The 144,179-nt window shown below is 44.4% G+C and overlaps 1 protein-coding gene across 4 annotated transcripts; it reads right to left on the reverse strand.

Annotated features, from left to right (window-relative positions):
* Positions 1-14,455: 14,455 nt before the first annotated feature.
* On the reverse strand, positions 14,456-75,294 carry TRIM29 (tripartite motif containing 29). Of its 4 annotated transcripts, XM_085645950.1 has the most exons (11): positions 73,716-75,294; positions 64,411-64,506; positions 43,384-43,617; positions 41,812-42,001; positions 40,129-40,218; positions 34,984-35,076; positions 34,588-34,647; positions 27,176-27,238; positions 23,180-23,266; positions 20,850-20,926; positions 14,456-17,563 (listed from the first exon to the last, which is right to left on the reverse strand). In XM_085645950.1, the coding sequence occupies exons 1-11, from the start codon at positions 74,703-74,705 to the stop codon at positions 17,501-17,503; spliced, it is 2,043 nt and encodes a 680-aa protein (XP_085502076.1). In that variant the 5' UTR covers positions 74,706-75,294; the 3' UTR covers positions 14,456-17,500. The 4 variants fall into 4 exon arrangements, with proteins under 4 accessions (XP_085502076.1, XP_085502078.1, XP_085502077.1 ...); XM_085645952.1 differs by lacking the exon at positions 34,984-35,076 and having other exon boundaries at positions 73,716-74,945; XM_085645951.1 differs by lacking the exon at positions 27,176-27,238 and having other exon boundaries at positions 73,716-74,945.
* Positions 75,295-144,179: the final 68,885 nt, after the last annotated feature.

Below are 144,179 nucleotides of genomic sequence, written 5' to 3' on the forward strand. Positions count from 1 at the left end.
TCCTTGCGTGCAATGATATGTATTCTGCCTTTGAATAATCGATGTTCAGTTCCAATTCAAGTCTGTGACCTACTTGTGCGCAGCGTAGGCCAAGGGCAGTAGTCTGCGTAGGCCCACAGACACGTGTGGTTGTAATGCTATGCACAGACTTGGTGGCACCACATCGAAGAGGAGTATAGTGACATAAACTCTGCCTTAAATGTTGTTCACTGCCATTGTGTGATCAAGACTGTTAGAATCCGGGTTCTCTGGTTGGCACAGGTAGGTACTTGTGACAAGCTGGGAACCTTTCCTCTAGTCAGGGTTAGGGGTTACACTACTAAAACAACCCTTGCTCACCCTCTAGGTAGCTTGGCGCGAGCAGACAAGGCTTATCTCAGAGCGTTATAGGTTAAGCATTTGTGAACACATACAGTAACCAAGTGACAACACTACAAATGAACACCACACAGGTATTTATATTAAAAATAAGGATTCTTTATATAGGATTATCACAAGACCATTAAACGATTAAAAATACACAATACGGTTGCTTAGTTGGTAGAAGATTGCTTAGTTTCTCTTAAGTTCTTAAATGCGACACTTTAAGTCAATGTACCTTAGATGCGACACGCAGGGCAACGAAAATGTTGCAGCGATGCAGATGCGTTGAAGTTCTTGGTGCAAAAGAAATAAAGGCGGGATCTTCCAGATGCGTTACGCTTCTCCGATGTTGCGAGAAGGCTCGACTTGAAGCGTCAGCTACAGCGGCGTCACTCTTGACGAGATGCGACGACAGCGGCCTTGGCAGCGGCACTCTTCTCCGACGTTGCGAGACGCTTCCGCTCGATGCGATGCTGCAGCGGCGACACCCCTTCTGCGAGATGCGACAGCGGCTCCGATGGCGGCACGCTTCTCCGTGGATGCGAGGCGCTTTTCTAGAAGCGGTGCAATGCGACAACTACGATGGCTGCAATGGCGACACGCTTCCTCCTCGATGCGAGACTCTTCTCCCGATGCGGTGCAATGCGACAGCTACGATGGCTGCGATGGCGACACGCTTCTTCTGCGTTGCGAGACACTTCCAGAATGATGCGAGACTCTTCCGCTCGATGCGATGCTGCAGTGGCGACACTCTCTGCGAGATGCGACGGCAACAGCTCCGACGGCGGCACACTTCTCTTCCTTGCGTCGAGCTTCCAGCTCCTTGCGACACGCAGTCCCTCAGAAGGCCCAACAACAGCAGCAGGCCCTTCCAAAAGTCTCTGGGGAGCTAGGGGGTGAAGTCCACTGGTCCTGGGACTTCGTTCAGGGGCCAAGCTCAGTTCAAGCCCTTGGAGATCTTTTCAAAGCACAAGTTGAAGCAAAGTCTTTAGTAGTCTTTCTCCTCTCCTTCAGCAGCAAGGCAACCACTGCAGGCCAATCCCCCAGGTCAGGGACAGTACTCCTCCTACAGCTTTCCCAGTTCCTTCTCCTCTGGCAGAGGTTCTTCTTGTTTCAGCAGGATCTCATTTCTTGGGAGCAGGGTCCCAATACTTATACCCCTAATTCCTTTGTTCCTCTGGGGTTGAGGGGCCTTTGCCCAGTCCAAACCAGTTCTTGAGCACTCTGTTGACATGCCTTTCTATTCAGGGTGCAGGGCAGAGCCATCAGCCGCTCCGCAGGAGGTGGAGCCAGCATTATGGTAGCAGAGCACAACCCTATTCAGAGCCCAGGTGTAGTCCTCCCACCCATCTGACTGCCAATCTTCCTATTCACCACCAGGCTACCTAGCCCTGCCCCTCACACAACCAGACAGGCAGATACACATAATAGCAGAGGCGGGCTGAAATAGTCAGGCAAGCAAATACCAACTTTCTAAAAGTGGTATTTGCAAACACAGAATATTAAAATAAACTTTACTAAAAGATGTATTTTATCATTCTGAGTCCAGGCATACTAAACTCGAATTTCTACCATGTTCCCTGGGTCTGTTAGGATCATAGAATGTAACAATTCTAACAGCCCATTCTGGCCTATGGAGAACAGGTAGCCTTACAATAGTGAAGAACGAAAATGGCTGTAATTCACTATTAGGACATGCCACACACATCAGGGCTTGTCCTACCTTATGCTTACAATGCACCCTGCCCTTGGGCCTACCATAGGGGTGACTGATATGAAGTTAAGGGAAGGTTTTAGGGACTGGCAAGTGTGTGCACTTGCCCAGTCAGCATGACAGTACCAGACTGCACGCAGGTTCTGCAATGTCAGACCTTAGATATATTTTACCAGGCCGCTTCTGTGGGTGGCACAACCAGTGCTGCAAGCCCACCAGCAGAATTTGTATTTACGGGCCCTGGGCACTCCTGGTGCACTTTACTGGGGTCTGACAGTAAACCAAATAAGCCAATCATGGAATCCAACCAACATATACATTTTAAATAGGCAGCACTTGCACTGTGGCACTGGTTGGCAGTGGCGCAGTGCTCTGAGCAGCTAACACCAGCAAAACACATGAGGCACAGCGACAAAAAAGTGGAAGGGAGACTCACGTCAAGGTGCCAGGTCTAACAAAGACTCAGTTCCAAATGTGTGACCTACTTGACCGTAGTGTAAGCCGGGTGCGGCAGTAGAGTACGTCAACGAGAAAGGAGTAAAGCGGGCTTGTGTCATGGAGGCCCTGATGGTCTGAGAGGCTGCCAGGGTGGCAGGCCTTGGGCTTGGAGCTTGCGCCGGCACGTGGTGGGCCCTCTTTGCAACACGCCGGTGTCAGCAGGTGATCAGTGTGGCCTTGCCACGCAGGGGCAGGCCTGCCGGGTTCAGGGTCCAACGTGCCGGGGTACGGCAGGCGCACAGGATCGCAGGCAACTCCGCTCAGGAGGACGGCGTCTGCCTCGTGGCGGGCTGAGAGGCGCCGCCCTGGCAGAGACGTTGGGCATTCCGGAAGAGGACCACGCCCAGGGCTACGTGCTTTTTATTCACACCCCTACGCTGGCCTGGCATTCGCAGGGCCATCCCACTCTGCTCACACTTACGGGGGGACGTAACAGGCAACATTTCTGCGTACTCCCCCACTGGCTGGGGTGACATGGTTGTGTCCACTGTCCACTACACTCCATACACCAGCGGTGTATGTCGCCATGGATATGGGTGTGTTCTGCATACGGTGGTCTGTCCAGCACATAGCCGCCACGCTTGGCACTGTGTACTTTCCCAATCATGGTTCTCCTGCCTCCTTCACACATGCCTGGTTCCCACCTCTCCCCACATTCCGCTATTGTGTGGCTGGGGTGCCATGCCGTTGATGGATCATGTTCACGGCTAGCCCAGGTTAACATTGTAAGTTGTTCTGTCGTGTCTGGTGGGTGAGCATGTTGTTTTGCATGTTGTATGTGATTATGTGACGTGTGTATTGCCAGAGTTGTGAGTTGCCTGGTTGTGGAGCTTAGGTGTGTGGGGTATTCATTTGGTACCTGCCAAGGGGCTGTGCATTTCCCTTGGTGCCATCCTGGTAGCGCTGGTTGATGATGGACTGTCAGAGGATGAGGGAATCCTGCACACTGGCTGGGTAGTTGGCGACGACATTGGTGAAGAGTCCCTGGTGGTACACTATTGCCTGCACATTGATGGAATGCGTGTGCTTTCTGTTGTGGTGATTGTGTGCTGTGTCACCAGGGGGCACAAGTCAGACATGTGTGCTGTGGATTGCCCCAACACGGGCGTGCATCCAGCTATGGCGTTTGGTCCTTGCTTGGTCTCCAGCGGATCCTGTGCATTGTGGTGGACGTATAAATACTGGGGTACCAGGCTGATGATGGCATCCAGGACAGGTGGGAGGGACTTGGATGCCACTGGCTGTGAGACTCCTCCGACTCGGGCCGGTGTTGGTTCCCCCAACCAACACCCGCCAAAGTCAGAGGAGTCTCACAGCCAGCCGCATCCAAGTCCCTCACACCTGTCCTGGATGCCATCATCAGCCTGGTACCCCAGTGCCAGATGCACCTGTTGGCCTTTGGTACCCCCGTACCAGAGGCCAACAGGTGCATCACAGCCAGTAGCTTTGTGTGGGGTGGGTTGTTGGTTGTCCGCTGTATTGGTGCCGTCGGCCTGTTGGACGATGATGGTCAGGATGTGGAAAATGGTTGTCCTTTGAGCCTGTAGTGGGCAAAGGCGTCCTCTGGTGTTGAGCCTATGAGGCTGGTGCATTTCCTGTGGGTCCGCTGTCTTTGTCCGTGCTACCTCTGTGGTGGTCCGGGGATGGGGAGTTTGGGGGTGGGGTCCTGGGTGTGGTGGCGGTGTGTGTTGTTGCCCTATTGGGGCTCCTGTCTGCATGTTCAGTTGCCCGGGTGCATCTGTTGTTCTTCATGTTTGGGTTTGGACTGTGCTCCCTTGTCTGGTGCCGGTTGTCTTCCGACTTTACACCAGGTCAGAGCAGGTGTTAGTTTCCTGGTGCTACCGTGCCTTATCGCCTGTTTTGTGATCTTATCCCCGATGTGGCTGGTCGTTGAGAATGTTGTGGAGTGGTGTTGTCGCGGCTTTTTGCTCGGGATCGCCTACTCTGCATCTCATTAGCAATAGTTGCCAGGGTCGTCTGTGGCGATGTTTTTTGAGGATGCTATCGCCGGAAAACTGGTGATATAGGCTGTTTGTACCAGCTTGTGAATGGGGCGATGAATTTGTTGTGATTTTGGAAGCGATAAAGTGCCGATAACTCAGCGATAGATCCTTGAGAATATGGCCCCCAGTTTCTTTTGACCCATTTGTTTTTTGTACTGAGAAAATAAACTCCCAAGAGTTGTGAGGAACATGAATGTTTTCCTCAAGAGCTTTCACAAGGCCTTTCCCTGGCCCAATATCATGGAACATGAGTGTCCGAGACCTAAGATTTCATTAAGGAAACCAGGGAAGAAGTGGACATGCCACTAAGACCTTGCAGGGACTGCCTCTTCTCAATACATTTCACCTCCTCTGGAAAGACCATCCTCCCGCCCCTGGCGTAGCAGGGGGAGAGCGGGGGGGGGGCGGTCTACCTCAGGTGGCACAGTAACCTGCCCCGCTCTTACTTGCTTTCTCAGGGCAGCAATCGCCAGCATCCCCCACCCCACAATGCGGCTGTTGTGGGCCGGCAATCAGAGTATTCTCGCCAGCACCCCCATCCCCTCCACTTTTCAATGCAGCCTTCATGGGCAGAAAAGGCAGGGACCGGCCAAAGGGCTAGCTATGCCACTGCCTCTATTCCTTATACCATGATTTAAATGGCAAAAAAGTGCAGGTATTAACCAAATTACGCTATGCCCTGGGGGTGGGGCAAAGAGGCAGGTTTAGAGGTGGGGCCACAATGCTGCATTGATGGGGGGCCAACTGGCAGGAATCAGATCCTTGCTTTCTGGGTCCAGGATGATTCTGGATGCAGGAATTCGGTTGTAGTTACCTGGCTGGCACCGGAGGGAAAGTTCTTCTGCTGGCTAGCTCCTTGTCGATGACCCTTGCTGATGTATGGCAAAGAAGGAAGAGAAAGGGTTTGCAAAATACATTTATAAAGGGCTTCCTTTGTTTCCTGCCACACTGTGACCTGGGGGATGACTTAACACGTTGTGCTGACGTGCTTGCCACTACTATTGTGAAATTAAAATCATATGAGCGACTGCTCACATGATGACCATCTCTTTGCAAAAACCCGACATGCTGCTGTAAGTACAGGTAATCTCCCCAGGCATAGAGAAGCTCAGGTACTCATGTGGGATTATAAAATATGTTCCGGTGCACAGTACTGATGAGTACCAGCCCATTCAAAGCACTGCTCTTATAGGAGTGTTATGAGTACCAGCTCACGCGGCCCTGAAAGGTGCTAATGGCACTATATACATGGAGGAAATGTTCCTCGCTATCTCCCCTGCCTTTGATACCCTCAATGCTCTCTGAAAACCAATGTTAATGATCACTGGATGGCTGCAGCTAAAGCTGAGAGCACAAGGATTGCAATGCCGGTGAGTAGTGGTGGCACTGATGTAGAAGAAATGGAGGTTTGCTGTGGGTGCAATAGCTAGTTGACACAGCAACAAAGATCTGGGTCAAAGGGTCCCTGGCTGCAAGGAAGATGAGAGCTGTTCAGAGCAAAATGGAGCTGCCATGGGCATACAGGGAATGATGCTCTGGAATAACAGACAGCTTTACTCACTGTTACCACATTTATGCCCCACTTGTGTAATATTTATACATATATATTCTCACTGACAAAAAGAAAGGTTAATCGTTATAGTTAGGTGAAATGTTCAGTAACACCATAAAGTGTTAAACCAAAACTTGGCTGGGAAATGGAAAAAATAGGACTAGCAGGTACTCTGTATCAGCGTACCTGCTTGTGCTTAAAAGTGCAGATACTCTCTAATGAAAAGTATTATGTCTCTCTTGAGAAGTGCCGGTATTCTCGCTCTCAAAATAAACAAGCATTGAAAATGCAATAGGTCTCGCCCTCGTTTAAGTTAAAGCAATTCTGTTTGTAATTAGGTGGCTTTTTAGCTTTGCTTTTATTAGTGTCTTTCAAACTTTCATGTACATAACATGCATATGTATGCATATATATATATATGTGTTTGCATGCATTTATATTTGTATTTATATAGGTATGCAGATGTATATATATGGATGTATGTATATATACACATACATATATATATATGCATATATATACATATATATATATGTGCATATGTGTGCGTGTAGAGAGGTAGAGAGGTAGAGGTAGAGAGGTAGAGAGTAGTAGAGAGAGAGGCTGAAAGAGAAGCAGAGAGAGAGGTAGAGCGAGAGGTAAGAGGTAGAGAGGTAGAGAGTAGAGAGTGAGTGGTAGCGAGTAGAGAGTAGAGAGTGAGTAGTAGAGTGAGTAGTAGAGTAAGTATTAGAGAGTGAGTAGTAGAGAGTGAGTAGTAGAGAGTAGTAGAGAGTGGTAGAGTGAGTAGTAGAGAGTGAGTAGTAGAGTGAGTAGAGAGTAGTAGAGAGTGAGTAGAGTGAGTAGTAGAGAGTGAGTAGTAGAGAGTAGTAGAGTGAGTAGTAGAGAGTAGTACAGAGTGAGTAGTAGAGAGTGAGTAGAGAGTAGTAGAGTGAGTAGTAGAGTGAGTAGAGTAGTAGAGTGAGTAGTAGAGAGTAGTAGAGAGTGAGTAGTAGAGAGTGAATAGTAAAGATTGAGTAGTAGAGAGTGAGTAGTAGAGAGTGGGTAGTAGAGAGCAGTAGAGTAGTAGAGAGTGAGTAGTTGAGATTGAGTAGTAGAGAGTGAGTAGTATAGAGTAGCAGAGAGTGAGTAGTAGAAAGTTATTAGTAGAGAGTAGAGAGTAGTAGAGACACAAGGGAGCATCCAGTATAAGTCAAAACAATACCCTTTCAGGCTGCACGTGTTGCATAATTTATGCTATAAGGTGTTGGAGGGTATAACATATATATATATTTGCACAAAGACATGCACATATTTAAATGCATACATATAATCACATTATACATGTTTACATAAACAATAATATGCTGTACATGTATGTTTTGAGTATGGGGGTCATGTAGCAAAGACCAAACTCTTGAGTAGTCTTTTGAAGATAAGATAGTTATCCATGAATCTTTTATTTTGGGGATAATGCATTCCATACTTTGGCTGCTTGAACAGAAAAAGATGTACCACCTAGGTTTTTTTTTCTTGTATGCTGAGATTTTGAGTCGAGGTGCCAATCTGGAGTGGAGGTTCCTTTGTTGTATGTATTTGGTGATTTTATTCCGGATGAAAAGTGGTCCTGTTCCATGTATTGCTTCGTGGGTGATACAAAGCAGCTTGAAGGTGAAACGTCTGGCAACCGGTAACCAATGTAAGACCCTCAAGGCAGGTTAGATATGGACTGTGGCTTTACATGTAGGAGTAGTCTGGCAGCAGAGTTTTGAATTTTTGTTGTAGTTCTTTCATAGTTGATAAAGATGATCTGTGGTAGAACCTATTGGCGTAATCAACTTTAGACACTACAAGAGAGATAGCAACTTAGACATTGAATGGAAATCGTAGGTGATGGAAGATTTGTCACAGATCTTTCATAGTAATGGAGCTTGATCTTGCTAACTTGTCCACTTGCGCATTCAGTGATAAATTGCAGTCTATGATAATTCCAAGGCTTTTTATTTCCTTAGATACTTTAGGAGGTGGTTCCTGATCATCAGGCCATGTGCAGAGTGGGCCATCACTTTTCCAATCACCACATGAGACTATTTCAGTTCTGTAGGCATTTAATTTGAGATAGCTCAAAGTCATCTACTGATCAATGGCTCTTAGCAGCTGAAGATTTTGGAGTGTCCAATGTCTTAAGGACTTTCCAGTTTAAGGAATATTCATGTGTCATGAGCATAGTTATAGTAGGTGAGCTGAAAATCATTGATCATTGCAGGTAATGACTTCATGTAGATGTTGAGAAGCATGGGTGAGATGCCAGAGCATTGAGGGACCCCCTGCTTTTGTGAAGTATGGTTTAGATGAGAAAAGGGGAGTATGGATGACATTTGTTCTGTTTTGAAGATAGGATGTGATCCAGTCCAGAGCAGTTTCCTCTATGCCGGCTTCGTAGAGTCTTTGTATTAGAGTGTCACCGTCAACTGTGCCAAAGGCAGCGGAAAGGTCTAAGAGAAGAAGTGCAGCGACCCCATTCTAGTCTACTGTACTTTAAAGGTAATCCCAGATAGCGATGAGGCGATATTCTGTGCCCCTTCCTGGACAAAATCCTTTCTGGAAGTCAGAAAGTAGGGCGTTATCTTCAATGAATTGTGACATCTGGACGAATGCTCTTCTTTCCATCAGATTGCCCAGGAACGATCCATTTGTAATCGGTCTGTAGTTGTTTGGGTCACGTTGGTCCTGGTTTGTTTTCCTTAACCCGTTAACCGCGGCGTAAATTCCGCCGTGGTACGGGTGATTTATTGCGCGGGCGGGGCAGCATTGGCAAACGGACGTGCGCGGCACTACCGAGGTAGTGCTCGCGTTGGCCATTGGCTGACGCGTGCACGCGAGGGGTTAATAATGGGCATATGTATGACTAAGTCTTCTGTAAAGATTCCTGTAGTTAAATAATTATTGACGATTCTTCTTACTGGTGTGGCAGCAGAGGTAGTTAAACAAATGTTCTTGAAGATTTGTGGTGGACATGGGTCAGAAGGTAAGCCGGCTGGCCTGCTTGCTTTGACAAGATCAGAAAATTCACTCTGTGAAAGTTGTTTGAAGGAATTCAGAGGATGGGTTAGTCTACCTTTGGAGGGGATTGTTGGAAATGGGTTGGTGCTGGTGATTTTCCTTTGTTTTAAATAGGAGTCCAACATGTCTGATTTGGTTGTGTAATGATAGCCAGTTTGTCAGTAAATTCTTCAATAATGGGATGAGCTCCTTCTGTGTATTGAGTCTTATGAAATTCAGTGAGAATGTTATCAAATTCTTTATTTGCACATTTAGCATTTTGAATTCTGTCTGAACAGTACCTTTTTATTTTTATTTTTTTGGTTTGTAAATTCTGTTAAGTTTGTGTAGGTGAAGTTTGTCTTGATTGTTATTCAGTTTGAGCCATGTGGGATGCAGCATTTCAATTTGTTGTTTTGTCTATTTTAGTTCTGCCTTCATCAAAGGTGCTTGTTTTCTTTGCTCTGGTTTTGCTGTTCTTAGTGGTATTAGAATATAAAAAGCTTCCTAGATCCACTCAAAGTTTTTGAATGGAATTTATTGAGTTTGTTCCATGGTCAAAATGTGGTTGCATGTAAGGTCACCTAAGGTCAGTTGATTTGTGGGGTTTTTGCATTGGAAAGCTACCAGATGATGGTCTGACCATGTGACTGGAGTAATCCTTTGAACAAATACCTAGTTCTGAATTTGAATAAATTGCATCTAGGATGTGTCCAGCAATGTGTGTGTGGGGTTGTGGATAATCTGATGTAATCTTAGTGCATCTAGGCTAGTGATTATAGTTCTTGGATGGGACATAGTGGGTTTGTCAAACCATCTGTTTAGGCCACCAAGGATGCGTGGGTTGGAGTGTAGTGCCATATGATATGAAACTGTGTCTAGAAATGAGTCTGGGAATGTTTCATTTCTAAGGGGTGGTCTGTAAAGAAGGAGGAAGTTGGTGTAGGGTTGAATCTAGGATGAGGGCCTCACAACTTTGTATGGAAAGGTTGTCAGCTTTGGTGATATTTATTGTTTCCTTGAATATAACAGATAATATAACACCTTTTTTGCCTAAGCAATTTTGAGTGACAGTTTGATAGCCTGGATGAATGGTTCATGCAACACTGGAGCCAAGCCATCTCCCAGTCATGATTCAGTTATGAAGAGTAAGTTATGTTGTGTGTCAGTGAGAAGGTTGTAGATGAGTTCCTAGTTTTTAGAGTATGATTGAGCATTTATTAGTAGGCAGTCTAGAGATTGCATTTTGGTGTGACCTTGTTTTGTAGAAGAGTGAGAAGTATTCTTTGAACTTGTAGCAGGTGTGTGATTAGTGTTGGTATTAACTGTATGAGGATAGCAATAGTGTTGTTTGTCTATATTGTAAATCTCGTCCAGCAGGCTTAGAAGGCATTTTGTCTGGTCTGTGTGTGTAGGTGGTAGATGACAGCGAGTTGGCGAGCCGTATTGTTTTTGTAGAGTAGATTTGTTGTGCAATAGACAAGGAGATGCGAAATTGTGAAGAGTGGCATGTTGTTTATTTTGTTTGCGTCTGTTTAAGGTGGAAGATATATGGGTTTGGGGTGGTGGTAGAGCATGCGAATCATGCTTTAAGGCTCTAAATTGTACAACGGATGACAGGCGGATCAATGAGTTATTGTGTTGGGGTATTTGTGGGAGGTGTTGGTGAAAATAGAAAATTTGGGAGTGAAGATAGTTTAGGATCTGTATAATTTGTGTAATTATGAGGGTGGAAGTGGGTGTTTGTATCTATTTTGCGAAGGAATGTAGATTGATATTGTGTGCCTGAGAGATTTTGATGTGCTGATGTGTTAGGTTTTCCTTTTGTGGAGTAGTGAAATGAGATAAAGCCTGGGCGGCGTTCCGCTATGCGGAACTCCGCGAAGTGCAAAAAAACCTCTGCCACGCTTCGCAGAGCTCCGTAAGCGGCAGAGTGCATTAAATAAATGCAGTTGGCGGTGATTTTCAGTGCCAGATGCTTGTCTGCACTGTGCAATAATCACGAACGGCACAATGCACAGCACAAGGGGGACTTGCTTCCTTTCTGCCACTCAAGTACATTTTAACTCGAGCAGCAGCTTTCAAAACGCAAACGGACAGTTTTTCAACGCGTGCGGTCGCAAGCATACAAGACCACTTCCAATGAGAAATCTGACCACCCGTGTTGAGAAATTTTGCTGGAAGGTTGATTTTTCACGCTTGTGCTCACCAACTTGATGTTGACAATCGCAAACGAGGAAAAATCTCGCCGGGAGGTGGATTTTCCTCGCTTGCGCTCATCAACTTGACGCTGACAAACGTGAGCAAGGAAAAACATTTTTGGAACTCCGCAAGTCCTGCGTATCGCGGAAAACTCCGCGAGTGGAGTGCAGTTCATCGCCCAGACTTCTGATGTAGTGAATTTATGTGAAGGATTTGGATTTAAGCTACTGCTGGTAAGTGGAAGTTGAATGATAAAGGGGTGGTGATGTGCTTTGAAGAAGAGTGTATGTGCTGTGTGAATGGGGCTGTTGAAATAAATGCAAATTAGGATACCCGTGGAAGGGTCCAGTTGGCAGTGTGAAATCTCTTTAAATACAGCTCTCAGTATACTTATGAGACCTAGTTTCGCACATGATCAAATCCACCGACCCACATTAGAGGGTCAGGGCCCACTGTTTTGAATAACACACTCTCTCAGTGACACACTGTTTGCAGTCTTAACAAGAGACACCAAAGATTTAGTGGACCAGAAGGTACTGCATTATGGCCAATGGACACAGCTGTCATCAGAGGTCCAGCCGACACGTGTTTCGTCTTTACAAAATAAAGCCTAGTTGAACGGTGGGAGAGGTGCTCGGACTTTCATTCAGGTGGTGACAAGCAGTGAGTGCAATCTTATCACGGAGTTAGCACGCCACTATCACCAATCAACGCATTGAAGAAAATAACTATTTTATACGTATTCCCCACTTGGAAATACGACAGCTAATACTTCTATTGGATGTTGTGACCACATGTACAATGTCTTTACTTGGGATTCTTAATTTATGAATCACAGAGCTGGATATACCATCAACTACCGTATTGAATTCATTGCCTTGAAAAAGTCTTTTGTAAAGACGAAACACGTGTCGGCTGGTCCGTGTATTTGGAGTTTACAACTTTGCATCAATAAAGGAAAGATGAACAACATCTAATATCCAAAGGGTCCTGGATTTTTCACGTGACATCTTAACTACCTGAAGGAATTGAGGAAATCCTTTTTCTCTTTCATGTTTTTGGCAATAGGACAGGCATATATGACCTGAACGTGAACTGATAACCTGTATCAGCTGGGTACTTAACCCTCACATATTGTGGGAGTGCTATTTTAGTCTTCTAATTTTGTAAAAATTAATATTTGTATGTCTTGCACATATGGATGATGTCCCCAGGTAGTGGATATTAACTGAAGCCTTGAGCACCCCACTATTATAATTCACTTTTTCATATTGTTAACGCCTCAAATTGATTTACATTAGCTACTACTCATATGCAGTTTGGTGTGCCGTTCTTCCCTATTTTTAGGGACGCTACTACCTAAATTTTTTTTTAATAGTAGCCATATATTGGATGTTTTTCATACCCACTAAGGGAAGACAGTGCTAGTTTGCGCTGCTAACATTAGGATGCATCGCAGCTAGGACACGCCAATGTAATGCCGAGCACTGAAAGATCTATCACCGCTGATGGTGCTGTTGCAGAGCCAGCTGAAATGGCAGTCCTTTTACTGTCACTCCAGCACCCACCAAAAAATAAAATGTCCCGTTACAAATGCATGGCGTGCAGGTTTCTCCCGTGATTTGAACAGATGGAAACATCAGGAGAGGTTGCCTAAGAAGTTCCTTTTGAATTCATTATGACTTCGCCAGCAGTGCTTTGTATGAAACATGAATTTAAGCGCCGCAAGGAGGTATTTCATTTGGTGCTGTCCCGAGCGCATTGCATTATTGAATGTGAAGCAGGCCTGCCGCTGTCATAGCGCTTTTTTTTTACTGTAAGCAGGTGGGGAAGGAGTTACTGCAGGAACATGCACTCAAAGAGCACATGTCAAAAAAGTGAAAACAGAGTGCCTGCACTGTAGGAGCCTGCATTTGAAGCACATTGGTCCCCGGAAACAGTACTCGGTCCAAGCTCCACAGCAGAACGAAGACTTGACTTGAAGCCCAGGACGAAGATGGAGTGGAGGAGGAGGTGCTGACCAATAATAAGCAAGGCAACGAGAGTGACGTAGGAGCCACGCAATGGTAAGTAAAGTGACATGGGAGCCATGTGGGAGCCAGCCAAAGGTAAGTAAAGGGCGCGCTCTACCCCTTTGAATTTTTTTTTTTTTAATTCAAGAGATTTCCCAAGCACAGCGCTGCACAGGCAAAACCTAAAAATTTGCTGAATTACACTGCATGATTTGTTTTTTCTTGCCACATAATTTAGCACACCTTGCCACATAGTTGATCTTCCCCTGAATAATTCCAGTGACAAACCACTGTACATTGTAGAACTTTTTTTTTAAAGAAATTATTTTCACCTTTCAAGGTATCAAAAACAGTTCAACTTTTGGCTCCTGCCCTTGGCTCAGTAAATTTCCTATAATCTGTGGTTGGCTTTAGTTACAATGTCAAATTCCTCAGTGGGCAGGATAGACTCATACTGATGGGCGCTAGAACATCGAGACTGCAAGCATGTGACCTTTACCCCAAATCCTTGTCCCTCACCACAAAATCTTGCAGGGTGATTGCTTGCTTATGTGAGGGGAGTGCATTTATGGTGAATATGGGGATAATGATGTTTTATTTTTGCCTTGGTGAGTGGGCCAGCTGTCAATAAAGGCCTTCAGAGCATAGATGGGAGTTGGTGATATTCGAGGTGGTGGGCCTGGAGGAACTGAAGCGCTTAATTCATCTCTCATTGACTTCTTTAAAAAACTGGCAATTCGGAATACCACAGTACCCTTCGAGCTTCCCCACTGCTCTGATCCCAGAAAGCATTACATCGGCACATAGTGGTGTCTGCATCTTTTCAGTGTGCTCACTAAACTTGAACCATTAAGTCCCAACTCAGGCGCACGTCTGTGCACAGGAAACACCAAATTGAAAAAAAACAGAATGGGAACCAGAGCATGGGATACTACCAAAAGAGCACAATTTCGTTTTTCTGGAAGTTTTCAAGTAGATATTATTGACACATCCATTTAAAAAAAAAAATCAAAGAAATATCACACAAGACTTTACCACACGTGAAAAAAATCTAAACTGAGTCACGGTGTAATGCATGACTGCTAACAAGAGATGGGTTGAAGTTTGCTTTATTTTAGGAGTTGTTTCTAGGTTAAAGTCTCACAGATAATGTACATTAATATCTCAATTTTTCTCATTAAGTTTGCCTTGTCCACCCAACCCAAAAATGTTTTTGATGTCCTTGCCACGATGAGGAGGAAGAAAGGTAGATTCAGATCGACACAACCAACAGATTCTCCCTAGTGAATTCTCTGCGTAGTCTGGAGAACTGAATAACGATAGCACCCGCAAGCAAAAGGAATTATAATGTATTCCCAGGAGAAGTTCCAAGCACCATGAGTGACAGGCTGGAAACAGCAGCAGAAAACCCGGGGGTGTGAAGTAAATATTGCAATCTTTGAGAACATATCAAAATCCCAATTGCCCAACGTCCCCTGCCCATCGGAGAAGAGATACAATCACTGCTCTCTAACAAGATCCATCTTTTATCAGGTATGGTTGAAGAGACAGTGTTTATTTGTACCATGGGAAAAGAGTTAGGTAGGCCTATAATGCTGGTCTGCATGTGGAACAGAACAGTGCTGCAGGGTATGTGTGTCATGGTATACCTTCTTGTGTGATTTCTTAGCAATCATCAACTGGGCAGCATGGTTGCTTTTGTCACATTTGTGATGGTGTAGCAGCTTTAAAGGAAGCCATGAAGCCCAGGTGTGTTGGTGTGAGTCTAGCACTGGGCCCCTTCTGCAGTACTGGCACCAAAAAAGAAACAAGAGCCTCCAACTCTGATTGGCTGGCATCCTAGCAGGAGCAAAGCATTAGTGCAGATTAGACCAGGCTCCACCCCAACACAAGCAGCGCATGAAAGCAAACTCTTCCTTGCAACAGAGACAGCAGCAAAACTTCAAATCAGATCAATAAACCCTCACTGAATACTGCACTGCCACCAGCACAGCATCAGCTCAAATCAACTCTGGCTGTGTGATGACAGCATCAAAACATAAAAACAGGTCTAAACTCACTAGCTGCTACCCTGACACAAGCAAAGCATCAATCCACATCAGATCAACCCTCACTGGACTTCCAACAGAGAGCAGCAAAGCCCCTGCACATAGTTTCTCTCTTTAATGGCAAAAGTAACACCAGCAAAGCATCAGAAAACATTAGACTGCAACACAAAGCATCAGACCAGCTATTCGTGCCATTGCTGTAGTTTTGACACCAACAAAGCATAGGAAATACTAGCTCCAATTGACCGCAAAGCATCAGATCGCCCCTTATTGGTTACAACCTGCCGTCCAGCAAACCACTGGATCATTTCTCATTGGTTGTATGACTTAGCAAAGCATAAGAATAGTTCTGTTCGCTTTAACTGCAGGGCTGACACAGGTTATATATCATAGCATCTCTCTTTGGCTGCAGGAGTAACATAACCTCAAGCGTCAGCCAGGGTTGGGCTGGGACAGAAAATAGTCCCTAGCACCAAAATAAAAGTGCTCCACATTGGTGAATTACAGACTAAAAGGTGGTCAATGTTTGAAAATTGGGGCAGTTTTGAACTTGTGCAGACATATTGTATAAGTGTTTGCTAGGTATGGAAGACTGCATGGATTTGAGCTTGCTGCAGATTTTCTGTTTTTTCAATAACAGGAAAATCAACAGTGAAAACCAGCCCAGCAGATCATATAACATGCACACAAAATGCCGAAAACACCAGCCCACACACTGACCTGTCAGACCAGCCCATTGGGCAACGTGCCAAGCAGGTTTTCAACAGTAAAGCTCTGTTTCCCCTCTGGCTACAATGCCAATACCAGCTATGCATCAAACCACAGCAACTCTCTCTCAGGTGGTATCGTGGGTATGAGTTTGGCAACAGAACAGGTGTGCTCACGCAACGTACCAATGGACTATTTCTTTTTAAATATCGACCTACAAATACAAGCTACTAAATCGTGACTACCGCTATATCACCAAGATATGTATGCATAGGGAAGCACAGATTTACTTTTCTTAACTCCACATCTATGTACCTTGACAACATCATTATCTTTTGCAGAACAAGTTTTTTTATTTCAGTTTTCTGACATACAACCACCCACCCTATTCCCCTGCAGCCCTGGTGCCAGCCATGCATATTACAGTTCTGCTCTCTCTTTGGTAGTGCAGTGCAGGCATTAACCAAGCAAGAGTACATTTACCACCTCTGACCGGCATGGACCCTTTCAGCACCGCTCTCTCTGGCGGCGTTGCCTAAATTGGCTAGACCCCAGTACATCCATGGCCAATGAAGCCACAGAGAGCAGAGCTGAGAGGATCCATGCCAGCCAGAGGGTATCAGCTAAGCAACAGACCAGCTCTGCCCTCTGGGACTCTTGCTCTGACCAGACTGGCCTCAGGGATGAAATCCAGGTGTGGATGTGTCAAGAGGTCAGGTTTTCAGTGCCTTCAAAATGTCCTGGGGATGAACGGTGGCTAACTTGATCCCAGCACCGACGGAACCAGGTAGGCTCCAGTTTGAAGCACCCTCTTCCAGAAGAGGTGGGTACTTCCTGGGAAGCAGTCTCTGGTCACACAGAAAATTTGGTCGGTTCTTCCAGCTACAGAAGCAGTCTAACAGAATTTACAAATACCTTCAATGCAACAAAATAACGGAATTTGGTAAAAGTTATATTCGCGAAACTGTTTTATTCTTTTTTTTCCCTTTTCTAATTGCAACAATATGCAAGCGCCTGCCCAGATACCGCTAATGCTGCGGAAGGAGCGCTGTAACTCGCCCCTAAAACAGGACAGGAAAAGGGAAATAAAGGAACTCCAAAGGCAGCACCTGGGATGGACTGTGTTTCCGACCATCCACCTCCCAACACCATTTCTGTCTATCTCCCCTCCCCCCTCCCCCACCCCTCCCCTCAACCCTTCCTGGGTAACAGATACAGTCCTCAGTAAAATATTGTCATTGTAAAATTTCATTTCGGCCTTCGCTTTCTTCTCTCCAGGCGCAGATCAGTGAAGTTGTTCCCACTCCGTCCAGTGTAGAAAGTATTTACAGGTTCACCTGGAGGGGGATCGGTGCTCTTCCCATCCCCTCAGGCGTAGCTTCTCATTGGGGGTCGGTGGAGTTTGCAGCTTTGCCTTTGTTGACATAAAATGGACGTTGGTGCGACTGCAAAAGAGAAGGGCATCGTTTTTATGAAGGGATAAGTGGCCTTTTAATTTAGACATCTGTGAAATTACAGGTGGCAAGCAGTGCATTTATTTTATTTATTAAACGCTAAATTCAGCCCATGGCAACTTGGTCCTATGACCCGCAGGGCCATACTGTGACAAACTAGGATACAAAGGGGGAATAAACTAAAGTGAAAAGTTGTAGATCTCCTTGGATCTGCAGCTTTTGATATGGAATAAGACGCATTTACAGTGCTGGGATGAAATCACGCATTTCAACATTTCTTGATGAAGCAGGCCTGATGTGCACAGACCCCTGGCCTACGGCTTTAAAGGAGGAGATCTGGACATGTCATGACAGTCCACAGGTATAAATGTGGATTCTGGGAGAAGGTAACGTGCTTGAATATTTGCCACTTTCGAGGTGGCAAAGATAGTGTAGAGGCATCCAGAGGGACAGTGGGTTTCTGCTACTCATTTTTAATATGACCAAAGTGCTAGTAACGTAATAATTCCTCTGCTCTGTTAAAGAGCAGAGCTATATTAGTAGATATTTTGTTAAAATCTAACATACATTTTATCAAACCACCCAGGTAATATATGAATACAATGTTCCACTTAGAACCATTCAGTGATCATTCAGCAGTCAACAGGGAGCCTCAAAGCGTGCAGGTCTTATTATATGATAGCAAAGAATTCAACGCAAAAATACAATCTTTCTATGTGAATTTTAGTATAGATACACAGCTAAATATTCCGTTCAAAGATAGAGGTGCTCCAGATGACAACACAGTACAAGTGTCAATTCTGACCAAATAATACAGCGCAAAACAATAAACACGTCTGTAGCCCTAACCACTAGTAAACATAAACATCATAATCCTGACATGTAATTGTTCAGGATTCAATGACATCTCACAATTAATGAGTGGCTAAGACTAGGAAATGTTGATGTTTCGACCCCAAGGACTGAATGAATGGGGTCTTCATCAGGACAAACAGCAGGTAGCAGCTTGACTAATGGATCTGGTCTTGATCATTTCAGTGGCCAGTTTCTAGGATGCACAATTCATTGCATCACATTCATTAGTCAGGTTTTTTCCTGCTCTTAGTCCTGAAAAAGAGCCAATTCACCAAATTTGCAATACCCTGAGATTAATTTTCCAGTACATGGAGCACCTGTATCTGTTTGGGGCGGGGGTAGCAGCTGTATTTCCAAGACCTTTATTTTATGCTTTCAAAATATTAAGTTAGTTAGTCAAGGGAGTACCAATAGCAACTTGGTGGCCGTTGGTGCATATTAACAGCAGGCAGACATTGGTGCACATTTTTTTCTAAGTAGACTCAGATACTGGGATATAAACAACCTTGACTCAGATAACTGGAAATTATAAATTGTGTTAGAGGTTGTATCTCTTACCGCGTGACTCTCACAATGAAGGTACATGATAACTATGTAGATCTCTGGTTTATCAACAGTGTATTATTTCATCTACTGAGACTCCAAACCTATCAACTGCGTTTTCATTTTCTAAATGGATTCAACATTTCTTGTAGATGTTCACAGTGAACTAAAAAGCCTCTTAAAACCCTATGTCTAAAGACCTATTCCTATGCATCCCACATTAGAATACCTGCATCTGCCAATGCCAGATTATGGAGAACTAAAACACACCTCAGCACTAGATTTAATAACCATTTAAGGTGCTTTATTGTGCAAAACTTGTACCAGATATCAAATATTGTGTTCCAAAACCACCAAACTAATGGAACTCTCATCAGCACTACCCTTGTTTGTCACAAACGGCACATGCCGTCATCTTGTAGTATTCAATCTTTATTACAATTCCTCAAAATAATGTATCCTACAGCCTGAACCGCCCCAAGTAAAATGTGTATATCCATACCAAACTCACACCACTGACCATCAAAATTAACACAGAATATTAACTGTAGTGAAGAGTTCTACACTAAAGTACTTGAGTCAGTACGTCACACCTACCGTGAATGTTTGGAAATAAATTACATTTGTGTTTCAGGTTGGTTCTTAACACCTACTAGGACTCCATACCATTCTGTTTTTACACTTTAAAAGCAATTACTCCTAAATTAAACAAAATACATGCAGTAACACAGACACAGCAGAGTCTGGGCTCTTCCAGACGCCTGCTGTGCTTTTATGCTCAGCTAAGTAGCACCCACAGCGAACAGGCAAGCACTCTACTATTACTGATGTTGGATATGAATTGGTTCTTTCGAGTTAAAATACATAATTTCTTTTGAATAACTTATTAGGTTTAGACACTTGTTGGATTTCACAAAAACACCCCAAAAAATATTATTACTTGTCTCAAAATACTTCTAAAATCACATTTATTTAACAGTATCCGGGTACCGAGTGTCATTTTGAGTGAGCGTAATGCAAAATTCAAAAGGCTGAGAAGGACCCACAGGTGGAATTTCCTCCACCAAATGTAACTATTTGATTTCTAATGTACCACTTAGCAGTATATACAGACAATCGTACGATAAACGAAGATCATCAGACTTTGATCTGTTAGGGTAGAGATCAAAATAATTTAAATTAGGCATGGTGGACACCTGCCGCTGCATAGAGATGATGCGCACTGTCACACTATGCTTCACAGCGCATCGTTAAGTGTGCGTGTCGGGTGCAGAGTGAGACAGGGCTCCATTTTACTGCAAATGTTCAGTTCCAAGTGCAAGCGTGTGTTGACACCAGCACTGGAAACAGTGCATTAGTGAAACAAAGACCTGCTCTTTGAAGCCACCGGTCCACTTTTCAATGTGCAAGCAGCAATCGGGCCTGCATTTCATAGGGGGCGAAGATCCCCCTCAGACGGCGGCAGTGAGTGACTATACCGTTCTACAGACAGATGTCTGGCGGGAGGGCAGAATGAGGGTCCTTTGGTCCTCACAGACCCCTCCCAACCACACACTCTGACAGATTGCCACCTCCATGTGTTACACAGTCAGTGCTTCTTCTGACGGAGTCTGTAATATGGCGCAGGTGCAAGGGCAAAAGGTGTCCTCATTTGCAAGGGGCCACTGACCAGGGGCAAGATGGATTAGGACATTTCACAAGACAATCAGATTTGACAGCTCCTTCAAAATCCAAAGTATTTGCCATTATCACCAAATTCAAACTCAGGCCCTTCAGAATAAATTATCACAATCGCAATAGGTCATGTGGCTCATTGTCAATCTTGTAATTTTTATACTCCGCTTCGCATGCTTATTCAAATTTTCAAGCCTCAGCTTACCAGCAGACTCTGCTTGGAAGACTTCCATGTCTGGGTTTGTGGCTTGGCGGTCTGGTGTCTTGTAATCATGGGGTAAGCTAGAAGAGAAATAGAAAACATTATTGAAATGTCAAGTGGGGGGTGTTAGCACGAGGGACTGGGAAATTGTGAAATTTTAGGATCACTGACAGAACATCGTTAACAAATATATTGTATGGACAGAAAATCATGTCAAAAATATCGAGGGCCAATATATTGAGATGGTAATTGCAAATAGGTAAGCATAGATTTAGTATTCTCAACTCTACTTTGAAGATAGATATACCGTCCAGGTACATATATGTGGAGCTATATATAGCAAAACTTTGCTTACCAATAAAAACTTGCATTCATGATATTTTTGTCCTCGATATTCTAGACACAATGTTTTGTCCACGTGATATTTTTTCTCTAAATACTGAAATATCAAGTAGTCCTACTGTATATTGTTTTTAGTTTTTTAAATCTTCGACAAATTTGTTATTGTAAAAAAGACATAACAGGTGGAAAATTCTGCCAGCTGTCGAACTTTTAGAAAGAAAACTGAGAAAAAGCTACTCAAAAGGAGTAATAAATATCATCTGCAAATAGTTTATTTTAAACTAGAAATTGATAAAAATATCCCATTAAAACAGATTTTTGATGGAGAAAGTGTAGTAAAACCTACTTTAAATAGAAAAAAATCCACTAAAAGTAAGATAGATTTTGCTTCAGAATACGAAGCAGGATATACTGTTAACAAAAAGATAATGTGGGAAAATTATCTCGCTTAATATTTAGCCAGAAATATCAGTCTTTACGTAAAGCTGAGCAGAGTACAGAAGGTCAAAAGTGGTGTAGTTGACATTGCTTTAATTATTGTCTTGCACACAACATCTGAAACCATTGGCTAATGGCGGAGAATTAGTCATTCACCTGCAGACCATTGTGCTATCTGGAATGAGCTAAGGTGATCTTGACAGAAATGCTGGAGCAATTGCTATATGGAATAAAATATTTATCAGCTGTACTTACATCTGAGGGAGGCAAATCGAATACACTGCCCCGATATAACTATCACTTTATTGAACTACACTGGAAGCAAGGCTGTTAGAAGGGGAGGGCAGACAGGCAGTGTGGCCCAGGGCCTGGGTTTTTTTCAGGGCCCTGCCTTCTGCTGCAAAATTAACTTACATATCTGTACTGCATAATTAGTAATGATGAGATCGCCAAACAAGGCAGGGCCACTAGATGGCACCAGATGCTGAAGTTGCCTTGTTGTCTTATTAATATAGTGAAGGTAGAACATTATGAGGGGTCACAAAAGTTGTTGTGACCCGTGCCCCTCAAAAATCTGACAGGCCTGACTGGAGTGGCCTTTCCCATTTAACATCTACTCCCAAAACACCATGCTATCTTCTACAGTCAGGCACCCCTGGCTCAGAATCAGTGATGGAGAGCCAAGGTATGGCTTTGAAAAACAACAACATTAATCCATCAATAACAAAGATGGGTTTTAATTAAAGAAAATCAGGGAACAATAAAGCTATCAGTGTCAGATAATTAACCATATTGTTTGAACCGTTTACGTTCCTCCATCTAAAAATTGCATGGTTCAGAAAAAGTATGCACCAGACCCACTTTGGAGCACCACGTGGCATGCTAGTGATTCACTGTTCTTTCTGTTAGGTTCCTTAAGGGTTGTAGGGATAATGGCTGGACTAGACAGAAGGACCGGGCAGTCCGGCTTAATCCACCTGAAGCTGTATGCAGGGCTTAAAGTGGAATGAAAAAACTAGGTGGTCTTTCAAAGGGGCGTGGCCAATACAGTTAAGGGCGTGGCTTAAAAACATGCAAGCTAAAAATCTGTGCTTAGCACAGTGTGCTGCCCGACTGGTATTTTGTTGCTTCTGTCATTACATCCAGATAGATAATGCAATGAGTAACATTACGCCTACAACAAGTCAGGGCTATTGACTTTGTCAATGGTTGTTAGTTGCATAAGATAAATAAGCAACAACTATGGCTTCATTGTATAGCATATTGAAAATGCTTCAGTTCTGAAATGATGAGACTGAAAGAACCATAACGAGTCTCTTTGAAGTTACCTCAAAGGCAGTGAAGAGTGGTACTGCTGCAGAGCTAATGTTTTTTTCACCCTGAGAGCAAAAAAAGAGAGCCCGATAGGGACTCGTCTCAAAACCTGCTTTTTAGAACTGCTGGTGCTGAGCACTAGCAGGACCCAGCCCACTTGAAGCCCTGGCAGTATGCTAGATGTGTGGAGTAAAAGAAATGCACAGAAAGGATGGGACAAGCTAGGCAACCAGGCTTACTGCTGTACAGGCTGCTCTCCGTCTGCTTGGTTACTTCAGAGGTCACCTGGCCCATGTTCTGGTATGGATACGAGACTGAACCGGAGGCTGAGGGATGAATAAACAGAGGGTTACGTATTGTTCATGGACAAACCTGGCATTTCTGATCGTCAAGAGAGGGTGGAAGGAAGCCGACAAGAGAAGCAAAATGGACGAATGGGAAGAGACAGGAGGAAGAAGGGTGAAGCAGAAAGGAGGTGCCACCGAGGAATCCCCCCCCTTTTTTTTGTACATGCTATAAATCGGATGAGGTACTGTTGATTATTAATTACGTGATGTTGGCATGCCTCGCACTGCAGTTTAATTTCTTTCATGAGTACCATCACACTGGCATAAGAAATGTAAGTCGAGCCTGGGCAGCACATGCGCTGCTCTGCGAGGCATGCTGTATTGAGGTATAGCATATAAGCTCTGCCTATTTCCCGTCCATCTTTTCTATTGTCTCCTGTTGCTGTCCTTTCTAAATCATTGCTTTTCATTCGTGAATAGGCTTGATAGTCCCTCCTTGGCACCGCCTTGTCTGCATTTGCAACCTCCCATAAGGACTGGACTTTTTACTTGTGCTGTTTTCGGTCTGCTTTATGTAGTAGGTGAGCAATATTTTCTTTAATGATCTTCCCCTATTCAATCCACATCACATCACGCGGCCACATTTATGTTGTTATTAGTAATGTATTTATTTACTTTACAGCGCGGTCCACTTTCACTTTAGCGGCTACGCTTATTTAGTTATTTAATTTACAGGGTGGTCCACTTTCACTTTAGGGGCAGTGCTTATTTATTTATTTTACAGCGCGGGCCACTTTCACTCTAGTGTATTTTTTTCTTTTTGGTGTGAAAGCGTCCCATATTGTGCTTTCCCTTTAATGTTGGCCGCACCCCTTTCTTTAGATGCTGCTCACAGTACCCTGAATATGGCGAGCAGCGTCTAAAGAAAGAGGTGCGGCCAACATTAAAGTAGTCTTGCATTGAGAGAGTTTGAGCTTTTGGCATTAGAAATAACAATGCCTTTTATATATGTGTTTTTTTAAAAACATATAAATAAAAGGGATTGTCATTTACAATACCAATAGCTTATACTCTAGCAAATGCGAGACCTATTGCATTGAAAATGCTTGTTATTTACGATGCTTTGAACGGTAGGCTTTCTGTATGGAGCACTATATTAAAACACATTTGCATTATTATTATGATTAGTATTATTATTATAATGTCACAAAGCATGAGGGTGCAAGTGCGCTGTAAAACATTTTTTATCATTTAATATATTTGTAAAAGCTAAGTACTGCATGCTGGCATCCGGCATGTGATACAAGTTACTTAGTCAATCAGGAAGCAGCTTAGTCACATGCAGTATCGAAAATATTTGGCTCTTCGGGAAAAGCAGCTCACTGCTGGGCTAGTTAAGGCCTTGAGACAAGAACCCTGAAGGGTTCATGTTGCTACAGCTGTGGCTACTATGGGCAGGACAGTGCCGGGAAGACCCAGCATTGGTTTGTATGGGCCGGACAGTGCCACAGAGCCCCAGCGGTGGCTCGTCAACGCGGGTCAATGCCTGGTAGCCCCAGCGGCAGCTCATATGGGCCGGACAGCAGGGTTGGTTTGGGATTAAAAATCGGCCCAGGCACGCTAAAAAAAAGTGGCGCACATTTGCATATTGCCTTTCCGCAAAACACTGCTTTAGCAAAGTTTTATAAAACAAGGGTGAAAGGGGGTCTCTGACAGAGGCATTTTTTTAAACTTTACTAAGTTAAAAAAAATGCTCTGGTTAGTTCACACTGGTGAAACACACCTCAAAACAAGTGCTGCCACTTCAGCTCCGGCCCCCTGCCCCCGCTCAATATACATAAATTAATGGGCCGGCCCAGCGAGAGAAGGGGAGTGACACCTCTGCCCGTTGATTAAAGGGAGGTTATGGACGCCCATCCGCCTCCAGAAAGGCCCATCAGGCACCCGCTGGGCTGAACAACACAGACACGGCCCAAATCTACCCCACCAGGCTGCCCAAAAAAGCAGCCAACAGCTGGAACTCGGGTACCAGCCCCTCGGCCATTGCCCGAGTGCCCACCTTACCAATCCGACCCTGCCGGACAGTGCCTGGTAGCCCCAGCAGCGGCTCGTCAGGGCGAGACAGTGCCTAGGAGCCCCAGCGGCGGTTTATCAGGGCCGGGCAATGCCTGGGAGCCCCACCGTTGAATGGAGGGCGGAGACCTGACTTCTCCACTACTAAGGGTGAACTAAAAGGTCAGGATGGGCCTTTGGCCATCTCCAAGGACCGAGATTATAATAAGGTGGTATGATAAGCAAAGAAACCCTGTTAAAAGGACATATAATCCACCGACAGAACAAACTTTTAGCTGCAGATTCTGAAGAAAGACTGTTGCATTTTATTAATTTCCTGAGAAATGTTGCTATGGTGAGCTTCCCTGCATTGTCTGGCAACGGTATATTGGACTGCACTCAAAAGGCCGCACACAGAGAGCAGCTATTTTATTCATTATTTGTAACAGGAGACCGCCTTAGTCTACATGGCTGACGAGAGAAAGGATACAACTACTATAAAAGAATACACAGACGTACAAATTGTTTATTCTATTTACGTAATTTAGCTAAATGCTTTATTTCACACTCAAAGTCTAAAGCTTAATCTGTGTAAGATTATCTTAAAATCACGCAGATTTACTTTGCCGCACAGTCTGAGCTTCGCAAAATCAACCCACAAGATTAGTTGGCAAAAAAACATTGTAAAATGGATACGACAGGAATTGTTTTGTGGCCAGTAATTGCGAATGTTGAACATTAAACACTATTTATAACCTACAGCATTTGCAGACTTTTTTCCACCTGGAGACAAACGTACATGCCCCATTGCTGAAAAGGTATAAATTCTGGAAATTTCATAAAAATTGCAAAATGTTGAATTCAATTTTGCAAAGAGTTTGGAAGCAAAGTGTTCTGCTAGTGCAGCTCGCTCAACGTCAGAACCTCGGGATTCACGCTGTTGCACGTGTTTTAAATTGTTTGGGTGTGATTTAACTGAGTTCATAAAAGACAAACTGAGTGCAGATTTGTGAGGGGTACTAGGATTCACCAGCCTGTCTGACGCAGCCCCCTATTCGTACACAGAAGATGGGCATGCTTCATCCATAAGATGTATATCATGCGAGTCAGCCATCTTCGGAGACCCAGCAAATCTAATTTTACTCTTCAAGCGTCGTCTTTGGCAGCCTTTTTACAGGTAATTTATTGTAAACATCTGCCCTCTTGTGGCTAGTTGTGGTAGTGACTGAAGCTACCGTAATGGCACCGGGTTTCTACACTAGGGGTGGGCGGAATTTGCGTAGTCGTGCTATGCAAAGCTCCGCGAAACGGTAAAAAATCTCTGCGAGCACGCAAACATTCTGCTAACTCACGGAATTGCTTGTTCGCAATGCTTTTTTCCTGTTCGCGAATGCTGTTTGCGTGCTCGGGGGGAAATATCTTGTGAACACACATTTTTGAAAGCGCGAACAAGCAGAAAATTCTGCGTTCTCCGCGGAACACGAAATTTACCACCCAGGCCTATTCTGCATGCATGCAATCTAGACAAGGCCTGCTTGGGACTTCAGTGGCCAATAGCGATCTGCTATCAGCTCCAGGGGGCGAAGTGATGTCACTTCTCTCTTTAACTACATTTTATGGAACACATTTGGAAGTGCGTGGGGGGGATAATAGCACAGGGAGATAGAGGAACAAGGAACAAGAAGACAAAAAGCACATAAGCGAAAACAAGCACAGGAATAGAATCAGATCTGACACATACGGCATAGCAAGCAAGATGTGTGGATGTTCTGCTAGGCTGCCGGCTTCAACGCGCAGAGGACCGGTTATTGTGCCTTGTTTGGTGCAGTGACACATAACATGAATGGACCAAGGGTAGGTACAAACTGTTCTGAGAAACCGCGGACATTGTGTTACCTGAATTATCCTCTAGTGTCTGGATGGGTGAGGACTCCCACTGCCTGAGGCTGTTGTAAGGCCCTAAAAAGCGAGCGCAAAAGCAGAGTTGAGGCACAGCTTGTTCATCAATCATGCGCATTTACCCCATGTAGCTCAATAAAGGTACACCTCCAAAAGCATAATTGCTGGAGGGCATTTTTGCAGCTCCTGTCACTCAAAACATTTAACCCTAACTCTGCTGGCATATCCAGCATGTAGGAGCAACCATACGGTGGCCCATTGCCCCAACATATGTAAAATGTCCTCCATTTTTAACCCTGAGACTTCATTGCATGCATTAGCAAAACGGCAGGTTGACATACAAAACACAAGGGCACAGGAAGGAGAATAGTAGTAAGGGGGCGGGTCTAGTGCCACTGAGATGAGATGTACAGGGAGAGGGCACAGCTTTTACAGAACCAGAAAATTAGGTACCAGGACACCCTAGGTTAACGGTTGCGCTTTAAAAGTTAAACTAACATAACACTGGCAGAGCTCGATAGTGAGGCACTTAGGGATGGGAGTGGTGAGACAAAACAACATCTGATGAAAAGAAGGACTTGGCATTATTCATGTCAGCATACCACATCACACTTCTTGACAGACAAAAATATATAAATATTTTTTTAATTCTACCCAGGGAAAAGTCAAAACATTTTATGGACCAACACAACATACCGTTTGTTAAAAGCAAAAAGACTACCTCAACATATTAAAAGCAATGACAGGTTTTTGAAAAATAGAGAAAGAAGATAAGGACAGACCTGGATCGACTGTCCTTAGGTTGAAGAAAAGACAATTCTTATGCTGCAAGCTAGTGGTGGACCAAATTGCTACCCTAGGCTTGACTGCTTTTTAGGTCAAGCCTGGACAGCGCATGTGCTTCTCTGCGAGACATGCTGTATTTGAGTATAGAGTTGAAGCTCAGCCCACTGTCCGCCCATATTTGTCACTGGCTTGTGTCACTGTCCTTAATAAATGCTGGCTTCTGATTCGTTAATAGGCTTGTTAGACCCTCCTTAGTACTGCCTTGTCTTCATTTGTAACCTCCCATGAGGACTGGCCCTTTCAAATCTGTTGTTACACGGTATGTCTTATTTAGTCTGTTCGCACTAGATTCTTTAATGAGTTTCTTCTACTGCAGGCATGACATACTTTCCTGCAACACTTAGCGAGCCCTGCCCGCTGTCACCTTCCAAGCAGCCCAGGACAATGGCGGGCGCTTCTTTGAAGTGAAATAGGTCTCGCATTTACAAAAGTTTGACCTATTGGCCTTGTAAATGCCAATGCCTTTTATTTATGTGGTAACTATGAAAACAGAAACAAAAGGCATTGTCATTTACAATGCAAATAGTTACACTCTCACAAATGTGAACCCTATTGGATTGCAAATGCATGTTTATGGTCTGGCTTGACAGCGCACCGGTCCACAGACAATTATGTGAGAACCACCAGGAGAGGAGATTTGACTCCGCACACACTTTGGAGCCTCAGGAGTATATGTTTGGATGGGGCAGAAGTTGTGTGCTTCCACAAAAAAAGTGCTTGTCCTCCACACAGGTGTGATCATTTTACCTGTCGATCTGACTGAGCTTGAACTTTTAGGGGACACACATGCCCCTGGGATGCTATTTAAGTGGTAGATAACTAGATAATAGGTGGTGTTTTTCTCTGGCCTCTGGCAGCAGCACAGATGGGAGAAGGCAGTCATTAATGTGCATAGATCCTTCGGTCTGGCTTGACAGTGCATTCATAAGCCAGACCTTTTGGTGTTGCCCATGCTTGCTTTCTTATGTGGTTTGCTCCAGAAGGTAACATTTTGCCTGGAACATTAAATATCCTTGCAACGCATTCTTGGTGTCTCCAGGGCCCTTGCTGTCCTCATTCACCTGCATCAAAACTGACGTTTTCACCATCTTCCTCTCTGTCCGAAAAAAATCCCCTTTCCACATCCATCTCTGTGACATCCCTCTTCAATGTAATTTAGTTTTCCCGCCTCATACAAGGACCTCTTCGGCATTTGTAACCCTGTTGTAGTGTACATTCTTGTTGCTATGTCGGGAACTTTGCTACTTCCAGGCTTGGTCTGGGCCATAGAAATACCCAAACCTTTGCCCAGACGCAAGGACTCCAACATCACACCCAATGCTTCAGCAGTAACGTTCTTTTTTGACTCACCATTTTTTAAATGAGTACTTTTTATTTGCCGCTGTACATGTACGAGGAGACCGTGAGACGCTTTCGTTATCATTTGGGGGGGGGGAGTACTCTATTAAACTTGGCAAAAAATGTTAAGAATCCCAGGTAAATAATATTTTTTTGTTTTGGGGCATTTATTCTTCTTTTTGCATCCTAGAGCCGCCGTGTGGCGTTTTCTGTAGAGTCACAAGGCAGCGGTGTACAGTCACGTATAAGGAACGAGCTAAGGTTTGTAAGCAGAGTCACAAATTCAACATATTTTTAATAATATTTTTCTTTCATCGTATTCTACAAGAGTGCAGGGAGGCCAGTGGTCCTTGGGTAGGAATGAAAGAAGGGAAGGCAATGTCCCTAGTGTCGATAGAAGGTTCTGGAAAGGTCGGCAATGTTACCGCAGGCAGGTATTTGAAGGCTGTTTGCCTGCTGCCACTGTGCGCGCAAAAAGCTACTCAACACCCGTCTGCTCTGAAGTCATTTGTACTCCGTGCAAGAACCCTTTAAAACACCCGAGGTGCGCGTTACAGGAAGTACCGACGAATTAATTTCAAAAGACATCTGCTTAGAGCATTTTCTGAAATGAGGAGGGAAGCTGCCTGGCAGCCGGCGCCAGAACTCTGCCCGTGATATCGAACCTCATCCCTCGCCTCCCAGAACGAACGCTTATGTTTTTCGAGTTTTCTCGTGGCACTGTTCCCGCGAGACAGATTTGCAAATTGCAATTTTCGTTTTGAATCTGCATATGTAAATTGTGGGAAAATGAGCCTCCTCAAAGGAAAATATGAAGTTCCTTTGGCTCATGAAGTTAGTCGTCGTAACTGCGACTCTCGCTGGAGAAAGTTTCCCGACTGTGGATAGATCGCAGGCCCGGTCTGCGTTCATAGGGCCCCCGGGGATGGGGCTCTCCATGTCTGGGTAGAGGCGGGCAAGCCATCGGAGGCTTGGGGCAGCTGAGCCAAGGCCTGGCCATGGGTCTGACTTGAATCCAGGAGACAAAGTATGGCTGCGAGTCTGCGACAGTGACAGAACCATCGTCCCTTCTGAACCTAAACGCACTTTCTTGTTTGCATTTAATTACAAATGCAAGTTGCGGGAAGTAGAAAGAAACCCGCAGAGTTCATATTTAACCTGCGCTCATACAGTGCAGCAGCTCTTCTTCACTGAGCAGGACGTCGTTTGTTATTTTATTAAAAAAAAGGGGAAAATGAAAGACTCTATGGGGCAGGCTCCCTGATGTGGCTTTCCCTTTAATTGTGCCTCGAAGCTGAGCCGAGCCAGTCTGGGCCCTAGCGAGGTCAAAGCCCACTGATCTGTACATGTGGGTGAATATTTCATATCGAAGGTTGGGTATGGGCCTGATGTGTCATACCTGTTATATCTATCGTGTCATATCCATGATCTGAACTGTAACTCCTTTGTCAACGTGTGCCTAACAAGGTACCTCTATGACCACATACTTACAAATTCTGTATTTTTCTCTGAAGCTTGTTTATTCGCAACTGCAAGGGGCTGTACTTGATCTGTGGTGTGATTCACCACAACAGCTGCTAGAGGTACCAGCCATTGTCTTATTGGGCACCCTGGGACCTGAAAGCTCACTTGGCTTCACACACATACCATTCCCGTGACCGTCCCTTGGTGTCTCACTCTCGAGCTCTGTCTTTGGGCTGTCTCCCGTGGCCTAATGTCCCACTCATTGCCTTATACTACAGAGTTGACCTCATATGACACAGCTGAAATATCATACGTGCAGGCCATACTTGTACACTGGGAGTCATCTCTGGGAAACAGACACACTCTCTTTAAATATACCCTATTAGACATGTGGCCTGCTTACGGTGCAATCTGTACGGTAGGTTGCCTGATATGAAACGTCCATGCCAGGTATCACTTATGAGATGCTTTATCACACTGCTACAGGTATGTCATTTTATTTTTAGTAGATCACAAACACAGCGCTTCCCACAGGGAAAGCGTCCCCTAATCACACTGCCTTGTTCCCATTCGGGAAGTATCCAAAGTTCACCAATCTCAATGGCAAAAACGTTTGCCTAACCTTAGTTGATGTTTGAATTAAGTTACTGGAAACATGGCGGCCACTTCGGACGCGCTACAGCGTGTTTGCGAGGACCGACACCATCTCTGAGCTCAGTACCCCTGAAGAAGGGCAACCAGCCCAAAATGCATTGGGATCGTTACATTGTTCCGTTGGTTGATCTACAGATTCATGGATACATCTGAAATTCTTTAATTTCATTTCGCATGGAAACAAATGAAAAAGAAACTTAATTCAAGCATCAACTAAGTATCGTCAAAAGTTTTTGCCATTGAAATTGGGGGACGCTTTCCCCGTGAGAAGCGCTGTGTTTGTGTAATCCGCCATGCATCAGATCAGAAGGCTATACCCTACCATACGCAAAGACAGAATAAGTCAGGAACCAAAGTGAAACAAGTGAGTGCATCAGCCAACCTGTTGAGTTCTTTAGGAGAGCCTCATTAATTCAGCTATGTACTGAAAGAAATACTAAGGACAAGGTTTATTAGGGAGTAAAAGGAGAAGTAAATAGAGACTGTAAGGAAATACAAAAAGATAGCTCAGGCAATTGTCTATAGGCACATTAAATACATATTAGACTATTCAATGTTTCTGCTTGTTTACAACCACACAACCCACACCCATTTCTAAACTTAGTTGTGTGTGAGCAAAGGGGAGAGGCTCCCACTGCTGAAGTGACATCCCAGTAAAGCACATGGTAACAAACTGAAAACATGACCTTAGGTGTGCAGAATAACTGTGGCCGGTGTATCAAAATAATCTTTGTTCTCAGGGTGGAGCCTGCTCATGACTGCAGTGCAATCAAGGTTAACTGTAATTCTTATACTGTTATTATATGGACATGATGTGATTACCTACAAGAATATATTCTTCAAGAAACAGAAAAAAATCCAATAAATTCTAAATCAATTCAAAGGTCCACAGGGGTGATATCACCAAAAATATAGATATACCAGAAGGGGCATCATATGGCCTTTGGCCCTTCACTGCTGTCTAGGGAGTGACATCATGCAACAACCGATTCTAACAAGAGGCCCCATATATATATATTTTCTTAAGAATCTCTATTGAAATTTTTTTAATGAGCCATTTGAACAAACACAGAGGAAAAAGGCCAGGCAGACAGATAATAAAGTGGGCAGAAGTTAAAACTGTGCTTCCTTCTCAAAGATCGGAAGTCACGTGGCTTACAGCAACACTGGAGTTAGGAATACCCATCTGCACCTAAGTAACCCCCATTACATAACTGCACATTTTGAAAAACGCTGGACTCACCAACGACGTGTTTTTTATGCTAAAGCATTTAGGGAAACTAGCACCTGTTAACATACGTGCAGTTTGCTGGTTAAGTGCATTGTTTTAACAAACAATAGATAACCATCATACTGTCTCTGACATTAAAAACCAAACAAACTTTTATTTACTTATAAATCTCGAATGAAGCTGTGCATTTTAATCTGTCTGAACATGTAAATCTATTCACAATTTAATGTTATTGTGTAATAGGCACACTTAACAGGAACACCGATTTTAATGATTTATGTTTGGACACGTAGATGGCTGAGTAAATTATTCCCATATAGTAATCCGTTCGTAAATAACTAAATTCACCTCTACATTTTGACTTTGGTCCAAGAGCACGCTATCACATATTTCTACACACAAATTAAAACTGAAATCAATGTGAAATCTTTCTACACTGTCTTTTCTCCAAAATTGGTTGACTAACTAAATACTTGAATCAATTACAAATAAAATATTGTCTCACATCGATACTTCCTATGCAGTCTTCTTCTCTTTTTCCTGTTTGTTTTTCAATGCCGCCCTGGAGAATTTCCCTTTCAAATTTGGGAACTCCAATTTTGCAGTGTGACCTAGAAACAGGTTTTTAACTGTCTCACCGGCCTCATCTTTTTCAAAAATCTCTTGCAAATCCATCAATAAATGGAGGTGCTTTGTATTGGTTTGTTCAGCTGTCATTCACATTTTGCATCTGCCCACCAGAGCATACAGAATGAGGCAGTGAGTAAACCTATTTCATTCACTGTCTGACTTGCACTGTGAACAACAGCATATTTCCTGAGCACATTGGGCTGAAAAATAGTGCGCACTGCCGGGTTAGGACACACCTTTATATTTTACATATGTTCATATTTTTGCCATTGCATATATATATATATACATGTGTGTGTGTATGTGAGTGTGTGTGTGTGTAGTACCTATTGGCGGTTGCCAGTAGGTAGGAATAGTAAGGACCATGTTTCCATAGGAAAAGCGTTTTTGACTTGCCTATATCTTTGTGTGTGTGTGTGTGTATATATATATACATAAACACATCAAAAGTTCGTTCTCGAATTAAAACCCACTCTCAAAACAGGTTCTCTTGTGGTTTATGACGATGACAACAGACTCAGCAGTTTACATGGAAAATTACTCTTCAGGCCTAACGCGTTTCGAGATCCCCGCCCTTGGTTACAGGCTAGTGCATGATGGATCTGCAAGGCTGTATCTAAGCAATGATTACCTTGTTAAATACTGGTTCCGCCCTCAGGTGGGCCCTCTGTGAGTTGTAAAGCATACTGGGAATCGTAGTCCTGCATAAAAATGTTTCACCCAATCAGTGGATTTGCTGCCTCAAGCACAAATCCCAAACAGTGTCAATGCCCCAGTCGGCTTTCCGATGCCATCTTAACAAGTTAGTTGTAATTTTGCATTAAAGCCCACAAGTCGTTGTTCCGTCTTTGTGACTGCAGATCATATAATTACAGCTAACAAGGTAATCATTGCTTTGATACAGCCCTTCAGATCCTTCAAGCTCTGGCCTGTGACCAAGGGCGGGGAGCCCGAAACGCGTTATGCCTGAAGAGTAATTCTCCGATGTAAAGTGCTGTGTCTGCTGTTTTTGAAATAAACCACAAGAGAAACTGTTTCGAGAGTGCGTTTTTGTGTGAGGACAATCTTTTGATGTGTGTGTGTGTGTATATATATATATATATATACACACACACACACACAAACACAAACACACACACGCACACACACATGCACGAACACACACACACATACACGCACACACACACATGTTTCCGGGCCAGACCTTTTTGATGTGCCAATGCTTGTTCAAAATATATTTTCTTACCTTGTGTCCCGTAGAGGCTGCTTAGACCCTGTGCAGAGGGAGAGTCTGGAAATGTCCGACCTGAACAGAAAAGTCCAAAAAAGTCTGTTACTACTTAAATAGATGTACTTACAGTGAGCAAAATGGGTGTGCCTCACTGCTGACCCAGAATGAGACTCCAGATGAGAAAGGACCCATTAAGTTAAGGAGGGGGTCACATTTTGGGGCAGCAATGCTGGACACCTAGCTCACACGTGGGGCATTCCCAATTCACACAACTACTCTAAGAAAGTAATTAAAATTTAGTTGTATAGATTTTTGTGATGCAAGCCATGCCACACTAGTCTACGCAAATTACGAATGAAATTTGAAAATCATGCTAAAACGCATGCCCAGAAGAAGGAGTCGCCGTCATACTTTTGGTCCCATAGATGCTGTTTAGAGACTGTGGGGAACTGTCTGTAAGTGTCCGACCTGGAGTTGAGGGTTGGAATGAGGTTCTGTTACCACCTGATGAAGAAAACACGTTCTAATCATTCATTTAATTATACTAGCTGTGACGCGCATGGAGAAAAGCAGCCGAAACCATGTTCTAAGATAGTTCAGTTGATGTGAATGTGTTTCGGACATAAAATAATAATTAAAAAAATTGTTAACATTTATCTTTCAATAGCAAGCAGAGGAAACATTGGTTATGGCTGGGCGTGGAATGGACTGATGCAAAATTTGCAACTATCCACATTTAAGGATAGTCTGGGCACAAAAGGGAAATTTAAATATACCATATGAAGTTTGCAATCTTCAAACCCACTGGAGATAATTTTGTCAACTAAACTCTGCCTATGGGTGACAATTCTGGAAAAGAAAAAAAAACATTTTTGCAGAAGAACTTTACTGCAAACCCATTTTTGCTTGCACATTCTCCTACTAAGTGTTTGTTTCTTCAAAGTTTGTTTAATGCAAACCTTCAATTATAGGTTTGAAAACTTCGTAAATTTGCAAAGTTTGAGAAGCTTGTAGAAAAACCTCACATATTTATCAGAGGAATAACTCTGTGCATCTCTAGCAGAAATCAGCCATATCGTATGGAATTAATTAATGGTATTTATTCTAGTCATCAAAGCTCTTACAGATGTTATTCAAGATGCCTTACATGTAATGTGCACACTTATTTGAAAATGTAGTAAACCGACTAATTTACTGCATGGTAAAATAGGGGACTTCTCCTGTTACATTTATGTATTGAAATCACTCTTTTCCTGCAAATTGTTTCATTAAAAAAATTAAGGTTACTTTAATAAATAATTTTTTTCAAAAAACAATTTGGTTTACTTAAGGATTTTTTTCAAATTTCAAAGGGCACACCTTTGCTGTGAAATCAGGATGATTTTTAATAAAGAAAACTTTTAGTCAAAGTTGATCAAATTTACTTTTGGCCAGATTACACTTTCCCAGACATAGTGCCAACCTTTGCTCTGCTGCCCACATATTAGATTAGTATGTGTATAGACCAGGAGTGTCCAATATCGGTCTAGGAGGGGTGGGTCTATATAAGATTTTCAGGATATCCTTAATGATAAAACTATATCCAATAATACTAAATTGAAGTCATTAACATCGTGCTATGTTAATAAACTGGCATGGATCCAGCCCTCTTGCACCTCCGTTGGACCCCCCGGTTTCAATGAAACAAAATATGTGATGGTCAATGAGGTTAGGAGATTTTGTTCCCCAAACAAGACTAAGCAAAGTACATTTTCTTGATGTTTAGGACAAAATGTGAAATAACTAGAATTATCGACACAGATGCTTCTGGACAATGTCATTTATATGATTAAGCAGATATTAACTCTGCAGCAATATGATGGAAAAAGATTTCATTATTAGAATTCAGGAAAAGTAATTAGTGTTAGGTATGTATAGAGATACACTTCTAGGAAAGTAGCATTTTCTATTCCCGAGATGGTGTCTGTGATTATTACTCTAAGTTATTGGCTTGTTTTTAAATTAGATAGCGGCTGAAAACTCACAATATTCTTTATTTACAATTAATGCCTATATATTGGTTTGCACAATATTTCCATCTAGATGTATTAGTTACACAATAATATAGTGGCAAAGGGTGAAATCTGTTCGGTTCAAAGTCCCTCTCAGCATCAGAATTTGGGCATCTTTCTTGTGATTATCAGAGAGGTAGTATTAGAAATCTTTGTGAACATTTCTGCCAATTTAGTTTTCAAACAGAATGACTACATTTTTTCTCGGGACCCCAAATAAAATCAGAACAGTTAGTTTCAACCTCTAAGATACCAAACAAAAATGAATTTCACCAACAGCATGCCTCTAAACAAGCTTCAACAGTGGCATTTATTTATATTTTCACCAGTGATTTTATGCTTATATACATTATCCTCAAAAGAATGCCTCTACCAGAGTTTTACCTATATATAATCCCACTGTCGCACTTCAGATTGTTGTTTAAAGTATTTTCACTGTACTTTTAACTTCTGTGCGACTGTGGAATGTGTCCCGTCTAAATACACATGGAATGACCAATTGTGGCTGCTCCTTCTGGAAGTAGTCCCATAGTGCACATGATTTTTTGATGCCTGACCCTGCTGTGCATAAAACAACTATTCACTGATCATTTGGAGCTTAAGTTCATTTCTTAAGGTTTATACATTGAGTTGTTTTCCAAAGAGATATTCAACTCCTGTCAAAGTTTTAACACGAAATTCAAATTTAATAATAAACTAATGCATTTATTCCTCCAGGTTATGATAGGAGCTCCGGGTTATCTGCCCCAATGCATTTCGGACCCTGTGCTTCTTCATTAGGGGTCCTTCGGAAAAATAAAAAAACTGTTAAACACAAACAAAATTTCCTAAGAATGCACTGGCCTTCAACTACCACTAAACCTGATTGTTACTTAACATCTGCTGAGAATACGCTTGATTAACTCTGTGCATTATAGTGACACCACATGCCGTGCAACAATCATCCTCAACACAGCAAAAAGAGCACAAAAGGAATTGAACCCTACACGTGTGAATGCAGTTGCTCATCGTACTTCACCTATATTACTAACAAAGTTATGGAAACTGAATCGAACGCAGCAGTTTTTAGTGCACAATGCTTGATACTTCCCAAAGCTGAGATGTAACACAGTTCGGTAAGGTACACTAATTCAGGCATAACTATGGTCAACTGAGGTTGTTTGCACATATCCAAAATTAGCGATAACCGTGGGATTCATGGCGTCAAACAGTAGCTGTGCCCCATAAGTAAAATTAATTCTACTCGTTAATGGGATATCATGAAAGTTAGCAATCACCGTGAAATTCAACAAACAAAACTTTGACTTTGCCCCATGTGTAAAGTTCACGCTTACCCGCTAACAAGAAGTCAGTTGTGCGTTACCCACGAAGCTCACCAAACCGATCAACTCGCCATGCAAAAGCCGATTGTTAAAAGCCAAATAACAAAAATTCTGCTATCTTTGAGAGTGTCCTCAGCTGTCTGGAACCGCAGGCAGTTGCCAACATTAGTAAATGGAGGGGGCAACCCAAGCCGCCGAAACTGGGAATTGCACAAGCAGTAACCCAACATTAAAACAAACCACTACAACCTGCTTTGCATGTCATCTAGAACATTACTCAAAGTCCTTATGTGCAAGATTTGACTGAACTGTTGCCGGCAATTGACTCCCTTCCTAAGTTCAGCATAAATTCCATTGTGGAGAACGCTTGAAGATTCAGAATCATGGTATCGATCAATCAAGGTCCTGTCATGGGCTTGGTTAGGTGTCTAAGATCTGCATATAGCAGAGTGGATCAATGCCACTTTGTTTTTTGGGTTTTGGATGGCGGGATAGTCCTTCACATAATCCCGGGTTGACGAAGAAGAAGAGATCCTGTGTATGTGGAGCTCTCTTGTTTCCAGTCTAGACCCTCTGAATACCTCATAGAAAGAGGTGAAGTAATGTGCGTGTGGTATGCTTGATGGGATGAGGAGCTGTGCTTTACAGGAAAAGCCGTAACTTGGTAGGAAATCCCATCTCTCTGGGGCACTTTCGGGTGAGTGCAAAGGTTTCACACCATTTCTGGGCTACAAGTGTGAGAACCATTCGCCCACCCCCACCCCAACTTTCTGTCCTTTGGCATTCTTTGAAGCAGTATGAAGTCCATAATGCCTTCGGTAGGTGGAGGAGAGATTGTTCTGTTGATATTTGATGATTAGAGGAAAGAATATAAGCATTCTGCGATTTACAAGCTGTGTGAGAAGCTGTGTACACCATGTGCACATCATGGCAGTCAAACTGAATTTGATTCACAATTTCTGAGATATTCCCTTCCTCCTGTTTTGGAAATGTATATTTCAACATTACTTTTGCCTAAAGCATGGTACAGAGATGTTCGAGGATACAGTGGCAGCAGAATGAAAATATGACACAGTACAAGACTGATTATAGCTTGAAACTTAAACTGGAATAATTCAGAAATACAACATTTTAAACAGAAAAGTGACAAACCCAGTTTCAAATTTATGGAGTGTCTTACAGCCAAGAACGGCTGATGTAGACCTTTTACTTTCCCCTTTATAATATAAAACATGTTATTCTCAATTGATCCAATGTTTAGCCGTTCTACATGGAGCTATACCAATGTAAGCGGATTAGGCCTGTAACTCGTCGAGAGCCTTTAGCAACCAGTATTGCTCTCAGCAGCAGGCTTGTAAGCTGCCTGCACTCTATTAAAATAGATAATCGTTCGGAAAAGTTCCAGCACCTACAACTCACCAGTACAATAAATCTGACTGCTAACTACATCACTTATTCAAAGCCATTAAGCATCCAAAATGATATCCTCTACTTCTGAACCAAAGCCAATCCCATCATTTAAAGCATCCGTAAAAATAACCCACACCCAAACTCAGACATACAGACTCACTCACGCTATCTTGAACTATAACCCTAATTCTAGTCCAACCTATAACCCTAATTCTATCCCTTCTTTTAACCCAACCCATAACACACGCAGCCATGACCTTTACCTTTGAATTGACCCAAGTACTGATGAGAATTGTACGTATTACTAACCTAACTAAAACATTTTAAAATTAATTGGATCTTTTAAAGCAGTTTCCAGGCTACAGTTTTTACAACAAAAGTTCATTTTTCTGACTTTTTTGATCCAAAATGTAAAAGTCGACCTTTAGGTAGGTTTCAATATTTCTTTTGAGCGCTTTATCCTTAACTTGGAACATAACAAGTGAATGATCCCTGGTCAAAGTAATAGTTCTGTATGATCGGTTGTAATAAAAAAAAAATGCATCACATTTGAAAATATTCAGTCTATTTGCCTCTGGGTCTTTATTTCTTATTTATACCCTGCAAAAATCGCATGGCTGTCAGTGTTAGGAAATTTCTTTACATGTTTAGCATTTAGGATTTTGTGGACACCCTATACTGCATTAAATCTTCGGGAGACTTAACCAACTCTACCATATGGATATGACTGCTAAATAACTAAGTCATTTTATAGATTTAAACTGGTACTGTACCTGGTGCAGACAGAAGGGAGTTAAACCGATTGTAGCTGTCGGGTTGGTTCCAACCTGAAGCGTAGTCTTTCATCATGTATCGGTTATCCGCTAGGGGACAGGGAACAGACAATAAATGTAGATCCTCACTAAATCATCACACTGTGACTGAAATGCCTAACCCGGACTCACACAAAACTACATCTGTAGGTTGTACATCTTGGAGACGTTTATTGCCTCCACAACTGTTGGTATGTATACTGTGCTTGCAGTAGCGGCTCGTGGAGGGAGTGCTGCGGGGCGGTGGGGTGGTGTGGGGGAGGGGCAGGATGGGGGTAGTAAACTACGGTATACGGCTGAACAGAGTTAAGTAACTAAATAAATAAAACGAATAAAATTGTGTGCGCTCCATCGCCACTTGCGAAGCAGCGCGCGCAACCACTCCCTCCACGAGCCGCTACTGTGTGCTTGATTCTATATGGTATACAAAGATAAAAATGCTTTTCCTCCACAATTTCAGGAAGTTGTTTTAACATTTACAGTATATGTGAGATTTAAAAAGTCTGCAAAGTTTAAAAATACTACTGGAAGGAAAATATTGATACTCATATGTATGAGACAGAAAACTGTAACAAAAAAACAAATCTTTGTGGTAAAAATGTGCTCACGATTTTGCAAGAAAATTGCCATCCCAAAAACGTTTAAGTGGGCAGAAATCTTCTCTTGCAAAGTTCGTCAACCTTATTTCTGAATCTCACCACAGATATCTCCCACATACTAGCCGCACTAGCGACGCAATTAATCATTCAAGGTTTACACTGTATCTATGTGTTTCCTTTTCTTATTGGATCAACTTGCAATCGATCAACCTTTGTATTGTGCACAGAAAAGTTGTTAACCAAAGCAGAGGTCATGATTTGGTTTTAGGCCAGAGAGGTGAACAAGAGTGTTCTTATATAGGATTGTTTAAGGTGTGATTTCTATTTCAAACTTAAGCTAAATATTCTAACATCACACACTGGGAAGGCTACAAAAGGTTTTTTAAAGTTCACAAAATGTTGCGTGCTTGCTGCAAAAAAGTTATCGCAGAATAGTTTTATCACAAATCCTGTATTCATTTGAGAATTCTCCTGCTTTATGTTGGTTGTCGCTATGCTTTTCTCCATAAAAAACATTTTCAAGACACTCTCTTACATTAAAAAAAAATATCACACCTGTAAAGCTTGGAAAGTTTTGAAAAAATCTTCATAAAGCTAACAGAACTATATCTGTGCAACTTCTTACATTTTGAGTGAGTAGTGTGGTTGTGGAAAACATATTAAACAACTCTATCTTGTGGTTTAGATGTATGATGGTGTATGGAATGGTCCTTAAGCACGGTTATCCACCTACAACAGGTAAAGGCGCAGCCGGTTCTGGTACAAGAAGGGTTATGTGTTATACTGTGGTTCTCTGAGAGACAGAGTAGTTGAGAATACAAAAAATGCACTGTGCAGTTCTGACGCTAACCAGTGCATATAGTGTAAGTCAGAGTATGCAATATGCTCACTCAGATTTTCCAAATGCAGCTGCACTACGTTATTTTGTAATGTTAGGTTTATAATCCAAGTAGGAATGTTTACCTCTTGATTCTGGAGCTTAATGCAAATGTTAAGATGCCCATAAAATTAGCCAGGGTCGTGCATGTAAATTATTGGCACTCACGATTGTTCTTCTCAATAAGGTTCCTGCTGAGGTCAGTCTTGAGGACTTTGTCCACGTGTTTCTTGCAGACACCTATCATGTCGTCTCTCAGGTTGCCCATGGATTGGGTGAGTTTATCTCCTTCAAGGATCACGGTATAGGTGGGAAGTGGTGGGATCGGAGGTGCATTTCGAATCACAACCTGAAATTCCTGTAGGGCACAAAGAGGTTCACAGATCTAACATCATATGGAACACTAATAGGTTCCACCGGGAGTGCAAAGACTCGCTTCCCACTTCAATAGTCTTTGATGCTTTTGGAATGTTCTGCTGCAGTGCACCCATCAAGCACCTTGGCCAACTTCCGAAATGCCAGCCTCCCAACAACCCTGGGTGAGCAGATTTAGAAAACAGAAAATCGAGACCTTTTACAAAAATAGAAGGGCCACAATTTTACATCATCCTTGGGGCACAGAATGGCAGCGCTTACTCACATAGTAACACAATGAGGTGCTAAGAAAGCAAAATGCATCTTACCTGCTCATTAAATTGACGTCTGCTAACAGTTGCCAACTGATGTTGCTTTGGACCACAAAAAAGCTGCTTCCCAATGTTTCACCAGGACATGAGACAAATTTACTGAAACCAGCCAGAACAGCAGGTGAAAAACCACGACTGTCCCTGCACATACGGGAAGCCTGGCTACCCTACAACAATTCCGCCCCACTATTGGTTATGCTATACCTAGAGGTGAGTGAAAGTTTCGTTTTGCCGGAGTAATGAGGTGAAATTCATAATTTTGCCTTTCTTAAAGTCATTTATTTTTAGACCAAGCATTTCTCTCATACATATAAATAAATATATATAAATAAATAAATATAGATAGATAGATATAGATATATATAAACTTTAAGCACCAACACAACCTATTTTTTGTAGAATTCACCTCGCTCTCCTTCAGACGTTTTATGATTGATCAAATGTTTAGAGACTATTTAAAGAAATGTGCGAAAGTGAAGTCACACAATTCCACAAACATTTATTGCTTGGGACCCATTGTGCCAGTACTTGAGGCACTTTCCAACGTTTAATCATGAGAGTGTGTGAGAGAGAGAGAGCAAGCACCTCTAATCAGCATTGCCGATGTATGCCCTTTGATGCCCACTGATGCTGTTCTTGACGGCTGCACTCAGAGAACAGGAAGCTAGAAAAAACAAGCATTGGCATAGCCAATAGGTCTCGCCTTTGGGACCTTATAAGTGTTTAGCCATGCAACCGGTGCATAACTAAACACTTATAAGGTCCCAAAAGTGAGACCTATTGGCTATGCCAATGCTTGTTTTAACTGCTGCAATCTATTGCAGCTTCATGGAGAACATCAAAGCGGCCGTGCGGCCGGGAAAGTGATCGCGATGCCGATCAAACATCAAAGCGGCCGCGAAAGTGAAAGTAATCGCGGTAAAGCGCGACGCGCACGACCGGGCACATGCACTGTAGCTCTAGGCTGGCCTGGTAGCACTTTTTGGAGCCCTCACAAAATGTCTTGCCAGACCAGCGCATGCACTGGGTCAGGCGAGACCTAAATAGGTAGTACCTGAAGAAAAAGCACTGCATCAGTAGTGAGGAGCAGCTTTGCCCCATCATGTTGCCGCATTTGGAGCTGTTCTCGCTTCCCCTCCAGCTCGTTCACAATATGCTCCACATTTTCCATTGCTTCCCGTTCCTTCTGGTCCAGGCCCGCCATGACCTCATCCCTCTGCCGCTGCAGCTCTCTCATCAGGTCTTTGAAGCTGTTATCCACCGTAGACTTCTGATTGGTTGTATAGTTCTGAAGTAGAGAAGATGCAAAGAGAAGACTGTATCAATAAAGGGCAGACATCACAACAACGATTATACAGTGGAACCCAGATGTGAAAGTACTGTAGAGTGTTTTCAAATCTTGGAATTATGTTTTTTATGGATGGTGAACCATGCGAGAGGCTCTTCCTAACTCTTTCTAATGACATCAAAGTGAACTTTGGAAGGCAGATGAAGGAAAGCATAGCAATGGGGTACAAAGCATACACTGACCTTTTGAGACAGTTCCTTGCCTTCAAATGTCCCATGAGACTTCCATAAATCTGCTACACCCAGCCTAAATTCCATGCAGGACATGGATTTGCTTATTTTGGATATGCATCCCAAGATAATCATTATTAGATTAGACAGAATCTTGTTTTCCCTAAAACACAAATGGAACGCAATTCGCTGAAACGCGTCGGTCCAATCTTGTAGACGAAAGTGACTGTGTGTATTTGCCATGGAAAAATAAACATAAAAATGAACCGTTTAAAAACTGACCTCAAAAGCAGTGGAGTTGCAGTTTGTTGACTGGGTACCGCCAGATTCAGTGTTCGGGAGAAGAACGCCAAAGGGATATATATATATATATATATATCGCTATAGGTGGGAAAAGTTGTGATATATATACATATATATATCTTAGCCACTGGCGGTCACCAGTAGGTAGTTATAGTTAAAAACCTAGTTCCATAGGAATTTTTTTTTGTTTTGGCAATAACTTTTGCGCTGTTTCCAGAAATCCGACGCTCACCTCAGCTGCTGTCTTGAAAGTTTTGTGGTGATCCATAAAGCAGGGGCAGAGAAAAACGGGGGGGGGCCCAAAACACGTTTTCCCCATGTTAATTTCCGTAGAGATTTTAGACACGACTAAGGCCTGGGCAGTGAACTCCACTCCATTTGGGCAGTTTTCTGCACTCCTCATCCGCGGAGTGCTGAAAACTCCACTCTGCGCACTGCAGCAGAGCTTTTTCCTTGCTCGCGCTCGCCAATGGTGGAATTTCTACTCGAGCGGCAGGAAGATCTGCGTGAAAGGCAATTCGCGCTGCACTCCGCCACTTGCAGAACTCTGCTGAGTTTTTTTTGTCACTTCGCGGACTTCCGCTACACGGAACTCCACAAACTATGCCCAGGCCTAGACACGACAACAGCCTAACCGCTGAACGGAATTACACTAAACTTGGCAGAAAGGTAGATGTCGGTCCAGAAAGAAGTACAGGCTCCTTTGCTTCTCTATTATTTAGCCCCCAAGTGACCAGGTTAAGGGGGCATGTGGTTTTAAATGAAATGTAAGGAGGGGGGCACATGGGGCCCACCTCCTTGTGCCCCAGGGACCAACCCCTGCCTGCGGCCAAACTGTACTATTAAAAAGGAAGGGGGGCCATTCTCAGCCGCACGGGGACTGCCACCTCCCCCGTGCAAGCCCTACTACATCAGAGGAGGGGGTGTGTGGCCCCCTCATGCAGCCATGCACGGCCCTGGGGACCTCCATCCTCCAGGGCCAGCTCCAGCTATGTCCCGGGGAGCCCACCCCTGGGACACAGCTGTTTGTGTAGCTTGGCGAAGCCACAGCAATCACTCCGCTTCCGGCAAGCGAGAGTGGATAAATGCTCTTGCTTGCTGGAAGCGGAGCATTCATGTGTTTCTCTGCCCGCTGTCAAGCGAGCAGGGAAACAGACAAATTTGTTTCACACACAGGGGGACTCCATGTTTAGCAGTTCACTGTGTGTGAAAGCAATGCCAGCTCCAGCAGAAGTTTGGGAGCAAGCTAGGACAGCAGGGGCCTTGGGGCTCCCCCCACAGTCCTGGGGAAACAGCAGAAAGAGTCTAAATAAAGGTCGGAAATTTGCAGAAAGAGGTAGAATAAAAGGTGAGGAATGAGCAGGAAGACACAGAATAAAGGTGAGAAAAGAGCAGAAAGAGGCAGAATAAAAGTTGGAAACTAGAAGAAAGAGGGAGAATAAAGGTCAGCAATGAGCAGAAAGGTGAGAAATAAGCAGCAAGAGGCAGAATAGGGGTCAGAAAGGAGCATCAAGAGTCAGAAATAGATGTCAGAAATGAGCAGCAAGAGGCAGAATAGAGGTCAGAAACGAGCAAAACAAGGCAAAATGAAGGATAGGAACCAGCAAAAAGAGGAAAAATAAAGGGCAGAAACGAGTAGCATGAGGCAAGGTGAGAAACGAGCAGAAAAAGGCTGAATGAAGGTCAGACCCTAGTAGAAAGAGGCAAAATAGAAGTCAGAAACAAGCAGCAAGAGGCAGAATAAAAGGTCAGAAATGAGCAGAAAGACGCAAAATAGAGGTCAGAAACTACCTTGCTGAGAATTTCTGGGGTCTTGTCTGTGGCCCCTCCCACTTCCTCAACCACTCTGGACAAGACCTCCTGGCATACTACTGATAGGGGGATTGCCTCTCCTTGGCTGTTAAGGGTTGTTGGGGCCAAAAAAACATATTTATGTGACAAATAGGCCCCTGACAGCCAGATTGCTGAGGCAGCATTGGAGGCCCTGCCTCCTTTAAAAAACACTGGTTGGAGGATGAACTCCCCATGGCTGCTGGGGGTCCTTGAGGGCCAAGAACCCCTATTGTTGCAACAAGTATGTCCCCCCCAGTCTGAGTGCTGAGATGTCGGAGGCCCGCTCCCTGTCTTAACCACTCTGCACAGTGGCCTCCTGGCTCACTACTGGTAGGGGGATGAACTCTCCTTGGCTGCTGAGGGTCATTGGGGGCCAAGAACCCCTATCGTTGTGACAAGTAAGTTCCCCACAGCCGGATTGCTGAGACATCATTGGAAGCCCCGCCCCCGTTCTCAACCACTCTGCAAACGCCCTTCCTGCTGCTTGGGGGATGAATTCCCCTTGACTGCTGAGGGTTGAACAGCCGCTGACGAGCACCTGCCAATGGGGAAACAAATCTGATGCGCGAATTGCTGTATGGGGGTGTGTGTGGTTGTATGAGTGGCTGCATGGGTGAGTAGTTGTATGAGTGGCTGTATGGGTGAGTGAGTGGTTGTATGAGTAGCTGTATGAGTGGGTGGGTGTGTGAGTGGGTCTGGATAAATGAGTGGTTGTGTGAGTACTTGTATGGGTCTGTGAATGGTTATGAGTGGTTGTGGGATTGTGTATATAGGAGGTTTTATAGGGGTGTGAGTGGGTGTGTGAGTTGTTTTGCAGAGTACGTCATCAGTGATGTCACTGGCCATGTCATGAGTGATGTAATATGTGAGGTCATAAGCAGTGCATTGCAAAGGCGTAAGTTATAGCTCAGGTAACTATAACTGCTGAACTTCATTGGTTTTGTATGGGTGATAGCTGAGCCGAACTATAACGTCCCTGTAACCTTTGTTTTTATCAATGAATTTCAAAGGTTGTTTTAACGTTAAATAAGATGCCCATCTCAATGCACAGGTGTTGAACGCAGGGCCTGGCCTAGCATTGTGCTGCCCCCACCCAAGATTGCTGATCCTGCCCCCCCTACTCCTTGCCATCCATTGTCCAAGTCCATAACCCTGCTCCCTCATTATAGCCATGTGTGGCTGTTGTTCTGCCACTGCCCTTCCCGTCTCCTCTAAACAGTTAGCTTGCTGCCTCATCCTCCTCCTCCCTACCCTCTGTTGTATGAGTCCCTACACCAGCCCCCCTTCTTGCTTGATGTCCCTGTCCACTCCTCCTGCCCTCCGTTGCCCAAATCTATGCCCCATTATTTCCCTCCTGCATAGCCTCTGCTTAGCTTGCTGCCCCTAACTCTCCTTCTCCCTGCCCTCCGATGTCTGTGTGCATGTCCCTGCTCCCTTCTTTTTGGCCAACGTATTCCATGGACCTGCCACCCTCCTATCTACTCAGAGTGTTCTATTGAGCTGCCACTGCCCCTCCCACCTGCCTAGCATGGTCAAATGGTGGTCGCCTGTCCCGGCCACCTCCATTCTGCCTGTCCAAGTTCCATGCCCCTATCCCCTCCCCCCTGTCCTCTATGGTCCATTTTGCTGCCACTCCCTTCTTCCCTCCATGATCTGTTGTGCTACAACTGCTCTTCCTGCCTGCCCTGCATGGTCTGTTATAGAGCCCCTTACCCTGCCCTATTGTGTCTGTCTTCAGCCCCTACCTTCCCTTCTGTCCTCCTTAGGCTTTGTGCATGCCTCTAGACCTTCCCTCTTGTCCACCATGGCTGTTTTGCTACCACTAACCCTCCTGCTTGCAATGGATGGTCTTCTGTTCTGCCACATCCCCTTCCACCTGCCCAGTGTGGTCAGTTTACTGCCCCTGACCCTCTCCCACCTTCCCTCTGTTGTCTGTGTGTATGCCATTATAGTCTCATCGTTGCCCTCCATTGTGTGTTGTGCTTCCAGTGCCCATCCCACCTGCCCTCCATGGTCCGCTTGCTGCTCCTGCCCTGTCCCCTTGCCCTCCGTTTTACATGTGCAGATCCCTATCCCCTCACTTCTACCTTGCCTGGTCCATTGTCATGACCCTGCCCCCTCCCCTTCATGGTCCATTATGCTGCAACTGTCCCTCTAGTTTGTCCGGTATGGTCAGATGGCTGCCCTTACCTCTTTCTCCTCTGTTTTATGTTGTCCATGTGGATGACCCTGTCCCCATCCTATTGCTTGCCATGGTCCGTTGTGCTGCACTGCCATCCCGCTTGCCCTGTGTGGTGTATTGTGCTGCTGCAAACCCTGATGCCTGTTCTGTAAGGGAAATTTGGTTCCTCTGCCTATCTCCTTCCTGCACTGTCTATGTCCCTACCCCATTCTTTCTACCTTTCGTGATCCAATGTACTTTACTTGCACGTATTTTGACCTTAGATAGCAGGAGACTTGGAAAGAAAAAAAAAGACCTGGAGAATTGATTTTCCCTGTAGACTTACACTGAAAAAAGGGGGTTTTAGGCAATTACAGATAAAATAAAGCCCTTTTGGGCTTAAAAACATTGGGAGTCTACTGCCTGAATTGGGTCTGTTGGCATGTATGGTTGCACTGCCACTGCCTCTTCCTTATGCCCTCAATTGTCTTTTATATTGCCACAGCCTCTCTTGCCTGTTCAGCATGGCGTGTTTGTTTTAGCCCCTCTTTCCCCTGCCCTCTATGGGCCGTTGTGCTGCACCCTCCTCCATGAGAGGGTCTCATTCTCATAGAAATTATGGTTAATGCTTTAAACAACTAAAATGAGGACATATTTTCTGAGTTCCAGTTGATTACTTGATTATATGTTACACTTAAGGGAGAGGATGTGGTGTTACAGCCAGAGTTGCAGACTTCGCAACCCGGGAACCAGGTTCGAGTTTTGGCGTCAGTTCGACATCCTGCGATTCTGGGCAAATCGCTTAATATCCCCAAGCCTGAAACCAAAATGAATGTGTCCTTATGAAATATAACTGATGCTCATGTAAAGCACTCCAATATTCGGGTCAGGTCTGCGCTTTATAAACCTACAAAAATAAAACAATTAAGGGCCTCAATTATGGGTTCTTTGCCATAGGGCAGCGCAGCCCTACGGCAAAAGAAAAGGGCAGGAATGCGCCATATCTATTAGATTCAGCGCATTCCTGTCCTTTTCCCCTGTGCAGGGACACAATGGGCTGCCGTGCGACAATGAAGGCACCTTTGAACCATGGTGCAAGGGTGCATGCTTTGTGAGGATGATTATTTTTGTGCCGGAAGGGAAACTTTCCTGCACAAAAACAATCACAAGAGGCTTTTTCCTCTTTCTATGTGTGCTGCAGAACGCAGCACGAATAGAAAGAGGAAAAATTAGGAGAAAAAGATATTTCTTCTCGTTGTGCCTCCCTGGGGAGGCGTACGTTTTTGGCGCTGCCTACGACTTATGATTTCAATCTGGGGCAGTGTCAAAAAGCCATGGATGTTGTGTGAACGCCCCAAGCAACACCCATGGAACACCCCTTTGACACCGTTTTCAGGATGACAGGGGCACATATTTATAAGGCCATGAAAAGCCAAGTAACATGGCTTTATGTGGCCTTATAAATATGCCAGTGGCACATGGGCCACCGGAACGTCACGAAAGTGACGTTCCGGCAGCGCAATAGTGCTGGTACGGCTCATAAATGAGGCCCTAAGGTTTTGCACACTTCTGTCAGTGGGCTATACTTGCACTTTTTTTGGGTGATATTTGTGCTATATCTGAGCTCTTTTTTCTCTTGTAGCTATCTTGGGAGACTTATTTGTCATGAAGCTACCTAATGTCCTCATTTACTGCAGTATTCTCAGTAGAAATTGCTTTCAATTTTCCACTTCAATTCATGATGGCATTCAGATGTGCCACACTTTTTGCATGGTTTCAGAATGTTAGCACTCTAGTTGCTCATTAGAATACTGTAGTAAAGCTGTCGATCGCCAAGGAATTAACTGGCAGTCTGCTGCTGGTGTTGAAAATGTTACAGTCTGAATGTCAGAATGTCTTAATGAAATAGAAGAGAAAGATATTTGATAACTTACTCAAAATGTATCCTAATTTTTCTTTCTACACCACTAACCCTAATTTCTATGACAAACTGAAAACCCTTAGTTTATTCCTTTCTAAATGAAATGTTTTAAGTTTTATCAGTTTGATTTAATGAACGTGGCTTCATTGTTGTCATAAATAACACTTTTAGGGCCAGATGTCCGACCATTCCAAATTGCGACTCGCAATTTGTGCTCAGTTACGAGTCGCAAATTGTGAGTCGTAATTTGGAATGTACAACAGTGTCAGAGACACTGATTGCGATTCCATATGGGGACACAAAATGCGAGGCTCATGAATATTAATGAGCCACTCGCAATTTGCGATTCCATTCGGAATGGCTGGCCCTTCCAGGGATGGTGGCCTGCTTGGCTCAGCAGACCTCCATGTCTGGGAATGCTTGACAATAAAGCTGTTTTTTTAAAATGCAGTCCGTTTTCCTTAAAGGAAAACGGGATGCATTAAAAAAAAGAATGAAACGTTTTCGTTTCATTTTTTAAGGGCAATATTTTTGGACCCAGTCACAAAGGGGAAGGGGTCCCCTGAGCATCCCTTCACATTTGCTACTCCATTACCACCCTCTTGAAGAGGACAGTAATTTGCAAGTGTTTTGCGGGTAGAGAATCGCTATTAGGAAGGGACGCCCTTGGCACGCCCATTCCTAATAGCGACTCACAATTCCTAATTAGCGAGTCGCAAATAAATTGCGACTCGCTATTTAGGAATTGTACATGGCCCTGTAACATTTTGCATGCGCAAACGGGTCGCAACCCCGTTTGCGCATGCAATTTAGGGTCATACATCTGGCCCAATGTGCTCTAGTTGTTCTTTAGAAAAGTATGGGAAGCTGCAGTAGAACACAAGGAAATCAACTGACAAACTACTCTGGTCTGAACTACAGGATTTACGGAGAATGTCAGACTTCATTTTCATATGGCTGAGAAAGAGAGTGTGAATTTATAGAAAAATATGCTCTCATTTTAGCTTCTGGAGCACTTTCCATAACCTCTATGGGAAGATCATGAGAAAACTGTTTTTTCTCAAACATGATTAATGAAATCCCAGCAGAAGCCTTTTTCACAGGGTAAAATCACCTTAGAACATACCATAATTCCTAAAATGTGTATGTTACCATCAACAAATGATTTATATTGTAGCTAAAATCTGTTATCAAACTTTATAGGTTCTCGTTTTTTTACCCTCAAAACCTGCCTTTCACTACAATGCATTTCAATGGGGTGCGATCATGTATTTTGGTCCAAAGATGGCTGCCAACATTTCCTGGTTGAAGTGTTGGCAGCCAATCAGATCCCACCATGAGCTTGGTTCTTTCTGCTGATGTACTTTTTTGGAAAATTTCGTGAAGGCTTGTCATAAGGAGCCAAAGTTGTAGACAAATCAATAAAATGCTTTTCCTATGGAAACATGGTCCTAACTATAACCACCTACCGGCGACCACCAATAGATAACACACACACACACACACATACATACATATATATGTGTGTGTTCACACACACTAGATAGTATCCAGAGAAGAAGTGAGATTTTAGCAATGGCTGCATCAACTGATGGTGAACATTTTCTACCTTTGTTAGTGAAAGTCACAGGTACTGCAACTACCAGGATACAATGGAAACCTCTGGCTGCAAGGGCAGCAGTGTGCTCCTTTCAACTGTTATTATTAAAGATCCTCAGGAAGTTATTAGGCTTGCAAGCCTTGGGACGCACAGGAACACTTATGAGTGGTACTTGACCTGATGAAATAAAAGCAGCATTCCAAGCATCTTGTATCTGAACTGCTACTATCCTTTGAAGACTGACAAAAACCCAGAAACTTGTTTCCAGGAATGCACGGAAATGCCAGCACTGGCTGCACCAACCGATGAAAGTATCATGTACTGCAATTACCATAATGCAATAGGGAATTTTTTTTATCTGAGGTGCCAGAAGTGTGCTGTTTCTTACTGTATTGTCCTAGATTTCTTTGCCTGCAGTAGGAGCCAGGGCACATTTATTGCATTACATAGTAGTGGGTTAATCCACAAGGCAAGAGAATAACTGATAATAGGATTAAAGATGTGTCAGGGGAAAAAATTAGTTTTTCATTTTTTCAAGTATTCTGTGAAGTAATTAGGTCTGCATATACAGTAGACCAACTGCAAGTGCCATGGGATCTGTTGGGAAATATCTTATATTCCATTCAGAACTTAAAATATTTGTTAAATTGCTGGTGACAAGAGCACACGGATAGTGCTATGGAGACTCAAAACATAATTTCCTTTGGTTCCAGTAAGACCTGTTCACCATAAAAAATATTTTGAAATTAAATCCGCCTGTGGAATTTATGAACCCAATTTACGGAACAACAAACGCTAAAGTGACATGTTGGCTGGAAAATATAGCTTGCAACAATGTCTTAATTGATAGTGTTAAGGGAGACCAGCGCCAGGAAGAGGACAGCATTAGTGTACTTCATGAAGGCCATTCTTCCAAGATAGCCCTCAGTCAACAACTTCATTTCATCCTTGCTACCATGTAAAAGTGGCACCTGTACTTAAAGAATTCTCTTGACCAATGTTCTTGATTAGAAGCACATAGCGTCCAGGAGTAGGGATGAAGTAATCATTAGAAGAGAATGTGAGTAGAAGCATTTAGCAAGCAATTTCACACCGAAACCTACCCCAAAAATCACTAAAGACAAGCAATATTGACAGATCCGTTTGTAATAGACCAGTGCCTATACAGATGACAAAAACAGGTATGGGAGGATGGTATCCTGCTTGCACTGCATGTGCTTTTGGAATGAATAATTGGATAATGAAGGTTAGGATTGAAGAATCCTCTCTCTCTGGGACTCAGTGACCCCATCTCTTCCTAGATTTCTCTTTGTGTCTCTCTTTTTTCCTTTCCTCTTTCGTGAGCTCAGTCCCTGTTTTGATCTCTCTCTTTTGTTTCTAGCACTATACATTCAGGACTACAAGTATAACAATGCCAAGCAAAACAGGCCTTGACAAGCTTATCATGCCCAATGAGGAGTAACTTGAAATAGCTCGGGCACTATTTGGGGATCACAAAAGATCTGCTTGCGTCCAAGATATCCAATAAAGATATTTGCTATTAAGCTTAAGCTTCAATGCAGGATTGCATGATAGAGAAGTGCTGCTATGCATAGATACAGGAGTATGAATCACTACGTCAGAACAGACCTACAGTACATTTCACAGATGGTAATGTCTTATTCTGAGATGGTAACTTCTCACTGCAAGGTAGAGGAATTAACTGTAAAGGTTTTACAGATGCCTTTATAATCAGGTTTTGCATTTAAATCATCTTCAAACCAGAAATGTGAATTGTTCAGATAAAAAATGTTTTGCAATAAAGGGCTAGAGAGATATAACCAAAGAGACATGGATGTTCTGATATGCACTTACTTTATATTTGTACTTTTCACCTCAAAAATCCCAGTTGTACCAAATCTCTTAAAATTGCAGACAAAAACGGAAGCGAGAAATTTTGTGAAAAAAACTTGCCAATGGGTAAAGTACGCAATGTAAAAACATAATTGTAACCTACCCAGTCTACCTCAATCTCTTTCAAATGACCCATGGTCCACTACTAAACTTTTCCTAAGTACATCTTATAAAATGAGTTGCGATAAAAAGATACCACTCTATAACGCCTTATCTGGACAATTTATTACCCAATTTTGAAAGTATGTTGGGTAAAAGCCATGCGTGATTGGTAAAAACTTCTCCCAGTTTTAAATAATGGTGCAAAAATAGTCCTCACCAATATCAGCATGTGCAAAGTAGCTTATCCAAAGGGGTTCTTGTGAGGTTTCTCAACATGGTTACATTGCTCTCTCACCATTCAACCAACTTGTTGAGGCCATAAACTTAATGCCTCCAGTGCTGGTGTACTCAGTGTTACAATGCAATTTCCATCGCAGCAAATGTGTAATTTTATTGTTAGTGTTGTGTGTCAACGTGTTTACCATCTCAAGTGTTGGTCTCATCTGGTTCACCGAACCTCTGGAATGGGCTGTAAAAAGCTTGAGATGACTGGCATTCATTGCTATTAGTTAGTATGATGGGCTTGTCCCTTAGGTAAAAGGTTAATGAAAGGATTCTGGATGGTCAACAAGAGACTGGGAGTTGCCTCGGTTTGAGAAAATCCTGCATGTCCCTACACCAAGGTGATGTTTATAGGAATCAAGTTGTGCTCAATGCAGGCGTATCCCAGTCATCTGTAGACAGACTGACTACATTTGTGAGTCAGTACATGTTTGTGCCTGTGCAAAACAAGTAATTCTGGGTAGAGGCAGTCAATGGCTGAGTAGCCATGCTCTGCATTGAAGGTGTTGCCAACCAGAAGCCTGTCACAGAGTGGTATATAGCTCCAGACATCTTGGCCCTGACAACTGCAGAGCCAACATAGGACTGGGGGAAGTTTGGATAACACAGAGACGTCTTTTGAAAAAACCAGAGCTGGAGACAGTTAGCATTTCTGAGTCTCCAAACAGAAGGGAGAAGCCAACTGATTAATTGAGAGCTGTACAAAGCATGCAACGTAACATACTTATTGTCAAAATGTCCTAAAACTATAGAAAGTCGCTGCAGGATGTCTAGCGCCATGGGCCATTGTGACTCACAAATTTCACCAAATTGCGCTTCGCAATTTGTGAGTTGCAATTGCCAATGTACAACAGTGGATGAGACACTGTTTGCGAATCCCAATGGGGTTGCAAATTGCATGCCTCATGCATATTTAATGAGGCTGCCGCAATTTGCGACCCCATTGGAAATGGCTGGCACACACAGGGATGGTGGCCTGCTGGGGTCAACAGACCTCCATGTCTGGGACTACTTTTAAATAAAGGGGATGCATTTAAAACAATAAAACAAAAATAAACGTTTTTATTTTATTTTTTAAGGGCAGGTAGTGGTCCCTGGGACCACTGCCTGTCCTTACAAAATGTTTGCGCATGCATTCCCAAAGAGGAAGTGGTCCCCTGAGGACCCCTTCCTGTTTGCAAGTGCTTTACCTCCCTCTTGAAGAGGGTGGTAAACTGGGAGTGTTTTGCGACCACAAAACATTCTTACATAGCTTGTGAGGTCGCCATTAGGAAGGGAACGCCCCTTCCTGATAACGAGTCGTTAAACACTATTTTGCGAGTCGCAAATTATTTGCGACTCGCACAATAGGGTTAGTACATGGCCCACAGGTTTTTTGTATGCGCAAACGGGTCTTAAACGCATTTGCGCATGCAAAATTCCATAGTAAATCTGGCCCCATGTTCCTTCCAGCTGCTATGTTGACCTTGAAATAACTATGACCTTTGCAGTGATGGTATTTCCATAAGGCCATATGGTAGGTGAGTTGTAAAACTTAGGGATAATCATACAACAAAGTACTGTGCAGTTCCTTTGGAGGTTTAATACCTCGGGCCGATTCACAGAACTAATCTGATACAAAATCCTAAACTTACTACTTTTGGTATTCACAGAAAGCATTTAGTAGTAGTTAAGTTAGGACTACTAACTTTACTACTACTAAGACAAAATCCTAAACGTACTACTTTTGGTATTCAGAGAAGGCATTTAGTAGTAGTAAAGTTAGGACAACCAACTTTACTACTACTAACTAAGACAAAATCCTAAACTTACTACTTTTGGTATTCACAGAAGGCATTTTGTAGTAGTAAAGTTAGTAGTTCTAACTTTACTACTACTAATACTATAAAGTAGTAAGTTTAGGATTTTATCTCCGTTTAGTAGTAAAGTTAGTAGTCCTAACCATGGTGCAAGGGTGCCTGCGCCTGCGCATGGCTGCAGTTTGTGCGCCAGCGTGGGGGAAGCACAGAGATGCGACAAATTGTTGTAAATATGTTGCATCCCGGTGCTTCGAAACTAATGCAACGCATCAAAATGACTTGGGGCACCGCGCTGCGTTAGTTTCCTTGCAGATCTGCCCCTATGAACAGACAAGGTATTGAATTGATACAGATGGACCCAATGCTGTTGCTTTTGCAGCTCCTCAGGTCCAGACCCTCCTGCTCAAACTGCCATACTCACTACGACCACCACGTAGCCCAATTGATAATCAGACAAAAGAATTTCCCCAAATATTTTATGCTGCCAAAGCGTTTCCCTCAAAGGTGGTCGTTGAACTTTGGCAAAGGAACTTGGTGGCTGGTGCCAGGTGAATTTCATCCGGTAAACTGAACCGCCCCTAGGTCGTGTGCAAGAACTCCACTAGCCCTTTCAGCCCCCCACCCCTTTTATCTTTGGTGTTGTAGTTTTGTTTCTAGCACTATACATTCAGGACTACAAGTATAACAATGCAAAGCAAAACAGGCCATGACAAGCTTGTCATGCCCAATGAGGAGTAACTCGAAATAGCTTGGGCACTATTTGGGATCACAATAACGTTTTCTTAGTAAGTCACTCTTGAACATATACATACAAAAATACGCATCTGGTTTCCTTTTGCACGAGGATATGTTTGAATCATAAAATTCAGACTAAGTTTTTAAAGCACAAGTATTGTTCTCTCCAGGCACAAGTCTCCCAGAAAGAGGCCATTTGACACCACATGTCACTTCTGGGTCGAATACATTACCCCACGCATGTTACAAAAGCTACCACATAATAACTAGTTGAGCCTCTTACCTAGCAATGGACCCTATGTCAAACAAGATATTTAAGATCTATCTTAGCTTTTTTTAACACATGGCATGGGCCACTTTGGACTTCACATGCGGTCACATGCCCCGTCACTCATCTGTGCCTGAGAACTTTTGCTTTCTCACCCAACAGATAACAATGGTGAATTGATTCCCTTTTTTCCAGTGTGGGAAAGCTCGTGCCATCCTCTCTGTGGGATGTATCAAGACTGGAAAGATGCCAGTCAGACGGAACCTGTGCAGCAAGCTTAATCAACAGGTTGAGCGCATATAAGGAAATTAATGGACTTGAATAAAAAATGATTTTCTTTTTTTCTTTTTTTTTTGTTCGGAAAGAGGGGTTGGGAGAAGAGGTTCTAAGCGGAAACTTGGTCTCAACAAACAATAGGCGTGTTGTACAAGGCACGTGCCTATAAAAATATACTAGCTTCATAAAATACCAAGGATGAAACATAAATGTGAGAAGCATAACACATTTATATATCTTCATTGAAAATAAAATACTGGTTAAAGTGACATTATAGTTGGGTGAAAGTGTCAGTTAAAACTTTACATTTTAAACTTTAAAAAGAACACACTGAAATTTGCCAGTTATACTTTACTGCTGTAACTATAAAACTTGAACCTTAACCATGCACAGTGATATCACTAATGATGTAATTTCAGATGTCATCAGTCATATCAACAATGATGTCACATAACATATCATGAGTGATGTAATATGTGAGATAAGCAGCGCATGACAAGGGCACAACCTATAGTTACTTCAGTAAACTATAACCAGTACATTTTTGCGTTTTTGGTTTTTTTAGTTTAAAATGTTATGTTTCAACTGACATTTTCACCTAACAATAATGTCACTTAAACTTTTGTGGTTTAGTGAATTTTAGTTTTTTTTAATGTAAAGTAAGATGTTATTACCATACTTAACTATAACATCACTTTTACCTTTGTTTTTTTAGGGAATGTCTAGGGTTTCTTTTTTAACATTAAGTAAGATTTATACCAACTCCAGCCAAGCATGGCCAGTCCCTTTGCCTAACCCCCCACAGATTCCAGCCCATCCTAGCCTTTAAAAAACATTTCTGGTCTCATGGGACTCTCTCAGAGGTTTCCCAGCACCATGATGCCCCCCCTCCAGGCAGGGTCATTCTCATCTCAGCAGACCCACTGACAAAATAGGCTAGAAGGTCGGGGTATCCCCACTTATGTCCTTTTTAGGTCTCGCCTAGCGTTGCAGCGCATGCGCTGCACGCATGCGCTGCACGCTCGGTGAGATTTATTGTGAACGAGGACTTTGAGAAGAGGGCTTGAACCCCTACCCCTCATTTCCATTGGCTTGCATCACCGTTTATGGTAAACGGTGGGCTGCCATTGGAAATGAGCTTTTTGGGTTGCCTCCCTTCCGCTTTTTGGGACGGCCCCTCCGGACTGGATTTCTTGCTTCACAGCTGTCGTGAAGCACTTTCTTATTTTTATGGAGGGCCATCTGTTTCTATTTAGTAACAGATGGCCCTCCCTAAAGATAAGGTCCATTGTCCATGCATTTTTGCAACCCCTTCCCCGGCCCGCACTATGCCGGACTCACCTCAATGGATGTGGCAATGTTCGGACCAGCACTGCTCCGGCGTTGCACCCCTGAGGCGTGTGTAGTGCTCCCCTCAGCGGGTCGCAGGCTAGGCCGGGTCCGTTAATGACAGCCTGAGCCACGCAGGCGTTGTGATTTTTGGATTCGGATAAAATGGCGGCTTTTCCAGTGTCGGAAATAGTCATCCCTTGTCATTTCTGTGCGTGCTGCGTTAGTCCTTCCTGTAAGCCCTTCGTGCTGTTGCTCATCCTCTTTCCCAGTGCACTGGGTTGCTTGTGTTTGGTCCCTCGTCTCTAATCCATGAAGCCCCGGTGTAGTCCTTCCTCCCTGTTCATGCTGCCTCTTCTGCGCCATGTTGTGAGTTACGTATGCCCGTGGCCGTCTCGGAGGCTTGCCAATGTGACGGAGGCGTTGAGAGCAGGAACGGCAGAGGTGGCAGCGAGCCGAACTCCTGTGCAGGAATACGAGCCTACGTGCCGGACAACGCCCGTCTTGCACCGGAGTCCCGTGTTGGGACCAGCTCAGTCGGCATCGGGCAGACTGCAAGCGAAGCATCGGGTGAGTGCAGCCCGTGGGGAACAGTGCCTAGGAGGACAGGGAGGCTCTCCTGTTGAGGGGGCTGGGTTGGAGCAGAGTGCGCAAACACGTACTGGGGACCACTCTGTGTTTTCGGGGAGGCTCAACTGATTTGATGAGTTGTTTTGCTGGTGGAGTGTGTGTGGTGGGGTTCAAAAGGCAGCTAGAGTGTAAGTTAGGGTGTTTTATTTTAGTGCTGGTGGGCGCGCGCATCTGGTGGTGGCATATTTGAAGGTGGGGTGGTAGTTCTAAGGCTGTTGGTTGTGCATTGGGGAAGGATTGTTGGTGATTCGTTCGTGTGATTTTGGCTGGAGATTGGTAAATGTGTTCATTGAAATGTTAAGTGGCCCTGAACAGCGTGGTGCCCCCGTCTTGTGAGGCGTTGGAGTGAAGAGGGGGATTGCGGGAAGGATTCAAAGCAAGTTTATTCCACCATAGATCTCAAGAGAGCGCGAGGACATGCTCAACACACGAGCCTGTCGCTACATGCATGGTACACCATGTGACTGGCATGTGTTACATGCTCATTACAGGCCTGTATGGGGAGGGGGTGTCCGCAGGCCATTTGCCTCAGTTAGGAGTGATATGTATGGGTCTCTGGCAGACTTAGGTGCAGCATGATGCATGGCACCACGCTGTGCAGCTGAGCACATTTAAATTAATTAATTATCTGAACTGTCTGCCTTCCTTCCTGTCCATCCCCGTCAGTACTCATTTTTGGCACCTCCCACCTATTTTTCATTGTCACCATTTCTGGAGAACAAAAGAGGGAAGAGCACGCAAAGGGGTGAGAAGGAGAAACAGAAGGAAGAAATAATTGTCAGAAAGGAAAAAAGCAGAAATCTACATGATTGACGTAAAAGGGCAGTGGATTAAAGAGGCATGGGGTGAATTCCGGACTACGAAGTGATATGGATCTCTAGCAGCCTTAGGTGCAAAGTGAGGAACAGCGTCACGCTGTTCGGGGGCCACTTAACATATTTAAATTAACACATGCCCAACGGCCCCCCTCCCCGACATCCATCCATGCGACAAGAACTAAACGGGCCTCATTACAACTTTAACAAGCATTTGCAATGCAATAGGTCTCGCATTTGCGAAAGTTTAACCTATTGGCATTGTAAATGACAATGCCTTTTATTTATGTTTTAAAAACCGACACATAAATAAAAGGCATCGCCATTGAAAATGCCAATAGCTCAAACTCTAACAACTGCGAAACCTATTGCATTGCAAATGCTTGTTAAAAAATATTTTCAGGACAAAGGGACCAAGTACCCAAGACAAGTAATGGCAGCCAAACCATTTCTGTCCATGCTGCAGCCAGCCAATCAGAGTGCTCGCTGCAAACAGCCCCCTCAGCCAGTCAGAACTCTGGAATTGTTTAATTCACACACAACTGTCAATATATCTATAATAATAGTACCTTACATTTCTCAAAAGCTACTGAATGGATATACACCAAACACAAAAAGCGCGCTTTCAGGGTAAAGATCTAGCTTTCTACAACGTTGGTGTAATTCCATTCAGCTGTAACACTGACTAAAATTCCTTAGTGATATTGTGTGGGGAAATTGCATTTTGGACCCCAGCTCGAAGAACCGCCCCAAAACTTTTCAGTAAGGAGCTGAGGTGAATTAACTTTTTATTGGGAGAGTTTTTAAGTTTTGTAAAGATTTGTCAAACGGTGCCAAAGTAATTAGCAAAACAAAAAACACTCTTTATTTGGAAAGTTTGACCTAACTAATTTAATGACTGCAGAGGACTCGTGGCTGGCAACATTTTCACTGAAATGCAAGAGTAAGCATTTTCTGATTTCAGGATTCGTTTTTGAAGTGCAAATTGAAATATTTTTTCATTTTAATTCTATAAAGTCATACCGGTCTGTTCGTTCTGCATTTATAGGGGACTCTATAGTGCGCCAGGTGTCTCTACCCATCCCAAGAAAGCTTATCATGTCCACAAAAGTGTGGGAAAACACGGTGGGGACTCAAGCTTGTCCGCCTGGAAAACATCCATCAGAAAATTCTAAACACTAGGCTTTATTTTTATTGGACAGAGGGCAAACAATCTAATTAGCTAAAACTACTGAATTTTCATTATTTTGATTGGCTGCCAGCTTCTCCCATGCCCTGCCTTAATCACTCTTATGACTCTTAGGGTGCTTAACGGCGAACCGGGCGAAGCAGGGTTATAAAGTTATTGCAGATCCCACTGCAGTCTGTTCCCTACAGAAAGACTCCGTCTATCTTTGATGAGACATATTCCACTTCACGCTTGTGAATACAAGAAATTGCAAATCTATCCTTCAATCTGCTTCATAGTACATGGACGAATACATTGGAGTTTCAACTCCCTTAAAAAGGAGAATTATGTACCCCTGGGTACAATGTCCATCAGCATCACGTGATAGCTTGCTTAGAAGTATATAACAATACAGTATAACACAAAACACAAGGTTGGGGGGGAAAAGAAATTAGTATCTTCACAAACTTCAACTACGAATTACACAACAGGACACAAAGTCCAGATGTGATAATGTTGGCTATCAGTTACCCTCATGGGATCGATTGCCTAAGTAGAGAAGATATTAGACTGTGGTGATTATTTAAGACCGGTACAATACTGGTGCCACCCATGCATACGGAAACGCGACCACAGTAATGGCAGATCAGCACCCACTGTAATGATATAACAAACCTAACAATTTACAGTAGCTGTTAAAGGCGCTGCCAAGAATAGAGTTTCTTTGTCCAGTGACATGAAGCCACCTGGTAATGCAATTGCATAAGTCGCAACTTGGGGGTAGGCCAAAATTGCAATGGACACTAACCAGCCACAGCCAGGACCAAATTCAGTAAATCTGCGGAGGCCTTGAATGTCCCCTTCTGTCTACCCAATGCATTCAAGCCCTCTCCCACCAACTGCTGTGTAAGTACGGCTGCCACCTCTTTTCTTGCTGGCCTCCATAGAAAAACACTGGCCAGGCCAGAAAAAATGGCAGAGGTGGCAACCTAGGAGTCACTCCCACTTCCCCCTGCACCCAGTCACTCAGATTTACCCTTTCCCTCCCAGGACCTCCAACTTTCTCCTTCTCCTGCCTTGTCATCCCAGACACTACTGCTTACTCCTCCCCCTAGGCTAGAGCTTCACTCTATCTGCCCCACATCCTCCCAGGCGCACTGCTCAGGAACAAGCATCATAAAGCCCACAGTGTGGTAGAGATGAGAGGCAGCCAAGAGCACCAGTAGGAGTCAAATCTGGCACTGAATTTTAGATGTGGAAAAAATTGTCTTGAGGCAGGTTGAGTGTATATGTGAGTATGTGCCTCTCTGAAAGTGTGTGTGTGTGTGTCGGTGTGTGTGTGTGTGTCTGTGTATCTGTGTGTGCAAAGCCCCACTCCCCTCCCCCACCGGTAAAATGCTGGCCCTGGAACAATTGTGATAAATCTTGGTGGCTTACAGTCATCCATTGCCCAACCCTGCTGATTCTTGGCAACTTTTTGGCATCCAGAAGAGGATGCAGAGTGCCTGCTCTTGATAAAAATGTTGGCCTCGCATAACAGTGGTAATTCTTGGTAGCTCCAAGTCATTGATTTGATAATGCCGATTCTTTTCTTCTGGACGAATGCTGGCCCTCTCTTAAAAGTGGTATTACTGACAATTTGTGATCATCTGTTGCATCTTGCAATCCTGGCAGTTTCGGGGCATCTGTGGTATAATGGTGAGTATCTCTGGTATAACGGTGGTCCTGACAGAATGGTGATAATTCTTAATATATTGGGCACATCCATGGCAAAATGGCTGGCCTGGCATGAAGTTGGTAATTTTTACCATATTGTGCGCAAAAATTGCACAGTGGTAATCATTCTTGACATTAGGGAGCATAATAGGAGCATTACCTGCTGTAATGCTGACCCGTGCATTATGGTGGCAATATGTTACATATCGTGGGTGTACATAGTGGGATGGTGCCCACCAAACATTATGCTGATCCTGCCTTAAAGGTGGTAATTCGAGGGATAGTGCGAGTAGAGTTGGTATGACAGTGCTACGAAACAATTGCAATTAATATGCTGAAAGGCACAGCAGGGTCCAAATAGAGAAAGCATAGCAAGAGAACATAGTTAACAAGCTCGCTAGGATGCATGTTTAGGCAACCGTCTCTCCAAAACGCAGGATAGATATGTATGCAAATACTCAGGTTTTGTTGGGAGGTTTGGGCAAAGCAAGAACTACTTCATTTGTAATACGTGTTTACATTTTTTTTAACACTTCAAATAAAATAAAAACATCCTCTGTTAAATAATTTTTAAAAAAAATAGGTGTGTGGTTTAGTGTTTGTGTAATGTGAGCAATAGGGCTATGGTGTGGATCAGGGCTAAGGGCCAGGTTTGTGGTTAAGGAATGGATTACTTTTAAGGGACAGTGTCAGAGTTGAGGAAAGTGATGGGACATGAGTTAGGGTAAGGGAGGTGGTTAAAGTGGGGTTAGGGTTAGATCGAGGCTTAGGTCAGCAGCAGAGATGGGATAGGCTTACAGTCAATCCAAAGGACGGCATAAGGAATTGGATTATGGTAATAATTGGAGTTAAAGTAAGAAACAAACTGTGGCAAGATTCAAACTGTGATCTTGGGTCATAGGAGGTCAATTTAATTTTTTAACTAGTGTTTCGAAGCATAAAACGCTATTGTTTTGTTGCGACTTTTATATATCTACATTTTCGTAAATTACATTTGTGGTAGGTGTCTTAATTACACACAACTGCATGAACATATAAAGTAAGGCCAAGGCCAGTTGCATCGGGGCACAGACCCTGGCTTCAGGATACAAATAGGATGATTAATTTGTGGGTGAGTAGTATAGAGACTTTGACAATAAGAAGCACAACTGGCGTTGAAGAACGTGCACTAGTCATATCGACGCAAGTCTGTATTTAATTTAGTTTGCTGTCTAAATATTCCTTAATTGTGACTAATACGTGCAGTTTGTTGTAATTTGTTTATGACTGAGGAACAGTAGCATACACTACTTAGCATCTTTTTCGCAGACTATTTACATACTGTGAGAAGATTTCCCTTTTACACCCCCCCCCCCCCCCCAACCCGATTCAAAAGATTTTCATAATGTATTCTCTTTGGATTTCAAGTTCTGAACTCCCTTTGTCTATTGTTGCCGAGTCTCATCATGCCTTGTGTCATATTTTCAGCCAACTCTGCTTTTTAAGCAACATGATTTGCATTCTGGAACATTTCGTCCCACGCTAAGAATTCTCGGAGAAAGGGTACAAGTTTCGGAGGGCGTCGTGCTAATGGCTCAAAAAAACAAAAAAACAAAAAACAGGACTGAATGAAAATGTTAAGCATGGCCTTGGGCCCTTCGGTTTGGGCTGACAGGTCTGGCTTTTGCTGGATTGTGAGAGAAAGTGAAAAGGGACAAGCACTAGAGACAGACAGAAATGAAGCCACGCTCACCTTAATTCGATCCTTTTCTTTTTGCCACTTTTCCTCTTCATCCCCAACATCGAGTATCTGCAGGTGCAGCTGTTCCTGGATCTCCGACAGCTCGGCCTTGTTTGAGAAGAAAGAGTTACAAGGTAAAGCAAAGATGACATGGGCTGACAGCTACTCCCACTCTCTCACCCAGTACATTTCTGTCAACTGGCCTCGTGTACTGAGGGTGACAGCCTCTTTTGGTTGTTCGCCCATCCACACTAAGCTCGCTGGAACTTGTAGTTTTATTTTAACCATTCAAGTAAAAGCTTACATAACGCAGAATTCTTAATGCTACCAGTTGACCAAACCAACTAAAACCGCCCAGCCGCCGTACTCCATGCTATGGTGCGACTTTGCAGCTGTGCCATGTTAGCTTTCTTCTTTAAGCTGTGCTGTACACCACAGCCCCTTTTCAGTCTGCAGCGTTTTCTCTTCTTGACTGCAGTGTGGTGTTTTAGCAAACATCGCTTTGCGTTCAGGGTTTTATTTTTGGGCCCTTAAATGAAAGCACAAACCCAAAAGCAGGGGTGTGGAATGTAATAGAATATCTAATCGTCCATGGGGCTGGCTGCAGTAACAAAATCCAATTGTACCTTTCGTACTTTGTAGTGTGGTGACAAATTATGGCAGGAATCTCATTATATAAGATCACTGATATAGCCTTTCTGATTATGCCAGAATTCATACCATAGTAGAGTTTGAATTGGAGTAATTCCCTTATTTCGCCACCCTTCCGCACATCTACATGCTGGGGCTGAAGTTATTGGTAAGCAATAGTTCCAGGGTCGGAATGCCCTTTCGAGTATGTGCAAACCTACTAACTTGCGTGTTTTAAGGGTTTTCACTAGCTCTTCTCTAATCTTTTCCCATGCTGAGAAAGGTTGGAAATCTACTGCTGAAAATGGCAGATGTAAAACTTCTTTCAGGGTTGGGAAAAAAGTGGTTGGAGGGAAAGGGAATTTACAAACGCTCAACAGATTTTATTTTCGCTTGAGCTAATCTACACATACATATTTGCATAAGCTAAAATGCAGTGCACACATATTTTCTAGGAGTACTGTTTCTTGGCATGCTTTTGTAAATTCTTGTGAATTCATGAAATCCCTAAATCTGCAAGGACACATACCATGGGTGACCTTTGAGGCTTTCTTTAATAATTGGCTCCTAATTAGGTCTGGCGTTAACCAAGACCTTTTTGTTTATTAAAATTATGTCTCTCTCTCTGTCTATCTATTGGCTGGCTTCACTGTGAGTGACACCATTAAGCTCTTTTACAAAGATCATATCTGCACACAAGTCGTTTTTTTCAGTGGCAGGAACTGCTGTGGCATATGCTTTTTGAGACCAAAAACTATTTTGGCTTTCGCCAATATTTGTTATAACAGAAAGGGCCGAGCAGCTCCCACACCAATAAGGTTTTACAAAAACCATGCCAAACCAAGACACGCATTGACCAAACCAAAAGGCTGACCACCAATTTCAGGCCTACTGGCCTTGCCAATGCTTGTAATTTTTGTTTCCCATAATCTTATTGAAACTGGTTATACTGATTTTCCATTTTGAATATTTTTGGTAAATAATAGCATGCATCAACACTTGTTGCTAAATGAGGCTGCAAGGAATTATTACCTGAAAGTTTACAGTAGTTTAGCAAAATGCTTTCTTCCTATTTGCATTTTTTTTGTGAACACTTTATTTTGAAAGCAAAGAATCATCAATCTTACTTTCCAGGTTCAGCAAATATTTGCATCAAATCAGAGTGCATTCTGGGAGAATTATACATAGCCTCATATTGCTAAACTTTGAAAACGTGTGTACACATTTTTATACTGGAACCACTGTCAGTAGTGCAGTCCGAGCTTACAATATTTTCCTAGAGGGCTCACCCTAATATTAAAGGCTTTTCATTAATGAACCGTAAATACAAGTTTGTACAGCCTTAGTCGATGGAGACACATTTTAACTTAACTGAACTGCAGACAATGCCTTTCCCTGATCCATAATATACTGTAAACTGACAGCCAAAGGGTTTGTGCTTCAGGGGGTTGGGTGTTCTTGTCCAAAGGACAATATATACATGAAAACGTGCTATCCTTGACCCCAAACTATATGTTCTGGGTATGGGGCACTTTGTGGGCGCACAGTGGCTCCTGGAAAACAAAGCCTGTGTTCTCTGACAGCTCTTCCTAGTGGCTGTTTAATCTCATTTTGATTCACGTAATCTGCGTATTCACGATCGTCCTCGAGGGGAGTGGGGTATAATCAGCCGCGGTCGGTAGTAGGAGTAGCAGCAGGGCGGTGACGTGGGAAGGGGGAGGGGCAGGGTGGGGGGTAGTAAACTATGGATTACGGAGGTTTACAGGTAAGTTAACATATAAATTAATAAAACGAATTTCGTTGCGTGCACTGCATCCCCAAATGCGATGCAGTGCACGCAACAAAATTCGTTTTATTAATTTATATGTTAACTTACCTGTAAACCTCCGTAATCCATAGTTTACTACCCCCCACCCTGCCCCTCCCCCTCCCCACGTCACCGCCCTGCTGCTACTCCTACTACCGACCGCGGCTGGGTATAATGGTATTCCTGTGACTTTGAGCTATCAGCTAACTCTGCACTCGAGCCCCATACATCTGACCTAGCATTGTGATAACGATATAAGATAACACAGTGCAGAGGTTCCTTGCTGTCTGATGTCATCATACAATACACCTGTGCACAGTCCTGGACTTTCGACTCGCCACGCCTCTGCAATCTTTAAAATGCAATCACAAAGGCCAATGGTATAAGCAAAATGACAAGTCCAAGGCTACCAAGTCTGTTTGCCTAGAAACCACGACCTGCTGACAAAGCTCTCAAACGGTCCGTGTCTGGTGCCAATAGCTCACCTACACACCTGCCTGTTACTTTCACTCTCTTGCAGCGCTTCAAGCTGGTTCAGTCTGGGATATGCATTTTATTCCTTACTTAACTTCAGCTGGGAAAGCATAAAACTGAGCCCAGTTACCAAAAATAACCAATAGCCATTGGGCTAATCATTCATTTTGGTTCATTACTAGTGTGTTACTCGCTGTAGAGCGCTCCAACGCCTCGTCAGAGATAGTAAGCACTATATAAATGATATTTCAATACAATAAAAGAAACAGGACTGGATGAGATGCTGGTGTCTGAACAATATAGAGGCAAATAGGTTTCTAATCACTCTCAACCAAAGTTTTAAGTTTTATGCTACTCTAAGCCAATTTCACCAAAGCAATTTAAGGGTATCTGGAGAACACCATGGCCATCCCCACCAGTTCTGGTGCAAGGATTTCCAGAGAATCATGTCAAATCAGACGTCCCCTGGACTCTTCCCAGCCAGTGACAGTCCACTTTGACTACAAGTTGTATGGATTCACATATGATGCCAAGTCACAGAAACACCACACTCCTGGGAGTTCGTATAATATCCAAATGCATTTTGAGAATTGCAGTCTTTGCATCGATTGACGCAACAATTTTAATTGTTTATTAAAGGAATGACTGGATCTGGAATCTTGTACCAGGTGACCTGGAGCCATCTGGTAACTTTGCTCTGTTCAGCTCAATCCTCAGTTCTGGCTAGCGAATCTCGTGTGTTGAGTGTGAGTTGTGTAGCATTGAAAGAAACAGTGCATGGCTCCATCTCATGAGAAAAGTCATTTTGCCACTCCTAGGGTGTTCCTTTGAAAACCTAATCCTTTAGGTTTGACTATATTATGTGATTTTCAGTCTTGGTTTACTTCAACTGTGCCAACTAACCTAAAGGACCGGAGTATAATGTTTTGCTGAAGGGAAGCCTAAGACAGGAATCTGGTGTCGCTAGCCAGGAAGGAGACCATCTCCAGTCCTGTGCTTTTCACCTGCATATCGCTGGTTTCAGGTGTTAGAATGATTAATTCAACGTAAGTAAAGCAAGACTACTGCACCCAGAGTTCAATAGTCTATCACACAAACGTCCAGGGCTGGTGTCAGAGTCCATATAGGCCTGGAGGGAGGTTGTCGCACTAGTAGCCAGCAACCCTTGCCTTGAATCGCAGTCTCGCCCTCCAAGCCATTACGGACACCGTTTCCACTCCTGGAACTTTGTGTTATCGCCTAATGCTTTCTGGGTGTTGTAGTCTTACTTTGCTTTCATTAAACTAATTAGACCAACATCTGAATTTGATGTGCAGGCAGCCGGCAATTTCAGAACTGGAGATTGTGTCCCTAACAAGCTGGAGTGAGGTGGTCATCCTACCTGGTATATAGATTTCCTCTTAGGGTACCTCACACCTTGGAGTAAAGTCTTACTCACTGGGTGAGTATCTTACGCCTTGAAGCAATATTTCACTCCATGGGCTTGAGTCAGACACATTAGACCGCCCAAATTTTCGAGATCCATAGTTAAGTAGCTGTTCCAGACCATGTGTCTCTTTACACTCAGACTTGTAATACTGTTCATCCAATATAATTCCAAGACTATATGTACCAGTATGCAATGGAAAACACGTGAGCTGAATGAACTACTTACACATGAGTCATGGACTCTGGACTAGTTTCACTACTGAGTGTAGTAAGTTAGACAACCTGGTGCACATTCTTCCCTGTTGAGTACCCCTTACTCTGTGGTGCAGTGTCACAAACTGTGCGGAAATCATGCAGCCACAAGAACAGCCTCTCTCATTTGGCGTAGGTCTGACACATTAGAACACATTTTGTAGTCTAGGTGTGCGGCAGACACCCTGGTGCACAGCCTCGCATCTCTGAGTGACATATGAGGGAGACACCTAGAAGCAAAATAAGTTCCATTAGATGCAAGACACAAGCACGATTTTACTCACTGAGTATGTGCTGCACAGCACGGTGTATGTTATCACTAAATATATACTCATTCGGCAGTCTACAGTCTCAATCGCTAGGAGTGAGTCAGACATATTGGCACGGTCTTAAGCACTGGAGGCCCGATTCACATAGGTCAACTTAGACTTAAACATAAGTTTACTACACATTGGTATTCACAAAGGTAAGTTACAACTAGTAACTTTACTATTTGTAGTCATTTTCCTTTGTGAATACCAAAAAGTAGTAAACACACGTAAGTGTACGTTTACCTTTGTGAATCGGGCCCCCAGTGTTTGCCTCACGCTTCGGTGCACACCTCACTCACTGCTTGTGAGAAGCTCACCTTAAACACGATCTCAGTCATGGATATTCATTCAGTCAGACACTCAACTGGGTAAATCACTTCATCTACCCGTGCTCTTGGGTTGAGTTCGGGATAAACAGCAACAATAAAAATCAATAAAACCACTCTGGCGTAAAGAGTCACAGGAAGCGATTCATTAGGCCTGAGTCAAACTCCTAGACACACAATCTCACTCAGGGAGTATGTACGTATTTGCCTCACTCCTTGTTATACATTCACACCAGGCGGGCAACTAGAGCCAAATTTCGGGGGGGGGCTGAAAAAGATTTCGGGGGGGGGGCTAAGTCTTCCAGCCATAGGCAGAGTGGCTATAAGAAGGGGTGAAAACACCACAAAAGCCTCATTAACGAATAAATGGTCTTTTAAAGACCTGTGAAGTACTCGGGTGCGGCTGCAATTAAACGGACGCCAGCCCGCGAGTCTGTCTCAGCCGGGCTGACAAACATGACGGGGGGGGGGGGGCTGAAGCCCGGTGAGCCCAATGGGTGTTGCGCGCCTGATTCACACTCAACCAGGTTCGAGTCTGACAGGAGGCTCAAACATCCTGTGATTCTGGGCAAATCACTTGCTCTCCCCGTGCCAAACAAAATTAATGTGTCCGTCTGTAATCCACCTGGTGCTCGTGTAAAGCGCTCTGAAACCTTCGGGGTCGAGTTCGCGCTATATAAAACTGCAACAAAAAAAACACATAAAAAAACCATGTTCCACAGTCTCACTCACTAGGTGAGAGTCATTCACCAACAAGCACACTCTGACTCACTCTGAGGCAGACACCTTGGCACACAGTCTCAGTACGTTAAGGGGGCTCTAGATGAGGTGGCGTCAGACACATCAATGCAGTCTCAACTGTCTCATTCGCAGGTACACACCCACAGCGCTATCTCATTCTATGTTAAATTAATTCCGTATGTTAACGCATTAACCCTTGTTGACAAACGTTCGAATCCCCCGGAGTCCTCCCCTCTGTGAATGCGGCAGTTTGGAAGCTTCCTGGATCCCTCCCCACCTGGCCAGGCCCCTCCGCCTCTTCCCCCACACGCCTCGAGGCAGAGCACCTGCATGCCCAGCACTAGGCTCCGGAGCTCAGACATGCAGCGAGCTGCCTGCTCCGAGGTTCCCAGGGGGGAGGGCGCTGGCGGTGACGTCACTGCCATCTTTGATCTTATCGCAGAGTCTGGCTGCAGGCAGAAGCGGCGGTGTGACGGGCGGGCCGCAACCCTGGGTGTGTTTTCAACAGTCACAGATTTAATGCTTTTCAGACTCAGGTATTCAGTGAATGCTGAAAGAGGGGAGACGCCCTGGTGGGTGCTGTGTTCAGACAGGTTTGGAGGTTTCTGATCATGTCTTTAAAGGGCCTCCCACTGCGCGGTCTCTTTGATATAGGTATCTCATAGTATTAAACCGAGCATATTAAATGTTTTAATAAGCATGGTATGAGTAACAGCTTCAGTCAGTGCTGGCTTTTTAACTTTTATCACGTTGGATTCTGGAACCAGGGGCGTAACGGCCCCCCCGCGGTGCCACGGGTAGTCTTTCATTCATAGCGGGGGGCCACAGCTTGTCAGTTTTTTTTAGGGGGGTCTGAGGTTTCCTTAGGCCACTGTCTGGGACGTGTAGTTTCAATTTTACAAGAATGAAAAAAAGAACAGAACTAAAAAAGAAAGTGTTAATGGCTAGGCCATTCCTGCTGGGAAAGTAAACAGTGACCCGCAAATGTCACTGAACTCGACCGTTGCCGCATTAACTATCTTCCCTGGGGCTTGTTCGCCCCATCACTCTGTTTACTCTAAAATATTCCTCCAGAGCAAGCCTCGCGTTTCCTGATTCGACGTGTGAGCAGATTTGCAAAGGTATTTTTTCCACTCCAGTGCTTGCAGTTCTGCATTAACAAAAGGAGAAAAAAAAAAAGACTACAAATATCAAAATTCTGAGGAAATAACTTAACTGGATGAACTACATACTCATGGACTGATGAAACTTCAGAAGAATTCAAACTTTTTCCCTAGAGCAGGGGGTTGGGCTCACTGGACCGGTAACCAGTAGGCCCTTAGCCGCTAACATACGTATGCAGCTATTTCTACAGGCTAGAACACATGGATGCCAGGACAATTGTGGTTGGGTTTTATAAGCCCGTCAGGTAAACTGTGTAACACTGTTATTATTAATTCTGCAATGTGTCTTTTTTACTGAGCAAATGCACAGCTTCACCTGGGTCTTATTGTAGTTAAGGTTACCAGATATTACCTGAGTCGCCATTTTCTAGTACAGTGCATCACATAAACGATCTAGTGCATTCTTTCAGCTGTAGTCCTGTTAACCTGCATTAAATGTAACTTCTAGAGTACAGAAGTAACTGAACTTAAATATGTTGCCTTTGATGACGCTGACATATCTATCAAACCCTGGGGAGGGGGAGGGGGGGCAGTAGGGTTAATAGAAGCCTCAATGTCACCAAGACCTCCAAGTTACCAGTCTATTTGGATTTTATATTTTTAGTATTTATACAGTGCATTATACCCATAGGTGTCAAAGCAATAGCACAGGTGAGAGCAAACGACACCGAAGAGAGGCAGAACCCAACCATCACAGGAGGGAGAAAAGACAAGTTTTCAATTGATTATGAAAAGCAACATGGGAGGTGAAACTGGCAATGTGAGTGGGCAGCGTATTCCACAACTTGGCGGCTGTGACCGAAATAGAACGACCACCCCACCTAGTTTTCCGAAATCTAGGTATTGTCACCTTTCTAAGAGAAGAAGGCCTCAGCTGTCTCTTGGGGATTTACCAATGGAAGGCAGTTCTCAGGGGCAATGGCCCATGGAGAAGAAGAGCTGTGTCAGCCAGACAAAGGGCTTTAAAGGTCACTCGCTTCCTCAATGGCAACCAGTGAAGGGACAGTGGAAGTCTAGGGGTTACATTCACCAGCCTAATACAAAGCTATAAACTGACCTGACCCAATATGTTCAGACAATGCTGACTTTTCGGCCAACAGCCCGAGCATTCTGGGGCTCGTGGTTTCACTTGCCACATTATTAGACGAGGCCTACGTGTCTAAACATGCTCAGAGCAGCCGAATGAGAAACCAGACTAGCTGCCGTCGCCTAATTATAGGCCCAAGCGGTAGCCATCATGATTCATTATGGGAGTTGTAGTCCTAATTTACATAGAGTTACCAACCGGACTGGAGCTAATGTAGTAAACTGTACTTGGAGTTTATCCTTAGCAGTAACAATGCGAGACCAGCCCAATGTAAATAACAGAACAAATCACAGCACACCTGGTGAACAGAGGTGAACTTTGGCACATGTAAGATAACAGATTGTCTCTACAGTTTTTTTCTATTTGTTTCCTACTGGTTGTAATTTTAATTGTCTTGTGAAAGCTGGATTACACCTCTCTGGCAGAAAGTAGCACAATCATTAAAGGATTTGTAGAGTAACTCACCCAGGACAGCAAGAACTCTCTGCAGTTCTTGGACCACGGTCATGTCCAAAATTGCCAGGAGCTAAAGAGAGTGAGCACCCCTACTAAAGCGTCCTAACAACATCTAGGACCTCTAATTTAAGAAAATATTTAGGTTTTCCAAAGAGCTCCCAATCAATATGGGCCCCATGCTATAGTCCTGGAACTGAAGCTTAAAACAAGCTACGCACCGTAGTCTCAGCAAAATGAAGTGCAACCAATTGGACTTCAGCCACAAGCTGCAAAGCTCTTTAAACAAAAGCGTGGGCTGGTACTTTGAAGCCATAGTAGTGTGAATGTATCCATTGTCTCTACACTCGCTTCTCGACAAGTTAAGTACTTTGTCAGCAATAGATGGAGATGGATAGTAAATGACATTATGCATGTTAGACAGGGTTGGGTGTGAGACACCTTCTGCCCATCCCGACCTATTAGGAAAGTATTGGCTTATAAAAAAAGTCCCGTGTGCAAAATTATATTAGTGAAACCAACGTGATTATAGGTGTGGCACCTGGCATAGAACCACTTGACAACTATGGGGTCATTTGAATATTCAAAGAATGGCTTCACTAAATCAAGACCCACCGTGCCACGGAATCTGCGCTATGCTCTTACCTCCTTGACGTACTTCTCGGCCTCCACAGTGACCGTGTTGTGGTTCTTGTGCTCCTGGAACATGCACAGGTAGCAGATGCAGACCTGGTCGGCCTGACAGAAGAGCTCCATGGTCTTGCTATGCATCTGGCACTTCCGGGCCTCGAAGTCCCTGATTGGGTCGAGAAGCTTGTGGTCCCGGAAGGCTGCCCCCTCGAGATGCGGCTTGAGATGGACGTCGCAGAACGACGTCTGGCAGACGAGGCAGGAGCGCACGGCCTTCTTCTTGCCGTCGATGCAGGAGTCGCACAGGACGTCCTCGACCACCACGTCTCCCAGCTCGAAACTGCGGCGGTTGTTTCTGCCGCTGTCCTCCGCTTCACTGCCGGGGCGGGTGGGCGTCTGCGGGCTGGGGGGCTCTTGAGAGTAGGTGGACTGCGCCTTGAAGTCGCCCGATTCGACGTTATAGCGGTTGTTTTTCTTCACCTCAGGCGCAGGCTCCGGCTGGTTGTTCTTGGCTGTGTCGGTCTGCTCTGGGGCGAATCGACTGGGTCTCGCCCGGTTCATGTCGGGGCTGAATCGGCTCATCCTGGTGTCCAAGGTGAAGCGGCTGGTCCGGTTGTCTGTGGAGTCCGGGCTGTAGGGGCTGGGTCTGGTGTCTCCGGCCTCGAGGCTGAAGCGGCCCGCCTTGCTGTCCGCCGGGCCTGTGCTGTAGCGACTCGCCTTGTGGTCGAGGAGCTCAAAACTGTAGCGTCTTGTCGCTGTGTCACTTGGCTCCGGGCTTGCGTGGTTGGCGTGCAACTCCCCCTGCTCTGAACTGGATGGGCCGGTTGTGTTCTCATCTCCAGGCCCAGAGCCGTTGGCAATTTTCAATTTGCTTATCTCTTTCGTGGGGCTGTTTAGCATTTCGTCATTCTCCGCCTCATCGTGGTTATGGTTGGGTGTTCCCTCCTCCTCCTCCTCCAGGATCGTGGTGGTACCATTTGTTGTCTTTAGGTCCTCAGCTTCCATGGTGCTGCTGCCAAGCAAAATACCCTTTTTTGGATAAAGTGGATCAGCGCTGGTGCCTTTAGCTGGTCGTCGGGTATTTTTCAGTTGTTTTCAAATTTCCTTCTACCTGGGCGGCCTTCTTGGGTGGCGTCGTTTCGGTAGGGAATGGGGTCAGGAATATGGACCCTGCCCTGGGCACACCTGGAGCGATGAGGACACCCCGTCGCGTCTTGCCAGCGATAGCAGAAAGGCAGGTGTGCTGGAGGGACTCAAAGCTGGTGGGTGCAGCGAGAGGGGACGGGGCGGGTACCGGCAGCTCCACGCCCAGGAAGTTCAGGAACATTCCTACCTCGCCCATTCAGGTCTGCCTGTTTAATTATTTTTCCAACGCGCCAACCTGTTTGTCGGCTTATTTATTCGTCCGTAATTATTTTGGCGTGTCCTCCCAGCCCTAAGTAGCCTCCTGCCAAGGAGCCCAGCAACGGTAACTAGGTCACAGAGTTTCTGCGAGCACCTATTGAATACTGGGGCCAGAACAGAAGAGAGTCGATAAACTCCTATGAGCACGATGGCTGGGGCGTTTACTACCGGCCAGGTGTAAAATGTGTTTAATACGCGCCAGTAGATGTCCTTGACTAGAGTCCACCAGTGATATCGCGTTTAGAGTGGGCCGGATGACTAAACTATTTGGAGAGGAGGAGAGAGCCAGTTCATTAGAAAATAACAATTGGAGTGTTCATTCGGCCTAACATTATCTACCATCCTTTTGGCTTTATTAATGTTTGTTTTTGTCATGGTTTTTGCAAAAAAAAGATGCTAGGGGGCTACACGGCCGTCACCGGTATCAAAAAGTGTCTAATAGCAACAACATTTTTTTTTGTCTCAAGAAGTACACATTGCCATAGTAGTTCCTTACACTAAAAGTATGGGGACGCCATGGCAAGAAGTCAAATTCTGGTTAAAAAGCCAGATCAAAAGACACATCTGAGGTCGCACAAGTTTAACTAGAAGGCTGACAGAAGTGCAAATCAAATAGGCTTATGCTCTTTGTGTTTGCTACAGGGCAAACTTTCACATATAACTGGACTTAAAGATGAAAAAACTGGCAACCTTGTACACTCCAAGCAGGATTTGACAGCCAACATCACGGAGAGTGATTACAATTCTAGCTCTGTATCATGAATGACTGTGCCTGAAGCAGCACACCGTTGCTGAACATGAATTTTGAGTTCATAGTAACACTATTAGTTTTTTTCTGACGGTGCACTTTTTATCAGAGTTATCAGACTTAACAAGCTCTTTGTTTCCAAGAAAAGTGTGTGCCAGAGAGTTCAGGTGTTATGAAAGTGGTTAGTGTGAGAGAGCAACATTGTAAAAGTGTATGGTGTGAAATAGTGCAGTTGTTTTGAGAGTGTTGATTGTGAGAAAGTGTCAGTGTTGGAAAGTAATCGTGTGGCAAGAGCGTTGGTTGCCAGGGTGCTCTAATATTGTGAAAGAGTTGGCTGACTGAAAATGCTTTTGCTGTAGGAGCGCCTATGGTGAGAGAGCACTGGGTGTGACTGTGTTTGGTGTAAGTGCTCAGCACATAAAGCAACATTTAAGGTTCTCACACCCAGATTTCTATCACTATTACTGCTGTGTGAGAGTGCAGCTCTGAGTGTACTGGGAGACTTAGACCCTTTCCCCCAACACACATACATACACAAGTATGCCCAGTGTGCTCCGGTAGAAGGCTGAAATTCAGTGTTTATGGGAAACAGCATCTTGATTCTCCATTAGACGTGAGGGTGTCCGAAATCGGAAGTGCACAAGGGACTGTAGTGTGTTCGGGACAACACAAGGAAAAATCCAAAGAAACAATAGCTTTATTCTGATACAGGACCCCACAACAGCTTACCTCCTTAACAGCCCATAACCTGACTGCTTCAGCTCACAATATAGAACTACAACACATTCCTAAATAACATTCTATGTTTCATTAAGGGAAATAACACTCTGAAAAGACACTAGAATACTTTACATTCTACAACATCCCCACTTTCCCCCAAAACTAACATAAGAAAAAGAAAACAAAAAACTGGAACCTCAATATTTGACATAATCCATAAATCTTACAGGTGCAGATAACACTCTTCTACTACGAGTTGATATCCCTACATCTCCAACCCCAGAAGCAGCCAGAACTGCAACCTCAATTTTAACTCCCATCAAGTATAATTGGGTAACCCAGTGCCCCTCAGAACCTGGGGTTTGTAGAATGTGAAGTAATGTTGGTTCTGTCGGGTACAGCATTGCTTTAACACTTAATCAATAATAAACATAAAGGAGAGAGGGACAATCGCTCCAACACTTAATCAATAAAGAAGAGAAGAACACACCAATTTTGAATAAATCAACAAAACAATGTATTGACAGCGTAATCACTTTTTTCTTTTTTACATTTTTTGTGGTTTAGTAATGACGCAGTAAAGCTGTCACAAGCAATCAACAGAACTTTTTGAAAAACGGCGCACAGGTGAAATAAGTGATCAAAAAGTGCTGTACATGAGTGAAATATATACAGTGCTGTACAAATTGTTTATAAAAAATCTCATTCAAGAGACATCCGTCCCTAAGTACATGAATCTCCAGCGCGACTTGGGCTTAGTTTGCCTATCACGTGGAGTGGAGAAAGTAGGAAATGGATTTGGACAAGCACGTCGACAGTTTGACCCAAAAGAGTGCATGATTGGATTTGTAGACCCAGCGGGTCTTCTTCAGGACATGGGGGGAAAGGGGGACAGCAAGAGGAAAAGGTAGTGGATACCAAAGGAAGTCTTCAAGGATTGATCCTCCGTAGGTTGGATTCAAGTTAGTGATTGGAATAAATCACATCAGGGGACTGTAAAAGCACTGATTGGTTGCTCTCTCGGTGCGGCTCTCAGAATGAAAGTCCTTTCATTCTGAGAACAACCAATGAACTACAATTCCAATCACGCACTCTTATGGGTCAAAACTTCGACGTGCTTCTCCAAATCCATACCCTACTTTCTCCACTCTACGTGAAAGGCAAACTAAGTCCCAGTCGGACTGAAGATTCATGTACTTGGAGACGGATGTCTTTTGAAAGAGATTTTTTAAACAATTTATACAGCACAGTATATATTTCACTCACGTACAGCACTTTTTGCACTTTTAGATCACTTAATCACCTTTGCAACGTTTTTCAAAAAGTTCTGTTGATTGCTTGTGACAGCCTTACTGTGTCATTACTACACCACAAAAAATGTAAAAAAGAAAAAAGTGATTAAGCTGTCAATACATTGTTTTGTTGATTTATTAAAAAATGGTGTGTTCTTCTCTTCTTTATTGAATTCTTTATTGATGAAGTGTTGGAGCAATCGTTCCTCTCTCCTTTATGTTTGCTATTGATTAAGTGTTAAAGCAATTTTGTACCCAACAAAACCAACATTACTTCACATTCAATTTCAACTTCGGCAGCAGAACAACAATCTCCACCAGCAGCCCTAATTAAAGAGGCAATCATAATCAACTTCTTTCAAAAAGTCTTTCAAAAAGTGCTGTTATCTCTTTATTTAGAAGAGAGAACCAAAGATTAGCAAGCTTTGGTTTGAAGATCAGTTCTTTTTATTTTTTAATTTTATTTTTTACATACATCGATTGGCATGTGATGATCTCAGCCCTGTCTTTAGGATCCTTCCTCAGAACTGACTGAAGCCTCCTATTGGCGACACTACAGGTGTTATCAAACCAAGCATTGGAATCTTGATGTGAACTTTTAATGGGCATCAGAAGTAGATCTCTGGTTTTTCTACATGAAAATCAAAAGCAACCAAGCTTATTGATGGATTAGTGTCCAGGGATAAGCATTGAAATACGAGTGCTACGTTTTCTCCAATTACAATGTACAGATTTGAATCAATAGTGAGACATTTCCAGACTTTCCAAGTATCATTTTCTTTGGTCCTAGCTTTATACAACCCTAATTTCCCTATATTGTTTGCCTTCAAGCGTAATCAAAATAATGCTCAGCAAGTTGTGATTACTATAAATGCTTGTGATTATTCCTTTCTTATTCATACTGTGGGTGAAAGCTCTGTAAGTAAAGATGTAGTCTATAACTGAGCTAGATCTATGTCCCACAAATGTGGCCTACTGGGGGATTTTCAGGAACAGGAGGTTCAAAACATTACAAGGATCATGTTCCATTAGATAATTATACAGCCTAACACCCCAACAGTCCGAAACACACATTACATCAACATTTGAGTCTGCAAAATGTAAAGGGATTACCATTCGGGCATAAAGACCTACCCCACAATTTGGCACTAAAAGCAGCAGTCAGCAATCTCCCATACCTTGATCTGACAACACATTTGGTAAATATTCTCTAAAACCAAACAGGCTGCGAAAGTTGAAATTATCTTTGCCCATAAACTCATTATTATAAACATTTATCACCACTAAATCAAAGCTACTTGGCCATTTAAAAGGAATGGTTGAAGGAGACGACAGTAGGCAGGTAATGGAGTTCTTGAAAATGGAAGGGTGGTCCTAAACCAGCAACCGAGTTGCGGGTTCAGTAAAACACACATACCCATCACAATAACAGTCAGTACTTGCATGGGTTTCCTGCATTACAATGATGTTAAACTTGCAACTATGTTCTAGCCAGTTATCATTTAACTTGGATGATATGCCTTCAACATTCAAATTGGGATTTTAGTAGTCAAAGGTATAGGATAAGTTTCATTCTATTCCTCCCCTTTTTGCCTTGCTAGGTAATAGCTTGGGTCCAATATTCAACTCACAATGTCAATCATTAGCACACAGTTCTAGGAGTACAGAGAACCTGTTAAAGGTGGTAACCTCGGCAAAATGGTTCTGCAGGTGAGTGTGACAGATTGCCAGCTTTGGTTGTCTTGTGCATGGGCTTAGATGTCTTTAGGAAACACCTTACAGTAACACCCATATCTGGCTAGACGACATGCAGGTATCATTCAAGATCCCTTCCACCAAGAATGGAAACCTAAAATTTATGACAGCACAGTCCCCTTCAAACAATTAATCTAGGGCCCTGTCCGAGGTGCCCTGCGCACCATCAGAATATCAGAACAATTCCTAAGGCTGAAGCTTGATTTGTTAGATAACCAGTGCATAACTTTGTTTTTTAACTGTGCTGTGGTTTCCTCAAATCCTGTTTTTAGATGGGGATGTTGGCCAGTACTACCTAAAACTAACAAGCCGCAGGTGGCAAGTTCATGAACATTACGGGGCCATTACTACCAAAAACAAACAAGCCGCAGGTAGCAAGTTCATGAACGGTATGGAAGATTATTTTTCTCTTAATGCTTCTGGACTATGAACTGAGCCACACACCACTGGTCTCACTGGGATGACTCCTCTGACCCTCGCTTGGTTAACTAAACTCCAGTTAGAAGTATTAATTGTCTCAAAGTTTGAGGCTACAGACTACGATGATAGAATATGCTCAGCAGAATTGATGACTTCAGCACCAGCTTTAGACCAGGAGGATACCAACCATGACTCCAATACTCCTTTTTGGTCAACTGCCCTCTATCCCTTTTAAGCATTTTCATATCACCATAAAACATTAATCCAAAAGTGATTTTTGATTTTCATACACTTCAAAACCAGGAGGTCATGCAAGTCGAGTAGGCTCCTGGACACCTAGCTTGCCACGTGCATGTGGCCTCCAGTTCCTGCTTGTTCCAGACTGATCCAGTGACACTGCAACAACCTGTTTTTTTTTGTGCTGGAGGGTTCCTGACCGGGTTATCCCACTCACCGTTCTTCCCACCAACAGAAGCCCTGCCCACCCCAGGACCTACTTAATGGAGGCTGCAGAGCGACCACATCAGTAGGCGCCTGAACACCTTGCTTGCCACTTGCCTGTGGCCTCCAGTTCCTACTTGTTCCAGACTGATCTAGTGACACAGCAGCTGCCTGAGTTGTACAGTGGGGTTTTCCCAACTGGGTTTTCCCAATCACCATTCTTCCCTCTAACAGAAGCCTCGCCCACCCCAGGACCTACTTAATGCAGGCCACAGCGCAACCGTGCCAATGGTGCACCAAAGGCATGGTAAAGATAAGCCTGTCTGCGCCCATCCGCTCCTGGACCGCACTCAGTGCCACTCTTCAGCACCCGAAGAAATACCATCACCGAGATCTGCCACCATGCCAACCCACGCTCCACAGCAGAACCTTTCACCTGCACCCACTGCTACTTCACCTGCCACTGCACACACACTAGCCTCGTCAGAACACACCTGAACAAAAACATCAACTCGCATGCATCCTTCTCAACACACGCTCACTATGCAAGCATTCCACTGAATTATGGGACCTCATTGCCACCCTCGCACACGACATAGGCTTCCTCACTGAGACCTGGCTGAATCCCACATTCGTCGCAGACATTGCCACAGCAATCTCCGACGGATATAAAATCACTCACCAGGACCGCACCAACAAGCCGGGAGGAGGAACAGCCATAAACCACAAAGGGACCATATAGTGTACCAACACCACTGACAATACCACCACCACCCCCATGGAACATCTCAACTTCAAGCTCCACACAAACAACAAGACAACTATCCGAGGCACCCTTGCATACCGACCCCCAGGTCAGCACTCCAGCTTCAGCAACACCATTTCAGACTTCATTGCGCCCCTGGCCTTAGACTCCAAGGACTACATCTTCCTTGGCAACCTACATTTCCACATCGAGGACCCAATGACAAAAACACCACACACCTCTTCGACAGTATGAGCAGCCTTAGATTGACCTACATCGTCCGTTACCCTACACACACCACAAGACACCTGCTGGACCCAATTTTTACCTCCAGCCACCATGTCAAATACAGACATGTCACAGAACTCACATGGACCGATCACGGTAGTGTGATGGAAAAATGCATGCTTCAACAACGCATTGCCTTAATCACATGGTCTAAACCCCGACCACGTCTTCACCATGCATGCCTTTACCACACAATTTTGTAGTAAAGACATGTTTGGTAAATGGGCATGTGTGGTAAAGATCGCACTCATGGCCCTCTACCCTAAAAACACCCTAAACCTAAAACCCCTACCTCCCCCTATACCAGCCCAACTGCCCCTCAACCTGAAAACTGCCCCTTTCCTGTCCCATGCCCTGAGCCCTAAAGCTCCTGACCCCTTAAAACTACTTCCACCCCAGCCCCCTCCCTGAGCCCTAAAACAAGCCCCCACTCCCAAAAACCTACCCCGCTTACCCAACTGCCCCCTCAGCCTTAAAAGTGTCCCTTTCCTGAGCCCTAAAACTCCTGACTCCCTCAGCCCTGAAAACTACCCCAACCCCAAAACTGCCCCAACCCAAATAATCTACCCCCGCCTCTGTCCCCAGCCCTGAGCCCTAAAACTTCCAACTGCCCCTCCACCTGAAAACTGCCCCTTTCCTATCCTCTGCCTTGAGCCCTAAAACTCTGACCCCTTAAAACGACTCCAACCCAAGCCCCCTCCCGGAGTCCCAAAACAAGCCCCCACCCCCTAAAATCTAACCCCACTTACCCCCGCCCCATCCCAACTGCCATTTTTCTGTCCCCTGCCCTGACCCCTAAAACGCCAAACCCCCCAGCCCTTCAACCTCTCCCACAGCCTACTGAGAGCAACCAAGAAGACATCCACTGCCGCATGCATCAAAACCAGCACCAACAACACCAAGGAACTTTTTAACACCGATAAGGAATTCTTCAACTCGGCTGCCAGCAAAAACATCACACCCTCACCGGAGCTGTGCAACAACCTCTTCCACTTCTTCAATGACAATACCACAACCATATACAGAAAATTCAAACCCCAACCCACACCTATAGACTTCCTCGACCATAACCAACACGAACCACACACTGACCACCTGAAACATCCTCTCCACCCATGAAATCGATCCACTCGGGAGCTCCCCCAGACCCATGCCCACACCACATCTTCAACCTCAGAAACCAAAGGATCGGCCAGGAACTCACCACCCTACTCAACACCTCTATTACCACTGCAACATTTCCTAATGCCTGGAAACACACCAAAGTCAGACCACTATTCAAAAAATCTCTCCGTCAACCCCAGCAAACTCAAAAACTACCTGCCAATCTTCCTGCTCCCATATACAGCAAAGGTACTGGAAAAGATAATCAGCAGTCAACTCATGACACACCTGGAGCAGAACGCCTCCCAATCTGGCTTCTGCACCAATCACAGCACATAAACCATCCAGATCGTAGACACCGACGACATCCGAACCCTCCTCGACCTAGGAGAAACAGCAGCTTAGATCTTCCTTGACCTCTCAGCAGCCTTCGACACTGTATCCCACCACACACTGATCGAAAGACTCCACCACCTCGCCATGCAAGGGGACGCGCTCAGATGGGTCACCTCCTTCCTCACTGGAAGAACCCAGAGGAACCATCTCCCACATTTCACCTCTGAACCCAAGGAGATCACCTGCAGTGTCCCCCAAGGCTCATCCCTCAGTCCCTCACTCTTCAACGAATGGCCAACATCGTCAGATCCCTTAGTCTGAACATAATTTCCTACACAGATGACGCCCAACTCATCCTCTCACTCACCGACGACTCCACCACCACTAGAGCCAACATCCACAGATGCATGCCAAACATCGCTGACTGGATGAAGAACGAACTGCCTGCAGCAGAACACAGACAAGTTTATGTACTGATCTTTGGAAACTGCAGCAATACATGGAATGACTTCTGGTGGCCATCAGACCTAGGACCCGCACCCACTCCTTCCAACCACGCCAGAAACCTTAGAATCCTCATTAACAGCTTCACCGTGAAATCACAGATCAACGCTGTCTCCTCCGCATGCTTCCTCACTCTGCTCATGCTACGTAAGATTTTCAAGTGGCTGCCCCTACACACTAGACGTGCTGTGACACAAGTCCTCGTTACTAGCTGACTGGACTATGGCAATGCCTCTGCATAGGAATCACTGCACACCTTCAACAGAGACTTCAGGTCATTCAGAACACCGCAGCCAGACTCATTCTCAGCCTTCCCTGACAAACCACATCACACCCCACCTCAGAAAACTTCACTGGCTCCCTGTACAGAAGACAGGCCAATTCAAGCTGCTGACCCACGCACACAAGGCTCTTCACAACCAAGGACCGGCCTACATTGACCACGGCCTGAACTTCCACCCACCATCGAGAAGACTGCACTATGCCTCCCTTTCAGTTGCTCATACTCCCCGCTTCTGCAGAAGTGGAGGATGCTGCTTCTCCAACATCGCGGTAAAGAACTGGAGCAGTCTCCCCATGCACCTCTGGACCATCCTCTCAGTTCTGTAATTCCTACTGGCCCTCAAGACCTGGCTTTTCGAATAGTTCTCCAGAGACTTCAAGTGCCTGGATACCCTATTGCGTGATTAGCTGCGCTTTATAAATCTGGATTGATTGAATTGGGTCCTATGGCGTAGCTCCTACATGTCCTAACAGATTCTGCATTCTGTGTCTCATTTAATGATTTTATAAAGTTCCCTTTTGGTACGAACTTGGGGCCTTATTTACGAGAAAGTGATTCAGGCGGTGCTGCAAGCCATTTTGCTGCGCCGCACTGATTCACTTTCAAAGCACAGGGATGCGTCAGATCTACAACGATATGACAGATCCTTGTGCTCCCCCCAGCGCTGGTGCACAATTGGCTGCAATGCGCCAACGCGGGCACCCTTGGGTACAACGGTGACTGCGTTGCGGGACAAGGATGCCTGCGTTGAGGGGAGTTTTTTTTGTGCAGGAAGGGACACCTTCTTGCACAAAAATAATCACTAGAGGTGTTTTCCTCTTTCTATGTGTGCTGCATAATTCAGCATGCATAGAAAGAGGAAACAACGAGGAGAAATGAAAAATTTGCCCACGTTGCGCCTCCCTACACCTCCCCTTGGGAGGCCCAGCATGCTGACGCATTCCCAGAATTAAGATTTCTCGTAAATCTGAAATGTGTCAGGTTCCATGTGTGTTGCATGGGAACACCCACAGCAACACCCATGTAAAGTGCTGCATGAAAAGGGGCCATATTTACAAGGACATGAAAAGCCACATAGGGTGGCTTTCGGTGTCCTTGTAAATAAGGGGCAGCAAAATGCGCCACCAGTGCATCACAGAAAGTGATGCACCGGCGGCGCAAGGGGCTTGTAAATATGCCCATTGGTTACTAGATCAGAGATCAGGGAGGGATGAACAGTTTCATCATCTGTGTCAACAACAGAACCATGGGTTTGTGCCTTTATTGCAAGAGCACGAGGTGCAGAATGGGCTGGCAGGTCACTTCTATTTCTATTTCTACTTTCTAGTTCTATTTCCTTCAAAATTGCTCCAACCGCACGTGCTAAAAAGTCATCAGTGGGGTTGTTTTTGGCATCTCTCTGGGTTGTCCCTGCTGCCTTGCACTTAGTCATTGTTCTTCTGGTCCGGTCCAGTCTCCTTCTGGCTCGGACTGGCGTAAATGGGCCTGCTCTTGGCTTGGCCTTCACACGGGCATGGCACAGATGTGTCACGCACTCTTGGGCCTGCAGGTGAGCTTTATAGTACAAGCACACTCCTCCCCGCCAATCCTGGGACAAAGCACTGTGGTCAGTGAGGTCCAATGAAGGACCCTGGGGGGAGTGACAGGCAAAGCCAGTCTCCTCCCGGGTAGATTGGTAACATGGAGCAGGTCACGGGCAAAGTTAGGGTGATAGGTTAAACATGTAGGAAATGGCGTGTTTAGGGAAAGGTTACTTAAAGAAATGGGCAGCTCCTAATGCTTATTTTTCTAAAAATAATAATAACATTGCTGGTCGGAGGGACATGAGTCACGGCCATAGATGAAAGCCTCCCCTCATAAGACTATTTTATTCAAAGTTCCTCCTCATCTGGAAGCAGGATTAGGAAGAGCGCAAACTTTAAAACACAGTAAAACAATATAGAAAATCATGTCTGCGTACTTTACTGATTGGTGCAATGTTGCACTGTCTTAAACGTTGACTAGTTAATCAGTGCATGTGGGTCAAAGTTCCTTGCCTGGAGCACAAATTGTTGCCGGATTCATAACCCAGTCATAATACACCGATCGATCCCTAGCACCCGGGAAGGATTTGTTGGATCGATTGGTTGATCAGAACCTAAGCATATATCCCAGGACTGGCATAAGATTTTCATGGGACACAGGATTAAAACAATTCAACAGCACTATCCTCGCCTTCACTGGGTGAGGGAAATTAATATATTTCAAGCTGTGCCTGGTGATGAACTTTGGAAGGGGTGGGTGTAGGAAGGTGGAATCTGACTATATGGTTGCCCCCACTTTTTTCCTGGTGTTTGAATGGTTTTTGACTAGTCTGGCTGGGATCCTGCTATCCAGGACCCCAGCCTATCTGCTTACTCCCTTAAATGATTGGTGTGCATATTAGATGCACTAGTGATTGGATACTGTGGTACCTTATGAGCCCCTAGTATATGGTACCTTAGGTACCTAGGGCATTGGTACTTCACAGGCCTACCCCTGGGAAGCATTCACAATCTGACACACAGGCCTGCTACTGCAGCCTGTGTGAGGTAGTGTTAGCACTCCTCACTGAGGTATAGGTTCCTATATCTCACCATACACACACATACAAACCTATCAGTCACCCCTCTAGCAGGCCCTAACAATCCTGAGGGCAGGGTGCTTGGTTTACTATGTGAGGGGGTGCTTCTGTCTGAGCAGGACCCCTTTGCAGCTAGCAGAGTCTATTCTCTACTGCTGTTTGTGGATGCGGTTAAACCATATACTCTTAAGTGCATTATAACCTCGCGGTAAATGCTAACTTTGGAATGACTGCATCAAAACATCTCGTGTTTGGTGTCAAACAACTTGGAATCCTACCCCCACACCAGTAACTGGTGTGGGAGTAGGATCCCACCCTTCTAGAGGGGACGACATGTACCCACTGTACTACACAGTAGAAATCTTCTAGAGACCTGGCATCACAAAATGGATGCCACCAGCACAGACACCGGGCTGCCCTCCTGCTGCTGACCGAAACTCGCAGTGGAGGGAGCCCAACAAAGGGTTTCCTGTCACAGGGAGGTGTCACCACCTCCCAGACAGGATTTAGTGTATTGGAGCTGGGTGGGTGCACTCTTAGAGTGCTTTGAAGTCCTGCACTGGGGGAGCAGTAGGCTCCTCTGTGCATATGCCAGCTCAAACCGGTTCAGGGGCTACCTGCCCCTGCTCTGGCGCGAAACTGGACAAAGGGAAGTGGGTGTAACCACCCACTACCCTGACCCTCCTAGAGGAGTGGTCATAGAGCTAGTCCCTCCCATCTTTTCACTATAAGATACCAAGCATAGCCAATGCAATTCAGATTACACCTGGACAACGCTCTACAAAGAAGAATCGTGGCCCTTCGATGTTCCACTATCTCTGGAAGACTGAAGAATCTCCCTTGGAGTCAAGGAGTGACTCCCCTGCTTGGCAGGCACCAAAACTCTTCTACAACGGTTGCAAACTTTACCGCTCCCGCCGGAGCCCGAAGTCCCTGCGACCCCTGAAGTGGATTTCCTGACCTCTCGACGGCCATTTTGAGTCCCCAGAGAAGCTGTGGCATCTGGACCCCACGAGTGACGAGGAACAGCAATACCAGGGAACAGTGCACTAATTTCGAGTGCAAGCCCTAATCTACGTCCAACGAAGTTGTGCTGTGGACCATTTGTTGTCCAAGTCCCTAGCAGGTCTAGTACCAAAAATCAGCGGCCTACCCTGTCCCGAGTGACCGTGGGCTGTTGTTTTCCTGCAAAGGCGTCTTCGCGGTTGCTTGCCCGTTGGCTATTAACTCACCTGAAGACTTCCACATCAACTTCAAGGGCTCGCCTGGTTGCTCTGGGCCTGCCCTCACTTACCCTTGCTGGGTAAGTCCATCAGACCCTGCTGGTCTGCACCATTGACAATCTTCACTCCACACGAGACTTGCGGCTGCCAAGGCTTGTTGGCTCCAATCCGGGTGCCGACACCGTCGACAGCTGCAGACGTCGTGGGACCTTCCGAATCCAGCTGCTGGTCATCGTCGAACCTTCCTGGACCTCGTGAGCGAAGAGACAAAACACCATCATCGACCTGAAGAGACGCGACAGCTGTGGTCATCCATCTTGTTGGCCACTGGTCACTGTCAAGTGACTTTGAACTCTGTCCCCTCAATTTCTAGGTCTTCTGCAACTCCAATTCATCTTCGGATTCCAGCGGACACCTCTCCAGTCGTCACAAGCAGCAAGTCTTCAGTGATCTCCATTGAAAACAGCATCGCGACCCGACACCAAAGGACACCTATGCACCCGGCTTCCCTGGGTGAGGTAACTCGTGCACTCCGGTGCCCAAGTGTGTGTTGGCTCTCGAAATACTTACCCTGTAAGTTGCTTGCCTGTTGACTTTTGCGAAGTGCCCTAGAACTGTAAATTACAAACCGCGACATTTGCCATTGAAACGTATAGGAAACCAGCGTGTGTGTTTAGACACTGCATGCGTCTTCTGTGGGCTGATTACTTACCTGTTAACACTGCAGAAGTGAAGCCCCAGCGATTCCCAAGGCCCTAGGCCTCTTCATTTTGTAAGTCGAGTTTGTTACACCATTTTTTTAGTATATGGTCTGGTACGCCCCTAGGGCTACAGCCATATTTGCGCTTAATTTATTGAGAACTGTTGATCTTTTGAATGTTTACCTGGCTCTAATCTCATAAAGAGATTAGTAGAGTATATTTAGAAATAAATACATATATATTTGATATATATACCTGTGTGGTGTCTTTTCATTTGGTAATTCAAGAGATTATAAGGTAAAACAAGCTGCTTTACATTCCTCAGAGACTTAGCCTGAAGGCTGCTCTCCACAGCTACCACTAGGATAGCTTTCTTTAAAGGTTGTCTTAAACCTATCTACCACAAGAGTCGAATTGGACTGGTGCAAGGTGGCCACTATAACTAGTGACCAGCATATGCCAGGCCAACTTCTCACAGTGGGGCATCCGAAATTTTACATGATGAGCACTGGGCATTTCTGGGGATCTGATCACCCAAAATATTCTAGAGAAATGCAGCCAAATGTTACGTTTTGAAAGCAACATTTTCATATAAATTGTCTGAATATCCACAGGCTGACAGGGAGCACAAGTTAAATATTCCAATACTGTGTCAGCCAAACCTTAACCTCCCCAGAGTTCATCGGGGTTTAGATTCCCAAAGAAACCTTTAGGAAAACTGTCTTTTGTGTGCAATTTTTCGAAATGTTGTCTTCACTCAGATCCTTAAGTATTACAATGCTGTTTAAAAAACATATGGGTACGCAATTACACGTCTTATCACTTTTGCAAAATATCTATAGCTAGTGAAAGACAGAATTGTGCCCACAATGTCCACACTGTGCCCATCTGTGCAGATCAGGTACCCCATTATACCCATTATGTCAACAATGTTCCCACTTTCTCAAAGAGGGTCCCAATTAGGCCAGGTTGCTATTGTGACAGACAGCTGTCAATATGTCAGGTGTATTGATAATATGCCTAATTCTAATTTAAAACACTTATAGAGCGCGGCGTACACCTTGCGGTTTCTTGGCGCTGGAGGTTCAGTAACTGAGGAGGAAAGACCGTGGAAGAGTGGAGTAAATTTTTAGACGGGGAAAGCCTGGCTAAAAAGAAAAGTTTTCAGGTCTCTACGGAAGGAGAGGTACTGAGTGGCAGAACGGAGATTATCTGGAAGTGAGTTCCAGAAAATGGGGGCCAAAGTTGAGAAGTTAGAACCGCCCCACTTTTTGCGTGAGAAGCGGGGGGTCTGAAGAAGGGACTTGGAGGAAGACCGGAGATTTCTGGCAGGGACATAGGGTTTAATTAGTGAGGCGATGAAAGCGGGGGCAGTGCCCAGGCGGGCCTGAAAAACCATGCATCCAATCTTAAAAAGGGAGCGTTGTTTCACGGGGAGCCAGTGAAGCTTTTTTTAAAGGGGAGTGGAATGATGGTAGCGTGGAAGGCTGTATATCAGCCTGGCCGCCTGGTTCTGGATAACTTGGAGTCTACGCAGGCTGTATGCTGGAATGCCATGATAAAGGGCGTTGGCGTAGTCCAATCGTGAAATTACCAGGGCGGCTATGATGATCTTAAGTGCCTGGGGGGAGAAGAAGCGGGAAACGGAACGGATAGTACGGAGAGTGAGGAAACAGGAGGAAACCACGGAACTAATTTGTGAGTGAAGAGTGAGCTGGTTATTCATTTTAACACCCAAAGTTTTGACCACAGTGGAGGGGGATGGTGCCGGGCCAAGAGAGGGGGGCCAGAAAAGGGAGTTCCAGGGGCTGGATGAACCACCAGTGAGAACCAACTCGGTCTTATCAGGGTTCAGTTTGAGATGGTTGTGATTCATCCAGTCCCTGATGAATGTCATAGTTGACTGGAAATTCGAGACCGAAAGGAGAGAGGGGGACAGATCAAAGATGAGCTGGAGGTCATCCGCATAGTTGTAAACAGTGACCTCCAGCTGCTGGAGTGCATAGATAAGAGGAAAGATATAAAGATTAAAGAGTAAGGGAGAGAGAGAGGAGCCCTGGGGGACACCACAAGTGACAGAGAGAGGGGTGGAAGTGAAATCGCCTAGTCGGACCGCCTGAGTGCGGTCCCTCAGAAAGGAGGAGAGCCAGACCAAGGCTGATCCCCCGATGCCGGCCGCCTTGACACGGGCAAGTAAGATGGTATGGTCCACTGTGTCAAAGGCGGCGGAAAGATCAAGGAGGACCAGTGCCTGGTAGTTGTTGTCATCCATACCCTTTCTGAGGTTATCAAGGACTGAGACTACGACCGATTCGGTCGAATGCCTGGGGCGGAATCCTGCCTGGCGAGAGGCCAGCCCCCCATTTGCCTCAATGTGAGCGCTCAGTACCGCGGTGACATGGCGTTCCATCACCTTGCCCAGAAAGGGCAGCAGGGAGATGGGGCGAAAATTAGCCGAGATGGAAGGGTCCGCGCCGGGTTTCTTAAGCAGAGGCACTATGGTAGCGGCCTTAAGTACAGGGGTCACAACACCCTGAGCCAAGGAGCTGTTAAGGAAAGCAATAGGGGGGTCAGGGCAGCTAGAGTAGATTTGCTGTAGGATGCGTGCGGGACAGACATCCGCCGGAGACCCCGACTTTACTTTAGGGAGTATTGCTAGAAAGGATTCCTGAGTGAGGGGAGGGAACAGAGTGAGAAGATTCTGGACAGTGGGGGGGGAGGGATCAGCGAAAGCAGGCGAAGGTAATGGGATATTGGCCTTGATAGTTGTGATTTTGTCCATGAAATAGTGATTGAGTTGATCGCAGAGGGGCTGGGAGGGTGGGATTTGGGACGAGGATCGGTCAGAGAATGCCAGGTCATTCACAATGCCAAAGATTACCCTGGGTTTGTTGTCAGCGGACGTAATTTTCATGGAGAAGTAATCAGTTTTTGCAGCCAGGATTGCTGATTTATATTTAGCCAGTAGTGCCAGGAAATGAGTTTTAGATGAAAGGCAGTAATCTTTCCTCCACTGCCTCTCCGCCCGTCGGGCACTCAGTTTGAGTTCTTTTAGGTGGTCATTAAACCATCTATTGGAGTCCTTGAGTCGACGAATGGAAATGCGACGTAGAGGAGCCACTGAGTCGCAACCTCCAGCCAGCCAGATGTTAATGGCCTTGGCTTGAGAGGCAGATGATAGGCCAGAGAAGGAGGGAAAGGAATTGCGGAGCAGGGAGGTCAAAGAGGGGAGATCCAGCCTGTTCCAGTTCCGCGCCCAGGTGTTTTTTGCACGCGGGGTTTTGGAAAGTGGGTTATAGGGGATTGAAAAAGAGATAAGGGCATGATCAGACCAGGGGCAAGGAGAGACAGCCACCGAGGCCAATGGAAGGTTGAGAGACCAGACCTGGTCGAGTGTGTGCCCGTGAGAGTGAGTGGGGACAACTATATGTGACACGAAGTTAAAAGATAGTAGGGATTCTGTGAATTCCTTTGAAGCAAGGCACTCGTGTTGGTCCGAGGGCCAGTAATTAAAATCCCCCAGCACCAGAACCGAGGCATAATTGACCACCAGATTGGCCAGTAGGTCTTGAAAAGCAGGTAAAAATGAAGGTGAGGACTGAGGAGGACGGTACACAAGAAGGCAAGTGATGGGAGGAGAGGATAAGAGGGAGCGGACTACTAAGAAATCAGCAGGGAACATAGGGGGAAAAGGAAGTGATAAAAAATGCAAATCTGACCTGGCGATTAAGGCGACCCCACCGCCAGCCCTGTTCGCCGGACGATCGGCACGCAGGGCCACGTAGGAAGGCGGAAGGGTAGCCAGGAGGGCGGGGAGGGAAGAATCACAGTACCAGGTTTCGGTCAGGAGCAGTAAGTCCGGTTTCTCGGTATCGAGTAGGACGTACAACTCGTGGTGGTGCTTGACCGCTGACCTGGTATTGAGTAAGATGACAGACAGTGCTGGGGTCGTGGGACAAGAATCAGCCAGGGGGGGGCACGGTGACAGGGGGGTGCGTAGCGGGGGTAGCGGAAGTATGGGGAGGGTAGGAGCAAGGCCTAGTGAAGAGACAAGACTATGGACAGAATCCGGGAGTGGCCACAGGCCTTGAAGGGCGATAAGGTCCTTAGATGAGTAGGACAGGATTTTGGCATGGTGCCGTGCCCCTGGCCCCGATCGGCCGCGGACGGGCGCAGACGGGCTTGACTTATGCGCGACTTCGGCGCGAAGTCGGCGCTCCCGCTGCGCTCGTCCGCTGCGCGATCTGAAATGGCACATTGTTATAGGTGGCCGTAAGGGCGGAAAGGGGGCGTGGCCTGAAAGGTGGGCGTGGCCAGCCGGCAGGAAGGGCGTCACGTGAGCGCTTGATCCGCTACACGGAGCCCTCGAAGTGCATCAAAACAAATAGCAGCAGGTGAGTTAAAAGCACACAACACACAGTCTCAAATGAGCGTCTCCCGGCTTTCCGCCTCAGAAGATATGAACCCAGTGGGCGCTCGAGCGCTGGCGCTTAAAAAGGGCGGAAAGGGGGCGTGGCCTGAAAGGTGGGCGTGGCCAGCCGGCAGGAAGGGCGTCACGTGAGCGCTTGATCCGCTACACGGAGCCCTCGAAGTGCATCAAAACAAATAGCAGCAGGTGAGTTAAAAGCACACAACACACAGTCTCAAATGAGCGTCTCCCGGCTTTCCGCCTCAGGAGATATGAACCCAGTGGGCGCTCGAGCGCTGGCGCTTAAAAAGGGCGGAAAGGGGGCGTGGCCTGAAAGGTGGGCGTGGCCAGCCGGCAGGAAGGGCGTCACGTGAGCGCTTGATCCGCTACACGGAGCCCTCGAAGTGCATCAAAACAAATAGCAGCAGGTGAGTTAAAAGCACACAACACACAGTCTCAAATGAGCGTCTCCCGGCTTTCCGCCTCAGAAGATATGAACCTGGGAGGACATAATATGTTAGAGCCATCATTATGCGAGGGATAGCCACAATAATGGGATGATGTTTGAAGCATAGTTATCATAAGATGCTTACCAACTCGACGGTTATGCCAGTGAATATTCACAAACACTGCCGCTCTGAATTCAGCATGGTAGAAAAAAACCATAGGAAATTGGCTTGATTGACAACTTCCGTTTCTCACTGCCACATCCATGAGCTTCTGCACCTTGAGCAGGTGAGGTAGGGGTGGGGGTAGACACCCCTTTCCTTGATCTCACTTGGTCCCCACATACACGTGCTTCAAAGAAACCTAATCCTGATCTAAGACTCCGTTTTTTTAGGTTATGTTGTGATATTCCATTGGCATATGTCATATTTTATGTTATGTAATTCTGTGCTTTGTTATGCTGTGTTATTTTACATTATGTTTTTCGTTTGTGATGTCATGTAGTTCTATCATCTGGTAGTTTAGTATTTTCTAAAGCACTTTATGATGCAAATCCATCCAGGCAATAAGGCAAACCTAGAAGATCTGTCAGGGCAACTACATTGTGACCTGCATCATCACTTGCATTAATGGAGAATAACACTTTTCTACCAGAGCCCCTCAATCCTGGCTTGTGAGACCTCTGCAACTCTTTGCCTGTGGCCCACACACACCTCTCTCAATGCTGTGTACTTAGTTGCATCAACACCATTGCAGAAAAGGAGAGTAAATGAATGTTCTCGTTAATAACCCACATACTTCTGAATTAAAAGCTCTGTGCCCCTCCAGTGTACTATTTAATGACTCTTTGGGCCACATGAAAACACATTTATTGGCGTAGAAGTACTAGTGTTCTCAGCTTCGTTCAGTAGTTTAGCAAAAGGGTGATGAATTCAGGCAGAGGATGTGGCCTAAGGGCTAGAGTGGTCGACCTCGAAGGCGGGCAACCGGGTACAAGGTTCGGCAGGGACGCTCAACATCCTTTGATTCTGGGCAAATCACTTCATCTCCCCGTGCCTAAGAAAATGCATGTGTCCGTCTGTAACACAAATAGTGCTCATGTAAAGCTGTCTGATACCATTCGAGCCGAGTTTGCGCTATAGAAAACTTCCAAAAAAGAAAATTAATAAAAAGCTCAATCAGTCCCTTGAAGAAGATCTGTGAAGCCAACTTGTGTTGAAGAAGTCACTTGCAAAAAAAAAGATTTCAGCAGAAGAATTCTCCCACTAAAACAGTTCATTTTGCATTGTCACGTCCTCAAATTGAGGCGTCCTCAAATTGAGGCGTCCTCAAATTGTCAACGTCAATAAAACTCTCCCAACAGAAATTACATTTCTTACACCCTAGATGCGACTTTTCCAATGAGTAGCTCGTCGGTTACTGGTAGTTCTCCAGCAACCTGTATGTAGCTCTCCTGTATACAGCGCAGCCTACTACCTCTGAAGCTTTTACTTAGTTAAATTAATACAAGTATACCAAAATTGAAAAGCGCCTATTTGAGATGAAAATGTGTATATTATGAGAACTCAAAAGCTGATGTTTGGAGGAAAATGTTGGAATTTCATAAGTAGATTTAAAGCTATTTTGAGTGCTAAATCATGTGGTGTTGGGGAGACGTATTACTAATATAATGACCTTGGTGTCAGGAGCATTGCACCAATGGCTGTCTAGGTATTACCCAGTTAAAGGCATTCCACATTGAAAAAGTCTTTTTTACTTTACTGCTGGCAAACATGACTGATCACGACTTATGATCATGCATTTGGTACTCACTAATGTAATCTGATATGATGTGGTCACTATCACAGCACTAATAATATTAGTAGCACAGTATGATTTTCATTTAGGATGAGAAGTTCTTATTAGAGAAAAGGATGGAGACACCTGAACTGGGTCGTATTCAGAAGCACTTTCTGTCAGAGTCTGTGTATCAAACTTCGGAGCACTTTTGCCGCCACTGTAAATATATCACACCCTTGCATAATGCAATTGACTGTATATCAAGAATCAGCAATTTCCACTTTACACAGCCAGTGTATCTAACACAATGATTTGCCCTGTTACACAGTCAGCATATTTCATCACACTAAAGCTCTGCAGCTGATACAGGGTCAGTATGTTTCAGACTAAAGCACAGCATGTGCCCTCCCCCCCCCCCCTGTGTGCATGCACAGAAATTCCAGCACAGCATGGACGTTCGAGTCCATGCCATGCTGTAATTTTATTTGCCATTCCCATTGCGGGAGTGGCTATTTTATGGTAAAGGAAATGCCCGCCAATGACAAAAAAAGCCCTTAAAGGGTGGGCGGTCCTCCCACAGGTTTGGCAATGCAGCAGTGGGGCGGTCCCACCGCCACACCATCAAACTTGTAATTGGGCTCTTAGTATATTTCAGGCTAAACCACTAATCCTGTTACACAGTAGGTAGATTTTACACTAAAGCACACTTACTATCACTCAGTGTACATATTTTATATTAAAACACTCTACATGTTACAGTCAGTTTTTAAACACTAGAGCTTTCTCTGTGCATAATATATTTCACAATAAAGCACTCTCCCTTTTACACAGTCATCATATTTCTCACTAAAGCACTTTCGCTGTTGCACAGGCAGCATGTTTCGCAATGTATTTCACACTGAGTGCCTCATTACGACTTTGGCAGGCCTACAGCGGACGGTGTCAACGCACTGTCTGCTGTAGGAGCGCCAAAGCTCTGGTGCCGCCGCCCACCAGATTAGGACTTTTATCCTGGTCTGGTGGGTGGTACTGCTGTGGTCTGACAGCGGTGGTCTGTAAGGCTCATAGAAGAGCTTCACATGCAGACCGCCGCTGCCTGTGCACTGACTGCACCTTCCTGCATGGTGTGACATTTATGCTACGCCGTACAGGAAACTAGGGTGCATATCCAGGGGAGCACTACATGTGTCCCTCCATTATGCACCCCCTAAGGCCCTTATCCGACCCAAATTCTCTTAGGACCGCCTTTGTTGCTATTCTGTCACTCTTTTCATGGTGGGTTCACCGCCATGAAATGGGCGGTGAAATGGCAACTCGGAATATGCTCGGTGGTGCTGGCTGTGCCACCGCCAGCATATTTCTGCCAATGAGAGACCAACCGCTCAGCAAGATCCTTGATCCGGGCAGTGGCAGCGGTCTCGTAGCGGTCCGACTGCTACAGTCCTAATACTGTGGGCAGTCCCGCAGTGTTGGGGGACCGCCATCACACGTTCAAATTCATAAGGACCTAAAGCACACTTGCTGTTAAAGTCTGTATATGTTAACCCCTTGCATGCCCTTGACGGAACCACTCCGTCATGAGCCACGGGCCCCGTGTGCTCATGACGGAGTGGTTCCGTCATGCTGCGGCCGTTGGCGGCCGCTCCTCCCACGCGGCGCTAATTCCCCGCCTGTGCGGGCGATTAGCGCAGTGGGTGGAGTCATGACGGAACCACGCCGTCATGAGCACAGCTCGCCCGTGACTCATGACGGCGTGGTTCCTTCATGAGCATAGTGGCGCCGCAAACCCCCCAAACCCCCCCAGCGCTGCGGCGGAATTCGCGCCGCAGCGAAGGGGTTAAAGTAAAGTACTTTCCCTGTACTCAGTTAGTGTATTTCAAACTGAAGAATTTGTCGTATTACACAGTTAGTATATTTCACACTAAACAACTCTCCCTGTTGCTCATGTGGCATCACACAGTATGAATATTTTACAGTAAAACCCTCTCCATGTTATCCAACACTAAAGAAATATATTTCACACCAAAGCACACTTGCTGTTATGCGGTTTGTATATTTTACACCAAAGCACTTCTCCTGTTACACTGACAGTGTATTTCACACTAGCACATTCGATCGATTGGGAGAGGTGTGGTGCAGCGGCCAGAGCAGCTGACTATGGAGCACGGGTCTCCCGGTTCAGTCCCCAACAGCAGCTCAGCCCAACATCATGTGACTCTGGGCAATAGATCACTTAGTCTCCCCGAGGGCCCCCAGTGCCTTGAGACCCTTTGGGGTGATTAGTTCACGCTTTACTACTTCCGGGTTTATTTATTTATTTAGCTGTTTCACAGCCTTTATGTTTTACAGTAAATCACTCTTGTTATGCTGCCACTGAATACACACAGTGCCTCACACTGGTTGCTCTAAAGATAACATGGGGTAATTTGGAAGCTTTGGATTTTTTTGTTTTCTACTTACGCATAGGAAAAGCCACAGCCTACATTGGGTGGAGTGATGCTTCATCCTGGCACCAGCTAGCACTAAGATTCTTGCCGTAATCCGGTTGGACCCTATGCTTACTGTGTCTGTTCGACTATGGACCTGGAGACAGAAGTCTACTGAGAATTTCATGATAATGTAAACTAGGATTCGCAAATAAAGTAGGTCTGGTGTTGGATGCTGACCTTTAGACTTTGACACTGATTATGTTGTGTGAAGGCGGACATTGTATGAAATGACGCATTGTCTAAAAGCGGAAACTTGTGTATTATTTTTTGCAAAAGCACACTTTGCACCAGTAGATACTGGCACCCAAGGGGACTACCTATTGTGTGAATGTGCACATTGTGCAAGAGCAGGTTACTGTCATTCACAGTCAGGCAGAAGTGGGCTGACCCTGTGTCCCATACTGTATGCTGTGGTAGGGTGAAGTGCACCGTGAATGACACTGCAGTAGACCAATGGATGTAAAGTGCTGACTAGAAGCCCCTCTAAATATGTGTACTAAATATTGTAATTAAAATCAAAAGGCCTTGGCTTTCAACTGTCCCAGAAATTATGGAACAATATGACCGTTTCGGCAATGGAATTATTGATAAGCGATGCTTCAGGGCAACAGGTCCTGGTAATAGTTGAGGAGTGGGTTGATCTCTTTAACAGCAGTCTGAAAGGAATTAATGACCAACTGGACCCTCTTCAAGAGGTCCTAATGAGGGAAAAAGCCAGTTAACCCCCGAAATCGTATAATACTGAAATAGGATAATTTAAGGTGAAGGTATGACACCCAACCACATAAGTCAATGACTGATAATGATACAAATGCAGTAAATGTTGTGTGCATAAAGTATAGGTGATAAACAGATCTTGACAAATCAGCTTACGAGAACTCGATAGCAGAGGAGGCCGAGAATGCATTAAAGAAATGTGGAAGGACTTGAGGGAAGTGATGGCAGGGCGATCACTTGATTAACTCTCTGGACATCCCCTGAGACTTCTGTGCTTACTGGTCTGTATTTTTCATAAACACAGTAGGAACGGTCAGAGAGTAAGAATTGTACCGCCCATGAGAGGAGAGAGGAAGTCCTCTACTCTGAACTGCAATATCACCGCCACCATAACCATCAGCCCCAACCAGGTCGTTGCAGCTTTTACTCTAACCCCCATAATGTCAGCACTCTCAGTGTTACACAGTCTGTATGCACACTTTGCTGGTACACAGTTAGTATATATCACACAGAGGTTCTCTCATTCCAGCACAGTCAGCATATCTCACACTGGAGAGCTTTCAACTTTATACTGTCAGCATATCTCCCAATGGAGCCGCCCTCACTCACGAACAGGCAATCGAATTCCTGCATTTTTCCTGTTACACACACAGGGGCATATTTACAAGCCCCTATCGCCACCACGACGTCACTTTTTCAGACATTGTAGTGGCGATAGGGGCTTCGCCTTATTTGCAAGGCAGCGTTAAGCCACTTAGAGTGGCTTAACAATGACCTCTAAATAAGGCACCCTTTTACGCTACACTTAGCCTGGAAGGGGATGGCAATGGGTGTTGCGGTGGGCAATCCACCGCAACACCCATTGATTTTGATGCTACCCCCTATTTACAAGGGTGGCGTAAATAGGAGGGAGCGCCAACATTAAGACCAGGGAAAACCTGGTCTTAAACAGGCGAAATGAGGAGAAATGCTTTATTTCTCCTTGGTTTTGCTGTTTCCATATGTGCTGCATTGTGCAGCATACATAGAAACAGCAAAACGCCATTGATTGTTTATGTGCGAGAATGTGTCCCTTCCTGCACATAAACAATCATTGAGAAAAATGAAGTTTTGCAGCTAGAAGTTACAAAGCGCCATTACTGATTGTTTATGTGCAGTAAGGGACACCGCCATGTACATAAACAATCATTCCCCATGCTAGGCAGCTAAATTAGCACCAGCGCAGGGAGAAATGCAGGGCTGCACTGTATTCTTGTGTATTCGTGCAGCCCTGCGTTTCAGAAGTGGCGGAGCATGGAGTAAAGCCAAGGAGGCTAACACCACGCTCTGCCACTTCTCTCGTAAATATCCCCCCACAGTGTATTAAGCCCTGATGCAGCATTGTTGTTACAGTGTATTTAACGCTGGCACAGTCTGCTATCACTGTACCATAGCCTGTATATTTTACAGAGCTCTGCCTGTCACAGTCTTAGTATAACCAACCCTGGTACAGTGTTCCTGTTACACAGCTGATATGTCTAACACTAACATACAGGGGCGGTTCCTCCCTAATTGCGGAGGAGCGCTGCCCCCCTCCTAAAAGATGAAAAATAGAATAACAATAAAAGCATTTTATTACCATTTTATTTTTGCCTGTCTGAAAGCCCACGCTAGTGGTGGGCACTTTTAAGTGCGCATGTCAGGCATTTGTGTTGCACAGCCAGGTTGGAGAAAGCCCACAGGCTCCCAGGCACTGTCTGAGCGGCCAACGAGGCCTTTCAGACCAATCCCGGCGCTTCTCGCTTGCTGGGAATAGTATTCCCAGCATGAGAGAAGCACCTGGATTGGCAACTGGGAGCCTGTTCGGTGTGCTGCTGACAAGGTTGCCAGATTGGGCTATTTCCCGCACAATTGGGCGACTTTTTTCCCAGTTGTGCGGGAAAAACCCATGCCTGGCGGGGGGCTACTTTTTGGGCTGGATTTATGTGGTTGTGCAGGAATTAGTGGCCTGGGGCGGGCGCCCACCATCGCCACATGAGATCACATCATCGCACTGACTCTGGCATTAAATTGGCAATTGCAAATCATTCAGAGCGCAGGGGCAGGCTCAGCCTGACTCAGTCAGCACGCGTGACGTGTCCTAAATTGGGGGCCTGCCTCTGCCTATTACTTCGCGCCGCCAGTGATGGCGGACTGGCGGTCAATCAAAGTTGTTGTTGTCAACCAAATCCTCCCCGCCTCCCGGCCCCTGTTACATTGTTGCTGCCTGCACCGGGCCCGGCTGCGGCTGCAGCACCTGCCTGCCATCAAGTGTGCACAGCAGCACAGTGCACACACACTCTACTGTCACCACCTAACTTTACCGTTTAACTCTCAGAGTCAGTACTTATTTACTGAAGGCAAATAAATAATTAGCTAAGCCAATGTGGGGGTCTCCCAGGGCCGTCATGTTGTTGCGCGTGAAAACGCTGCCAATGACGGCCCTGGGAATTATTTTTAGGTCAGCCCCACGGTTCCCATATATGCGGGGGCTGACTGAGCACGGTCTTTTCAGCGGGGCGCAGCGCGGCGGCGGCGGCGGGCAGGCGATTCTCTCTCAGTGTCAGACAGTGATTAGTGAAGTGATCTGATCATCATGATCATGATCACTGTGATGGTTGGTGGCTGAGTCTGTCTGACTGAAGAGAAGAGAAGAAGACGACGACGAGTCACGACGGACGGACGGTCTGTCACTGTGCTGCCTCAGCCTGGCTGTGAGACTGAGGAGGACTGGAGACGAGTCGACGACGACGAGACCTCTACTCCGACGTGTGTGCACTGTGCACTCACACCAGGCCCAGGCCCAGCCCCAGCCGCCCAGGCCCACCTCGCCCTAGCCGGCCAGCCCCAGCCCCCAGGGTTAGTCACTCCAGCGCCCGGGCAGGCCTGCTGGCGCCAGCGCCCAGGCAGGCCCGCCAGTGCCCAGGCCCGCCCCAGCACCCAGCCCCCAGGCCCGCCAGTGCCTAGGCCCAGCTTTAGTTTTCCTCAGTCCAGTGACAGTCCACTGCCAGCCCCACCACCGGTGACCCGCGGCGTGACTCACCACCGACCTCCGACCAGGACCAGGTAAGATTGGATTTTATTATGGGAGAAAATGCGGATGGGTATGGTGGGGGAAGGCACATAGATTACTTTATTCATTCTGTGGACTTTTATTAGTGTTATTTTCGAAGTATAGTTTTACACTGTAAGCTCATCTTGCCTATAGTAACTTTAGTCACTGTGTATAGTAATTTTTTTCTGTAGTGTATTTACAACAGTAGTGTTTGTGTATTTTCCTCAATTATTTTTTCTCAATTAGCAACAAATAATAACCTTATTTAAAAAGAGGAGTGCATCGCTGGCCTAGTAAACGAGTATTGTGTTGCTGCACTAGCGGCATGGTCATGTGAACCAGGGTCTATCATTGCAGAACTGGGGCAGCACAGTGAGAGCAGTGGAATTCATTGCATTTTACATAAATCTCAGAAAATTATGGAAGTGTGCGAAAAACAGTTAAACAAAAGATTGACCCCTTTGACCGTAAAGCATCTAATTATGCAACGTAAGTGGCTAATGATGATAGCATTAATGTACTTTTTCGGTATTTTATATAGGAATAGTTTTTCCAGTGAGTCTCTGGAGGAGCATTGTCTGTTTAAATGTTGAACTCAAGGGCTAGGCATTATCCTCTATATCGATGTTCCGGCTGAAATGCTTCAGTCGCTTGTAAAAAGGTTACACACTAGGTTTATGAACTTCTTCAGGACAGTGGGCCCCAATTCTTTTCACTACCCATTCCTTATCAATGTAGGTTCATGTATAGTGTATTGTGTGTAAGTTGTAACTGCAGTTGGAGTAGTCAGGAAAGGTGAATGAGAATTAACAAACTTCTTTTCTCAAATGCTGAACAGAAATAGAAATATTCACGCAGCACAGGACGGTAGGCAAAAGTTACTCGGTGCCCACCCTCTAGAACCGGGCCTGGACACAATGCACAAGTTCGGAAAGCTCTGAAATGCGCCTACATGTTACAGAAATGCATTCTTTTAACTTTAAAGACATTTAATCATGTATTTGTTTGTGTCACAGAAACACGTAAACTGAAAATCTATGCATAGCATAGTGTGCCACCTGACTGGTATTTTGCTGCTTCTGTCACTGTATCCAGATACAGAATACCACAAGTAAACAAGCATTGGCATAGCCAATAGGTCTCGCTTTTGGGACATTATAAGTATTTAGTTATGCAGCACAATATCCTTGGTGCAACATCAACTGTTGCATGACTAAACACTTATAAGGTCCCAAAAGCGAGACCTATTGGCTATGCCAATGCTTGTTCAAAATAGGGTGCATAATCTTTAAACCCCCACCGCGAGAACATGTGTAATGTAATGAATAATGAAGACACTGAGTTTTACAGACTTTATTACAAATCCAATTTAGAGGGAGCAGTAAATTGCACAGACCACTATTTCTGCCTTGCTTATTCTTTGTTTTCTACTATTGTATTCTGAGCAGTGCCTGTTTCACATGACAAAGTCACAGGGAGAACTGGTCTTAAAAATGAGTAGCATTAAGGCAGGTGCCCAGTTAACACCCTCCCACCGTCGGTATATTGAATAGAATGTATATTTGTTGTTAAAATTGTTTCTGATGTCGATTTGCGCTTAATTGGAGATTTGCAAATTTGGGCTGGTTTTTGGGCTGGAACTGGTCTGATTGGGCTTATTTTGGGCTTATATTTGAGCGGCTTTGGGCTTGGGATGGGTCTAAAAATCTGGCAACACTGGCTGCTGAGTCAAGGATCGAAATAGAGGAGCAAGTCGACGGCGGTCGGAGCGGCAGATAAGTGCAAGTTTAATTTTTATATTGTTTTCCTTCAAATCCCTCCACCCTCCTCCCCCGCGCCTCACCACTAAATAATGCGAGCAGTCGCTACTGCTAACATAGGTTCTTTGTTACACTCCCTCAATGTTACAGTGAGTTTAGTCCAGAACTTGACTCCATTCATACTGAAAAGGATTAAAAGGAAACCTGAACCGTCTCTGGTTGTCAGAGAATTGAATAATGCAACTACGGATCTTTTTGCATTATTTATGTAGTGTGGGAACCAAGCAGGCTACATTTACTTCTAATCCTTTTCATTTCCAACAAGGCTTTGATATCAAAGGTGGAAGCTTCCGGATGTTAGAATTTTTGGTTAGTCATTTCACTGAACCAGATGGATCCTTTTTACACAACAATTAAAGATGATTCCATGTTGAAACGGCCCGGTGTATACAGTGCTGACTGAAGGTGATCCCTTCGAGGTGGAATTACAATTCAACTTTGTGAAGCCACAACATTTTCACCTCTACAAAACTTCTCCAGTGGGTAAAACCTTTTCAACAAAACCTTTTTTCCACCAGATAATTCTCCCTTATTTTCAGGATTTTTCACCCTCCTATTTTTTTAAATTACCAAAAGAAAGTGAAAGTAAAGTTTGTAAAGTGTTACCAATATTGCTCGTCTCCTAAATTTAGAGTGGGTGCAGATTATTGATATTTGAATTGAGAAGATGTGAACATAGCAACAGTGATCGAGATTGATATTTTTCATGGCAATGATCAATTCTATAATATTGATACCATTTCTTGGTTGTGACTCTGTCAGTATTCCATTTAATACAGAAAAGAAAAACACTTGCTACTAGCCGTCCACAAACTTACAATTTCTATGTAAGGTGTTGCATAGCCTCCTGACTTGCAATGTTTTAACAAACAAACATTTGCAAGTTTTGTAAAGTGCTAGCATAAAAAAGATTAAAAACAAAAGTCTTGCTTATCCTCTTTTCTTAGCACCCAACCACTGCTCCAAACAAAGCTTTAACACCTGATTCCACCTGCCCCAGCACGAATCATTGCACCCTTTGCTGCAGTTCCTGCATGTTCTTCTTTGAGTAGCACCAACTTCCATGGCATTCCCAGTTACTACCTGCACCTCTTTCCTGAGACCTTGTATCTTTGAGAGCACAAGAGTGAGAGCTCACAGTGAGCTTCCCTGCTGAAAGATATCCCCTCCATGAGATATCCTGCAGCAGGAAATCCCATATTGCTCTGCCTGGTGCTGAAACCTCTCCAATGGTGAAGTTGGAAGAAGGTGAGAATTTTGCTGGCAAAGTAGTTCACACACTTCTCTTGCAGATATTATAATTATTATTAATCAGTTTATGATAGCATCTTTAATTCAGTGGATAAATTAATGGGCAGATCTAATTATTGTGAGTTAATTTAGCACTCTGAACTAATTACTTGTAGCATTACGTTTGTTTGTTTCTTTCTTTGATATACCTGTTTAATTATAAAAAATTAAGTAGTTATGCTAAACAAAATATTTCTAAAACTTATTTTTTAACTTATGTTATCTTATTTATTATAGCATGCATCTACTATGAGTACGGATTTGTACAGTGTCATCTAAAGAATTTTGAGGGCCTCGGGCAACACATATTTTAGGGGCCCCTTTACCTAACAAATGTGTCTGTTATTACCCATTTCCCGATAATTTATGAATATATGATGTCAAACTATGCTAAATTATATGTAAAACTTCAACAAGGACACACAAAAAACAGATGAAATATGTATGCATGGGACCACAAAGGTTCTTAAGATGACACTGTGTAGATATGCAGAGTCAGAGGGAGGTAGAGTGTTTCAAATAGACAGCAACCAAATGGAGAGAAAGTTCACTATCCCAGGGGCCCCTGGAAAGAAGGTCCATGGGCAATTGTCCACTTTGCCCACGTCTTAAAACGTCTCTGGGTTTTTAGCACTGTGGTTTGTCTTTGATGTGTGTTTTCATTTGGAGCATGCAGGTTGTCAAACATACCATTCAGCAAATTCAGTTTTGGTTTTAGGTCTGGCATTAGCCAAGATATTTTGAAAAGTATATATATAATATCTTTTGATTTTACTAAAAGTATCTTTCTCTCTTTCTAATTAGTTAATGTCAGACCTAAATAAAGAGAAACTGCTAAGTGGAATATATATATATATATATATATATATATATATATATATATATATATATATATATATATTCACTGAAAAAACCATAGGTTTCACACACGTTATAGTTAGGAAATAGCATTTAAAAAACCTTGCTAATTCACTGAAAAAACCATAGGTTTCACACATGTTATAGTTAGCTGGACATTTTACTGATAAAAAACCAATGAAATTCCCCCGTTATAGTTACTGTAGGCAACTATAACTCACGCGACCGCAATCCTCTGCTGATGCTAATACTGTATTTAGACACTTATTTGCCCATATCTTCTTCCATTAAATTTTAGCTATACATATATTACAAATATTTTTTTTCATAAAGACACATATGTCATCAGCAGAGGATTACGGTCGCGTGAGTTATAGTTGCCTACAGTAACTATAACGGGGGAATTTCATTGGTTTTTTATCAGTAAAATGTCCAGCTAACTATAACATGTGTGAAACCTATGGTTTTTTCAGTGAATTAGCAAGGTTTTTTAAATGCTATTTCCTAACTATAACGTGTGTGAAACCTATGGTTTTTTCAGTGAATTTGTACGGTTTTTTAAATGCTAAGTTACTTTACGCCATTTGTGGCGTGCGCGCCCACTTAACGCAGTTCGTTCCGTGCACGGTTTTTATCAACTTTAATAAGCCCTGCACATTTGGTGGCCTGCGGCCACCAAAAGCACAGGGGGTGGGGTAAGTGTGGATAGTGTTTTTTTTATTTTTATTTTTTTACCGTAAGCGTACGGTAAGCTTACGGTAAGCGTACGGTAAGCGTACGGTAAGCGTACCCCGCGAAATTGCCGAAAAAAAAATAAAACCGTTTTTGCTCTTGGGGGATGTTTGGGGACTCCCTCAACATGACTATGTGGGAGGGAGTTGTCAAAACAGCCCCGTAACATGTTTTTGGCCATCATGTTTGATAAACAACACTCAGTGCGAGAGACAAAATGGCGGACGCCGCTTCCTGGTTTCGGCCGATTCGAATGTTTACTAAGATCTAAGAGCCAATCAGAATCGCGCTCGCGCACGCCACCGTAAGCTTACGGTAAGCGTACGGTAAGCGTACGGTAAGCGTACCGTAAGCGGGCTCAGATATATATATTGATTTAAAGGCTATTTTCTCAGAATCTACTGAACAGATTTACACCAAACCTACAAAAGGCACTTCCTTGACCTAGGGACTACCTCTCTGCCAAATTTCTAGTAATTCTGTTCAGCCGTTCGGGCTGTAGCTCGTTCTAAAGGTCCTATGGAAAAATGCATGGGAAAAACGCGTTTTGGGACCCCCCTTTTATCTCAGCCCCCGCTTGACGAATCCCCCCGAGACTTTCAGGGTAGGAGCGGAGCGTAGCGCCCCACCTATTTTGAGAAATTCGCGAGGATTCGTCGACCGGCGCCAAAGTTATTCAAAATAGAATGTTGAGGTTTTCCTATGGAAACGTGGTCCTAACTATAACTACCTACTGGCGACCGCCAGTAGGTAATATATATATATATATATATATATCATCCATTTGTCTGTTGTTGTTCTGTCATTCAGTTTTTTTTTCACACACACACATTACTGGCGAGGTATTAACAGTATACAGGTACCGCGATGGGAAGTTGCTTTGCTCCATCGTATGCATGTCTTTTTATGGGGTGGTGGGAGGCGGAAAATTTGTGGCATGATAATAACATACAGTACATGGACAATGTTATGATGTGGACCCGCTATATAGATGATATTTTTCTAATATGGGACGGACCACAAAGTTCTCTAGATATTTTTATCTAAGGCTTGTCGGTAAACAAATTAAATCTACAGTTCACCAGCAAAACCGATCGAACAAGAATTGAGTTTCTTGACATTCTAGTGGAGGTCGAACATGAAACATTAAATACGAGCCTCTTCAGAAAGCCCACGTCCAGTAACAGCATTTTACATGCACGCAGTCATCATCCTATGGGACTTAAGAACAGTATCCCCTATGGGGAACTGTTACGAGCTAAACGTAATTGTAGCACTATGAATGCCTTCGAGCGAGAAGCACAACAAATGAGGGCTCGCTTTAAGAACAGAGGGTATTCGGGTGGGACCACCAGAATAGCAACTGATAAAGCAGAGAAAATAAGCAGAAATAGCCTACTGTTACCTAAAGAGAAGAACAGTGATAAACATGAGATAAGACTCATTACCACTTTTAATCATGCCTCACAGGAGATTCACAAAATAGACAAGAAGCACTGGCACATAGTCAGAAATGACGTTGTTATAGGGAAAAAGGTTAGTCCTACACCACATATAACATACAAGAAGTGCCGGTCGCTAAAAGACATCTTGGTGCATAGTCACCTCACAATCAAGTCGAGGCCACGTGGAACCTGGTTAAAAGAACTTCCAGGTTTCCACAAATGTGGGAGATGCAAAGCGTGCAACAGCAGTACAAATGTTAAGACATTTATCTTAGCTAATGGTAAAACAGGGGAAATCAGCTGTTTTATAAACTGCAATACAGATTTTGTTGTCTATGTTTTGGTGTGTATTTGTGGCCTACGTTATGTGGGAAGCACAATCTTCCCGGTGAAGAAGCGTGTTCTAGAACATTTGCGCGCAATCAAAAATGGCGATTTGTCTTATGCTATAGCCAAACATTGTGATCAGGCACATCCCAATGTCAAAGATATTAGCACTAAAATCTCATTTTTTGGCATTGACAGGGTTGTGCCATCTACGAGAGGAGGAGACCGGGAACGTCATTTGCGACGCCTGGAATCAGAATACATAGTGAAGTTACAAAGCAAGACTCCAGGAGGCCTCAACCATGAGGATGATCTCCATGTCCACCTAGGCTGAATATCTCTCTCCTCTCTCCTCTCTTGAATTTTTGTAGTTGTGCTGTCATTCACATACGACATTAGGACGCCACTGCGTTAGATCCTCACGGCTGTGAGATCCTTACTTGTCCGTACCATGCACATGCAGCTAAGACACTAGGGTCTGATTATGCCTAATCTAGGCTTATATCCCCCTTCCCAGTAGTGTTTTCTCTATTGCCCCGGTTTTTGCTTCTAAGCCATTCCGATACCGATCTATTATGTTTTCATCTCAAAATTGATCATGGGCAGATTTGACTATAGGTCTTTGATTCATTTGCATTCCTTTTGAAACTTTATATCCTGAACTCCCATACAATATGCCATGGGCACTGGCCCGAGTGTTTGTTTTTCAGACATATGCCACTTGGCATTTCTTCGACTTTCATGAACTCACGTATTTTCTTATATACGAGTCAATTTCTTTTATTGTTGATTGAGCATTAATAATTAATTCACTCATGAATTTTAATTTATCTTATTTAGAAAATAATTTGTGACTGTGTTGCTAATTACTAACGATAAAGTTTTGTTGTTTGAATTGTATAGTCTTTCTTCCAACAAGTGTTCAGGATACACTTACATAGTTGTAAATATGTCTTCTATGTTGATGATGATAACCCGGAAATGCTTCTTTAAAAAGACATGGCTGCCCGTGATCTATTGTATGACTTTTTGACAAAGACAGTGTGTCGAAACGCGTCAAGTCAATAAATACCTTATCTGCTTAAATATATCCTGAGTGCGACTGTTTCTTGCGTTGTTCGCAGCGCGAGATAGTGACATATATATATCATCCATTTGTCTGTTGTTGTTCTGTCATTCAGTTTTTTTTTCACACAATCACACATTACTGGCGAGGGCCCAGGAGTTTCCCTTACAAAAAACATGTCTAAACAAATCCAACATATACAAAGTCAAAACCCAGTGCCAGACCACCTGGCTTTCCAATGCTTGTTTTATCTTTTCCCGGTAGCATCCAGAAGTTCTGTGAAAGGTCCAGCAGCAGAGATGAAAGATGTGTAAAGCTTTGTCCGTAGCTGCAAAAGATGAAGTACCTCAAATTCACCAGAAGACACAGCCACACCTGTTTTTAGTCACACATCTCAGTTTCTACCTGGCTCTGGATTTCTTCACAGAACTGAGCCCAAACTGCCATACTATGAACTGATTCAGAAATGGTGTTCTCCTCCATCCCTCAGACTATGTTGTGTCCCATGTGTGATGAGAAGTTTGAGTACTGGGGTCCGTTGCTAAAGGAACAAAAAAAGTTAAGTAAGAGAACTGAGTGGCTGCTTCATATTCAGTCAACGAGAGGTGTATGGTGTCAGTGTGGGAGAGGCATGGCCAGGTAGCTGTACTATTTGCTTACAAACCACTTTATTCAGGAGGATACCCTTGTGAGGTGTATCAGCAAGCCTCTATCCTTCCCCATAAACCCAAATCCTTGTTCCTTGACATATCAGCATTTCGTAGTAGTCACCACTCCCCTAGTGGATGGAACAAGTGCTGACTACTGAAGTGGTATTTCGAAGACCTTCTTCCTTAGCACCTAGGTGGAACTGCAACTTCATTCTGTGCGTGCACCTAAAGCTGGGGAAATGTGGGGAGTATCCCTGCCTCCCATGCCTGCCTTGGCCTGTCAACATCATTGGCGCTCACAGACCTTTGGATGCATCAACCTTGGCAACAGACCTCAAAATACCCATGACTCATCTAGCAGTACCTTTTGGTGAAGTGTCCGTCACCTGGTGGCACTTTCTTTCTCGCCATTTTAGCACCACACACTCAATGTCTATTATGTAGAACATGGCAATAGATTCCCAGAGTGTCTGATTTTCAGGTATTACAAACAGGAAATTCCCAGGCTTCTTGAACACTGCCCCACAGCTTAACAAGGCGCCAATTATTTGACAGCTGGCATTTATTTTCTGTGGTATTAAATTAATCTGTTATAGTATGCTATATTTATGTGGTTTTTGTTTTTTTATAATTCTTTTTAGTGAACAAGAGCTTGGCAATACAGTTATTCAATCATCAGTCAGCCTCTATAGGAGTGTCTGGGACATGTTCCACCTTTATCATTTCCTATATTGTAATATTACTTTAGTACTTTATAACGGTATGGTAAAACTGTATTCAAGTGTGTATTAACAACATTGTTTTTCAAAGCAGTTCCTCAGTCTTAACATTGATATTTACATATTGTTCTGTGCCTGTGTTTGGTTGCAGCCGTCAAGCTCCCTATCCTGCTATTGGAGAGCCAGGGAAGATGTCCTTGCCCCCGGAAGTTCTAGCTCCCAGATTGCTGGGCCAGTATAGAGAAGAGGCATTTAACCTTTGACACCACTGAGGTTCTTTTTGCCGTCTTGTGTATCTGGAGATAAAATGCTGACTATGTCTTCGTGGGTTCTGGTATGTGAAGTGCGTGCTGTAATTTGCCCTGGTATTTCTCCGTCACGAGGAAATCTCACACTGTATGTTTATTTAGAAGTGTTTAATACCCATGATTGACAGCAGGCTTTGTAAAATGTGACTGTCTGTCGCCGGCGCTAATCATCGCCCCACCCAGATTATGTTTTTATTAAGCAGTGCGTGCGGAATTCAATGCTCAGAAAAAGAGTTATGTCACGTCTTGTCTTATCACAGTGATATATATATAGCAACCAGATGTTAACCATTAGGGCTACTGCTGCTTCATTTAACCCCTTTAGTGATTCTCTATCCAGAAAAAGGGCAAAAGCCTACAGTGTCATACTGTAGTAGACCCCTGGACGGACAACTTTGTATCTTTATTACCCATGTTATGCTAATTCAGGTACCACGATCCCAAATAATATTGAATAATGATGTGCTGGAGAAATAGATGTGAAACAGAGAAAGATACGTTTTTGGGGGATAAGGGGTTGGGGCGGGGCTGGAGGGGGTCCTTGTAAGGTTGGGGCCCTGGGCAATAGCCAACTTTGGCCATGCCTTAAAACGTCTCTGATAGCGTCCGAAAATAACCACGAAGTCAAAAATACTCCATGGGTTTATTTGAAGACTTCCATTTTTAGGTCTCGGCTGGAGATAGCAGCACGCATGCGCTGCTCTCGGTATCCGAGAGCTACTTGGAATCAATACAGATTCCGAAGCTCTCGGAGGCAAGTTGAAGCCCCGCCCATCCTTTTAATTGGCTAGCGTCAGCTTTCATGCAAAACGCTGGCTTTTGATTGTAAAGGAGGCTTCTTAGTCCCTCCTTGTTGCTGCCTTGTCTCCTTTTGGCCACGCCCACCGTGATTTGATCTTTTACCGGCGGCGTGACTCTCTCTTCTTTATCAGTCCCCATGCACTTTTTTCTTGTCACTCAGCTATGGCAAAGTCAGCCACATGTTTATTTTCGCATCCCGCTTTCACTTAACCCCTTCGCTGCGGCGCGAATTCCGCGGCAGCGCTGGGGGGGTTTGGGGGGTTGACGGCGCCGCTGTGCTCATGACGGAACCACGCCGTCATGAGTCACGGGCGAGCTGTGCTCATGACGGTGTGGTTCCGTCATGACCCCACCCACTGCGGAAAATTAACTCGTCTTGGATTTGGACAAGGGACAACGGAACCTCGTGGAGGTTGCGAGATAGGTGCGATAATGGAGAATCCGGCAATACGGGAGCATCATTGCCGGACTATTGCTCCTGTATTGCCGGGTTCTCCATTATCGCACCTATCTCGCAACCTCCACGAGGTTCCGTTGTCCCTTGTCCAAATCCAAGACGAGTTAATTTTCCTTGCCCATTGGCCACGTTCCTCGGCTCATATCAACAATATTGTCTCTGACACAACCGCTGCAGCGGTTATTCAGGTTGTACCTTACAGGCATTATTGTCCTTTGTCCTGATGATGATCCTTGCATTTACTTAGTAGGATCGAAACGCCGTCGACACTCACAAATACCCGATATGTTGTAAAAACTTTGATTGTGACACATAAGGGTATTGTTTGCTTTTACTGTTTGTTTCCTCATTATTTATGCTACTCATAACAAACAATGTTCCATGCCTGAACCTTCTTTTGCTTCTTGCTTCCTTGGCCTCATGTATGTACTGGACACAGGCTTGTGTCCCACTTTATGAATCTTTGAAATTCTTTTGTTATTTCTACCATATTAGTAAAACTCATGACCTCTGTCCGGCTGGACAAGTCTCCCAAAATATAAGTACTGATTGGGTCCTTATTTACCACTAATGCTACCTTCTTTTTGTCTAGGGACGATTGTTGCTTAGAATTACTTAACTCCCAGGGTCCCTGACAGACCTTTTCTGGGTGCTCTTGTTGTTACTAAACATTCTTTTGTTTTAAACAAAAAGTTGCACAGGAAACCCGCTTAGTTGGTTAAATGTTATGCCGAATTTTGGTCCTCGGCAAGTTCCTTACCCTATTTTGTTTAGCTGCGAAAACCTGAAGCACTGGGACGCATAAGCACTATATTAAAGCTGCAAACTTGAACTCAATGACTAGATTAGCTCAAAAGTGAAGACTGATTTCTAAAAACCTAAACTTTTAGAATTGAGCCAATTGAAATGGAGCACCCCCTCCCCCACCACGCTCGAGTCCAAAGGAGGGACAAAATGAGATTATAGGATTTTCTCTACAGGGCAAACAGAGTGCGGCCCCACTCAGGACTTACGGCTAAGGTCGAGGCCCTGTGCCTCCCCGCCACCTCCCATCCCAACGACACTCCTGATGGTCGGCGCTGAATCCACTTTTCATTGGACCTGCCCATTTTAACCCAATAGGGGGTGTTTTTGGTTTGTTTTGCAAGCCTCCTGCGCTTTCAGGAAACCGAAGGTGCTGCTGAAACCGGGCTGCACGAGTGGGTCTCCAAAATGCCCCCCCCCCGGTAAAAAAATCAATACATCTTTGCCTGATCGGGGTGCCTTGTAGCCCCCTAAATAAACTTCAGAGGGGGCGCTACTGGGGCAGTTTTTTTTTAATATGACCCACATGAGCCAAATGTGGTGACCAGGGCTCGAGTCAGGGTACAACGCGGGTGGACGGCGTCCCCCCACTTATTTTACCGGGAGCTCGATAAATGGAGCAAATGGAGCCACACATTCACTCTTTGTCCTCTCTGGGGCGAGATCGGAGCCCATTCAGAATGCTGCTCACGCACTGGCTTCTCTGATGCAATCGCATCTAAGGGGTGAACGCGGGGATGCAATGAGTCTGATGGTGCAAGCCACCTTCCATGGCGTCACTTCCGGTTGTGACGTCAGCGTCCCCTCACTTCTTTTTTTAAGACTTGTGCCCTGGTGGTGACAGAGAAATTATAAAAATTACAATGCAAAAAGTTGCTTGGCCAATTGAGCAAGGGTGCAAAGGGACAAGCGTGCACAGGAAAGTTATGCATGAAATACAGAAACAAAGAAGCCTAAGGAAATAGGATACAATCAGAAAGGGACAATTGAAGGTACAGTGAAAAGAGCTTTGAGAAAAACTCAGAAATAAATGGAAAAAAGGAAAGAGAAGGTTTCGGGGTGACTTTCATGAATCCAGTGGCATGGAGAGCACGGGACCCACGTCCCACTCGGGGTGACAAATGCAAAAAGAACAAGCATTAAAAATGCAATAGGTCTCGCCTTTGCTTAAGTCAAAGCCATTTGCTTTGCTAATGGTATTGTATAGCAAAGCAAATGGCTTTAACTTAATGAAAGGCGAGACCTATTGCATTTTTAATGCTTGTTATATTAAGACTTCCAGATTTGGAGTTCCAAAGTATTTTTAAATTGACACCCATCTCTTTTTTCACCACTACTAACCCTTTATAATTAACCCTTCATCCACTCTTTGAGCTCAGATCAAGACACTGACAAATCCCAAAGTCTGCTTTTGTGTTGTTTTGAAAATTGAGTTCCATAAGTCACGATGATCGTGATTGACTTGGACAGTATCTGAAAAATACTAAGTGATGTAATAGATGTAGGGCACACAATTAAAAGGGACAAAAAGCATACATTTTTAGGTCTCACTTACAGACAACTTTTGGTGTTGTTGTTTGAAAGAGCTATTTCACACAGTTCTGTTATTTACAGTGGGCTTTAGGCCAGCCCATTACTTAACATTGGTTGTCTTTCATGTCAGTCTTATTTGCTTGCTTCTTATTCGTTGGCTTACTTCCTGTTCTTTCTCTTGGAGTATAGCATTTTTTTTGCCATCCTATTGATTGGACGGCATGTATCCTTTCACTGCTTACATTTAGAGAACAATTTTTCTATTTTGCCTTCAGCACTCCATGCTTCCTACCCATCCTTTGTGCTGCTTCTCCCTTTGCATCCCTATTCCTCCGCATTCTCCGTGTTGCTGCCCCATTCAAACTCATCAATTGTTTACTCCTCCCTGTTCTGATTGTTAATTGTTAATTGTTAATTAAGAGCCGCGGGCTCCTTCTTTGCTGTCCCAGCCCTCTCTGCTCACTGCTGCTTGTCTGTGGCATTGGTTTACTTCCCACACTGCCCTGCTCTTCAGTTGCTCCCACGACCCCTGGCATCCTGTTTCTTTTTGCAGGCATTACGTGATGCTGCAGATAGTCGTGATTTTTCTGCCTTTTGGAAAGTGGTGAATTCACCTTTTATGGCAGATAACGAATCGGCGGTAATGGAGGTTGCCATTTCGGAATCTGAATGGGTCAAACATTACTCTAACCTGTATAATAACCCAACTTTAGAGGAACAAGGCCCCACATCCAATACCCTGGACATTGTAAATGATTTTAAAATGAATTTTACTCTAAATGAAATTATTGTAGCTATCGATTCTAGCCCCTCTGGTAAAGCTCCAGGCCCAGAAGGCATTCCTGCGGACCTTTTTAAATCTAATACAGCTTTATGGGGTCCTCTTTTAACCCAGGTTTCTAACGCCTGTAATTGTGCCTTTTTACCAACTTGGTACGAATCCCTGATTGTACCAATTTTTAAAAAGGGCGACAGATCGAACCCAGCTTGCTATCGTCCAATATCGCTGTTGGACTCTACTACCAAGATTATAGGCCGGGTTTTACTTAACAGATTGCAGACCTGGGTCGATGAACAAGACATTATTAGTGACCTCCTATATGGGTTTCGCGAGGGTTTGGGCACAGTTGAACAGGGGCTGAACCTCCACATTTTGATGGAAAAATATACCAAGGCAAAAAAAAGTAGATTTTTCATGACCTTTGTCGACCTAACGGCAGCTTTCGACTGCGTCATGCATGATAAGCTGTGGTTGATTTTAGAAGGGCTCGGCGTAGATTTTTTAATTATTGCTTTTTTAAGGGAACTCTACTCCGGAGCCAGGGCTAGGGTAAGATATGGAAGAAATGGAGAATGCACGAGGCACTTTGGAATTGAGAAAGGGGTGAGGCAGGGCTGCGTCCTTGCCCCATTTCTTTTCACATTATATATAAATGGTTTAGAATCTGTTTTAATTAAAGAGTGTAGGGACCTACCCAAGGCAGCTAAGCGTTACATCCCGGCACTTATGTACGCAGATGATGCTGTTTTAATGGCCTGTACCCCACTTGCACTTCAAAAGGTAGTTAATTCTTTTACTGGCTTCATGTCAAACTTGGGACTGTCTATAAATTGCACAAAGACTTATACCATGAATTGTCGGGCAGGGACAAATAGGAGGGCCAAGACCATATTTATTTACACTAGTCCAATCGAGCAAACAAAAACATTCTCCTATTTAGGGATCTTATTTGAGAGGACAGGAAGCTGGACTGAGGCGATCAAGAGTAGATGTCTGTTGTTCGTCAGGGCATTAGCGGCCCTGTCTAACTTCAGCCGAAAATTAGGTAAGCGTCCACCGGTTGAACTGATACACATTTATAAAGCCAAATGTGTTTCCATTGCCACCTATGGAGCAGGTGTTTGGGGTTACGCTGACACAAAGATCATGCAGATTGAGGAAAACAAGTTTTTGAAGTTTCTTTTAGCAGTACCCCAAAGCACCTCAACTTATATTGTACACATGGAACTGGGTATTCCATACTTGGAAGATATTATTAAAATCCAACCCATTCTTTTATGGCACAGAATCTGGATGTCAGAGGAAACAGGATTTAATCGTTACCTACTGACCGATGCACTGAAATCTGACGGTGCCAAATTCATTAGGTGGCTGGAATATGTGAAAAAATTCATGTCAGATATAGGACATACTGAATACTATATAGATCCCAGTGCTATGCGCACCATCTCTAGGAAAGAGCTTAAGACCTGCTGCATGGACTATCTGGGCGAAAAAAGATCAGCTGTTGAGATGAAAAAACCCACTGCTCAAGCCCATTATTTGACCTTGTCCTCACCTACTATTCAATTATATCTATCATTAACTGATTATGATTTTGATCGTCTTTAGTTGACCCGTTTCAGATTTAATTTGATATTTAGACTCCTAAGTTTTCCTATGATGAATGACTGGTCTAGACATTTGTGTAAATGCCCTTGTGATGGTACCTCTATGCAATCCACCATTCATATTATTTTATTTTGTAAATATTATGAATTACCAAGAAAGAGATGGATTGCACCAGTTTTAAAGTCCTTTGGTTTAAGACGTTGTCGCCCCGCCCTTTTAGCTTTGCAATTTTTAGAGAATGAATTCGTCATCGCTTCTGTTACTGTATTTCTTAAAAATGTTTTTAGATGCAGGAAAACAATGATCATGTGATCGCCAAAACATTCATGTTTGATAAGGATTTTATTGTTGTAAATTATTCTTTTTTTAACACTGTACTTTGATGGTTATTGTATTTTATAACCGAATAAAGTGATGATGACTGACTGACTATTTGCATTCATTTTTTTTTCTACTTTTTGGAAGACTCGGCTGCTCATGTTTTATACCGGACCACTCCTTGCCCTGAAGGTGCTTTCTCACTGCATTTTTTTAATTTACTGAAAAAAGATGGGTGTTCATCATCTTGAAATGGTAAATTGAAAAAAATCAAAATGGCCGCCTGTGATATTTTGCCTTCTGTTCTAACCTGGTGCGTCATACGTTCCAGCCTCGTCTGGAATGCTGTGAGTCATGTGGAATGTGTGATATCTTTAGTGTGTGTTCTCTCTCTGTCAGTCGGAATTTCTGTCTACAGCTGGGGGCTGAGCTGGTTACAGCTCCTGATGGGGGTCCCTTACTTATAACTTATTTCTTAATAAAGTACCTGTACCTGCCTGCATCCTGGGTCTTCCTACCACCATGCAACATTGAAATGTATCACTGCTGTATCATGATGTATACACATACATGCTTCGTGATGCATGTGTGCATGTATATCATCATTCTGGAGTCAAACGCCAAACTAGCTGGTGCGTCATGATGGCTGCACATGCATGCATGGTGGTGCATCCATGCGTAAGTATCACATAGCGTCATGACGTATACGTTTGATGGTTTTGCTTGCACGCGTATGTAGCTTTAGGCTGGGGCTTTTTTTGCCAATGCCTTTCAGCATTGGCCATATCTGTTTCTTTATTTTGACTGATGCTGACTAGCATCGGCATAAATATTGGCAATGCCAAAAGGTGGGCCTTATTGGCTTTGCCAATGCTTGTTTCATTAGTGGCTGGGGAGCACTTTAGAGACAAAATTATATTTTGCCAGGGGAACCAAGCATCGTTTATTTTCAAGTACGATATAGCACTGTATGTTTCCTCATGATTATTTTAGAACATGTTTCCTTTTATTCTGTGAGGTTGTGAGGTAATAGGAGTCCACCTGAAATCAAGAGATGGTCTCTATACACAATTCCTTGCTTGCTACATAACTCAGTTTTTAATAGCTTCCTTAAACATAGGTAGTTGGGATCTACCCTTCAGAGTATTCCATAGCTTTGTGGCATACATATAGAGAGAGATGCCTCCATTTTTAGACTCTTGAAGGTTTGATGAGAGTGATGTAGCTGACCGGAGTCTGTACATGTAATATCTTGCATGTATATTGAGTCATTTCTTCCAGCACGCATAATTCTTGCTTTCAGTTTTGTCCAGTTTTTTTGTAGACATGTGTATGGAGATGGAAACAAAGGGGCATATTATCAAGGAACTGCGTTAAAATTATCGCCGCTTTAGCGGCAGAAAACTGCCGCTAATGGCGCGATAATGGGCTTGATAATATGCCCATGAGAATTCCCATAGAAGCCCATGTTCTGGTGTCAACATGGGCTTCTATTGGAATTCTCAAGGTCATATTATCAAGCCCATTATCGCCGCTTTAGCGGCAGTTTTCTGCCACTAAAGCGGCGATAATTTTAACGCAGTTCCTTGATAATATGCCCCTAAGTTTGGAAAGTAAAATGGAAAAATCTCCTCTTTTCACATTACTCAATTTTACGTAACTCTATTTTTAGTGAGCGTGACCTTCACTTAAACATGTCTTGTGAGATACCTTTGGGAGATTGGCTCGTGCAGGAATTGTACCACAATTTTCTGTAAGACATTTTCTGCTTGAGAGAGCTTCCTGCTTACTTCTGGTAACATGTAAGACTTTTTTTGTGATGTCCACTCACTTAAAAAATATCACATCAGATACTGGTGAAGCTCCTTTCTCTATGAAAGGGTAATCCTGAAAAATGTTAATTGGATTTTGTGAGATAAAGTTAATTACACAATTTCATATTCACTGAATTAACATATCCTGATTCTACAATCCTTGCACACTTGCAATGAATACTTGGGGAAACTTTGTGAATACAGCAGACCAGTTGTGCATTCACCAAAGATCTCATCTGTTCCACAGTGTAGGTTGTGCGGAGTAAGGAAAAGACTATTCATAGATGATATGTTAGCATATTAACACATTAATCACAGCCATGATTTGTGATAATCTTGATTTAGAACTGAATTATTTCCCTTTGTGGCTGTAGGAGGTGGATTTCCTACTCTGTGACTCTTTGATGGAATATTATTCACAACCTTTTGTGCTAAACAAAGCAATCTCAGCCACACATCTATTCAGGCAAAGTACTTTCTCTTGTGTTTTTTGGTATTTTATTTTACGTATTTCTATAGTGCATTGAGACCAGGGAGGTACACAACGCTTACATATATATAATCAATGAAACAGGTTCAAAGCATAAATCATCATAGAGAAGGGAAGAATCGGAATTTGACTAGCATCGTGACGGTAAATTCCAATTCTATTAAGGACACGGAGGCGAGGATTATGCTTTTTATCTCTCTTCGCTTTATTACTTCAAAACTCATAGCAGCCAGAAAGATCTTCAAAGACAACAATAAACAATGCAAAAAAACTACAACTCCCTACAACCACGGAGGAATCCAAATACGTAGTCCTTCAGCTGTTTCCATTGCCACTGATACATAGTCCCATGTCTGGCTCCTCCCTTCCTCTTTCGTCGCGCAAGTCACGCCACTCCATCACTGATCCTGTTTAGACCCATCGTTTCCTGGAAAGAACAAGACAACGTAAGGTCGTGGAAAAAACCACAAGACTACATGTGATACACAATGCGGAACATTATAAAAGATCTACACCATAAAGAAAGTTAAACACTTTAGCATCACCACAAAGGAAGAATAGATTGATTACTTACTACCATACGGGTGGGTTCGCACCACTGTGCCCTGGAAAGGAAAATCCTCGCCTCCGTGTCCTTAATAGAATTGGAACTTACCGTCACGATGCTTGGCAAATTCCGATTCTATATCAGGACCAGAGGCTTTGGATTATGCTAGTTCAAAGCTTACTTGCCACTAACTGCGCCACATTCAGTACCGGTTGGAAATAAAACCTTTTGAAAGTAGAGTCCGAAGACCAGTCAGCTGCACGCATTAGATCCTCCAGACGCGCTCCCAGCGCAAAAGCCTTTGAGGCCATAGCGCCCCTCGCTGAGTGGGCACCAAACTGTTTCGTGTCAATACCAGCCTCTTGCATTACCCAGCGCACCCACCTAGCTATGGTGGGGGAAGAGACAGCTTTGTGCGGCTTCTTGAGAGCTATCAAGAGTTGTTTTTCGCCCGGAGGGCGGATTTTTGCATCAAGTTTTCATACGCCTTCAGACAATCCACCACACATAATTTTGCGGAGTTGCGAAATGCCGGGTAAGAAACCGATCGGGTATGAGATTTAGTACGTCGACCTACCGTAAAAACCACCCCTTGCGGGGAAAAGGTCCGTGCCGAGATGTCCAAAGCGCGAACGTCTGAAACTCTCCTGCAGGAGACCAAGCACAGAAGCATGGCGAGTTTGGAGGATAATTCCTTCATAGAAAGATGTTTATTGGGTTGCCAAGAAAGAAACAGGTTCAAAACAAGATTGATGTCCCACAGGACGGAATAACGAGGTTCTGGAGGCAACGACAATCGTATACCACGCAGAAGTCTGCAGACCAACGGATGTTCCCCAATCGGAGATCCGTCCAGGGGAACATGACCCGCCGAAATTGCGGACCTGATTGCATTGATTGAACGATACGCCAATCCTTCCGATGCTAAGCTTGCCAAGAAATTCAGGATGAGAACGACACCTGCAAGCACGGGATCCAGGTTCCCTTGAAGACACCAACGAACCCATCTTTTCCATGCGGACCGGTAACGTTTTGTGGTGCTATCTGCCCAAGCTTTTGACAAGAGGGTCACAGCTGTCCTGAAAGGCCCGGAAGCATCCACCATTGCCTGAAAGTTGCCACACACCATGAGGCGGAGCATCCCCTGTGTGACTAGGTGATGAGGATCTCTGTCCGGGTTCAGAAGCAGGTGAGGATACAGGGGGAGTAGGATTGGAAAATCCCAGGAAAGTTCCAAAAGAACTGGAAACCAAACTTGAGACCTCCAAAAGGGTGATACCAAGGTTACTTCCGCGCCTTGCCGGCAGATCTGTGCCGCCGTCCTCGTTATCATTGAAAAGGGTGGAAACCCATAGCCCCGTTCCGCGCTCCAATCCTGAAAGAAGGCATCCGTGGCAAGAGCCATCGGATCCGGCCTCCAACTGAAGAACCTCGGGACCTGGTGGTCCAGCCGAGAGGCAAAGAGGTCCACCGAAAAAGATCCCCAAAGATTGTTCAACCACTGGAAGATCTGAGGGTCCAGCTTCCAAAGGCTGGAGTCGTAGAGATGTCTCGAGTGCCAGTCCACGACCTGATTGTTCTGGCCCGGAAGATACTCCGCCGTGACCGAGAAATGGTGATCCAGGCAGAAACCCCAAAAATCTTTCGCCAGATTTGTCAACGCCCAGGATCGGGGACCTCCCAACCGATTGACATACCGAACCACGGAGATGTTGTCCATTTTCAAAAGGATGCATGATTGCACTCTGTCCTTGGTCCAACATCGCACCGCGAAGGAACCCGCTAGAAGTTCCAAACAATTGATATGAAGGTCCTGTTCGTCCAGAGACCAAACCCCTCCAGTGGAAAAATCTCCGCACCGAGCGCCCCAGCCTGACCTGCTGGTGTTGGATTCGATGACCAAATCCGGAACGGATCCGAATATCGCACGTCCGTTCCATGCCTCCATATGGGACAACCACCATGCAATCACTTCCATGGCCTCCACCGAGAGAGGAACTGAATGGTCGTACGATCGACCTCTCCTGAGACGATACGCCTTGAGATGTTGGAGGGCCCGGTAATGTAAGGACCCCGGAAAGATCGCTTGGATCGATGATGACAGAAGACCCACCAGTCTGGCCAAGTGTGGTAAAGAGGTGAAAAGCCTGTAAACGGTTTGACGTAATTCGTGGCGAATATTCGCCATCTTCCGCGACGGGAAACTCAAGGTCGCGTGGATGGAGTCCACCACTAACCCGAGAAACGTCACCGACTGAGAAGGCTTGAGAACCGCCTTGGCCTCGTTGATGATGAACCCCAGATCCTGCAACAGAGTCACCATCTGTTGGCGATGTCGCGACAGAATTTGAGGACATTGGGCCATAAGAAGAAGATCGTCTAAATAGACGATCATGCGGATGCCCTATGCTCGAAGGAACTCCACTGCGGGATGCAGCACCTTGGTGAAGCACCAAGGAGCAGAGGAAAGGCCAAATGGAAGGGCGGTGAATTCGTACACCAGATCCCTCCAACAAAACTGTAGAAACCGTTGATGGGGCGGGTGGTTGGGAATCACCAGGTAGGCATCTTTCAAGTGCCATCCAATCGGAAGGCAGAAGGACGTCACGTAGCAGATGGTTTCCCTCCATCTTGAAATGGCGGTATTCCCACCAACCGTTGAATTCCTTGAGGTTGATAACCGGCCGGCGACCTTCGTCGGCTTTGTCCACCACAAAAATATTGCTGAGAAAACCGCAAGGGTGCAAAGTTGATCGACAAATGGCTCCTTTGTGGAGCAATTCGGAGACCTCCTCGTCAATCAACTGTGCTTCCTGGGAATTGAAAGCCAGCGGACGAGGCCGCATCTCTTGTTGAGGGTTGCCGTAAAATTCTACATGAAAGCCCTGAACGGTCTGAAGTACCCACGCATCAGAAGTTATGGTTGCCATGCACTCCGAAAGGATGCTAGTCGACCCCCTATGCGAACCTGCGCTGCTGGAAGGACACTTACCGCTGGAATTTCCGCCGCCAGAGTTGGACTTGAAACCTCCACGGTCTCTGAAACGTTGTCCTCGTGTTGGATAGAAGTTCGTGTAATTTGCGGTTTAGTTATACTGTCCACGACCAGAGCCTTGACCCCTTGAGGAATTTTGCTGAAATCCGCAGCCGGACAAGCGGCCCCTGCCTCGACCGGCCCCACGGAAAACCCGTTGGGTGAAAACCCTCTTGATATTGGACTGGGCCTTGTACAGCGAGGTAAACGTAGAAACAAATTTTCCTAGCTCCTTAATAAAAGGCTCACCGAACAGGGCCCCCTGGGCCACTGCTCCTGTTTCTGAGGAGGCCAGATCACCAAGCTTAGGATCAAGTTTGATCAACAGCGAGTGGCGACGCTCGGTTGAAAGGGCACAATTAGCGTTGCCCATGAAGATTATGACCCTCTGGGCCCAATTTGAAAGGACTTCTGGGGAAATGGGAGAACCTGAAACCTTGGCCTCCTCCGCCATGTCCAAGATCTTCATCATTGGACCAATAGCGTCGAGGAGCTTGTCCTGGCAGGACCACCAGGATCTATCTATACCCTTCCTAGGGTCCTTCATCTATTTTGCTAAAAATGTGGCCATTTTAGGGTCCAATTCCGGCGTGAAAGCAATTTTGTCGGATAGGGAGGGTCTCGGGCACTCCACCCGCATACAGCCTGAGCATCCTTCTCGAGAGGCTTGCGGACCCGACCTGCGACAAACCGGGCCACCTTATCGCCGGGAACCCAGGCCGCTGACCGGGGGTGTATGATATCGTCAGGGTTAAGCATATCAGAATCCTCCTCTGGCGCCGCAGAAGTGGTGGGAGTAGTTGATGGTCGCCAGGGATGAGAGGACCCAGCCTCCTCATTGGTATCCCCTTGGGTGTCATCATTGTCTGTTGCGGGGGACGGAGGGTCCGGAATATCTTGAGGAGCTTCCACCGGTGGAGGAGCGGGGGTGGTCATTGATGCCTTAGCTAGAAACGCCGTCTTAAGACACGCAAAGGCATCCATGTCCACTCCTTCCGGATGCTGTTTCTTGGTCATGATATCTGCGCGCACCGCGGCCAACCTATTGCACTCCTGCACTATTCTATCAGAGAGGCGTTGCTCCATAGGGCCAACTACCTTGTTAACCACCCTGTAAATGGAGGAGTCCACTGCGTCGAAAAAATCATCATCATAAGGCATGTACTCCTGGACCTCCTCTTCATAGTACTCTCTCTGATCATTCATACTGCCAAGGTAGGTAATTAGTAAGGTAAGTGAAAAACCCCACTCCTTGTCAGAACATGCTGTGCACAGGAAACACACAAAAGTAATTGGGGTAGGCCGGAGGCTGCACAAATATGGATAGCCCCAAGGGCCACAGACAGGCTTGCACCAGCCCAGAAACGCGTTAACGCCCTCAGGAAAACCTGACCGGGCTACTGCCTCCCTGTGCGTAGGAAAGTACTGTTTGGTTGCCCACAAATGAGTGCGCTCGCGCTCACCGCGAGGAAATACCTTACTTGAAAAAGGTGCAACATACAGTGCTAATATGCGCGTTCACCGCGAGTAAAAACCCGCAATACGGACCCCCGCTGGGGCGTTCAGTTTTAAGAAACAATGCGGGAAATATAATCCGTTAAAAAATGGACGTCAAGGTGAGGCAAGGGAACAAGGCTCGATACTCCTTTCTCTCGCTGCGTGGTTCCTCATCTGAGTGACCGCGGCGCGAGAGCAACGAGATGAGCGAGTCCCTCTAGTGGCCGCAGACGGCGCCGCACCAGCAGGGGGGCCGGCCGCGTAAGGAGCGGAGAACGTTCCCGCGGCCGGCTCGCGAATCTGCAAAGATAATCAGTCAGCACCGGCAAAGCCAGTAACGTGCACACAGAGAATGAAAAACACAGCGCCTCCAATTAAACAACGGTCAATGAAGTGCAAGAAATAGGGAAAACAACTTAACTGGCTGCGAAGCAGCGAAGAAAGAGGAAGGGAGGAGACAGACATGGGACTATGTATTGGTGGCAATGGAAACAGTTGAAGGACTACGTATTTAGATTCCTCCTTGGTTGTAGGGAGTTGTAGTTTTTTTGCATTGTTTATTGATGTCTTTGAGGATCTTTCTGGCTGCTATGAGTTTTGAAGTAATAAAGCGAAGAGAGATAAAAAGCATAACCCGAAGCCTCCGGTCCTGACATAGAATTAATTTACAACGATTAAGGAACCTTGAAAATCTAAAGATGCAGCAGTCATAAGTACTGTGCAGAGTAAAAAAAGCTTAATTTCAAAAAGGTGATCAAGGCGCATTATCTATATTGATGTAGACTCCCTTTGAAACATGCTAGCATTGGGTCTAAAGTTTGTCTGGCCTTCTTGTGTCTTATGTCATTGATTGTGGATTTGGGTGTCATCAACATACATTTAGAATTATACCCTGTGATTTATTTTATTTTAATTATAAAGTTTTGAATATATTTTGAAGTGTGAATATGACCTGTGAGGGCACCAGAGCACTTTACATAAGATCAGAACAAAAGTAAGAAAGCAATCAACAACATAATCATCAGTTCACAAATTGAGACATGTACTATCACTAGGACAAGTCAATTGGATAATGGGCAAGATCTGAAAGTCTAGTAAAATCATGGGAGTAGATCATGAGTCAAGTTGTGAGACCTAGGTCAGAAATGTGACCATAAGAAGTATTTTAACTTCTTTTTTGAAAGATGCCGTTGAGGGAATCAGTCTGATTTCAGGTGGTAGAAAGTTCCAAATTCTCTGTGCCATACCAGAGAAGGTTGTGTTGCCAGTTATCTGTTAAAGGAATTTCTGTAGCTTCAGTAACAAAGTGCTTTTGCTCCTACAGGATCTGCATCCACCAGATAGTTCTAGCTTTTGTACTAAGTACTTAGGAGTGTTGTGATGAAGTCCTTTATAGGTGATGAAAGCAATTTTTAACTGAATCCTTGCTTCATAAGAGAGACATTTTAGGGATTTTAGGTCAGGGGTGAGGTGTTTGTTTCTTTTCGTTCCTTTGATAAGTGTGGCAGTCACATTGAGAGATGCCCTTGACACCTCTGGGGAGGCAGGGTGCTGTTGCTAAGGGAAGTCAGATCATTAAGGTTTATATTCCACATGCTTCTTTTCCATAGTTTTTGCTTTTTTGTTGAATCATTTTTGTACTAATAGCATTTGTGATGAGAAAGGTGATATGATGATGATCTGTCCAGTCGCAAGGGAGGATAGATTCAAGTTGGATGTTGTACTCCTATGCTATGATAAGGTCCAAAGGTGTGCTCTTGTTGTGTGGAGGCCTGTCGCAGAATTGAGTCAGGTTGAGGTCTGTAAGAAAGGTTTTAAGGCTGCTTACTGCAGCGTCATTCAGGTCATTTCAATGAAGGTTAAAGTTTCCCAGGAAGATTTGGGTAACCTGGTCACCGGTGTGGGTTGTGATGGTTTCCATGATATGCTCAATAAATGGAAAATTGCCTCCCGGTGGGTGGTAGATTGCGTGAAGCTTACATAGAGGTTTATTGTCAATGCATAGGTATTCGCAAGACAATAGGGTAACGGTTTGTGGCTGTTTCACTAAAAGGTTGTTCCGGTAGATGCATCAAAGACCCCCACCAGGTCTGATGGTTCTATCTAGTCTAATGATGTTGTGAGTAGGGGGAACTAATAAGTCAAGTAGAGGAGCTGAGGAATCATTTAACCACATTTCTGTAAGGATAGCGAGGTCGAGCTCATGTGTAAGGATGAGGTCAGAGATATCTGGTGCATGTCTCACAGCCGATCTGCAGTTGGGTAACATGCATTTCAGGTGAGAGATGAGTCTGAGAGATGGTAATATGTTTAAGATTGTCTTTATTTGAATTTCTAGTATTGTGAATGGGTTTTAAGTGTGGATTCCCATGAATAGTGTGGATTTGGCTCAGCGGGTCAGGGTCAAAAAGGTTAGAATAGTTATAAGTGAGGATTAGGGCTTGTATGTCCCTCTCCGCTAAACCATCATTCAATCGGTTGGGCTCAGAGGGGGAGTTAGGCGAAAGTAAGGTTATCCATTTCATGGGAGGAAAGAAAGAGAGGTGAGAAAGGAGCCAAGAACAGCGGTTATCAGAGAGGGTGCGTTTAATTTATGCAAATAATCTGCGATCTGTTGGACCCATGATTGATCAGCAACTCTTTGGGTATGCGTGTGAGGCTATGCTGTTCTGTCTTCAGTTGCCGAATGTTCAAGGAGATGTCATCTAGCCTAGATTCCAGAGAAGCATGGATACGCATAGTCTTAATGAGGGGAGGGGGAATGGTGATGAAGGGGTGCTTAGGGCTGTGGTGTGGGAGTTTTGTTGGTCTCGGAAGACGCATGGGTAGTAGGCCTGATTGTGGATGGAATTCGGTTGGAGAGGAGGCAGAGGGGGAGGGTCTGTTGATTACTGGAAATATGAGACCGCTTGATAGTCAATGTGGGGTAGGTCTTGAGTTAAGGGTGGATGAATACATTGAAGAGTACTGTGAGACTGCTCAACCTCATGTAACTGCATTGGACATTTCTCTGAATTGATTATGTTGTGGACCCCTTCACACTTATTGGCTATGATAATGGAGGATAGAGCAGATCTAACCCAGTGCTCTCTCTGTGATCTGTGCCCAGGCCTTGAGTCTAATTATGGTACTGTATCATTAGTTGCATCAAACGCAACCAAGAGATTGTACAGTTTCAAAATAGATTGTTACACTTTACATAGTGAGGAAAGGATTTAAGCTCCAGTTTTAGCTCATGTAGTTTAGGTGCTTCATGGGTCTGAATCCTGATTGATGGACACATAGATTGTAATTTTGTTTCCCCTGATTTTGCAGTAGTTTAGATCGTTTGTTTTTTAGGATTTTTTTGCATTTGCAACGCTCTTTTGCGTGGCACCACACCCCAACTACTGAGTTATATTTCTTTTGTGGCTCCAGTCATTTACTGTCAAATATTTAGGCATAGAAGTAATTTAATCTTCCAAATCATTGAAAAGGGCCCAGAAATTTAGACACAAAGTTTTATAACTTCCTCTCCTGAAAATGTGCCTAAGTTCTGCCAATAAATGTGTATGGGAATACTTCAGATACGAGAGGTTACCGTGAAAATATTGGTCCTTATCTGTGTTTCCTGGTGTGCCCACCTCTGTTGTAGTTTGCTGGAATCTGGAAATGGCTATTTGTTTATTCTTTTTGGTTAAGAAGAGTCGTTGCGTTATTGCACCTGCACACAAGCTTGCCTTCTCATTGAGAGTAGAAAAGGCGAAGTGTTAATACATCCAATTAGCACATTTCAAAAGTCACACCTGTCTAGCTGAATATGGTGGAACCGTAGAACAAACATGGCCGCCACACTCCTGCTCAGAAAGGGCAGCGCTCACCTGTCAGCACTGCGAGCATAGATGGGCGCGCTGCCAGCAGTCACAGGATGATTAGGGCTTTGTATGCTGTCTATTTCTGCTTTCCTTTATTCTCTAAAACAACAATCAGCTTCTCCTTTTAAGTATCATCTGTAAATATAATTTGTATAGTACAGGCTTCGGTTGAGCAGCGTGTGAGCAAGGCTTGAAGTGGCGGGGCGGGTCTGGCTTTGTCAGGCGTCATCTCTGACGAAAAACGAACGCGCAGACTGAGACTACTTGAGCAATACTGCTTTGTGTCTGCTGTGTCCTCGAAAAAGAGTCTCGGGCGGGGTTGAGTGAGCACGGGTAGAGCAGCCTGGGGTATCCGGCGGTGGACGGAAGCGCAGGTGGTGTTGTGGGGTCAGCATTCCATTCAGTAGATGCGGGCTTTACAGCAGATGGGTGTGGCACGTGACAGGATTAGGAGATTCAACAATGCCATGTGTTTGTAGTGGCAACAGGCTCATTTGCCTGAATGGATAAGAACATTAGTTTAAAAAAAAGAGATTATTTCGCTGTGACATCTTTCGTCATATTTGCCAGAATGGGGATAGAATTTTGTATTTTTCTCCCTATATCGAGACTGTAAAAAACATGCTTCTTAGTAATTGACTGTGCATGTTTGTGTGCTGTTTATTTTGTGAGGAAAGGAAATAGTGACTTTTTTTCCTCGAAAATGCCTAGGAATTGGCATCAGTTTCTGTGTCATTTAATTACGAGCGTGTAAAATATACATTTTACCCATAAAGTTATTTTTTTTGTTTTTTTTAACACACTTTATAAATATATTAAAACGTTTATCAACTTCACAGAACTTTGACAGAAATGAAAATTCTCACAAAAGCACATTTTTCCTGTTTAAATGTTTTTTTGTCAGAGAATTCTCTCACAAAAGGTGGATCGCAGAAGGCATTTTCCCCCCCAAAAAAGCTTCTTATGCATTATTAGTGTTTCATATTTTTTAGAGGTTTTACAGGTATAAAAACGCTAACTATGCAAATGCACACATATTTACATTCAGCGCCTTGCGATAATGTTAACTGGTCCGCTCACACTTACTGCAGTGAGCAGAGATTTGAAATGAATTTATTAAGCATTCCTTCATTATAATTCCACTTGCAAGTGAGGACCTGAGCATAGGAGCCAATGCACTGATGGCTCAACAGACATGTTAATGTACCTATACAGAGCAGACCTTCAAGCCATTTCACGATATACCCAGAGCATCTTTGCTTTAAGGTATTGTGCTAATAGGAGGAGACGCTCCCTTCTTCACTGGTGTAAGCTATAGGGTATCAGTGGATAAGTGACATGTCCAAGCTTTTAGAATGAGGGAGCTTACAGAGTATATTTTTCTACAACTTGAAAAAGAAAAGATATTGGGTTTGCTCCACCCAACAGCTGAACAATGAAGATCAGGTGGAGCAAGACACCCAAACTAGAAACCCAGGGGAACACTTTTGGGAATTACGGTAGATGCATATAATAACCACTTCAACACAATTTCTTGTAGGCATGCAGTTAGGCTGACTGGGAACTGAAACGTGCCCAAAAGAAATAATTTTGTGAAAAAATATAAAAGTAAGGAACAGGGTATTAATGCCTCTCCTTTATAGGAAGAGGCTTAGGGCCTGATTTACTGTTTGGCGGATGGTTAACTGTCAGTCAGAGTGGCAGGGGGACATTTAGATATGACCACCGGGTCAGCGGTAATCTCTGTACATTGAAAGAAACCGCTACTATTGTGGTTCCTTTCAATGTCCAAAAAGTTTAATGGATGGCTGCTGTCGTTTTTTCCTGGGACCCTCGCTCCCTGAGATTTTCCTTCCTCGGTGTAAGGATAATTATTTTTTTTCTGACCCTCCATGCCAGGTATTTTCTGGCAGTGATGGACATGAAAAAAAAAGACCATAAATCGGGTAGTTGGGTAATGTCCGTCCTCCAACAGTGTCTCCTCGGTCAGGCAATCAGAGGAAGTTTTCTGTCAAAGGAGCCAACGGACACTCCATCAACAGAAAACTTAAGGTTTTCCCATCTCTAAATGAGGCGGATTGACTTGTGCGATGGAGTACCCTGTCGGCCAAACTCTAAATCAGGACCTTAATCTTGAGTCCTATGTACAAGAATATAAATTGAATTGAAGAGATTATAAGGGTACAAAAGCAGACATTTGCTGATCTAAAATGGGCGGTTACTGCTCAGAGCTGCAAAACTCACTAAACCTGGAAAACCACCAGTGACTTTACCAATGCACACCTCAAAAGCATTTGAACATATATATTTATGATGCTCTTATTCACTTGCACGTACAACCTCAGCAACTGCTTGCATGCTGGGGAGTGAATTAACAAGACCAGTATCTTGTTACTTCATCCACACAGCTTGGTATGAAGTTATTTCTCATTGACCCATTCCCTCTGTAGGCCACTGTCTTATTCTACAGAAGCAGGCTAGGTTTAAGGTAGAAATTAACCAGTCCTTCAATTCTTTGCAAACTCCGCCCCTTTACTAAGGGCTTCTAATTTTAACGTGAACCATCTCGCAACAATCTCATTCATTTCCCCCTAGAGTCACGTGAGATGGAACCTTCAATCCTGCATATTCCCTAGCTCTTATATCTGTGCTACTCAGTCACCATCTTCATGTAAGCTCCTGAGAGATCAATAAACTGTTACTACGTAATGATTTCCAAATGAAGGGAAAATTAGCAAGTATGGCTGTCACAACAACCCTGACATCGTAACATGTCCTGGAATGGGCAGGGGAGCAACTGAGAGTCCCTGAAACAGCACGCGGAAGAACCTCATCTGGCGTTCCAAGAGAATAGGTTTTGTAAGCTCACAAGCAAGTCACTTTTCCTAGGCATGCTGTTAAGTACAGAACAAGGCTGTACACACAACATAGCACTCTACTTTGAATGTGATCATGTGCTGGGCGATGGACTCCCAAGTCCCATTAAGGGGCTGATTCAGAGTCTGGTGGTCCATGGACCACCAGACTCGAAGGGGATCAGCGGTGGCGGTCTCCCCACTCCCCTATTATGAGATGGGCGGTGGAACCACTGCGCCTGCCGCCACCAGGGAACTGCCATTCCCTAGCAGTGTTTCGGTGGTAAGGTGGCATCCATATGCTTGGCGAGACCACCGTGGTCCCGCCAAACATATTAGTAGTTTCCTCTCCACCAGGGTTTACTTGGCGGTTCTTCCTCCATGTAAACCCTGGCAGAGAGGGAAAGAAGGGGGCCCTACAGGGCCTCCTGGGGCCCCTGCACCCTGTGTGCATGCACACTAGTTCCTGCATGGCATGGGCTTTTCGATCCATACTGTGCAGGAACTGTTTTTGTCATTCCCATTCAGGTGCCTGTTTTTAAAGACATCGCCGTGGGAGCGCCAAAAAAAGCCGGCCAGACAGCAGGAAACCCCTAATCTGGCGGGCGGGCTCACCATGGGTTTGGTGATGTGGCAGTGGGGCGGACCGGGTGCCGCACCGCCAAACTCTTAATCGGGCCCTAAGGGTTTTCAATATTGTGGTCTTGATGATAAACCTAACTTGCAAATAATCTATTTTAGAAGCCAAAAACACATATGGAGCACAAAACTGAAAGCAGTGACTAATGCCACAGAAATTCAGTGTTTTTGCATCCCAGATAATGTTGTTCCAATAGCAAGAGAGAGGGAGAATTGTTTTGACATGTTAAAAAGGGAGTGAGACAATTTTTCCACTCAAACATTGATAAAAACAGTGGTTCTCCATGAATAATAGGCTGCATCATCAACAATTTCTTTGCCCAATGAAATCTACCCCATTCACTCCATTAAACTAATTGTTAAAATTAAAACAAACAAATAAAATATATATATATAAACAACTTTAAAAAATTCAGATATAAACATCAAACTTGGAGGGTTCAAATTCACCACTCCCACTCCAACCTGAACAACTGTAGAGGAAGTGTGAGACTTTGGTTGGAGAGGTCAAATTTACTATTCCCACTATTCACAATAGCAGAATGATTGAAAGTGTTGGACTTAGAGGGGTGAGGTTTAATATTGCCACTACAATCTGAGCAACAGTATGGAAAGTGTTGTACTTTAGAGGAATCAGATTTACTATTCCCACTGCAATGTAAGCAAAAGTAGGGAAAATGTTGATCTGTAGAGGGTCGTATTTACTATTGTCACTCCTACATTAAAAAAAAATGTTTGATTGTAGATAAGAAACTTCAATTTTTTAAAATTATAAACATATTAATTACATATAAGAAATAAACTTAGATTTAGGAACTACAAATTTTAGATCACAAATAGCAAAAAAAGTTGTTAAACAATAATCAATGATAAACAATTACAGTTAATATAAATTAAGTAAGATAAAACAGATACATTATTAATAAAACTTTAAAAAATAAGCTAATTAAAATTAAGAAAAAATAATTCATTGTTACAAAATGAGTACATTGATTAACCATTCAACAATTAATTAAAAAACAACAAATAATACAGAGCATCTGTATTTTACAAAATTATTAATTAAATAAATGAAATTGAAAGTATAAATCAAAAATGAATAATTCACTTATTAACCAACTACTAAAATAATAATTTCTAATTCAATGTAAAATAAATTACATTTATTTAAAAAAACTAGAAAATATCAAAAAAATGTTAACACAAATAATATTACAATACTAATAACTTTTACTAGTAAAATAATGAAAACATTCACACTTATAAAAACGATATTAGATACAATTGAGTTAAAAAAGGACATTATATACATTATTAGAAAAAAGTATATCACATACATAAAAACACAATCTTCTTACTTTCTATGTTCTGTCCCTTGATGTCCTTGAGACCACAATCTTTTTGAAACAATATTTGTGTCTCACAATGTTTTTTACGTTATATTTTGTGGGACAACCCCTTGACTACCCAACTGACTCTTCCCCTTCTTATGTTTGTTTACCCAACATTTTGCGACTGGAACCAGACACATACCCACCCCCATTTCCCACTGAGTGCAGACATCAAGAGGAAGGGCTGTACAATCTTTAGTTTGGGGGTCTGCACAGGTTTTACAGGAGAGAGCTTTCATGTTGCCTCCACCCTAGCGCTACACGTGATCTGTGCCCCCAATCAACATGAGTAAGAGTTTAGCTTTAGGTTGAGTTTTGAGTTTAGGCATTGCTGTAGATCAACTTAGTGTTAAGGTTAGATTTAGAGTTAAGGTTATAGTTGGTTTAAGTTAGAGACACAGTTAGGGGCCTATTATGATCTCGGGCGGATCGCCGCCGCCGTGCCGGCAGTGTCCACTGCCGGCCCGGCGGTGGCGATCCGCCCGCCAAATGTCCCTGTGACACCCCCCGCCATATTAGTAAACCCCTAAACCCCTCTCACTCCTTCCTAATCCCATCCATTTTAGTAGTCTTTAGTGGTAAGTCTGCCTTTTCCCACCCATTGTCCTGTGTCCCTCCTACATTTACTACTAAAGAGTATACTTGCATTTGCAGAGACTCCGCTGCCAGGGCAGAGAACTCCACACTTATAAGAATAGCCAAACCTACACTTTGTAGTACATTTTGTAGTACTACAAAGTACAGTTTGTGAATCAGACACTATGTGATATCATATGTGCACTGTCAAGATCGGTGTAGAATACTGTTAAATGTCAGAGCCAGTGCTAGTGTTTTGTCTCCCTGAGCTGTTGACCTCCCAAACAGTTGCTTAATGTGTGTTTTTTCTTGTGTTTCACTTCCAGGAGATAGGCTGGAGTCATTAAAATGTGAACATGTGAACAGAACAGCATGCCACCATTTAAAACCTGGGGTGGATGGCTTGTCAACTTTAAAAATAATGTCACTGTGTGAGTAGAGGTCGAGGCCTTGGGAGGGGGCTAGGCATCACGCAGAGAACTTGCTTAGATGCACTTCTGCCACCTCCAAAAGAAACAAAAGGTATGGATGTTTTCACATCCCATAATGAATATGAGCTGTTCAAATCCTCCAAAGACGAGCTTGAAACCCACACTGTGCCGGGGTTTCCAGCTCACCTTCTTTCCTGCTGTTTGATATCCGCTCTTGACCGCGTGAAGGGAACCAATAATGTGTCACATGGTTGTATCATGTGAGTTTGCAGAACTGCATAAAAACTGTGGGGGGGAGATGAGAAATGGCCCTTGTAGATATTTCAGTGGGTGGAGAAGGGGTGACAGACAGGGCAGTGAGCAGCATCCAGGTTTAACTTGGTTTGTGTTGCTGCTCAGTGAAAGAAAGCTATTTCAGATTCCTCCCTCTTCATGGTCACGTGTTGCTCACAAGTGTTACAGAACAGACAGAAGCAGTGTGTGCTTACACGTGTATATAACATTGCGAGAATAGCACAAGCACTGGCTAGTGCAAAATAGCACCATAGCGCAAGATAGCACTATTTTTCAGTAAGTGAAAAACAACAAAACTTCCAACATTCGTTTCATGATTCAAGCAAAGATTTATTGGAGTTATTTTTCATTTCACAGCCTCTCAAGTCTGAAAAAAGGCACACTGGACCATATTTAGAGTTTGATAAATAGGATACTGTGTCAAAATCCAAAGAATATCCCTTTCACCGTATTACAAGTGCCATAGACTATAATGCATTTGCAATACATAAGACAGGATATCTGCATTGTTTGTGACTGAGTGTCTCCTCCGCCAAACTCTAAATAAGGCCCTTTGTTTCATTTTCAAACAAATGCGGAGTATCCCTAGGAAACAAGCGGTATACTAGAGATCATGCATACCAAATAAAGTATAAAAACAAACTGGGTTTATAAAATTCTGTGAACTTTCACTTTTTTGTGTTTCACAAAACACACATCTGCTTACTATTTCCAACAATAATATGCAGATGTTGGGAGAAATTTTAAAAGTCACTATTTTTGAATTTCTGTGTGTATTGCAACTATTATGTAAAGGGCATATAAAAAACAAGAGACACTCCTTGTTGCTGTGTGAATATCCAAAATGTTCATAAGCTGTGTAATAAGCATAGAAGGCTGTGGTCTGGCCAGTGGCGGGTCGTTTATATGACCACCTAATTCTGCAAGCCATTACCAGGCTCATAGTACCCCCAGGGGCACCCCGCTGTCCCCCCTCCCCCATAGTAGGTTACCCAAATGACACACACAAGACAGTTGGTGTTGGGTAACAATGCTGCAGGTTTATTACATAATTCCAGAATATGTAATGGGTGGGTTATCTTACGGGCGATCCAAGGGCAGGCAACCAACTGGGTCGCCTGCCCGCCTGATGAGCCGGGCAGCGCAGGAGCGATGCCCGCCGTTGCTGCCATCCAGGTGATTCTTTCTACGATCACGTGCCGTTGGTAACTTCTACTCACGCCCCCCCTCTCGGGGCGGAGCGTCGCTTAGCAAGCCCCCGGTTGTTCAGGCCCAAAACCGCCCGCAGGACTAGCGGGGCGCCGACACGGCTTCCGGGACCCTCCCCTGAGGCTCCTCGGTTTCGGCTCAGGCACCCCCTATGGTGTCGCGCAGAGGTACCCTTTGTACCGGCCTGCTTCCAGATCGCCCTGTAACTCCGCCACAGCCCTGGAGGCGGCTCACCGTCGCAGTCAGGGCCCCCCACCAACCCGCTATAGTCTTACCTGCAACCTCTCCTATCTAGGGCTTCCTGCAACTAGCTGGAAGGGAACCATCCTAGCAGAAAGAAGAGTTTGAAATTCTGCCACCTCATGACAGTGTGACAGCGCTAGCGGGACTCAAACCCTGTGAGGTACAGGGCTAATTTACATTGCCATATGCTGCTGACCGCGGCCCCCGCTGGGGGCCAATTGGCGGTCGGCGCCTTAGTGCCCCCGGGGCACCGGTCACCCCTCCCCACCCCCTCCCACAGGGGGGGGGGGCGGGGACGCCGCCCGGAGCCCCCCTCCTCAGGCTGGCCGGAAGTGACGCGCAATGCGTGCCACTTCCTGGCCCTGGTGTGAGGGGGAGGCTATTTAGCCTTCCCCCACCCTCCTGGCAACCTCTTTGTGCCGCGGTCAGCGGCATATGGCAATGTAAATTAGCCCTGTACGTCCTACATTAATTTTATTAACTTATGGGGAGGGGCAACAGAGCTCAAAGTGGGTGTGATGAGCAGCTGAGGCTGAAATTGAGTTGTGCATGTCAGATTGGCTGTATTTTTCCTCTGGCAAGGCTGACATGCAGAGTTCAGGCTTCCTCATTAAAGGCTGCCATGGAGCTGCGTCAGCAAAGACCCAGTCCCATCGGTCTTCAATGGTGCTTACATGACCCAGCCAATCCCAGCACTGCTCTTATGCTGCTTAGTATTATTTGCAGCATAAGAGCAGTGCTTTGATTGGCTGGGCAGCTCAGGCTTCTTTTTCCCGGCTAGGAAGATTCAGAGAGAGAAGTTTGACTAAGCTGCTGTGCACGAGGGATGTCTCCACCCAGGACTGCGATGGAGTGGAGTACAAGACTTAAATAGGGTGACCAACCGTCCGTCATTTTCACAAACCGTCTCTCCGTAATGATTCTTTTTACGGACACCTTTTGTCCTTAATTCTGGGGTTTGCAGGAATCTGCGATGCCCCCTGTGAGATGCCCCTGGAGTTCTACAGCACTCTCTGTTGGGGGCCAGCTCGCATTTCTTTGAAGTGATGAAGAGGCTTCAACAGCTCCTCCTGGACCTCGCACATTGTCAATTAGCCCCATTGTCATTCTGTCTGTGGCAATTCTCTCATACAGAATGACAATGGGCCATGCTGCAGTTACAGCAGCCTAGGGCATGGCAGGATTGCATAACCTTTGGGAGACACGCAGACTTGTTATTTAAATTTTGAATTATTAAACCTGTTCTTGCTAACCTATCTAATTGTAACATTCTGTCCGGTGTTCAGAAGAATGAGTGAATACCAAACTAATTTCAACTTATGTGCCACTGAAACAGGAACCATGCTTTGGGGTTCAAGGTGCATGTTTTTCTTTGAAATACAGAGCTAATGGCAAAGACTTCAGAGTTCTTTGCCTGCCTGCAATTATGAGACCATCATAAAAAATCTCAATTTAACTCTGGTGATTAATGTATTTCCTTGAGAGATATCTCAGCTTTGACTATTCTCAGTTTTGACTCATCATAAAGTAGAGCAGATGGATCATGTACCTCTTGCAAAGCACAAAGTGTAACATGCTGCTGAATTAATTGTTTTTATTTCGATTGTTCAATGGGTCCCTTTGTATAATAATAAAGATGTATTAACCCCTTGTGTGCCCATGACGAGCTGGACTCGTCATGGGCCGCGGTTGCGCTGTGCCCATGACGAGTCCAGCTCGTCATGAACCCCGCCCGCTAATGCAACGGCCGGCACAGGGCGGGGAAAGGGCGTGGCACACAAGGGGTTAATAAGGACAACCCCAAACCACTATGTTATGTTTTGACCCCCTGAGTTTTTATTTCTCCAGACCAAGCGCTCTTAACATATAATCAGGGCAACTGGAATTAAGCACTTCTGCGGCAGCAGTTTTTTCTGCAAAATTATCGATTTGCCACATAACCCATTAATTGTTTCTAGCTCAAATGGATCAAAAGTTTCTAAATAAGTGGCAAGATGTTTTCACGCGCAGTGGAAGGCTCGTCACAAAGGTTAACGGATCATCTTTCCGTTCCTTATTTATGTATTTAGTTGTTAAGCTGGTACTGATGAGGGGAAATCTTTGCTAAGATAGCATTACCATGCATTAAAATAAAAAAAAGAATCAATGCCGCATAATTTTCCTTTACTTGCTGTATAAAATGTAGTCAACCCTGCCACATAATTCCAGTGGCCCTGCATATAATGCTTACCAGTATGAATGGCATGTAACTCCTACACCTTGCAGCCCTCATTGTCTTAAGTAAGATTGACATACACACACATACAAATCATTGTCTCTGAATAATATGTGTGTTATGTGAAGCACTCTTGACACTCTATACTGGGATGAGTAGTACTATAAAATAAATTAAATACACATGGGAGAGGGTGTATGTAGAAATGAAGGGCACTGTTGAATGGTGGTACTGAGGAAATCCTTGGAAAAGGAGGATTTTGGGGGTGGGGGGGGTGGCACCAACAAAGATTGTCACATCAGGTGACATAGTTATTACTCCTGTAGCCTATGCTGTGTCCCAGGCCCTAAGACAAAAGCACTTCAGGAGCTGGTGTGGGGTGGACTGGTAGCAAGGCATAGTCTATAAACGGAGGGATTTAATTTTATTGTAATCCCTGTTTCTGTACAGTTTTTATTTCAACATTTCTAGTTAATGGAGAACGAAGAGCACAATTAGAAATGTCAAACATAACAGGACTGGTGTGCACTAATCCCAAAACCTTCTAGTGCCACACTGTAACCTCCCAGGCAAATGCCTCGTGCTGCAATCTTGGATGGATTTCTCCCTCATTATTTGAAAAATAGCCTTGTGAATTTCTGCCCATATTTATATTTTATTTCTAAAGTGTAACCCTAGTCAAAAGTTAGCAGAATGGTTTACAAGGTCCAAGACAAGATTTATGTCTGGACGCCTGCGTTAAATCATTGAGGAGCATATTTACTAACATTTCATGTAACACAGCAAAGCAAATGAAGCTGCTGCACTACGTGAAGCGGAAAGAACAGAACAGCACCATATTTTCAAAACTATGGGACAGTTTTGCTCTCTCCTAGTTCTATTGCACTTGTGGCTGCTTAGTGACAAAACAATGTGATCAGGTAAGTTGTTTGAGCAGGAAGAGAAAACAATCTTTTGAGGCCAGTTCCTATTTGCATGTGTGCAAAGAGGAAGTAAGAAGGAGAAATAAAGATATTTCTCCTCATTACCCCAGCTTCGGGTAAGCACACAATTTTGCCGTAAACCCATCCGTACAAGTCTGTAAATATGGGTTTACATCAAAATACATGGGTGGATGCCGGGAAACGCCCGTGCGCCGCCCATTTAATGCCTACCTGACAGAAGGTAATGCAAGGCAGTGTTGCTTTTTTTGCAAAGCCTCGCCAATCAGGATTGGCAGCAGTGTGTGCTAGAAGAGCTTCCTTAAGCTAGTTATCTTTCACATTCTTGAGACCTGAAAACAATCTTACAATAGAGTGCTTCCAAGAAACACCGATTGGTGTGGATGGTGGAGGTATAGCAAGAGGGATCACAACAGGGCACACCGGGTTTCACTCTCTTTCATAGCTGCCAGGTGTCCCCATGCCATGCTGGTCACCATCTGTCAATCTTTTTTAAACTAGCAGAGCCTTGCAAGGGTGCTTCAGGGCCAAAGAGAACAGCTTTAGGCGACCCACCCATGGGTTACTTTAGGTCGTGTAGAAGCACGTCCTGCAATTACCGCCTCCTTGCTTTTCTCTTGTTTTCACTACTTTCTCCTTGCTCTTTCCCACGTTTTTACTGTGCCTCCTGTAGGAAGCTGTCTCTGTATATGGTATGCCACTAGGTGGAAATACCATGCACAGAGTCCAGGGGTTCCCCAAAACTGTACAGGGCTCAATGTAAACCCAAAGGTGCTCTATTAGTGGTAGTGTGGCAAGCAGCCTTAGGCCTAACACAGAGGAGCGTAAAGCATTTATTGCACAACAATGTCCGAAAATGGACACACGAATCAGAAAAAGGGATCCACACCAATTTTAGAAAAGTAAGCTTTGTTTGTACTTTATTTTAAGACCAAGATCATCGCAATAAGGTAAGTACGTTTTTAATAAAAAATACTTTCCACTTTTAAAAGTCGGCACAGTGCAATTATTGAACAGTTCAATGTCATCCTATGGGGGAAAACAACCATGTGCGCAACTTACAATTCCAGTCTTCGGGCCCAAAGGTCAGCAAGGAGCAAGGGTCAGGTGAGTACCAACACTGCACCACCAGCCAAAATCGTCATTAGGCCCAATTCAATGGAGACTGGGGGTGCTCAAAGCCACTCAACGTGCAGGTCAATAAATCGGCTGCAGGGGCCAAGCATTGGGGGTTAGGTCAAGCACCAGGGGGCCTCAAAACAGCACCAAACATACACCACCAGCGGCACAGAGGCGGCCAGGTGCAGGGTGCAAATTCAGCGTTTGGCTCCCAATGCAAAGTCAAAGATTACTTTATTTCGACCACAAAGTCATAAAAGTAAACACAGCATGGTAAACAAACACATTTTTAAAACAGATATAAAATAGACAATATGGTGAGATTCAATATAAAAATAAGAATAAGTTACATCGATAGGAATAACAATCAGTACAGTCGATGGGAACAAGAAGAACAAGCAAGAAATCACGTGAATCAATTTGGTAATCATAAGTAACTACCATACTAAAGTGCATAAGAGTTAATCCAGTTCACAACAATAACCATCACATTAAGCATTTGGTCCTTTTCAGCCATAAGGCATGCCAGTATCTAGATAAACCAAAAACCACAAGTCTGCTTGTGTCCGTGCTTAGCAATATAAGCACCTCCAAATAGTGGCCGGAGCCAACAATTTTACAAAGTGGAAAAATCCACTTGGCCCTCAGCAATTTATATATCGGGCAGAAAAATAGGAGATGAATAATAGTTTCAGCACTAGCATTACAAGCAGGACATTGATCGTTATTCTCAGAGTCTGACCTCCAGTTTTTGCAAAACATTTTAAGCGAGAGTGTTTTATAGCGGAACTGAAAAAACAACTTCCGAGCCCAGGGAGGAACAATTTCATCTACTGAGTCTTCAAAGCGAGGTACACATTTAAAATTAAAAAAATTGGTGGTCAAGCTTCCCTTGGCGTCAAGTGCAATTTGTAGGAATGTTGCATCCCAATACTGTTCCTTCAGCACAGCTCTCGAGATGGTAACCATACTTCCTGGGTCAAACCAGTACTCCATCATTCCAAACCTCTCTAGGATAGCCCTCAGAGCTCTAAACCAGGGGACAGATTTAATAATAGGAAATTTCATAAGCTCACAAAGTAGCTCCCGATATGGCGCAAGTCCTCCACAGTCCACAGTCTGTGCCAAAACATCAAGTGCTTATAACTAATTTTATGGGCCAGCTGTCAATGTGCCAAGTCAAAATAAAGGGGGACTAGAGGCGTGCTTACTGGAAGATTAGTCAAAGATCTAAGAAAATGATTTTCAACAAATGACAAGGGAGCAGTTATACCAGAGCCCCAAAGTTCTGCTCCATAAAGTACACCCCCCAAGATTTTCATATTATTAATTTCCAATGCTGGCGCTAACTGCCTTGTAAAAGTATTTCTGTGTATATTTGCCAGATTTGCGGTTTGAAGGATAAGTTGCAACTTTACCTTATCAATGTGTTGATCCCACCTCAATGTGGGAGTTAAACGAATGACCAGATAATCAAAAAATTCCACACGCTCTAGCTTGCTACTGCCAGCGAGGACCTGTCTTTTGTTTCATTTGTTCTTACCTTTCCTAAAAATCATGTATTTTGTTTTAGTTTCATTTAACACCAGGCCTCGTTCCGCGCAAAACAGAATAAAATAATTTAAAAGCTGCTGGAGACCTTGGGGAGATTTTGCAATTAAAAGAGTGTCGTCAGCGAAGAGGAGGGCTGGAACTCTTTGGCTGCCGACCTTCGGAGCGTCGCACCCGTCCCTATCTAGCCACTTTATAACGTCATTATTAAAAAGAATAAAAAGAGTAGGGGCAAGGACCGATCACTATCTCACACCACAGTCCACAGGGAAGGTGTCCGTAACTTGGTTGTTCTCGCCCCATCTGACCTGTGCTGTATTAGATGTGTGGAGTCTAATTAAAATGTCTAAAAGATTAAGTGGCATGCCTAATTCTTTGAGAACCCTCCATAGTTTTGCCCGGGGGACTAGATCAAAGGCAGACCGCAGGTCTACGAAGGCCACATAGAGTTCCCCTCCCTTGACATACACTTCCTTCCAATATAAGCATAGCAAACAGAAGGTTTGGTCCAGGGTACTAATTTTGGCTCGAAATCCTGCCTGAAGGTCACACAAGATTTCAGACTCTGTGATCCAGTAATGGGGTCGAGCTAGTATCTGCTTGCAGAAGATCTTTTGTAAGACTTATCGGCCTAAAGCTTGAGGGCTTTGTTCTGTCCCATTTTTTGTAAATCGGGACGATCTCTGCATTTTTCCATGAAATAGGTATAGGACTACCCCTAAGAATGGAATTTGATAGTATGTTTATATACCAACCCCATAGGGCCACATCCTCCTTATAAAGATCATTAGGGATTCGATCAGGCCCTGGCGCACGTGTTAGGGTACAAGAAGCAATTGCAACTCGGGTCTCCACTAGCGAGATGTGAAGATCAGTTACATCCAGGGCCTCATCAATCAGACTTACGTCTTGACCTACAGGTGCCTTGTCCCTAGATTCGTATAGGGTGCAAAAGTGGGTTTCCCAGGCCTCCGGTTGAACCGTAAATTCCAGATGGCACTTATTATCCTTTAACCAATGTGCTGCCAGACTCCAGAACTTTTTTGAGTCCCTCGCTAGCAAAGCACTCCTTAAAGATGACCAAACATGGGCCTCCCACTCCTTTTTCGCTTCTTCGATGGCTTTTTTATACTTAGCGCGGCAAAGCATTATATCAGGGCGAGATTTTTGCTTTACTGCCTTTAATGATTCCTGCTTTGACAGCCTACATGCCTTTGTATACCAGCCTCCCTGCTTAATTTGTGCATAATGGGGATTTATTCTCTCTCTCGTGTGCGACTTCCCCTGGCTACCCAACAGATCCCGGATTTCTCTATAGAGGAGATCATGACTCGTGCCTATCACATCATCGACCTGCTCCATGGTTGATCTAGCGGCTTTCTCAAGGAATGCGGAGACCTTCCCCTTTACTGCACCCAAGACCTCCGGGTGGCCCTCAACCCAGTTCCACTTGATTGTCCTCTGATTATTAGCAACTGACAGGAGCCCAATATCCAGGCAACCCCGGTCTACGGTCCACCCGGATGCTTGATTTGTAAGGGTAAGAGCGAGGGCGTTATGGTCGCTGTCGGCCCTTATGACCACTGCCATGTCCAATACAAGATGCCAATAATTTAAGGATACAAGGCAGTAATCAATTCTGCTTTCCTGAGCAGTCCTATTAAAGGTAGGATCCCCTTTTGCATCTGATAGGGTCCTGCCATTGGTAGCCCTGAGGTCATGTTGCAGTGTAAGTGCTAACAGCTGCGCTCCTCTTGCACTCCACCTAACCGGGGGCAAATCTAGTTGAGGAACCTGCCATTCACTATCCCATTCATCAGTTAAATCGGGGGGGAATTGAGACCAAAGGCTCGAATGTACAATTAAAATCCCCACAAACCAATAACTGAGATTTATGGGAATATTGGGCTGGTGCAGTGTCAAGAATGCACTGATTATCTGTTTCAACCATACCTTTCTGTACCCTATTATAGACATTAAAAATTCTAGTTCTAATACCACTATTGGTGCTAACTTCAAGGGCTAATATGTCTTCTGAATCTACCTGCAGCTGTCTAGCTTTGCACCCAAGTCCAATGTTCACCCAGACTGCTAGACCTCCTGAGGGTCTCCCTCTCTCTTTTCTAGTGGCGTCTTTGGCGTAAGTTGTAAAGCCAGTTTGATATGGGGAAGAAAGACTCCACGTTTCTTGAAATAGAATGATATCGAAGGAGTCTCTAAATGAACACCAATCTAGGTCTGCCATTAACTTATTAATCCCTGCCACATTCCAAACCAGAACCTTAAGGGGGGTGTGACTGCGACATTGCTGCTATCCGAACTTCGGGGCTAATTTGTTCGCCTAAATGCAAGCCCACCCCGGTCCCAGATTCAGCAATGGGAGCACAATCAATATTAGTAACTGCATCTGGTTCCGGGACACAAACTAGGAAAGAAGAATTTGTGACTGGGGATCTAGATTCACTGGAGCTATTGCCCACGCAAGTGCCTTGGGAGATTTGCTTTAGGGGACTGTGAGGGGCATGATTATCCATGTGTGAAAGCATTTTCGATTCCTGTGGTCAACTAAACCTATTCCCATCAGCCCTATTCAATAAGAGGGACTTGCAAGGGGCCCCCTCCAGCTCAGTAAGACACATAGCTTCCCGTGGGGTGCAGATGGGGACCAAGGAAATTGTAGGTAAATCATCACATAGAGGTCTATACCTAATGGTTATGGTGGAGTTCTTGGGAGTGATCTAATGGGCCTCCATGGAGAGCAAACCAGTGATAATGGCAGC

Source organism: Triturus cristatus, chromosome 3_1 (genome assembly GCF_964204655.1).
Source record: "Triturus cristatus chromosome 3_1, aTriCri1.1, whole genome shotgun sequence".
Classification (NCBI taxonomy): Eukaryota; Metazoa; Chordata; class Amphibia; order Caudata; family Salamandridae; genus Triturus; species Triturus cristatus.

Bases quoted from the DNA above. Each gene is read 5' to 3' on its own strand.
- TRIM29 (XM_085645950.1), bottom strand. From the start codon at position 74,705: ATGGAAGCTGAGGACCTAAAGACAACAAATGGTACCACCACGATCCTG. The intron at 43,618-64,410 runs GTGAGCGTGGCT...TCTCTACTTCAG, and splicing joins AAGAAAAGGATCGAATTAAG to AACTATACAACCAATCAGAA. The intron at 35,077-40,128 runs GTACAGTACCAG...TTTCTTCATCAG, and splicing joins CTCCCTTCTGTCTGCACCAG to GTGGTAACAGAACCTCATTC.